A 143,694-nucleotide genomic window follows, 5' to 3' on the forward strand; every position below is an offset into this window, starting at 1 on the left:
TCACAAGTTCCCTCCCCAGGACGAGTAAGGGAGCTGCTGTTGCCTGATTCTATTCCTTTGAAAAGGTTTAGAGAGTTTGACAAACATTCAGATAATTACGTGTTCTGAGATTACCTTCCTTTGGAAAATAGAGGGATCCTTTCTGCGGGGAAGATATTGTTCCTGGTGATGAGTGGAAGTAAAGAAGTCTTACAAATGAGCTAAACATTTTTGTAGCTTATAAAATACAAAATTACAAAACAGAATAGAGTCACGGATGTAGAAAGCAGACTTATGGTTTCTAAGGGGGAAGGTGGGGAGGAATAAATTGGGAGATTGGGGTGAACATTTACACACTATTACATATGAAATAGATAACTTATAAGGACCTACTGGGGCTTCCCTGGTAGCTCAGGTAGTTAAGAATCTTCCTGCAATGCAGGAGACCAAGGTTCAATCTCTGGGTTGGGAAGATGCCTGGGAGAAGGGAACGACTACCCACTCCAGTATTCTTGCCTGGGAAATCCCATGGGCAGAGGAGCCTGGCAGGCCATAGTCCATGGGGTCACAGAGAGTCGAATATGACCTAATGACTAAACCTCCACCAAGGACCTACTGTATAGCACAGGGAAATCTACTCAATCCTCTGTAATCACCTATATGGGATAAGAATCCAAAAAAGAGTGGATATATGTAAATATATGGCTGATTCACCTTGCTGTACACCTGAAACTAATACAACATTTTAAATTGACTATACTTCAGTAGAAATTAATAAAAAATATTGCTTTTGTTTAGTTACTCAGTCGTGTCTGACTCTTTTGTGACCTCATCGATTGTAGCCCACCAGGATCCTCTGTCCATGGCAAGAATACTGGAGTGGGCTGCCATATTCTTCTTCAGGGGATCTTTCCAGCCCAGGGATTGAATCCACATCTCCTGTACTGGCAGGCAGATTCTTTAACACTGAGCCACCGGGGAAGCCCAATTAAAAAATGAAACTGGAGCCTATTATACAGAGTGAAGTAAGCCAGAAAGAAAAACACCAAAACAGTATACTAATGCATATATATGGAATTTAGAAAGATGGTAATAATAACCCTGTGTACAAGACAGCAAAAGAGACACTGATGTATAGAACAGTCTTATGGACTCTGTGGGAGAGGGAGAGGGTGGGAAGATTTGGGAGAATGGCATTGAAACATGTATAATATCATGTATGAAATGAGTCGCCAGTCCAGGTTCGATGCACGATACTGGATGCTTGGGGCTGGTGCACTGGGATGACCCAGAGGGATGGTATGGGGAGGGAGGAGAGAGGAGGGTTCAGTATGGGGAACACATGTATACCTGTGGCGGATTCATTTCGATATTTGGCAAAACTAATACAATATTGTAAAGTTTAAAAATAAAATAAAATTAAAAAAAAAATACTCCCTTTACAACTACTTTTTTGGGGTCCAGAATCCTTTTCAGAATCACATGTTATTTTAGTTTTATGATCATAACGATATTGAGGAAAAATATCTTCACTTTCTTTCAGTTCAGTTCAGTCGCTCAGTCGTGTCCGACTCTTTGCGACCCCATGAATCGCAGCACGCCAGGCCTCCCTGTCCATCACCAACTCCCGGAGTTCACTCAGACTCACGTTCATCGAGTTAGTGATGCCATCCAGCAATCTCATCCTCTGTCATCCCCTTCTCCTTCTGTCCCCAATCCCTCCCAGCATCAGAGTCTTTGCCAATGAGTCAACTCTTCTCATGAGGTGGCCAAAGTACTGGAGGTTCAGCTTTAGCATCATTCCTTCCAAAGAAATCCCAGGACTGATCTCCTTCAGTATGGACTGGTTGGATCTCCTTGCAGTCCAAGGGACTCTCAAGAGTCTTCTCCAACACCACAGTTCAAAAGCATTAATTCTTCAGTAAAGGAAAATGCAAAACTAGAGTCAATGGCATAAATATTGCTTTATTTAAAGACTTGGAATCCACAAATTCTTTCTATAGATCAGCAAAAATCTAAACCAATCAGCCTGGGCAAACCTCCAGTGACTGACATTGGGGAGCAGGGGTATAAGGCCCAATTTCAGGTGTGTCTACGGTTCATGCCATCCTGACCCTGGCCTGGCCTGGGTCTGGGAGGTAGTGCCTAGTTCTCTGCCCTTTAACCTGGTTTGAGACTCTGCTCTTGTGTTAAAAGGCAGATTTCTGACCCCATTCTTCCATCATGAGGTTGATTACAAAATTCTCCCTAGCCATGAAGGAATGAAAGCTCCCCAGCTAAGTTTAAGCCACAAGTCACTGGGTTTCAAAGGGATCAGCCATCTTCCCATAAAGTGAAAGTGAAAAAGTCACTCAGTCGTGTCTGATTCTTTGCGACCCCATCAACTATATCGTCCATGGAATTCTCCAGGCCAGACTATTGGAGTTGGTAGCATATCCCTTCTCCAGCAGATATTCCCGACCCAGGAATTGAACCGGGGTCTCCTTCATTGCAGGTGGACTCTACTAACTGAGCCATCAGGGAAGCCCATAAATGAGTAATAATTCTCTGTCCAGAGTGATGTTGGTCACCCCAATCTCAAAGTCCTGTCCCTCTGTGGGGTAGCGTTATCACCGAGGTCCTGAGTGGTTTAAGGGACAAGAGAGGCAACAGTGAGATGGTTCTTGGCCACACTCTTCCAGCCCTAAGCCAGGGCAGGATCGAGACCGGAGTCTCTGAGCACCCCCAGGCTGGACCTTCTGCATTCCAGCCTCCAGCAGGAGAAACTGTAAAGTACCACCTGCAAAATTAAGATGTGTTTTTAGCCTGTCTTTTATCTTAAAACAACAACAACAACAACAACCAAACCTTTGTAATGTTTATTAAATGTTTTACCCAAGAGCAAAATGTCCAGGATGCTTCATGGGTGAACAGAGGATACTTACAAGGTAACTAAATCTGGCCCAAGTCACACACTGGATTTCTCCAGGTGGGGTTTTGAGGTGGTCTCACCTTCCTACATGTGCTTTGATAGTGGTAGCAAAAAAAAAAGTCCCATGACACCTGTGCCCCTTTGCAGGTGAGGAAGCAGGGGCTCACAGCATGTAGGAAGTTCGTCCACGGTGACCCAGTTAGCGCAGGGCAGAGCCAGGCTGTTTCAGAGGCTAACATTTTCAGAGGTCACCAGTACCTCAGAGGTCATCACCTGCAGGATCATCAGGTTTGAGGCCACCAGTTCAGAGGTCACCATCCCAGAGGTGGCCAGGATACGGCCTGGTACCAGAGGTTGTGGGGATGCTGCATGAGCCAGAAGCCAGTCATCTGGCAGGTGCGCTTGGGCACGGCCTCTGCACCTGGCCGGCCGAGCCTCAGCCCCGATCTGCCAGGCGTGTCCTGCTGTGCTCCCTGTGATGATTAATAGCCAAGAGATCCCCAAACGTCACTCCCGTGCATCTGCTCTTCTGCCCAAAGCGCCTAGTTCCCTGTTGAGGCAGGATGGGGGTGGAATCAGACGGTCTGAGTCTGAATCCTTGTTTTCTGTCTGGAAAGGAGCACCCGAGCACGTTTCCTGTCCACTCCCTCAGCTGTTTTAAGGAATCCACGCACACGAAAGCGACAACCCTGTGGCCTGCATCTTAACAGCATAATCAGATACACAGAAGGAACCTGGCCAGGCTTTTGCAATTGCTGTCTATACACCTTCTGAGGGATTAGGGCTTTTGAGAACCAGCACTTTTTTTTTCCCAAATTTTTAAAAAATTTATTTTTAACTGGGAGACAATTGCTTTACAATATTGTGTTGGCTTTTGCCATACAACAACATGAACCAGCTATAAGTATACATATATCCTTTCCCCGGAAGCCAGCTTTTTTATCCTAAGCATTTTATTATGAAAATGTTTACACGTACAGAAAGGTTGGCACAAATTTGACAGTGAGTACTCTAGATTCTACAATTAACACTTGCTACACTCACCTTCTCACATCTTTAGTATCTATTTCCCTCCATCCTTCAGGCTGTCTTGTTTTTGATACAAAGTGACTTGCAGATGTGAAAGCGCTGTACCCTGAATACTTCACTGTGGATAACATTAGAGTCCAACATTTGTTTACAGCTTTTCATTTTTTAAAAGTAAAATTTAGATACATTGATATGCACAAATGTTACATGTACAGTCACTGAATCTTGATGAATTGTCAACATTAGCAGCTCCCGAGGATGTCTCTGGCCTCTGAATGTCCTTACGTGATCCAAGTTCACATTGTTGTTCTGCTGCTGTGCTCTCTTCCCAAAGCTCCCTCCCACTCACTGGACAAACCCACTTTCCCCTTTAGGGACTTTCCTGTGAATCAGTGTCTAAGACTGTTGCCCCGGGCAAGGGCTCAGCCTGTCCCAGCACCATGGGGCCAGCCTGCAATCCTCCAGCTCTTAGGACCATACATGGTTTTGCAGTCTTCTTGAATACTCGCAGCTTCGGGGAGCTTATTACCACCCTTGAAAGCCATCTACCCTGATCTAAATGTGAGAAGGATAATTCCATGGACAGATGAGCCTGCTGGGCTATAGTCCATGGGGTTGCAAAGAGTTGGACACAACTGATCGACTAACACTTTCACTTTGGGTCTTCCTAGGTGGCACTGTCGGCGAAGAGCCCGCCTGCCAATGCAGTATACATGAGAAACGTGGGTTCAATCCCTGGGTTGGGAAGATCCCCTAAAAGGAGGGCATGGCAACCCACTCCAGTATTCTTGCCTGGGAAATCCCATGGACAGAGAAGCCTGGAGGGCTACAGTCCATGGGGTTGCAGAGAGTTGGACAAGACTGAAGCAATTTAGCACACCCACAAGCATGAGAAACCTCTTCCTGAGCTAAGCCGAAACCCACCTGGGGATAACCTCCAGCCATCATTTCTTGTCTTACTTTTTGGCTTTCTACCAAATAAATATGTGCTGCTTATCCATGACAGACGTCCAAACATTTGACATCGGCCACTAGGCCTGCTTTTGATCTTTTCTGAGAGAGCATTTGCATACGCGGGCACCATATCTGTTCTGCCCGCTCCTGACCCCCTTCTAGCAAGCCCAGATTCCATCAATCTTTTCTCTTCTGGCATAGATGTCAATTAACTAGTAGTTGGCCCTGTGCTTCCAGGAAAATCTGGATTCCAGCTGGTGTTGGCAGAGACAGGTACAGACCAGGCCTGGGTGTCCAGAGTGAAGTGGGGTCAGTGTGGCAAGCTGCAGAAGGTGGGCCCAGCCTGGCCATGCCCTTGCCCCACACCATGTGACTGGAGTGGAATGAGTTGCGGGGGCTGGTGTTGTGAGCCTGGGCCAGCAGGAAGGTGCTGAGACTCGGGAATGGGGGGAAGACCCCCAAGAAAGGGTAGATTGAGACTTAGAACCTGCCTCCCAGCCCTGCCTTGGGCATTGTGGAGCCAACCTGGCACAGATGAATGACTTGGAACTCAGCTGGGTAGACATCTCCGTACTTGGGACCTTCTGTGCAGGGAACACAGGGCACAGGGCCAAGGGGCTGACCCCACAGGGAAGGGGCCTCTCCTGGTGTCCCCCCACCCTTTGCCTCTGGGGTGTTGGGTCCCTGGGTGGTAGGTGAGTCTCATTCTCCCCACAGAGATGAGGCCCGAAGGCAAAGTCACAGGTGTCTCTGCTGGAACTCCAAGCATATGATGACAAGTCCAAGGCCAGGGCTGGACTCACTAGCCCAGGGCAGTGGGGGTGGCACCACGGGGAACAGAGTGACCATGCAGGAAGGTGGCCCTGACCCCCAGGGAACAGCCATCTTTCTGGGAGCTTTTCCCTCCTCCCTGCCTCCTTCTCTCCCATCCAGTCTTCCTTCTTTCCTTCCATTCTTCTAAGAAAATATCTCCAGGAGAATAAATTGGATGATCACAAGGCCTTTTTATTTCTATTTTATAAAAATTGAGAAAGTTCAGTTCAGTTTAGTCACTCAGTCATGTCCGACTCTTTGCGACCCCATGAATCGCAGCACGCCAGGCCTCCCTGTCCATCGCCAACTCCCGGAGTTCACTCAGACTCACGTCCATCGAGTCAGTGATGCCATCCAGCCATCTCATCCTCTGTCGTCCCCTTCTCCTCCTGCTCCCAATCCCTCCTAGCATCAGAGTCTTTGCCAATGAGTCAACTCTTCTCATGAGGTGGCCAAAGTACTGGAGTTTCAGCTTTAGCATCATTCCTTCCAAAGAAATCCCAGGGCTGATCTCCTTCAGAATGGACTGGTTGGATCTCCTTGCAGTCCAAGGGACTCTCAAGAGTCTTCTCCAACACCACAGTTCAAAAGCATCAATTCTTCGGCGCTCAGCCTTCTTCACAGTCCAACTCAGAAAAGGAGAATTCAAAATTATTGTACATCCCTGGGTTTCAGCTCTGCAGGGCCCAAGGCAAGGTGTGGTTGAATCCCTTGGTTGACAGGTGGCCATGTCTCCGGTTTAAGCCCCTTTGGCCATGCAAGGCCAGACCTAGCCCAGTTGGTCCTGCCTCCCAACCCCCCATCCCCCAACACCGCTCCCGGGTCATGCTCTCTTTTTTGGGAGCTTAGTGAACTACAACGTTCTTCCCTTGGCTCATTGGCTGGGGGAGAGGAGATTCCTCAGCCTGGAAGCAGAGTCCGAGCTCAGTTTCAGAATTCCTCGCTCTATCCTCTGCTCCCACCACTGCCTGCTCAACAGTTTCCTCATCTAATTTTCTCAAAATAGTTTGGGAAATCCTGAGGGCAAACCACTTAAAAACTTTGCACTAGTTCTGTGTCCAGAGGCCTTAGTTACTGTGTGCAAACATATCTCAGCAGGAGAGCCATCCCCTTCCTGTGGTTTGCCTCTGAGCAAGCATTTACACACGCTTCTACCTTAAGACATCTGTGGATACGGGGCACAGACTCAGGGGTGGGACCCGCCTGAGACCTGTGGGTTGCCTAATCCCTTTCCATTGTAATAGTGTCCTGGGGCTGTTGCAACAAATTACCACAATGTCTGTGGCTTAAAACAACAGAAATTTATCGTCAGAATTGTGGAGGCTGTCCACAGGGCCGTGCTCCCTCAGCCGGCTCCTGGGATGAACTGCTGCCTCTTCCGACTCTTGCAGTTTCCCTGTCCGTGGTGTCTGTCCTTCTGTCCTGGGCCTGGAGATGGATCACTCCAGTCTCTGCTACTCTGGATGTCCTCTTAGAAGGACAGGCTCATTCCATTCAGGGCCCACCCAGATCCAGGGTGATCTCACTCTCTGTCTTTACCTTAATTACATCTGCAAAGGCCCTACTTCTAAGAGTCACATTCTGAGGTTCTGAGTGGACACCATTTTTTGGGCGGTGAGAAGGGCTGGATAGCATCACCGACTCAATGGACATGAATCTGAGCAAACCCTGTGAGACTGTAAAGGACAGAGGAGCCCGGCGTGCTGCAGTCCTAGGGTCACAGTCGACACACTTACTGACTGAACGACAACAATGGACACTGTTCAGCCCACTGCATTTAACACGCTTGTCATCTTTTCCTTCTCAGATGCCCTTTCTTCCTTCTTCTAATCAAAATTCTTTTTATTTTTTGAATTTAATTTTTTTGGAGTATGGCTGCTTTACGATGTTGTGTTAGTTTCTGTATAGCAAAGTGAATCAGCCGCATATACACACATATCCCCTCTTTTTTTGGATTTCCTTCCTGCTTGGGTCACCACAGGGCACAGAATAGGGTCAGGTGCCCTTTCTTTTTCCTTCCAGCGCTGCTGAGATCTGTAAGACGGTTGCCCCCAAACAGTGCATGTATCATTTCTCCCGAACTCTTCAGCAAATTCCCTGGGTGTTGTGCTGGAAATGCTGCGTGCCCGGTTTCCTTCTGGGATGGAAAACTGTTCTCCACGGCCCCGCCAGTCAGTGAGACATTCCAGTCCAGTCTTTCCATTTGGGCTTTCTCATCTGTCTGTCTTTTATTTACACAAGCCCCAAACCACCGAACGCTGCGTGGTAAACACTCATTCATTTACTCTGCAAATGCTGGGCTTGGAGTCCCAGGCCCTCCCTCTCCTGGGGAAGCCTAGGCAAAGCACTGGGATGCCAGGGGACTTTCTTCACATACTTTGAGGTTTTCTGAAAGGGTATGTTTTTCCTAACATCACTTCCAATGTATTTCTTAACCAAAAAAACAAAAAAACCTCCTAAGCTTTGGAAAATGGAAAAGGGTTTACTCATCTCATCTGGAAGGAAGCTCACAGTTTTAAGAACCCATTACCAAACCTTCAGGTGATTGTGATGGCCTGGCTGTCCAGCAGCCCAGAAAGCATTGTTCAGCAGAGATTTCTGTGTTATACTGGGCATCTCTTCCAGGTTCAAATACTGGCCAAGATTTTCCAGAGGGTCTTCCTTGTCCTATTGTGTGATACTCTTCTTGAGTCTTTTCTTGGTTAATGATTTGTAATGCAGTCCTGTTTAGAGGTACCTGGAGTATCACCCTGCTTATTTAACTTCTATGCAGAGAACATCTTGCAAAATGCCAGGGTGGATGAATCCCAAGCTGAGATCAAGATTGCTGGGAGAAATAGCAACAATCTCAGATGTGCATATGGTACCACTCTGGTGGTAGAAAGCAAAGAGGAACTAAAGAGCCTCTTGATGAGAATGAAAGAAGAGAGTGAAAAAGCTGGCTTGAAATTCAACATTCAAAAAACTAAGATTGTGGCATCTAGTCCCATCACTTCATGGCAAATAGAAGAGGGAAAAAGTGGAAGCAATGACAGATTTTGTTTTCTTGGGCTCCAAAATCGCTACAGATTGTGATTACAACCATGAAATTAAAAGATGCTTGCTCCTTGGAAGAAAAGCTATGACAAATCTAGATAGCATATTAAAAAGCAGAGACATTACTTTGCCAACATTGGTCCATAAAGTCAAAGCTATGGTTTTTCCAGTAGTCATGTATGGATGTGGGAGTTGGACCATAAAGAAGGTTGAGAATCAAAGAATTGACGCCTTGGAATTGTGGTACTGGAGAAGACTCCTGAGAGTCCCTTGGACTGCAAAGAGATCAAACCAGTCAACCCTAAAGGAAATCAACCCTGAATGTTCATTGCAGGGACTGATGCTGAAGCTAAAGCTCCAATAGTTTGGCCACCTGGTGCAAAGAGCCTACTCATTGGAAAAGACCCTGATGCTGGGAAAAGCTGAAGGCAAAAGCAGAAGGGGGCGATAGAGGATGAGTTAGTTAGATAGCATCACTGACTCAATGGACATGAGTTTGAGCAAACTCCGAGAGATAGTGGAGGACCAAGAAGCCTCACATGCTACTGTCCATAGGGGTCACAAGGAGTTGGACACAAGTTAGTGACTGCATATTAAATTTCAATTAATATAAAATTTAGATGTATTTCCAAGACCACATGCACTATTGGGCATCAGTTTCTCTCCTGGGAATATCTTCATCTCACTCTTGGATACCTTCTTCAGGAAGTAGATGAAGAAACCTGCCAAAAATTACATTTCCCCATTTTCAGTCTCTAAGGGGAAAAGGAGGCCCAACCGGTCTAATCACAAGAAGTAAGCATTTTCCTGAAGGTCTGAACACCAGCATGGTCTTGGTTACTTGGGGATGCAAGTCTGTGGTTCTGTTAGGGTATGTTTACCCCAAAACAAGGTGCCCTCAGGGCAGAGGGTGGGGAAGCCAGCCATGGGGACCTCTCTTCCATGTGCTTGTCTTGGTGATCCTCTAATGTGTGTGTGGGCCAACCCAAAGCCATTCATGTAATAAGCACTTATTGAGCACCTCCTGTATGCCAGGCACTGGGCTAGGTACCAGGAGGAGGTGGTCTTAGCCATTCCTCCTGTTGGGTAGCCAATCATCCATCAGGGGAAGACACATTTATTGCCATGGCTACAGGGGGCCAAGGGGTCAAAAACATCAGAAGAAAAAGAGATGGGAGAGGGCAAGGACAGGAGGTCGAAAGGAGGAATTAGTATTTGAGCAGGTGCTGATCAGACCCATATTTGTTTCCTTGTTGGGCCAACCCTGATCTGATGGGCCTGGGGTCCTTCCTGAGCATCAGCCCCTTAGGCTGAGCTCTAACTGTGATGCCTGACCTTGGCCTCTGATCCCAGGCTGACTTGGACCTTGGACCATTTCCTCCTGCTCAGCTTTGCCTCTGTCTGTGCCCTGGTCCTCTGGTCTGTTCAGGGGCCCTCCTGGTCTTGAGATGACCCTGAGCACTGTCCTTCTGGGATCAGGAGTTTCTGGCCCATGACCAGCTCTGCCACCCCAGTGGATCTCCCTGAAGCTGGCTGGCTCACTCCTGCCCTGGTTCACTGTTTGTGGTACCTATGTACCCGTGATCCACGCTGTGGATCGGCCCACAACTGACATGGCCCTGGCTGAGTGCCTCTCAACCCCACCCCACGAGTGAGAGCAGCTCCCCCAGCACCACCAGCTTCCATGGGGTCCCTTGCTGCCTGAGTATCTGTCCCTGACCACCAGTGGCAAGAAGTCTACGTGTCCAGTGGGACCCACACATGGACATGACATTGCACAGCCTTTTCCTGCACAAGGTCATCTCATGGTCACTCTTGTTTTCTGTCTTCATGAGGGGGAAGCCGGGATGCCAGCCTTCATGAAGCAATGGTCACATGCAAGGGTCTCCAGCTCATCAGACCACCCGTGAGGAGGTGCATTGTCCCTGTCTGCAGACAAGGCTGTGCCCAGGTGCCTTCCAAGGCTTCTCAGAAAGCCATGAGGACCGGGCGATGGAGCCGGATCCTTGAGGCCAAAGGCCCAGGGCAGGCTCCTCATCCTCTTCTGCCCAGTGGCCAGTGGGCTCCTCTTGCTCTGTATCCTGCTTCCTGGAGCTGAACTCCTATTCACCCCCAGCTGAAGTCACCCTCTTGGGAAGTGAGCCTTGCCCTGCACTGTAATCTCAGACGTGGAGTCTGGAGGCATGGAGGTGGGGCTCCTGGATGTGACCTGGTGGGGTGGATGGCGTGGGGTGGGGGAGCCCCAGTGGCCTCGGCAGGTTCAATAGCATCAGCTTTTCCTTGTCACAGTGCTCTGGACACTGCATTCCAGGGCTTAACAGCCCTCATTATCTGACCCACATACCTCCTGCTGAAACTAACCTCGACCTCCTGTGACTCGGCCCTGAGTGACCTGGAGGCCGTGTCACGCATCTTGTGGAGGCCGGCACCTTGCTCCCGGGTGGAGGTGACCCAGCAATGCGTTCCCTGGCTCTCTGCCTCGGTGCCCACTTCAAGAGAGGCTCGGCTCTCAGATGCCATGTTGTTCTCAGCTGTTGCTGGAAGGATGCCATTTTGTGAGGGCTGGGGCAGTGTCTGGCCTCTCTGAGCCTCGGGGCCCTCCCCTTCATCAGTTCCTTGGAGGAGCTGAGCTCCTGGCCCAAGGCCTTTGCAGCCAGTGCCTCCCCCTCCAGGTGCAGCTTTCACCCCAGGGCAGAAATAGTTGTGAAATGTTCACTTCAGTTTTAGTCTTCTCCAGCTTCTTGGAGAGTCTTCTCTGCACTTCTTGGCGCAGCATTAAAGAACCCACCTGCCAATGCAGGAGACATGAGATGTGGGTTTGATCCCTGGGTTGGGAAGATCCCTTGGAGAGGGAAACGGCAACCCACTCCAGTGTTCTTGCCTGCAGAATCCCATGGACAGAGGAGCCTGGTGGGCTATAGTCCATGGGGTTGCAAAGAGTCAGACATGACTTGGGGACTAAGCAACAACAACAAAGTCCACTCTAATAGATTTCTAGGCCCACCCTAACAAGCACCACAAACTGGGGGTCTTAAAACTATAGAAACATGTTCTTTCATAGCCTAGAACCGGAAGTCCAAACTTGAGGTGTTGGCAGGGCTGTGCCCCCTTGGTGGTGGCAGGCAGTCCCCAGCTCCGTTTGACTGGCAGCTGAACTCACCTCTGGGTCTGTCATCTTCCAGCTTCTGTAAGTCTGTATCTAAACTTCCCTCTTGGGAGGAAAACAAGCTCATTGGATTTAGGGTCCACCCTAAGCCAAGACAACCTCACTGTAACTAAATTACAACTGCAGAGACGTTATTTCCCATGTACTGGGGGTATGGTTTGAATATATTTTTTGGGAAGGGCGACATGATTTAACCCATAGCAGCCCAGACTGTTGAGTCCCCAGGTGGCCCCAGAATGCATTCAGCGATGTCTATGGGATGAATAGACAGACAGATAAGGAGCTGACTGCAAACGTGTTGTGGATGAAAAGGTTGGACATCTCAGAGGAGTCTGATGCGTGCTAGTGAGCTCTCCGTAGTCTTCTTTCTTACACCTTCGATTCTTTCTGACTTGAATCCTGTGTGTCAAGGTTTCCCTTCTCCCTCCTCCTTTCTCACTTCCTGTTTCCTGCCCCTCCTCTGAGCTGTTTCAGAATGAAGCCGTCAGAGCTGGATGCGCCCACGGAGGAGGAACAGAGAAGGCACTTTCTCCTGGGCTCTGGCCCACATCCATCGGTCCCCAGAAGCTTCTCCTGTCACCTTGGAAACGAGAGCACGCTAGGCTGTGATGTGGACCCCCTTCCCCCCTTGGAGGCCGGGCAGCACCTCTGTGCCCTCCTGTTTCCGCTTGTCTGCCGGCAAAATCCCACCCAGGGTGCCTCAAGAGCCCAGCTTGGGCTGTGATCTTGGGAACTTGCTCTGCCACCAGGAGGCATGGGCCTTATCTCTGACCCAATCTCAGAAAACCAGGAAGATCCACAGTGCTGAGTGGTCACTATCATTAACGCTGCTGCTGGCACTTAGTCAGTGGGGGCCACAGACTGTGTGACTCCAACAATACACATTAACTTTCTCACAGTTCCGGAGGCTGGATGTCCACCATCAAGGTCCAGCAGGGTAGGTGGACCTTGCTGGCGAGGACTCTTCTTAGCTTGCAGACAGGTGCCTTCTCACTGTGTCCTCACCTGGCTGAGATAGAAAGAGAGAGAGAGAGGGTTCTGGAGTTTCCTCTGATAAGGGCACGAATCCTATCAGATCAGCCCCCACTCTTTTGACCTCATTTGTGGAAGAAAAGCTACGACAAACCTCAGTTCAGTTCAGTCTAGTTCAGTCGCTCAGTCATGTCCGACTCTTTGAGAGTGCATGAACTGCAGCACGCCAGGCCTCCCTGTCCATCACCAACTCCCAGAGCCCACCCAAACCCATGTCCATTGCGTTGGCGATGCCATCCAACCATGTCATCCTCTGTCAGCCTCTTGTCCTCCTTCCCTCAATCTTTCCCAGCATCAGGGTATTTTCCAATGAGTCAGCTCTTCGCATCAGGTGGCCAAAGTGTTGGAGTTTCAAGCTTCAGCATCAGTCCTTCCAATGAACACCCAGGACTGATCTCCTTTAGGATGGACTGGTTGGATTTCCTTGCAGTCCAAGGGACTCTCAAGAGTCTTCTCCAACACCATAGTTCAAAAGCATCAATTCTTCAGTGCTCAGCTTTCTTTATAGTCCAACACTCACATCCATACATGACTACTGGAAAAACCATAGCCTTGACTAGATGGACCTTTGTTGGCAAAGTAATGTCACTGCTTTTTAATATGATGTCTGCTGCTGCTGCTGCTAAGTCTTGGTCATAACTTTCCTTCCAAGGAGTAAGCATATTTTTATTTCATGGCTGCAGTCACAATCCTAAGTGATTTTGGAGCCCCCCCCCCAAATAAAGTCTGTCACTGTTTCTCCATCTATTTGCCATGAAGTGATGGGACCGGATGCCATGATCTTCATTTTCTGAATGTTGAGCTTTAAGCCAACTTTTTCACTCTCCTCTTTCACTTGCATCAAGAGGCTCTTTAGTTCTTCTTCACTTTCTGCCATAAGGGTCGTGTCATCTGCATATCTGAGGTTACTGATATTTTTCCCAGCAATCTTGGTTCCAGCTTGTGCTTTATCCAGCCTAGCATTTCTCATGATGTACTCTGCATATAAATTAAATAAGCAGGGTGACAATATACAGCCTTGACATACTCCTTTTCCTATTTGGAACCAGTCTGTTGTTCCATGTTCAGTTCTGACTGTTGCTTCCTGACCTGCATACAGATTTCTTAAGAGGCAGGTCAGGTGGCCTGGTATTCCCGTCTCTTTCAGAATTTTCCATGGTTAATTGTGATCCACACAGTTGGAGGCTTTGGCATAGTCAATAAAGCAGAAATAGATGTTTTTCTGGAACTCTCTTGCTTTTTTGATGATCCAGCAGCTGCTGGCAATTTGATCTCTGGTTCCTCTGCCTTTTCTAAAACCAGCTTGAATATCTGGAAGTTCATGGTTTACTTATTGTTGAAGCCTGGCTTGGAGAATTTTGAGCAGTACTTTACTAGCGTGTGAGATGAGTGCAATTGTGCAGTAGTTTGAGCATTCTTTGGCATCGCCTTTCTTAGTGGTTGGAATTAAAATTGATGTTTTCCAGTCCTGTGGCCACTGCTGACTTTTCACAGCATATTAAAAAGCAGAGACATCACTTTGCTGACGAAGGTCATTATAGTCAAAGCTATGGACCATACAGTTAGAGTAATGTACAGATGTGAGTGTTGGACCATAAAGAAGGCTGAGTGCTAAGGAATTGGTGCTTTTGAACTGCAATCCTGGAGAAGACTCTTGAGAGTCCCTTGGACTGCAAAGAGATCAAACCAGTCAATCCTAAAGGAAATCAACCTTGAATGTTCACTGGAAGGACTGATGCTGAAGTTGAAGCTCCAATACCTTGGCCACCTGATGGGAAGAGCTGACTCATTGGAAAAGACCCTGATGCTAGGAAAGATTGAAGGCAGGAGGAGAAGGGGACGACAGAGGATGAGATGGTTGGATGGCATCACGGACTCAATGGACATGAGTTTGAGTAGCTTTTGGGAGATAGTGAAGGACAGGGAAGCCTGGCGTGCTGCAGTTCATGGGGTTGCAAAGAATTGGGCATGACTTAGTGACTGAACAACAACAAACCTTAATTAATCCCTTACTCCAAATATAGCCACAATGGGATGAAAGATTATATCAATGAATTTTGAGGAGACAAACATTCAGTCCACAATGTACTTGCCAATTCTTTCAACACAAATCTATTTTCTTGTGAAGCACACAAGGACTGCTGCCAGGTACTACTGGTTGAAGCCATGACGGGCACAGAGACAGAGCTGGGGTCTGGATTGGGGCCCTGGGCGCCCAGTGCTGGGTGCTGGGTGTTCTGGCACCACCCCTGGCTCTACTAAGGCCCCAGTGTTGACCCCCAGGACTATGCAGAGGGATAAAGCCTCAGGACAAAACAGCACTCACTGTAAACTGCCTACTGTGGGCAGTATGAGAAACAGTGTGAGAGAATCTCTAAGTGAGACTGAGTGGAGGTTTGCAGAGAAGCCAGGCAGGGCCAGCGCCAAGCGTGAGCAGCTGAGGGTGGGCCACTGGTGAGTCGCCTCTGCAGGGGAATCACCCAGACGTGGCTGAGACAACACAGCCAAACCCCAATCACACCTCCCTCCACCAGTGGATGGAAAAGGTGCTTTCCTAGTGGGATGAAGGTGTTATAGACCCATTCAATGAAAAGGAGAGACCTTCCTGGGCATGGCTGGCAATGCAGGGCCGTGGGCTGGGCGGTGAATGGGAAATGCCCAGGGCGATGACTTCTCAGTCATCTCTGGAGACACCTCCTGAAGGCCTTCTCCCAGCTCTGCAGGCTGCAGAAAGCCCCCACACCTGGAAGCCATGGAACCCGGCCGCGTTATTTTAGGTTGATGCCTACGCTTCCTGAAAGGATGAATATACAAGTCACCTCCAGACCCCACGATCTTCAAATGTTTCTCACTGTTCACCACAAATAAACTCTGCTGGAAGTGGGGCTGACTTGTGGAGTGAAGAGGGGAGGTGGGCAGAGGGCGGGGGTGATGGGAAGAGCACCACCACCACTCGGGGGCCCGGCGAAAGATGGCTGAGACCACCTCTGGCCAGTGCAGTGCATGAGTGTCCTGGGGTGACTGTAGAGCAGCCTGCCAGGCAGGGCCCCTGAAACAACAGAACCTCAGTCTCTGACAATCCTGGAGGCCGGAAGTCTGAAACCAAGGTGTCAGCAGTGTGGTTCCTTCTCAAAGCTCCTTCCTCACTTCTTCCAGTTTCTGGTGTCCCTCAGCTGCGGATGCATCACTCCTGTCTCTGTCTTGGTTACATATGTAAGACTCTATTTTCAGATAAAGGCACGTCCACAGAGACCAGGAGTTAGGACCTGGAGATATCTTTTGGGAGGGCCGCTCTTCAGCGGGGACATGGGGACAACTTGTCCAAGGGCATCTCATTTCTGTCTGTTCGTTGGCAAACTGCCCTGGGTCTGGATTGGACAAGGGGTTGTCCACCTTGCTGTCTCCCTGAAACCACCCTCCTAGATATGCCTTAAAGAAAGAGAATCCTTAATCAATGAGGTCCCACTGCACAGCACAGGGAACTCTGCTCAGTGTTATGTGGGAGCCAGGATGCAGGGAGTTTGGGGGAGAATGGACACATGTATACATATGGCTGAGTCCCTTCGCTGTTCACAACATCGTTAACTGGCTACACTCCAGTATGAAATAAAATGTTTAAAAAAAGGGAAAGAAGTAACTGCTCCTCCCCGAGAGGGTCTAAGCCATTTCCTGGGCTGGGGATGGGGAGAGGGAACTGGTGTTTCTTAACAAGATTCCCAGTAGTTGACAAACTCGTCCTGGTTTTCATGGGACTTTCCTGGGGTTTGTAGTGAAAGTCCCACATCCTGAGAAATGCCCCAGCCTTGGCAAACCAGGAAGGTTTGTCACCCCATCCTTAGGGCAGGCAGGAGTGCAAACCTCCAGCTGGACACCCTGGGGTGGGCCCTCTGGCCGGGAGGAAGGGCAGTGAGGCAGCCACCAGGAGTGCCACCCCACCTACCGCTGGCTTGCCCCTCCCTCTGCCCCAGAGCAGGTGGTGTAGCCTCCAGGCACCACAGGTAGAGCCGGATGTCCGTCCAGAGGCGGCGCAGCTGGAGCAGAGCTTGCCTTGGGCATGGGCCCTGTTCCCAGGCCACCCTTCTCCTGCTCCTCACTTCCTGTATCTGGGCCCCTTCTGTGCGTCTGTCTGTGTGTGTGTGTCTCTGTGTGTGTCTGTGTGTGTCTCTGTGTCTGTGTGTGTGTGTCTCTCTCTGTGTGTGCCTGTATGTCTGTGTGTGTGTGTCTCTGTTTGTCTGTGTGTGTGACTGTGTGTTTGTGTGTCTGTGTGTGTGTCTCTGTGTGTCTCTGAGTGTGTGTCTCTCTGTGTGTGCCTGTATGTTCGTGTGTGTGTCTGTGTGTCTCTCTGTGTGTCTGTATGTGTTTGTGGAGGAGGAGAGATGAGTGTGTGGGGAGGGACCATAAGAGCAACCACACTAAAAATGAGGATGCTCTGAGAACCCTCCAGAAGAGATGTCAGCCATGATGGGGCAGGCTGATGTGGTTTTGCTATCTGGCTGCAGGGAGGACCAGAACCCCCGTGAGTGATGGCTCCAGAGTGGAGGTCAACTTTGATGCCTGTCGAGAGGAAATTTCCAGCAGAACCACTCCCCATGGGAGGGGCTGTGTCCTCAGGGATTTAGAAGGGTTGGTGGGTGTGCTCAAGCTTCTGTGTGCTCCTGCGGGACTTCAGCCCCTCGGGCCCCTGTACAGCCTGAGAAGTTTGGGGTGAAGTTGGGGGCTCCTGCACTTCCAACAAGCCCATCCGCATGATTCTGATGTGGAGGTCCTCACTGTGCCCCGGAAAACATGGCTCTAAGTGACCGGGGTGGCAGAGAGTGGCCTGGAGTGGGTCAGGTGCCGAGCCAGGATCCTAGAAGGTCTTTGAAATCTGATGTTTTCCCATCTTGATGAAGCTCCTCTTCAGCTCTCCGTCCATCAGGGCTAGTGTCCAGTGGACTTTGTCCATTCAGGACTTTGCCCATCATGGCCGAGTGTCCAGTGGACTTTGCCCATTCAGGACTTTGCCCATCATGGCTAGTGTCCCTGGAAATGACCCTTTAGAGATGGGGGCACCTCCCCATCTCCAGCACCAACCTCACCAATGGACAACAAGCCGAGCTGTTTCCAGACCCCACCCTGTCCCCAGGTCCCACGTGCAGCTCCCACCCTTGGTCCCCACCTCTGCCACCCACACCTCCTCTGTGCATCCTGCCCCTAACCTGGGTCAGATAGAGCAGGAGGGCACCTGGTACCTCATGGCCCCACCTGCCCGCCCTTCCTGGTGGACAGTGGCCACTTGGGCTGTGTATGGAGCAGGATTCTAGGAAGGAGGCTGTGAGTAAAGCCCCCCGTGCTCTCCCCACCCCAGATGACATCTGGAGCCTGTGATGGCCCTGCACACACACGCACACATGATGCCACATCCCAGGTTGACACTGGGCACGCATGCATTCTGGAGTGCAGGGTAACGGCAGGTTTGATTCTGTAGTGGAGTCAGCAGAACCTCGCTCTTAGGACCACAGGACTCAGAACCGGAGATGAGAAAGGCCCTCTGGAGGTCACCCAACTCAACCCCTCCTCCTCCAGAAGGCTCAGCCCAGGCTCTGTCACCGATGGCAGCGGGCACCTCTCCGTCCTTGAAGATGTGTGTTCCAGGGTCGGGGAACTCACCCTCATCCTGCATGTTTGTATGTGTGTGAGAGAGTGCAAGGGTGTGTGTCTGCACATACGGGCACACATATGAGCTTGTGAGTGTGCAAGCATACCTGTGCAGTGTGCCTGCAAGCACTGTGAGATAGCACGCATACACATGTGTGTGCCAGCATGCATGTGTGCTCACAGACACACACACATGTGGGTGTGAATGTGGACATGTGTGGGTAAGCCTGCATGTGTGACAGTGAGTGTGTGTGAGTGTGTCATAGGTGACAGTGAACGTGCCTACATGGGTGGATACCTGTGGTGTGAGTGTGAATGAGCGTGTGTGCAGGTCCTTGGATCCAGCCTGCACCCTGCGGGCTTCCCCCAGTCCTCTAGTTCTTGGACACGGCATCGGCAGGATGCTGGATTTGTACACCAGGAGGGGCACCTGGGGGCCCTTTGCTGGTTAAATTGGTGGACAGATGCACCCAGATGTGACGTCCTGGAGGGCCATCCCTTGCACTGCTGGTTACAGGGCATGGTTCTTTCTCCTCAACGTGTTTACAGGGGAAAGTCAAATGTGGGAAATCCCTGTGGCATCAGGCAGAAAAGCACACAGGAGGGAAACACCATGCTGTGGATGAACCAGAAACACACAGCCTGCACGCTTACCCTGCCTGTGCCCGGAGGATGCGAATGCAGGGTGAGAGCGGACAGAGCTAGACCAGGCTGCCGAGACCGAGGGATTTTTTAATCCCATGGTTTTGATATGAAGAGAAAGCATACTGTGACAATATTTCATGGACAACTTCTGGTTAGCAGGAAGTGCTCAGCAGACAAAATGTCTTGATTTTGCTCCCCTCTCTTGAGTCTGAAGCTGGGTTCTCTCCTGGTTGAACTATGTCCAGACAGGGGTGGAGCGTGAAGAACGTGGGCTTCAGAACTGAATCCCCCTTGCCGAGGGCCTTTTGGACCCTCAGCCTCTTTATCTGTACAAGGAAGATAAGGGACCTACTTCATAGGGTGGTTCTGAAGATGAGAAAAAGTGGTGCCCGAGGCCAATTTCCAGTTTCAAAATACAAGATTATCCTTGATTCCACCTCATCTTTTAGGGAAGTGCTCATATCTTACAGCATCAAACGTTCTGAGGGGTGATGGAATACTGGAATACAGATTCAACTCATATTTTAAATGTTCATATTTAGCTTTATTATAATACTTTTCCTACTGGTGGCTCAGCTGGTCAAGAATCTGCATGCAACTCTGAAGATCCAGGTTCAATCCCTGGGTCAGGAAGATCCCCTGGAGAAGGGAATGGCAACCCACTCCAGTATTCTTGCCTGGAGAATTCCACGGAGAGAGGACCCTGGCAGTCCATGGGGTTGCAAAGAGTCGGGCATGACTGAGTGACTAACACACATACACAGATTTATTCTGTCAGTGCTAATTGAACTTTATTCTCTTGAATGTTCTATTACAACTTTAGCATGCATCCTTTTATTGACACTTTTTAAATTTTTTATTTTATTTTTTAATTTTATTTATTTTTTTGAATTTTATTTTATTATTTAACTTTACAATATTGTATTGGTTTTGCCATATATCAACATGAATCCGCCACAGGTATACACGTGTTCCCCATCCTGATCCCCCCTCCCTCCTCCCTCCCCATACCATCCCTCTGAGTCGTCCCAGTGCACCAGCCTCAAGCATCCAGTATCGTGCATTGAACCTGGACTGGCGACTCGTTTCATATATGATATTATACATGTTTCAATGCCATTCTCCCAAATCATCCCACCCTCTCCCTCTCCCACAGAGTCCAAAAGACTGTTCTATACATCAGTGACTCTTTTGCTGTCTCGTATACAGAGTTATTGTTACGATCATTCTAAATTCCATATATATGCGTTAGTATACTGTATTGGTGTTTTTCTTTCTGGCTTACTTCACTCTGTATATTGACACGTTTTTTTAAACCTCTGTTAGAGCAGCAGGATTTGTGAGTCAGTCCTGGAGTACTGTTTTTCTATAAAGGGTACTGGCTCCCAGGAGACTCGCTCTGAGCCCCTTAACTGCATGATTATTTCCAGTTTTTTTCTCTCGTCCTGGTATCTGTGATCTAGTCATTAACCATGCAAACGAGCAGTTAATCATCTCAGGGGTTAATCTCTGGAGAATTAAAGATGTAGTCATGTTCTTTGGGAATTAGGCCAGAAGGGCCCTCCTGGCACAACTGTTTTGTATGCTGAGCACGAGGGAATTATACATCTGAATCAAGGAGCCGAGCTGGATCTTTATTATCCTATTTGAAAGTTTTCTCAGTAGAACCAATGAGATCTTTGTATAACGTTCACAATTGTGCCTAGTTTAATATTAAAAATTGTACCACGCAATGAAAGATGACCCAATAGAGGAATAAGAAGATGGCATTGGCTGGGAAGTATTCGATATGAAACTTACAAATTCAGTTCACACCTGATGGCTACTGAAATAAAACATAAATCAGCTATCATTCTGTCATCGTTTGTTGCTCAGTCTCTCAGTCGTGTCTGACTCTTTGCAACCCCACGAACGGAAGCACACCAGACTTCTCTGTCCTTCACTATCTCCCAGAGTTTGCTCAAACTAATGTCCATTAAGTCGATGATGCCATTCAGCCATCTCATTCTCTGTTGCCCCCTTTTCCTCCTGCCCTCATTCTTTCCCAGCACCAGGGTATTTTCCAGTGAGTTGTCTCTTTGCATTGGGTGGCCAAAGTATTGGAGCTTCAGGTTCAGCATCAGTCCTTCCAATGAATATTCGGCATTGATTTCTTTTAGGATTGACTAGTTTGATCTCCTTACAGTCCAAGAGACTCTCAAGAGTATTCTCCAGCACCACAGTTTGAAAGCATCAGTTCATCCTTACCATGTTTTATTTCTCCGGCCCTTCTTGGGCCGGGGCCACTTTTATAGAATCATGGAATTGTTATTTTTTTTTCGGAGACAGAACTGTTTGAGGTTCTGCTTTGATGTCACAAGATGAGAAGCTGTTTCCACGCTGCTAAGTGTCCTCCCGGGGTGCATGTCTGGGCGATGTTACATTCACACGCTCTGTACTAACTTACTAACCCCCTACCTCCCTGAGGCTCACTTCCACACCCTGCGGCTTTAAATTCTGGCAAGTGATGAACAGCTCTGAGAATGCAGCTTCATGGCCCTCAGACCCAGCTTCAGGCAGGAATCACTGGGTCACAGGGGTAGGTTTATGGCTTTTGATCTATTTGTCCAATTGTGCGAAGGATGCTCTCTGAATCTGATGTACCACTTTGATTTGCTGCTGTTTTCTTCTGCCAGTTCGCTACGATAAGGTAAGAGAATACTTTGGACTTGATGGAGGGAGTCAGATTCGGGTCTGAAATGTGTTTTCTGCGTAACAACGAGATGGGACCCTGTGATGTCGTCTGGCAGGTGGGTACTTACCTTTCCTGAGAGATGCCATCTGCCTGGATGGAGAATGGGCCATGACACAAAGGTGCCCCGGGGGACACGGCCACAGTGGTGGCTGGTGTTTACGAGCAGGCATAAGGGACTGCTCCCGGCAGGCACACGGTCTGAAGCCTCTGCCGCAGCCAGTGGCGCAGGGGAGAGACGGGCCTTCTCTCCGGGTCCAGGCAGCCCAGGCCCCTTCGTGCTGCCACTCAGGAGAGACCCAGAGTCACCACCACTGCCCAGCCATGCTCAGGACCCTTGGGATGGCCCTGCTGGCCCTGCTCATCGTTGTGAACCCAAGCCAGGCCAGCGGCTTCACAGGTGAGGGGTCTGGGCTCCATGTGGGTGATGCTGGAGGGGCAAGAGCTCCCAGGAGAGGGTCTCCTGAGGACAACAACCCTGCCAAGAGTGGGGCAGGCAAAGCTGCACCTGCTGGGAGAGTCAGGGACTGCTCCTTTTTGGGAAAACTTTCTGTAACCACAAAAAAGGTGATGGGAATGCTTCAGAATCAGCTAGGGGTGAGTGGGGTTCAAGGGCAGGTTCTGAGTCATTGGGTCTGGGGTGGGACCCAGAACTCTGCATTTCTGCCAGTGGTACAGATGCTATAGGCCTGCTGAGAGTAGCACATGCCTGGAGATGGAGAATCGAAGTCTCTGGAACCTTGGCCCATTAGTCTTCAATTTACAGATAAGGGGAGGGAGACCCAGAGTGGCCAGGGACTCACACAGGGTCACACAGCTGGCCAAAGGCAAGATTTCTACCAGGACGACCCTGCCCTTGATCCTGACTCTGACCTCCTTTCCCCCACCAGGGAGGGGGGTTCAGGATGTGGGTCTTCCCGCTCACCTGCGGCTCTGCCAAGCCCATTTCCTCGACATTAAACGAGGGTGCTTGTGGCTCAGGGGGATGAGAAGGGTCGGGAACACTTCCAGGGCCTTTGAGAGACACGTGTCAGCTGCCAAACACTGGGATTCACAAGCCCCAGATTTCAGAGTGCTGAGATTACAAAGCGTTTAAGTCGTTTTCTCCTACACATCTATCTTATTCTGTTGGGGATTCAAACAGAGCCCTTCTGGGTTCCTGCTCTCAGTTTCAAACTGGTTTAAAATTTCTTCACAAATAGGCAGAATTTTGTTATTTCTCTTTTATGAACTGTGATTTTGTAAGGAAACTTGGTATTTCCTCCGGAATGAGTAATGTGCACATCATTCAGGTCAGTGGCAGGACAATGGGAATGTCGGGAAGCCAGATGAGATCTCACGGGGCGTTTTGTGCACGTGAGGGCTTGGGCGGTGGCAGCTCAATGGTCCATCAGGGCTGCAGGTCTGTCTGCTCCCAGGTTCCACAATACTGAGGCGACGGTCATTATGTCATTTAATCCTTCTACAATCCCAGGCACAGCTATGATTTTACAAAAGGCAAGACCAGGGCACCGAGAGGACATGAAATGAGGTCAGAGCCACATGGCTGGTATTTGTGGAGCTGGTATGAGTGCTGGCCTCAGCACCTACCAGAGCACTTAGATTTTCTCCTGCTGGGATTAGAACCCGGGAACCCCACCTTCTGTGCTGCGGAAAGGATTTGTTGAACAGCAGAATATGCCCAGTGGTTTCTGTGGTGGGCTCTGGCAAGAAGCCAGGCCTGGGAGGACTTGGTGGCTTCCAGCACAATGTAAAAGACGAAGGAGAGGCAAGTGGAGTTTGGAAGATTTGTGTGTGTGTGTGTGTGTGTGTGTGTGTGTGTGTGCCTGTGTCTCTGCTTGTATGTGTGTCTGCTGTGTGTGTTTGTATCTATGTCTGTGTGCATGTGCGTGTGTCTCTCTGTGTGTGCGTGTGTCTCTCTGTGTGTGCGTGTATCTGTGTGTGCGTGTGTCTGTGTATGCACACGTGTCTGTGTGTGTGGTGTGTCTGTGTCTCTGTGTGTTGTGTCTCTGTGTGTCTGAGTGTCTCTATGTGTTGTGTGTGTGTGTCTGTGTTTATATCTGTGTCTGTGTGTTTGTGTGCATGTGTGTGTGTGTTTGTGTGTGTGTGTGTGTGTGTGTGTGTGCACATGCCTGTGTGCAGGAGGGCTCTGCTGAGGATCAGCTGGGACCTTGTCATGATCAGGCCCAGAGGCTTTCTGGAGGCAGAGGAGTAATCTTCATCAGTGGTTGCATCTTGCCTTCAGTTCAGATGAAAAACAAGGTCTAGGTGGGCCTCACCAACTTCTCCACGCAGGAAGCTTTGTCCTGTTCACCCTATTGCTCCACGGTGACCCTGCTCACTGCACATCTTCTCCAGCCCCCGTCCCAGTCACCTCTAAGCTCTGACCTCAGAAGCCGCCTGCTCCTGCCTCACCCCACCCAGCCAGGGGCCTCCTGGTCCCTCCCAAGGCTTCCTGGGACCTGCTCTTTGGTGGGTGCAGGTTGTGTCCACTCCCAGAGGCCTGGCCATCCCTAGGGAGGCCACCATGTGGCTTGGGAGTAGACTCGCTCTGGGGTGGTGGGATTCAGCACCCGACTCTGTCTGGAGGAAGACTGCAGGCTCTCCCGCCAGCCTGAGCATGAGGGCTGGCTTGGCCTCAATCCTTCTGGGGGTCACCAACCCCCAAGCCTTGCTTTCTGCATGCTTGTGGGCACCCATGGGCTTCCCAGGTGGCACTAGTGGTAATGAGCCTTCCTGCCAATGCAGGAGATGTAAGACATGTGGGCTCAATCCCTGGATCAGGAAGATCCTCTGGAGGAAGGCATAGCAACCCATTCCAGTATTCTTGCCTGGAGAATCCCATGGACAGAGGAGCTGGCGGGCTACAGTCCATGGGGTTGCAAAGAGTTGAACATGACTGAAGCAACTTAGCACGTGTGCACTGGAGCACGTGGAGGACAAAGGTGGGAGTCACCAGGGGTGTTGTCTTGGTGTGGGGATGAAGGTGATTTCTGATGTCCCCTCTGAGCTCTGCCCCAGAAATCCAGCTTCTCCCTGAAGGTTTACTCTGTAACATAGAGCCCCTATCCAGTGGATGTACAGTCTCATAGAGCTTAGAGCTCTATATGAGGTTGAATATATGAAGACCTAAGATATATTCAAGTCATTCATTCATCCTTCACTGACAGCCCATGAATGCAGCGAGTCCCACACTAGCCTCAAATGTGGAGGGCACCCCATGGTCCCCATGTCAGCCCTGGGGTCTGCTTTGGCAAAGCACCACAGACTGGGGGACTTGGTGGTGGTGGTTTGGTCGCTGAGCTGTGTCTGGCTTTTTGTGACCCCAAGGGCTGCAGCCCGCCAAGCTCTTCCGTCCATGTGATTCTCCAGGCAAGAATACTGGAATGGGTTGCCATTTCCTTCTCCAGGGAATCTTCCTGACCCAGGGGTTGAACCCGGGTCTCCTGCATTGCAGGCGGATTCTTTACCACTGAGCCACCAGGGATTCATGGGGGACTTAACAGTTGAGATTTATTTCCTCTCAGTCTGGAGGCCAGAAGTTCAAGATCAAGGTGTGGGCACGGTGGATTCCTCCTGAGTCTGGGAGGGAGGGTCTGTCCCAGACACCACATCTCCCCAGCTTCCAGGGGCTTGGGTCTATTTGTGATTTGAGTGACCTTGGCCTGTAGGAGCATCACCCTGACCTCAGCTTCATCTCCCATCTTATCTCCCTGGGTGCATTCCTGTCTCTGTGTCCGTTTCCCCTTTGATAAGGACGCTGGTCATGTTGCATTAGAGGCCACTCTGCTCCAGTATAAACTCATCTCAACCAGTTATGTCTGCAGAAACCCTACTTCCAAGTAAGGTCACATTCTGAGGTCCTGGGCCTTAGAACTTCAATGTGTGAATTTGGGGTGGGACACACTTCAGCCTGGAGGCAAAGAGCTGACTCGTTGGAAAAGACCCTGATGCTGGGAAAGATTGAGGGCAGGAGAAGGGGACGACAAAGGACAAGATGGTTAGGTAGCGTCACTGAATCAACGGACACGAATCTGAGCAAACTCTGGGAGATAGTGAAGGGCAGGGAAGTCCGTGCTGCAGTCCATGGGGTCGCAAAGAGTTGGATATGACTAAGCGACAGAACAACAGCCACCACCCTTCAGCCCATAATAATAGTCCCTGCTCCATGAGGCAGTAGAGGCTCCCTGGGCAGATAGAACACCCCAGGACCCCAAGCGAGCTGGTCCATGACATTGAGACACAGGGCTGGTGACAGCAGGTGCCACAGGGTCTTGAGAACCAAGTAGTGATGCTGACGAAGGCCATGGGCATCTGTGCCCAGGAGCCAAGCTCCAGGTGAAAGACATTCAGGGCCGGATAAGGCAACCTGGGTGTTTCAGTGCAGGTACTGTGCCCTCATCTCCTGCTGACGATAGCAACAATCAGACTGTACTTTACCATCTATGCACGTCTCACATGGGCTTGACATGTGTGTCTATCTTCCATCTCATTCCAAAACGGGTGTCACTGCCAGTGTGCCCAGCACATGTTGGGCTGGCGTATTCATTGAGGGAACTTCTGTGTATTCACGTTGCGCGTGACAGCCCTTACTGTGGAGATGAGAGGTGTGCACAGTCTCTCTGTCCTGGAGAGTCTGAGGACCCACAGCAGAGCCCAGGACGTGAGCCCCAGATGCTTGGTTCCTCCGTATCCCTCCCTTCAATGTAGAGCACCGCTGGGAGGAGGAGCAGGCTGGGAGGTGTCTCCTGTCTTGCAGAGGAGGCTTGCTCAGCACAGGTGTCATGCTTTATCCCTTGAGTCTCCATGCCTGCATTGCTTTCTCAGATACAGGCCAGTGGGCAGATCCTCTGGGGTCTGCCCTGTGCAGGGGTTTTGTTTCACCTGCTCTTGCAGAAGCGGGGGACTTGCAGAGGACCCCGCAGATTGTTTGATCCTAACATTTTCTTCTCTTGTTTCTCCATCTTCCTCCCTCCCTCATAGAAAAAGGCCTCTCTCTGCTGGGCTTCCGGCTGTGCAACTACAGCGTGACCCAGAGCGTGCAGAGCATGAAGGCTGTGCAGATGTCCCGCCTAACCCGCGTTCCCTGCGGGGGCTGGATCCCCTTATGGCGCTGCCCGAAGACCGTCTACCAGACCGGGTACCTGGTGGTGGAAGTTCCGGAGCCCAGGAATGTGACCGACTGCTGCGAGGGCTACGAGCAGCTGGGCCTCTACTGTGTCCTGCGTGAGTCCTGTCCAGTCTTGGGATAGCCACTGTTCACACCCTTAGCCCTGAACTGACTAGATCCTTCTGGAATGCTGCTTCTCAGCCTCCCATGTGCAGCTGGGTCATTCAGAGGGCTGGCCCAAGCGCAGGGCACTGGCCTCAGCCCAGGGTTTCACATCCAGGCGTGGAGTACGCGTTCTCATAGGTGCTGATGCTGCTGGCATGAGGCCCCACTTTGAGAACCTGTTGTGGGTGTTGGCTCTCAGACATGGCTGCACATTAAAGTCTCCAGAGCTTTAAAAATGCTGATGGCTGGGTCTCTTCTCAGAGACTGTGATGGATTCTGTCTGGGGCAGAGCTTGGGTACTGAGATCTTTTTTTTTAAGGCCCCTCCAGCAATTCTTGGGCTTCCCCGGTGGCACTAATGGTAAACAACCCACCTGCCAATGCAGGAGACATAATAGACCAGAGTTTAATCCCTGGGTTGGGAAGATCCCCTGGAGAAGGAAACGGCAACCCACTCCAGTATTCTTGCCTGGAGAATCCCGAGGACAGAGGAGCCTGGTAGGCTACAGTCGGTGGGGTCACAAAGAGTCAGACGTGACTTAGCGCTTAACAGGCACTAATGTGCAGCAGGAATTCTAACCGGCGGCTAAGTTTGAGAACCAGCATTTGTATCTCCTCTATGTTGGCAACCAGGTTTTTCATTCTAAAGACTGTGAAATCCTTATCTGAACTCCAATCTGCAAGAGATGGAAAGGGGCCCCCAGGGGCCCCTAACTGTCCAGAGGCCTCCAGGCCCTCTAATCCTTTCTGTGTGATTTAAAGATGCTTGGGGTGGTGATCTGCACTGGTGTGGCTGATCCGGGCTATGTCTGAGATTGAGGGGACCAGGCTGTGTGGGAGTTTGGGGCTCAGCCTCCTGGCCCAAAGGGAACTTCCCAGAAGACTTCTTCCAGGGCGAGGGTGCAGGTGGGTGCATGTGTGAATGTGGGGGAGGTGTGACCGTTACTTTGAGTCAGCTCCAGAGCTAAGATGGGTTTCTGAACAGTCAGGAGGTTGCCCTGTCCCCACACCCATGATGGAGGGGAAGCGAGATGGGTGGGGCTCTGTGGGTGGCCATGGGGCACCCTGAGACGTGAGGGCCACCACCTCCAAAAGCAGAAAGTGCCAGCTTGGGATGGTGCAGGGAGGGTCCCACATGCGCCATCGCTAGGGCCGGAGGCCAGGACAGGCAGCAGGCTAGATGTGGACCCCGCACCCCCAACCCCAGGGGCTATAAGATGTAGAGTCGGGAATCAGCCAGACCCTGCAGATGGTTGCGTGGGTGGAACACAGAGTCCTTCTGAGCTTGCCCTCTCTCAGGCCCCCAAAGCCTGCAGAGGTCAGGAGAGCTGACATCTCTCTGCTCAGAGGCCAGACTCAGAGATGACAGGACAGCTCAGAGTGAGCAGGTCCAAGAAGCGTACCTCTCCCTGGAATTTTGAAATGACACCACAGCCACCACCAGTAAAGCTAGGAAGGGGCAGGGGGCGTCAGGTCTGGAGCTGCGCAGCTGCTGTGCATTCATGCTGGTTCCCTAAAGGGAAATTTGTGGGCGTTGTGTGTGGAGGGGCTGTCCCTTGGTTCTGGGTCCGAGGAGTCTCTTCCTGTGCTGACTGTGGGCCCCTCTCCACTCTCCCTGTCTCTAAGGGCCACATGTACAAAGCGTCGTGCCCCTGACCTGGGAGCACCCTATTCCTGAGGGGGGTGTGCCATGTTGGGGAGGCCTTGGATGGGGCTCATGGCAATTGGCTTGGAGCATCAGATTCTGGTTGATGGAGGGGCCATCCTGCCCCCGCTCACCTTCACTACACTTCCCACCTGCTGGCTGTCATGGGGCTGGTGAGGTCACAAGTCCAGAAGGCCAGAGGCATCCTTGGCTCCACCCAGGCCCAGCGGTCACCTTTCTCTGCACTCTGCTGCCCCGCAGCACTGACAAGCAAATTCTCCCGGATAGAAGGCAGGGAGGGACCTGCCGCACATGTTTCTTCCCAGCAGAACAGCCTCTTGGGGACTCAGCCCCACTTGTAAAGTGTTAGCACCTTTAAATAGAAACTCACCAGGCAGGAGAGGCCCAGAACATTCTAACTAGAGTCCTGTAGGCAGATCTGCTCTGGGAACTGCAGATCGTGGGGTGACTGATGTTTGAGGGTGGGGACCGGGTGGAGGCGCTGGGAATGAAGGAAGGAGCACTCACCCAGAAGGCTCCCCAAGCCCCACAAAGGGGGCTGAGATGGAGTGGGGGGTCCACAATCCTCCTGGACCTTAGAAGGGTCACTCCAGAAGCAGCATGGAGAGGAGCCAGTCAGGAGCCCTGAAGGATGGAGAAGAGAGAGGAAAAGGGGGTTTGATTGAGGGCATCCTATAATGTTCAGTGGAGACTCCTCCTCACTACTGAACAGGAGCCGATGGGGACACAGCCCGGGGAAGGCAAGTCCCTTGACCAAAATGGGGCAGACTTGGGCCCGAGTCTCCCTGACCCCTGTCGGGTTCAGTGTGTGGTGATGGGCCCAGAGCCCACTGGGAAAGTCCTGGTTTGGTGTCTGGACCCTGCTGGGCACTGCGGCTGCTGAGGAGACTGGTGTGTGAACACAGAGCTGGGGTGGGGACCTGCAGAGCTCATTCGCTATGGCTTGTGAGGTCCCCAGTGAGCATTTGATTCCCCCCACCTCCAAGCTCAGGGGCACCATGTGGGCAGCTGGAAAGTACCCGGTCGGAAGAGTTTACACCACGGGTACCGGCAGCTCAATTCTCTCCACGCCTGCCTGGCTTCTCTGATCAAAGCCTGAATGTTGGTTCTGTGATGCCTCCTGACAGCCTGGCTCTTTGGAACTGGAAGTGAGAAGTCTCTGAAAGTGATGTACTGAGACCTGTGCTGGGGCTGACTGGCAGGGAACCAGGCAGAGGCCAGACCCTGAACGTGTTGGCCACAGGAGGAGCCAGGGTGTTTGGGAAAGGAGGAGGGCAGAACGCAGCTCACCTGCGTGTGGGGCTTCTCACGTCTCGGCAACCTAAGCTCAGGGGTCTCATCTCAGCAGCACCAAAACCTCAGCCTTGCTCTCTTCTTTCTCCTCCCACTCAACAGCCAAGGACCTAAAAAAGGGAAAAGCATTATGAGAGCACGTGGTATGGTTTTCAGTCTAGATGACCTTTTCAAATTTTTTAAGTCCCACATTTTGAAAGCAATGATAAGCCATACGTGGTTTTATTTAAATGTCTCCTTAAAACACAAAAAGGAATACACAAGCCATGGAGAAAATTTGGAAACAAAGAAGAGAGAGAGAAAAAAAAAGGGAAATTGCCCATAATCAACCCCCTCCTTGCCCCACAAGAATAACTACGGTTAACATTTTCTTCTAGTTTCCTTCAGGGCAGACGTTTTACAAAAGCAGGGTCACCCTGTTGAAGATATTTTGTAGCACACTTTTACCCCTTGGCAATTTATCTGGAACATCTTCTGTGTCAATGGATCGCATTCTCCAGCATGATTTAATGCCCACAAGGCATTACCTCATAGGGATGGATCAGCATTCAGCAATCTCCTACGGCTTAACATCTCGTAGTTTCCAATTTTTTTTCCGTTATAAATAATGCTGCAATGAGTAATGTATGGTGCAAACACGGCTGCACACAAGTTAGAATATTGACCCAGGATAGATTCCTCAGAGGAAGACTGAGCATCACAGTGGACGCTCTATACCTGCTGTTCCTGCATGGCTGGTCTCCTTCACACAACACGCCTAGGACCCCGCTGGACTGAGAGCCTACCCCAAACGTCCCATCTCCTGGGCTGATGGCTAGGGTCCCTTTGAGGAAAGAGGATTCTGAGGAGGCTTATAATCTGATTATCCCAGAGTGGATCAGATTCCCCAGCCCTGGAGAGTCCTCAGGGCTGTGGCTCAGAAAGCTCTGCCTTATCTCATTGAATGGTGCCTAACGTGGGATGGCCAGGCGCTGGGCAGTCCGGAGGCGTTGCTTGTGTCGAGTTAGGGAAGGAGAAGCAGATTTTTAACTTTCTACCAAGTTGGAACTGTTGACTGTTCTCTTGGGCTCTCTGTAGGCTGGCCAGCCCTGAGGGACAGAGAGAGATTACCAGCAGCCTTCAAATAAGACAAACTGTAACTCGAAAGCAGTTCTGATGTGAGCAGGCAAGCATTTTGGGAAGTCAATTTTTCTCCATGTCCTGTATTTTCCTTTCATTTAGATAAACCTCTTGTTGTTCAGTCGCTCAGTCATGTCCAGCTCTTTGTGACCCCATGGACTGCAGCACACCAGGCCTCCCTGTCCATCACCAACTCCTGGAGCTTGCTCAAACTCATGTCCATTGAGTTGACGATGCCATCCAACCATCTCATCCTCTGTCGTCCCCTTCTCCTCCTGCCCTTAATCTTTCCCAGCATCAGGGTCTTTTCCAATGAGTCAGCTCTTTGCATTTAGGTGGCCAAAGTATTGGAGTTTCAGCTTTAGCATCAGACCTTCCAATGAATATTCAGGGTTGATTTCCTTTAGGATTGACTGGTTTGATCACCTTGCTGTCCAAGGGACTGTCAAGAGTCTTCTTCAGCACCACAGTTCAAAAGCTTCAATTCTTTGGTGCTCATTCTTCTTGGTTTAGGATAGTTTTAGATTTCCAGACAAAGATTTGTAAAGACAGTAAAGAAAGTCCCCTGCCTCCTCTCCCAGAGTCCCTAATGTTAGCTCTGACATTTCCAGGGTGCATGTACCAGCAAGTACCAACCCTGCTGCCTTACTGTTAGCTCTACTCCATGCTTCATTTGGATTTCTGTTCCCTCCGTAACATCACTTTTCTGTCCCAGGAGACCAGGTTATTAATACATTTAGATTCATGTATCAAATATCTTCAGTGCTGAGGTGGTTGGTTTTTATGATGGATGAGAAAGCACAGAGCTCCGGATCCCTGGTTGGTGGCCCTCCAGGGATTCCCGCATTTCCATCCCAGCCCCGCCTCTCGGGCTGCCCTGCATGTCTGTTCTTCACACCCCCAAAACCTTCCCTGTGTGGCCGCTTCTCCAGGACTTCAGACATCGGACTAGCCACCAAGACAACTAGGAAGTGAGGAAGGAGCCAAGGGCAGCGTGGAGAGGAGAACACTCCTGAGAGTGACCGCCAAGCCCGGACTCGGCTTCCACAAGGAGAGAGCTGACGGGGACCCTCTCTGCATGTTTCAGCAGCTAAATCTTCTTCTCCTTGGCTGATGCAGCTGCCCTGGTGATGTGTTCCCAGCAGGAGGGGCCACTCCCCTTTTTTTCTGTCTGTGGAGCATCCTGCAGAGAGCCCAGGGGACCCCAGAGGACCACTGTCAGTACTCAGCACTTCCCTTCCACCGGGCAAGCCCACAGGTCCCCCCAGGGGCGGGTCCTCCCCAGCTCTGTAGGTGTCCTTCCAGAACGTGGTTGTCACGCCTCCTCTGACTTTCCAGGGGTTTGAGGGGCCTGGAGCTGTGCTTCTGAATGTCATGTGGGACACAGAGACTTACGTGGATCTGGGCGGGAGCCGGATGGGTTTGAGTGACATTCATGCTGGCATGGAGCACTTATCCCAGGGTGGGCAGCCAGACCTCATGCAGGCCCTTTCTCAGATGCTGGCACTGGGGTCTCACCTTCCTTGTACTTTTCTCCCTGCTGCTCTTAGCCCCCTGGAGCTCAGGGCTGTGAAGCCTTTGGTGTCCTGTGCTGCCCTCGGCTCCATCTACTGCTGGGCTTGCACAGACCCACAGATTCTCCCATGGGTCAGTCCTGCTGCCCCCAATGCCTGGATCCTGAGTGTCCCGTAGCATTGGCTCATACCTGGCCACCTGCCTCCAGCCAGCTTCCCCCAGGTTTCCGCTCTATCCATCCTCTGTGCTTTTCTATCCCTGAATATGGGCACCCGGGCTCCTGGCTAGATCCCCTAGGAGCCTGCAGATTCTTAGATAGTTCCTACATTTCTTAGATCTCTAAAAGCTCTTTTTCTTTAAAAGCCCACTCATGATTCCCCCAGACCCCTGGCTAAGGGTCAGGGCACCGGTTCCCCCGAGTCTCACATGGTGGTTCCAATCACATCTGGCCGCACACCCCCCCCCCCCCATTGTTTTCACTTCCTGTGGGCTCTTGCCTGCACATCTGCATCGTCTACCTGGAGCTGTATCACTCCAGGCAGAGCACGTTGTGAGTGGTGGCCCTGGAGATGTGCAGCCCACAGCCATGCTGCCTAATCTTGGTTGACCTCCCGGGAATTGACCAGAGGAGGGGACAGCCCAGGCTGCCCACATTTCCATGTGTAGGTCCCGAAGGTGTGTCAAGCTTCCCATCTGCACAGCCAAACCCTGGCTGTGCCTGAGCCCATTCATCCTGCAGCTTCTCCCAGGAATGGGGCCAAGTGGTTGACCAGGCTTGAAGCCTCTTGAAGCTTCTTCTTTCACATCCTGTCCTGTCTGTCAGTACGTCCTGTGGACAGTTGCAGCTGTATATTCCCAGGATCGGAGGCTTCCCACTGCCTCCACCCGTCACCCTGGTCCAGCCTGCACCATCTCTCACCTGGAGCATCACAATGGGCTCTCAGACAGGCCCCTGCCTCCCTGGCAGCCGGGACACAGCTCAGACGAGCAAGTCAGACTGCTCTCGTGGAGGTCAGCAAAGCAGGTTAGGGGAGGGAAGGAGCGGAGGATGTGGATGACTTCATGGCGTTGGCAGAGGGGTGGAAAGGTGGTTTGTCAAACTGCAGGTACTGGGGGCTCTACATATGGTGTGCGGCAGCTCCAGTCCCCGAGAACCACCTGAGGGTCCTGGAAGATGGGGACACAGAATAACGTGAGATGGGGTCAGAATAACGTGAGAATCTGGGCAGGGCAGCCACGGCGTCCCCTTCATCGCAGGACTGCCCTGACCCTCCAGGCCCCCCGTGACAACACCAGAGGGTTTTCCATGACCCAGCCCCCCTGCTTACCCACTATGCCATCACCAGGCCCACTCCTCATTCTTGCCTTTACCCCTCACCCTGCACACTGCTGCCCCCTGCCCAGGCATAAAGGCTGCTGGTTTGCAGGCTCCCCCACCTCCCTGGCCCTCCACACGCTTGTCTCCAGTGCGGTCTTCTTGCCCACCTGCTCCCGGGCCCTGCCTTCCTCCCTGCAGTGTTCATCTGCTCGAACTCCCATAGTTCTGTTTGTACACTGGCCCCCATCCACTAGGCTCTAAGTGTCCTGAAGGCAGAGACTTTGCCTCTGGGCTTCTGCTGGGTCCTGGGCACCTTGTGCTGGGCCTGGCACATAGTAAGTGCTCAGTAAATACTGGATGAATGAGTGAGCTGTTAAGCTGCAAAGCAGCAAGGGGGCCTCTCAGGGGGTGGTGGGGGCCCCCTCTATACAGACTCCTAAGGCCAAGAGAGAGGACACCCAGGCCCCCAGCCAAAGTTGCCCTCCTCCCAGAAAAGTCAGTCAGGCTGCATTAGAGTCAGAGCAAACAGTTTTAATGGCTGCTCTGCAGGGCATGGCGAGGCCCTTGAGCGGGTTGCTCTGTGAGCCTCGGAGCCGCAGATGGATCCCTCTGCCCAGAGGCATCCGGATGCAGCACCACATGGCCCACTGGGATTCTAGAGCCAACACCACTCATCACTCATTACCTCATCACCTGTCCCCCCAGCCCTGAACCGGTCTCAGGAGTTTGCATCCAGACCTGGGAGCTGCCCGGTGGTGGGGCTGGAAACATCCGCCTTGCCGTGCACCCTGGACGCTGAATGTCCTGGTCTTCAGAAGTGCTGCCCCTCATCAGGGGGCCACCGCTGCTCAGCCCCTGCAGCCCCAGGTAGGACAGGGGCCTGATCTGGGAGGAGGGGGGAGTGGGTTTCCGGAAGCAGCTGCTTGGATTTTACGGGGAGCCTACAGCCTGTGTCTGGCCTGCTTCACTCATCAATATCTGGCCACTGACCTCTGGGGGGAACTGTGCTCACAGATGCCCCAAGTGGGGAAGACGTTCCCGGAAGAGCAGGTGCCTCAGTTTCCCCACATTGCCAGGGGAAGCCCTTGGGGCCCCGGTGAGTTTGCTGGGAGCTGAGCTATGTCAGAGCTGGGCGGTGTCGGGCTGTCAGCTGCTGCAGCCCGTGGGGACCCCCCTGTCTGGCAGGTCCATGGCCTGTTTCTCAGTGCAGGTCCCTAGGAGAAGGCGTTCGTCAAGGTTCAGAGATAGGGAAACACACATTTGTGTACGTTTTATACAGGCTTCCCAAGCGGCACTAGGAGGTAAAGACTCTGCCAGCCAATGCAGGAGCCACAGGAGACTCGGGTTCAATCCCTGGTGTGGGATGATCCACTGGAGAAGGAAATGGGAACCCACTCTAGTATTCTTGTTTGGGAAATCCCATGAACAGAGGAGCCTGGTGGGCTACGGTCCATGGAAACAATCGGAATAACTGAGCACGCATGCATCATATTATATATGGTGCAATATATATTGTAATTCATTATTTATTGATATGTTACATATAGTATATATAATTTACTGTATTATATTACAGGACTTCCCTGGTAGATCAGCTGGTAAAAAAAAATCTGGCTGCAATGCAAGAGACCCCAGTTCGATTCCTGGGTTAGGAAGATCCTTTGGAGAAGGAATAGGCTACCCATTCCAGTATTCTTGGGCTTCCCTGGTGGCCCAGCTGGTAAAAAATCTGCCTGCAATGCGGGAGACCTGGGTTCAGTCCGTGGGTTGGGAAGATCCCCTGGAGATGGGAACGGCTACCCACACCATCATTCTGACCTGGAGAATTCCATGGACTGTATAGTCCATGGGGTATTATATTACATATATATATACTATAAATAATATATACTGTATTTTCTAGTATCAAACTGAAGTTAAAGTGTTAGTATATCAGTTGTGTCTGACTCTTTGTGATCCCATGGACTGTCATCTGCTGGGCTCCCTTGTCAATGGGATTGTCCAGGCAAGAATACGGGAGGGATTGCCATTACCTGCTCTAGAGGATCTTCCTGACACAGGATTGAACTCGGGGCTCCTGCATTGCAGGCAGATACTTTACCGCCTGAGCTACCAGGGAAGCCCATCTAGTATACATTGTATGTAATAATATATTATATAGTATACGTAGGATTATCTGTAATATGAGAGGACCGGGGATGGGAGGTGGGGGAGTGTGCCACACCGCCCCAGTGACCTCTGGCGGCCCCACCCTGTCCGGGGCCTGTGGCTCACCCACGTTCCCTCGCGCAGCTGCAGACAGCAAGCGGGAGGGTTGCTGGTACAACGTCACAGTTGTGGTGAAGATGGACTTCAAGGAGCTCCAGCAGGTGGACCCGCGGCTTCTGGATCACATGAGGCTTTTGCACTCCATGGTAGGTCGGGGGGAGGAAGGGGCTCCATGAGTGACCCCAAGTGACTGCCTCTGAACCAAACGTGAGATCTTCCTTAAAAATGTCTTGAAAGAGGTATGATTTTCATGCAACCAAATGCACTCTTACAAGCGTGCAGTTTGGCATGTTTTGAGGTACCTAGTATACAAGCCCTGCACCCTCATGGCGTGGAGCAGGGAACCCCTCCTCTCTCCAGGGTCTGTTGCTTAAACACAAGGGTGTCAGGTGCAGCCTTCCCAGGCCCTGGAGCTGTGCCCCCGAGTACCTCCCTTAGGGATCCCAAGTTCTGGCTCCTGATTGAGGGAGTATCTCAGAAGTTTGCAAGGTGCTGGATGAGGCCTCTAGGTAGGGCTCCACCCCCTCAGCACCATTCACGATTGGGGCTGGACAGGTCTTTGCTGTGGGGCTGCCTGTCCCATAGGATTTTGCAGCAGGCCTGGCTCTAAGCACAAAATGTGCCCAGCTGTGACAACCAAAACTGTCTCCAGGCGTAGCCACAGGTCCCCTGAGGGGTGACACTGGCCCCCTGGGGAGCCCCAGCCTAGACATAGCTCAAACTTTCTGGCGCCTCAGCAACGCCTCCAACCAGCAGGATATCTTCACCTGCTGGGTGTCCCCCATATCCCCCACCCAGGTCTTAGGAACCCAGCTGGCAGGGGCAGGCACTGCTCGTCACCCACTGTGAGGTGCCTGCCCTAGATGGTGGTCTGACCTCAGGCGAATGACCCACACAATCCCCCACATGTTCCGAAAGGCCCTGCACCTGGTGAGATGCTTGGCCATTGCCTCTTGAAATGCTTGATGATTCCTGAACAAGGGGCTACACGTTTTCCTTGTGCACTGGGCTTCACAAAGTGTGGCTGGTCCCGCCTGACCATCAGGCCCCACAGATGTGTCTCATGTGCCATGACATCAGACCCAGAGTTGGCTGGGATGAGCCTAGTTTAACAGAGGGCACACTCCCTCCCCTTGCTCTGGGCTGTGCAGTAACTGGTTTGAGAGGTATTCTCAGTCATCACCTTGACCCAGAAGTGTCCTTAACTGCCCCCACTGGAAGAGATTTCTGTCCCTCCTTAGCTTGTTGCAGAGTTTGGGATGCACAGTAGGCCAGTAAGAACATGGCCAGTCTGCAGCCAGATTGCCTGGACTCAAATCCCAGCACTGTCACTCATTAGCTGTGTGACCTTGGGCAAGTTACTTAACCTCTCTGTGCCTTAGATTCTATTAAACAGAAATAATCATAATCCTACCTGAGACAGTGGCTGTGAGGTTGAGACAATCCATGTAAAGAGCTTAAGATGATGCTGATCTGGGTAGGTTCTGAGCTGCTGTGGTTGCTGGGTTTTGTATGTTACTGTCTCCTGTCGCCCTTTATCTCTTTGTGCATGTAGGCTTTTTCCCTCCCTGCTGGAGAAGCCTGTCCACACGGGCTCCTGACTGTAGTAAATGTTAGGCACTCTGACTAAGGGGTTTGCAAGAGGCCAATGTTGGCTTTCTGCTCTGCCGACCCTCGTGAAGGGTTTCAAGCCTGCTGAGGAGGGTACAGGCTTTGGTGCCCCCACCCAAACACCTTCTGGTTCCCTGGGGAGATTCAGGAGCTTTTTGGCAAAGCCTGCTTCAGGGTTCTCCTGGTGGTCATGCTGCTTTGCCTGGCTTCCCAGGCAAATAATACCTTGAGATGTCAAGATCCTAGACTGGAGCAAAAGGAAGTCAAGTGGAATAAGAAAAGGGATCATTAAACTTCAGAACGTATCAGATGTGACTTGACACCTAATTCCAGACCTGATTCTCTGCTGTCAGCTGCAAGGGGTGGAGGGGGGGGGTCCCGCACTGACCCGTGTCTCTTTTCGGGGCTGCCGTGGCAGAGCACACAGGCAGGGGTACGTGTCAGACCTCTCCTTGGCTTCTCCCTGTGTCTTCACACCATTCCCTTCTGCCAGTGTCTGTCTGTGTCCAAATTCCTTGGTGGAAGGACACTAGTCACACTGGAGCAAGGCCCACCCTAATGAGCTCATCCTAATAATTACATCTGCAGAGCCTTGTCTCCAAATAAGGTCACATTCTGAGGTGCTAGGACTCCAATGTGGGGATTGTTTTTTGGTAGGGGGGGACACGATTCAGCCCCTAAGTATTTATAATCCGGTTTGCAGGACTTTTATTGGAATGAAGGCAGAAGTAAAAATATTGTAGAGATTTCTCTTTTTTGCACAGGTGAATGATGCGAGAGTGCGTGTACCGTGTGTGTGTATAGCTTATAACATCTCTGGACCTCCGACCTCTCCCAGTCTACCTGATGGGGTGCCCTTCTACCGCGTGATGCTCTGACCCTGGTTCCACAGGTCACCAGTGCTCTGCAGCCACTGGACACCACTGTCCACCACCTGCACTCGGCCGGGGGGGACACCTCGACCACAGTGTCCTGGCTGCTGCTGGGCCTGCCAAGGCCGATGCCCGTGGCCCGTGTCTCTGCAGTGCTGGACGGCATGGTGAAGCGCATCTATGAAGTGATCGATGTCCAAGTGCAAGGTGGGGCTCCCCTCGGTGGTCCCCTTGGGTCAGGGGCCGCAGGACTGCTGGGAGAATCATCCAGTTAGGGGGGTAGAGTGGACTCATCTCTGGCTCACTCCAGCTCGAAGTTTAAACTCTAGATGCCGAAGCCAAGACTTGAGAACTGATTCTGTACCAGCACCGCCTTCCTCTCCCCTCACCCTCCCTTGTCCACCTCTCATGACGGGTTTCTCCTTCCATCCAGGTGGGACTGGAGGCTGAGTCCCAGAATACCCCAAAAGTAACCCGTGTCCTCTGTTCTTAGGGTCCCAAATTGCCCTCTAGTCTCTTTCCCACCCTTGCCAAGGACATCCTTGTATCTAGAAGCCTCTTTTTTAAGATTTCTTTTGGCCATGCCGCATGGCATGTGGGATCTTAGTTCCCTCACCAGGAATTGAACCTGAGTCCCCTGTATTGGAAAGCAGATTCTTAACCACTGGACCATCAGGCAAGTCCCCAAAGAGTCTTGAACCAGAATTTACACAGAGCTGAATTTGGTGAAGCACACCAATGTGTTTCTGGAAGAAATTACCTGGTATTTGCGTGTGTGTGTTTGTCTATGTCAGGGGTCAGCAAACTTTCTGAAAAAGGTCAGATAGTAAATTTTTGGGGGGCTGTGGGCCTCATGGGCTGTTTCAGCTGCTTAGCTTTGCCACGTGGCATGAAAGTAGCTGTGGCCAGTTCATAAGCAGATGGGTGGACTTCAGCAGAAGGTTCTTTTGAGCTACAGGAGGCAGCTGAAGACTTCTGTGCCCCTGGGAGGGTGGCTGCTCTTGTGAGACAGCTCATGCCAGGACACTGAAGGCCACACACCAAGATGCCAGAGTCCACAGCCTGGGGAAAGCTCTTTTGCTGCTGCTGTTGTTGTTTAGTCACCAAATCGTGTCTGACTCTTTGAGGGCCCGTGGACTATAGCCCACCAGACTCCTCTGTCCATGGGATTTCCCAGGCAAGAATCCTGGACTGGCTTGCCATTTCCTTCTCCAGGGGGGGTCTTTCCGACCCAGGGATGGAACCCACATCTCCTGCACTGGCAGGCGAATTCTTTACCACTGAGCCACCTGGGGAGCCTGGGGAAAGCTCTAATGATGGCATTTAATTATCTTCAAATTCCACAAATGTTCTTGAAAACCAGACTGAGCAGTGCCCATAAGCCAAGCACTAGTCCTGTCTGTTCTAACAGGTTTCCACTGGGGGGACCCTGAGAACTCCCCTGTAGGTGAGCAAGGAGGGATTGTGTCTTGATCACTTGCATCTCATGGGGGAGGGCATTGGAGAGCATCCATTATGGGTGCAGCTTGAATTGGGTGGTTTGGGAGAAGAAGGGGTGAGGATGTGGGGCTTGTTCTAGCTTGGATGCTGTCCCAAAGCAGAGGCAATTCTGTGATTGGGATCTCAACAAACCTTACCCACAGGAAGGGGCAGCCAGCATGAAGATGTGCTAGGGTTGGTAAAGAATGAATAGCCCATCACTGTGGCCAAGAGAGGGGGTTGGTAGTTAGTGGGTGATGCTGGTCTTTTTCCGTATGGCTTAGATAAATGGTCTTACCTTCTGTCACTCTGTCCTGGTCACAGAGAAGCCTGGTTGCCTGTTCTGAGCTGTGCTCCCACCGGATAGGGGAGGACCAGGCCCCTTCTGCATGGCAGGGGCTGCTCCGCCCTCTTTCCCCATCCACACACTGCTGTCCACAGGGCTGATGCTTGGGGAGGAAGCCCGGATCCCATGAAATCAGACTCAACACAGCCCCAGAGTGATTTGCTCAGGCCACAACCATGCACTGAGCTGCGGGCTGGCTGCTCCGGTGGAGGAGGCTGTGGCCAATGAGGCCTCTGGGGCAAGGCATCAAGAGGGCCCCCAAGACCGCAGCCTCACCCACTTCCTCAGCTCGTGTGACACACATCTCGAGGTTGACGGGGATGGCTCCGATGAGCGTCCTTACTTGTTCTCCTTCTCCGCAGATGTGAATGAATGCTCCTATGGTGAACTCAATACCTGCTCAGGGAGGGAACTGTGTCTGAACGTGGAGGGCTCACACCAGTGTGTGGGTTACCTGAAGTCCCCCGGCTCATCTCCCCCGGGGCTGGACGGCACGTGTGCAGGTGAGCAACTGGGCTTTCCGGGTGGGGAAGAAGGGCCTTAAGGAATCTTCCAGGCTGGATGGTCCTCTGACAGCAAGACCCTCTCTTCTGCAAAGAGGGAAAGACTGGCTTATAGAAGAGAAAGCTCACTTAGTTCTTTTGAGAGTTCTCGACCTCATAGCTGGATATTCGTTTCTTTTTAATTGTAGTGGTTTTCCATGTTGTGTTAGTTTCAGGTGTATAGCAAAGTGATTCAGTTATACGTGTGTGTGTGTGTATTTATATGATTTTTCAGATTTTTTGCCTTATAGGTATTACAAAATATTGAGTAGAGTTTCCTGTGAAAGAGTGGGATATTCTTATTCTCTTTGAGTTAACAAATGTTTGTTTATGTGCCATTCACCATGCTGCTGCTAAGTTGCTTCAGTCGTGTCTGACTTTGTGTGACCCCATAGATGGCAGCCCACCAGGCTCCACCATCTCCTGGGATTCTCCAGGCAAGAACACTGGAGTGGGTTGCCATTTCCTTCTCCAGTGCGTGAAAGTGAAAAGTGAAAGTGAAGTCGCTCAGTCATGTCCGACTCTTAGCGACCCCATGGACTAAAGCCCACCAGGCTCCTCCGTCCATGGGATTTTCCAGGCAAGAGTACTGGAATGGGGTGCCATTGCCTTCTCCGATTCACCATGCTAGGTGTTGGTAAACATTTATGAATATGGTGTGACAGATATATGAACAGGTCATAATCTTTGCTCTCGGGGAACTCAGTAGAGAACATGCCAGATACTCTCCAGGCTGGTATGTAAACAGAATGCCTGTACAATTTATTGTTTAAACTGGGACTCTTTAAGAGTGAAGGCGGCATGATTACTACTTACACTGGGTCCCCAGGAGTAACCTGGACTGTCCATGGGTTGGTGTGGTCAACTCCACACCAGTTTAAACTGGTTAAAAGCAGTTGAAAGCAACCAACTGGACGGCAAATGAAAGTGCCGAGTGCTGGTGGACACACCTGGAAGGAAGTCCTACTCTGTGCGGGTCTGGTCATGGGGTCATCTGCGGGAGCCAGGTATGAACAAGCTGTTGGTGTATGTGACTGGCTCCTGTAAGAAATCACTGCATTTCGCAAAGAGCTGAGTCTAGGTGGTGAAAGGCAGCAAGGAAAGACGGATTCAAGGAACATTTTAGAGACTGAAGCTTTGGGACTCACTGATTAATGAAATGCAGAAGAGGAAGAGAGGAGCAAGGCAGCGTGTTCGGGTGTAACCATGAATAGACGGTGAATGAACTAGGAAGACTAGGGTTATTATAATCATGTTGACAATAACAGTTTAGACTGAGATGAAGATGAAAGCGGGTGGAGATGCGAGGTGCTGACTGTGCTGGATCATTGGGGCTGGAGCTCAGAGCAGGGCCTGGGATGCAGTAAACCTGGGTCATCCATGTGCAAGTGGCATTTGAACTCTGGGCTGGTTGCGAGAAGGGAAGGAGCCCTGTATTTAAACATCTTCCCAGGTGGCTCAGTGGTAAAGAACCTGCCTGCTAATACAGGAGACATAGGTTTGATCCCAGGGTCGGGAAGATCCCCTGGAGGAGGAAATGGCAACCGACTCCAGTATTCTTGCCCAGAGAATCCCAGGGGCAGAGGAGCCTGGCGGGCTACAGTCCACGGGGTCTCAAAGAGTCAGATGCGACTGAGCGACTAAACAATACCAAGAGGAGGGGCTTGCAGAAGTGAAGTGAGGTGGAAAGAAAAGCAGGAAAGGTGATACCCAGAAGTCAAGAATCAGTGATGCTTTACAGACATTTACCAAGAAGGGGCTCAGAGACATCAAGCAGAATTTGGAGAAAATATGGGCTTCCAGTTCAGTTCAGTCACTCAGTCGTGTCCCACTCTTTGTGCTTCCAGGAGGGTCTTATTTAAAGATGGTGATGCCAAATCATATTTGTGAGCAGTGGAAGAGACACACTGATTCTCACAGCTTCAAATGGTGGGTTGGAGATGAACAGGTAGAGGGTTCAGCTGGCACCGACAGGGTGCCGAGGGTCAGGGGCACATCCATTCACTTACCGGATACATTTTAAAGAGCACCTATTGTATGCCAGTCACTAACTGCTCTAGCTGGGGTTTTCTTCAGAGTCCGAGATTCCCTTGCTCCCTTGGAACTCATATTTCAGTGGGGAAGATGAAAAAGATGTGGACAAATATGATACAAGTTATGGTGCAACAGTTCTGCTGCGGAGGAAAATGATTTAGGAAAGAGGTGGGGCAGGTGCGCTGTCTCAGGTGGAGTGGCTGGGGCTGCCCCTGGGGTGGGGTGAGCTTTGTGGGTGTGAGGGGGTCATGAGACCGACAAGGGGCAAGAAGGAGGTGGTGGGCTGAGCCATGAACCCCAAATGACCTCTCCCTAGCCCAGGACCTGTGAGTGGGACATCTCATACCACGAGGAGGGGGGGCGCTCTGCAGGTGGGATTAGGCTGAGAACCTTGACACGGAGGTGACCTGGATAATCTGGGTGGGTCCAATGTCATCACAGACTCCTCAGGACAGAGAGGCTGAGGGTCAGAGCAGGAGAGAGCAGACATGATGAGGGAGGCAGAGAGGGGAGAGAAGCCACCTCGCTGGCCTTGGAGGTGGGACGGGACCACCAGCCTCAGTGTGTGTGCCCCTCCATGGACTAGAGCAGAAAGAGATGGTTCTCCCTGGAGCCTCCGGAAGGATTGCAGCTACACCTTGATGTTAGACTTCCGGCCTCAGGCTGTGAGAGCACATTCCTCTTGTCTTTAGCCTCTAAAGTGAAAGTTCTTTACAGCATGGACTTTACCAGACGCATCCACAACCGGGCATCGTTTCCACTTTGGTCCACCCCTTCACTCTTTCTGGGGCCATTTCTCCGTTCTTCCCCAGTGACATATTGGACACCTACCAGTCTGGGGGCTCATCTTCTGATGTCATACCTTTTTGCCTCTACGTACTGTTTATGGGGTTCTCAAGGCAAGAATGCTGGAGTGGTTTGCCATTCCCTTCTCCACGTTTTGTCAAACTCTCCACTATGACCCGTCCGTCTTGGGTGGCCCTACATGGCTTGGCTCATAGTTTCATTGAGCTACACAAGGCTGTGATCCATGTGGTCATTTTGGTTAAGTTTTCTGGATTGTTGCTTTGATTCTGGAGACTGTGGGATTGTCATTCTTGTTTTTTTCTATCTGCCCTCTGATGGATGAGGATAAGAGGCTTGTGCAAGCTTCCTAATGGGAGAGACTGGCTATGGGGGAAAACTGGGTCCTGCTCTGGCGGGCAAAGCCATTCTCAGTAAATCTTTAATTTTCTGCTAATGGGTGGAGCTGTGCTCCCTCCCTGTTAGTTGTTTGGTTGCCCTGAGGCAAGTCAGTCCTGGGGTCTACGAACTCTATGGTAGGGCTAATGGTGACCTCCACGAGGGCTTATGCAGGCACACGTCTCCCAGGGCCGCTGCTGCCAGTGCCCTGTCAGCAGGTCGCTGCTGACTCACGCACGCGCAGGAGACCCTCAAAGAGTCAGACAAACCTCCGCGACTGAACAACAACAAAGCGAAAGAGTTAGTCGCTCAGTCCTGTCTGACTCTATGACCCCGTGGATTGTAGCCCGCCAGGCTCCTCCGTCCATGGGATTCTCCAGGCGAGAATACTGGAGCGGGTTGCCATTTCCTTCTCCGGGGGATCTTCCCAACCCAGGGATCAAACCTGGGTCTCCTGCATTGCAGGCAGATTCTTTACTGTCTGAGTCACCAGGGAAACCCAAAGTGTGTGGTAATTCTTCCCAGCAGCCACGGGAAACTAATGCCAGGAATTAGGGCCCAGCAGCATGGAATTCAAGGACCAGGAAGCCGGTGGGGGTGGAGCCAGGCAGGAGGGTCGGGGACAGGAGGCAGAACCAGGCAGGCCCACATGGTGTAGGCATGGCAAGACCACGGGGAATTGTAACATTTTACTCTAGAAAATTGTAGACAAGTGTTGGAAGGAAAGTTACGACCAACCTAGATAGCATATTGAAAAGCAGAGACATTACTTTGCCAATAAAGGTCCGTCTAGTCAAGGCCATGGTTTTTCCAGTGGTCATGTATGGATGTGAGAGTTGGACTGTGAAGAAGGCTGAGTGCCGAAGAATTGATGCTTTTGAACTGTGGTGTTGGAGAAGACTCTTGAGAGTCCCTTGGACTGCAAGGAGATCCAACCAGTCCATTCTGAAGGAGATCAGCCCTGGGATTTCTTTGGAAGGAATGATGCTAAAGCTGAAACTCCAGTACTTTGGCCACCTCACGTGAAGAGTTGACTCATTAGAAAAGATCCTGATGCTGGGAGAGATTGGGGGCAGGAGGAGAAGGGGACGACAGAGGATGAGATGGCTGGATGGCATCACTGACTCGATGGACGTGAGTCTGAGTGAACTCCGGGGAGTTGGTGATGGACAGGGAGGCCTGGTGTGCTGCGATTCATGGGGTCGCGAAGAGTCGGACACGACTGAGCGACTGAACTGAACTGATACTCACAGAGAAAAGAGTACAACAGATATCCCCTCGTCCATCCACCCCCTTCTCCCCCATCCCCATTATGCCGAAGTCTCCTTCCTCAAACCACTTCGTCTGTTACTACATCAGAATGAATTCCTAGGAGAGAAGAATGAGATTTTTAAAACATTTAAAAAACCAAAGCAGTAATTCCTTAATATCATTGAACAGTGTGTTGAAATTTCTAGTGGTCTCACCTAGTGGTCTCATTTTCATAATTTTTCAATTTGAGTTACAATTTAAATCAGATCTACCCATTAGTAGGCTTCAAGTTTGATCCCTGATAGAGAAGATTCTCCTAGAGGAGGAAATGGCAACCAACTCCTGTATTCTTGCCTGAAAAATCCCACAACAGAGGAGCCTGGCGGGCTAGAGTCCATCCCCACAAAACAGTTTGATGCGACTGAGCACACAAGCATGCATGCTCACCCGTTAGTAATGGTATCTCTTACGCCATTTTTTAGGCTAGAAGTTTCCCCCTCCATCTGTTTCCTTGTAGTCACTGGAGGATCCTATTCCCTTAGCCCAGCAGAGTTTCCCGCCGACTGGGGTCTGCCAGTTTGCATCCCTGGGGCTCCCCATCACCATGACCCCTTGCTGGAATTTCTGTAAACTGCAGCTGGCTCTTGGAGAAGGAAATGGCAACCCACTCCAGTGCTTGCCTGGAGAATCCCAGGGACAGGGGAGCCTGGTGGGCTGCCGTCTCTGGGGTCACACAGAGTCGGACACGACTGAAGTGACTTAGCAGCAGCAGCAGCTGGCTCTGGGGCAGGCCTTTCTGGTGGTGCCCAGGCCTGCTCTGTATCAGGTGAAGTTAATGAGTGCTTACAAGTGCGTTGAACATATAGGGTGGCAGAGTAAACCGGCTCTACCGAGACACAACTGTGAAAACCTTACAACCCTGACCGGGTGACACAGCTGTCCCTTCCCACCTGTTGCATTCAGAATGGGCTGCACTCAGCAGCTTTGTGTGCCCTGCCCCCTCACTTCGAAGCCCTCACCAACAGCTCTGGTGGTTTAAGGACACCCCCAGCTCCCTCATTCTTCAGGGGAGGGGGTACGTATGCTGCACCCTGTTCCGGACTTCCCTGAAGGGTCCCGCTCTGCTCGCTGCCTGAATGACATACACTTCACTGCCGCCTTCCTTCCTCCTGGGACATTATTCCCAAATGTCCCAAACAAACCGCAGGCTGTGGAATCCCTGTCTCCAGGCCAGCTCCCCAGAGAACTCACACTAATTAGTAATCCAAACACATCTTCACTCATTTATCAAACCTCGACGCCTGGCTGTGGGGGAGAGGAGTGCAGGCGACACTGAGATGGGCCACATGGCCCTGCGACCTGAGACCTCCCGGGATGTGTGTGCGCACCAAAGTCACAACCAAAGGAAATGTGACGTTTTAGACAGACGTCAGTGAAGATAAAGATTTTTTTTTCTCATCTGAATTTTGGACCTGAGTGCTACTGAACCAAACTTGGGTCCGTTTGCTCCTGTGTAACAAAGCCAGTCTACTGATGCCAGTCGTGGTGAAGGTCATGAGCCTGCTGGGCAGGGGACTGTGAAGGCTGAATCCCATCGGTCATCACAGTCATGCAGTGGCCTTGTGGATAAGCCCCAGTTACCAAGGATGGTGGAGCAGAGTGTGAAGGAGGCTGGGCCTGAGGGATCAGGGACGTTCGCTTAGGGCAGACCACCTAAGCCACCTTCAGCCTGACCCCTGGACCTGCCCCTACCCTCACCCCATGTGAAGAACCCGCTCACCCCACACCTTAGGAGTCAGCAAGGGAAACTGTTACTTGTTCTTGCCCCCCCCCCCCCCCCGCCACTGCAGCAGGGGCCCCTGTAGAGCCTCGCCTGAATTTCTACTATTAAAGAGGCCAAGAACCCTGGTCAGTAGCAGGGGGACAGAAGAGGACGCTGTGGGGGAGGTCTTTGATGGCTTTAGTATCTTCTCTCAAGCAGTTCAGTAGAAATGTGGGTACACCTGATTCAATCTAGCCTCCAAAACTTCCTCTTATCATTCTGGGATCTGATCTACTACTTTAACAACATGCTAACAGCAGTGGAAGCATAAGTCACCCCTAGTCTTAGCACCCCAGCAAATTATTTTTATTTTCCCCTGTTTCCTTCCAGTTTTTTTTTTTTTTTTTTTTTACCTTATTTAAATCCTGCTACGTATGCAATTTTATATTCTGGCTTCTTTACTTCCCATTATGTCGTGTAAAGATTTCTAAGAAGCAACCTGGTCTTTGTGATTACGATTTTCGATGGTTGAGTAACAGTGGTATGCTACAGCAGAGATATAATTCACTTAGCTGTTTCCCTCGGGGGCAGCTTTTAGCTCACCTCCAACATTCTGCTCTGAAGACTAGAACGTTCTTGCTAACATTATGAAGTGGTTCTGGAAAATATTGTTACAATTGAGTTTGAATTAATAATTTAATCCACATGCTCCTTTCCTTTTGAAGGGAGGGGTTGGCTATTCCTAAAGTCTCTGGGTTTTTTAAAACTTTTTATTTTATATTGGAGTATCTGGTGGCTCAGACTGTAAAGAATCTGTCTGCAATGCAGGAGACCTGGGTTTAATCCCTGGGTCAGGAAGATCCCTTGGAGAAGGGAATGGCTGCTCACTCCAGTACTTTTGCCTAAAGAATTCCATGGACAGAGGAACCCGACAGGCTACAGTCCATGGGATCACAAAGAGTTGGATACCACTGAGCAACTTTCATACTCATAGCTGATTAACAATGTTGCGATAGTGGACAGAGAAGGGACTCAGCCATACATATACATGTATCCATTTTTCCCCAAAGTTCCCTCCCATCCAGGCTGCCACATAGCATTGAGCAGGGTTCCATGTCCTATACAGTAGGTCCTTGTTGGTTATTCATTTTAAACAAAGCAGTATACTCGTGACCATCCCAAACTCCCTAACTTCCTTACCCCACCGTCTTACCCACCTGACAACTCTAAGTCTTTCTCTAAGTCTGTGAGTCTGTTTCTGTTTTGTTAAGTTCAGTTTAGTTCGGTCGCTCAGTCGTGTCTGACTCTTTGTGACCCCGTGAACCGCAGCACGCCAGGCCTCCCTGTCCATCACCAGCTCTCAGAATTTACCCAAACTCATGTCCTTTGAATCGGTGATGCCATCCAACCATCTCATCCTCTGTCATCCCCTTCTTCTGCCTTCAATCTTTCCCAGCATCAGGGTCTTTTCCAGTGAATCAGTTTTTCGCATCAGGTGGCCAAAGTATTGGGGTTTCAGCTTCAGCATCAGTCCTTCCAATGAACACCCAGTACTGATTTCCTTTAGGATGGACTGGTTGGATCTCCTTGCAGTCCAAGGGACTCTCAAGAGTCTTCTCCAGTACCATAGTTCAAAACCATCAGTTCTTTGGTGCTCAGCTTTCTTTATAGTCCAACTCTCACATCCATACATGACTACTGGAAAAACCATAACCTTGACTAGACGGACCTTTGTTGGCAAAGTAATGTCTCTGCTTTTTAATATGCTGTCTAGGTTGCTCGTAACTTTCCTTCCAAGGAGTAAGCGTCTTCTAATTTCATGGCTGCAGTCACCATCTGTTTTGTAAATAAGTTCATTGGTATTTCTTTTTAGATTCTCCATATAAGGGATGTCACACAACATTTCTTTCTCTGACTTCATTCAGTATGACAGTCTCTAGGTCCATCCATGTTTCTGTAAACAACATTATTTCATTTCTTAATGATGGGGTAATATTCTGTTGTGTGTGTGTGTGTGTATACAGACCACATCGTCTTTTTCTCTTTTAAAAAACACCTGCCGGCCCCACTTCTGCAACAAAACACTCCTCTCTTGTGCCCTGGGTCTTTGTCTGATTAGAACCTTGTGCCTCTTCTGTGCACAAATGCCCCCACAGAGCTTTTCACAGAACCCCTACAGACTATCCCAGATCACCTGGACCGACCCCCGATGAGCATGAGTGCTCAGTCGCTTCAGTTGTGTCTGGCTCTTTCCGGCCCTATAGACTGTAGTCCACCAGGCTGCTCTGTCCATGGGATCCTCCAGGCAAGAATACTGAAGTGGATGTCATGCTCTCCTCCAGAGGATCTTTCCAATCAGGGGCTGTATCTGAGTCTCTTATGTCTCCTGCATTGGCAGTAGATTCTTTAAATCCTAAAGGAAATCAACCCTGAGTATTTATGGGAAAGACTGAAGCTGAAGCTCCAACATTTTGGCCACCTGATGTGGAGAGGTGACTGATGGGAAAAGACCCTGATGCTGGGAAAGATTGAAGGCAAAAGGAGAGGGGGTGACAGAGGATGAGATGGGTGGATGGCATCACCGACTCAATGGATGTGATTTTGAGCAGTGTGGAAGATGGTGAAGGACAGGCAAGCCTGGTGTGCTGTGACCATGGGGTCACAAAGAGTCAGAATCAGACACGGCTGAGCGACTGAACAACAACAAGTACCACCTGGGAAGACCAGTGAACATAGAAGGTCGGAATAGTCACCGGCTCAGGCATCTGCAAAAACATCAGGCTCCACTTACAGAGAGGGATACTGCCAAACTGCCATGCTGCTGCGTTGTAAGTTTCCCTCAAGATAAAGGGCCACCTGACAGCTGAACACAAACAGAGAAACACAACACCCCAGATTCACTTCCAACAGGGCAGGAAAGACATGGCTGGTGTCTCCAGATCAGAAATTTAGAGTGAATTCCAATTGTATATGGCTAAGGGAAACAGCACATGTTTTAAATTTAGAAGCTCATATAATAAATGAGCTATCTGCTGGAACGAGTTAGAGGTACAAATCCATGGAAAATACAGCACAAATCTCAGATGCTTTTCTTGTGAAATTAGTCACCCAATTAATGACACACGGGGCAGCTGGATTCTTGCACAAAACAAAAACTATAAGAGATATCGTCCAGTTTGCACTTAATGTTCCAGGAACGTGTTCTGCGTTTAGGATGGATGGAACTGGATTCAAGGGTCATCCTAACTCCCTGCAACATGGTCCCTTCCCAGCTGGGGCCTGATGATGGTGTGCATCTTGGTGAATAACTGTGCTGGGTCTGCTGCTTGAGGAAGGCAGGCTGCCAAAGACAGCCACTCAAGTTCACAAGCCTGATCTGCAATCAGGTTTCTGACAATTGAAGGCTCAACACCTTGGCTGTATCCTGTGTTTCTACCTTTACAAGGTTCAGGTGTCCAACTGAGAGGTCCAGGGGTTAGAGAGGAGTGGAGCCTGACACGGGAGATATGGGAAAGGCCATGGCACGGGCATCAACCTTCCGGCCCCACCAGACATGGGTCAGGGCTGCCTGGAAAAAACAAGGGCCGAGACCCATGGACAGAGAGAATCTAACGTGTTTCACTGAGATCAACGTCGACTCCTGAATTCAGGTTCACAGCTGTAGCCTGGGGAGGGCCACAGGGCAGGGGTACCCTGGGATCACTCAGTCGAGAATCGACTCATTTATTTTCTGGGACCACATTTTAAGAGGAGGGAGCATTGCCAAGCCGGGGGCAGCGAGAGAAAATGTCCTGGCCAATGAACTGAAATCCAAGTCAGAGGGAAGGTGGCAGGGTCAGAAACAAAGGATTATTTCCAGCTTACAGTATCTGTCTGTCCTACAGGAGAGGGAGGGAGTAGCCTTAGCGTGTCAGAAGTTGGCTGGGTTTGCAGCAACATGGAGAACTTTCCAACCAGCTGTGCTGTCTCGCCAACTGCTGCCTTGAGAACTACTTAGCCTGGGGAGGTGGATTCATTTTCTGGGGCTGCTATCATGAAGCGCCACAAACCTAGGGGTTTAAAGCAACAGAGATTTGCAGAAACCTGTCATCCTTATCCCTGGGTCCAGGTTGAGGTGTTGGCAGGGCGGGCCCACTTCGGAGGCTCTAGGGAGACCGCTGCTTTGTACCTCCCTCTTTCTGGGGGAGCACAAAGTTCTTGGCTGTGGCCACATCACTCCCACCTTCAAGGCCGACACAGCATCTTCAACTCTTCTGCTCCTTCTTCACGTAGTCTCCTCCTCTGTGTGAGTGCGTCCACTCTCCCATCTTGTGATTGCACTGAGGGCCCACCTGGATAATCCAGGACCGTCTCTTCTCAAGACCCTTAATTTCATCACCCCTGAAAAGACTCTTTTTCCAAATAAGGTCATATTTGCAGGTTCTAGGGATCAGGAGCTGCTGTCTTTGGAGGTCAGTCTGTTCCTGGTGATGAAATCATTTAGGAGTACAGCACAGGGCAGTGGGGAGCTTTGCCATCAATTATTAGACAGCTTTGCCACTTACTTTCTCCTTGACATTTCTAGACCTCAGTTTTGTCCTCTGTAAAATGGGATCATAGTAGTACCTGGTACTGCTGGAAAGGCTGTGTGGTATGACATGTCCTGTGCAACAGCATTCAGCCAATGGCATCTCTAAGTGTGTTACCGATAGCGTGGCCAGCAGTGTGATGGAGCCATGGGAGGGGGTTTTCCCATATCCCTCTGCTGATACGATGCCAACCACACTGGCTTGCACATCCCATGCATGTGTGTGGTATTGCTGTGGACATTAACCCATCTTTGTTTCCGTCACTGCCTGGGGGCACAGTAGCTACTCAATAAACATCAAACCGTATGAAATTGCCACTGTAGTTGGTCAAACACAGTTGAATCTGGACAATGGCCAATGTCTCCATTGGAGAAAGCTACTCCTCACCATTTGGGAGATGGTGAGGGACAGAGTTCTTGCCTGGAGAATCCCAGGGATGGGGGAGCCTCGTGGGCTGCCGTCTATGGGATCGCACAGAGCTGGACACGACTGAAGCAACTTAGCAGCAGCCACAGCAGAGGGACAGAGAGGCCTGGCATGCTGCAGTCCATGGGGTCGCAGAGTCGGACGTGCCTGGGCAACTGAGCAACAACAACACAAATGAGGTAGGATCGTCTGCAGGGGGGATTTATGTCTGTGGATGAGAGGGCCATGTACCCACAGCATCTTCACTGTGGGGACCACGGATAGACAGTAGCTTCTGAGGGTTAGTCATTGAAATGGCTGTTGATGGCTCCTTAGCCCAACGACCCAGGGACCCACTTGTATCTTAATTTAAACAGTGAAGTTGGGAATTTCTCTGGTGGTCCAGTGGTTAAGACTTTGCACTTTCTGCAGGGGACATGAATTCAATCCCTGGGTCAATCCCTAAGACCCCACATGCTACACAGCAAGGCTAGAAAAAAAAAAATTCTTAAAAAAAACCACCATTGAATGTGTCTCCAGCCAACCTGATACTCTTAGCCCCTGGGAGTTCTCTCCAAGAACTAGGGGACACTTTCTATTTTAATTTCCCTTAGCCCTGGAGACACTCTCTGTAGCATGTGCTTGTAAAGGGCCACACACAAGCCCTTAACATGGATTTGTTTGCAGTTCCATGTCCAGTGATGCCTGAATGGCAGCCAGGAAGTGGGGTCGGAGCCCTGATGAGAGCTGGCTGCTGCCGCCCAGGCCTCATGTCTCATTCTCAGCCCCGCTGTCCTGTGGGATTGAAATGTATTTGGTGTTGTGTGGTTTGACTGCGTGAATCAGATCATGCAGTGCTTTTAGCAGCTTTTTAGGAAAGTTGTAGCTTTTCCTTACTTTTTCAGTGAGACACGTTCCCGGGGACAGACCTAAAAGCCCTGTGGTTGTTAGACCTGCAGCAGGTAACCGTCCTGATTCAGGGTTCCAGTGGGTGGGGATGTGGGAATGAGACCTGTGGTCTCAGGGTCTGAGCTGTTGGCCAGTCTTCAGCTGAAACAAAAGATGGTGTTGTAAGGAATGAAAACTGTTTGTTTGACAAAGGCACAGAAAAACACCGGATGATTCAGTGAAAGGACTGACGTGTAGAGGCTCCATCCTCCTGCAAGGAGAGGTCTCAGGAAGCTGCGGGAATTTAGATGGAGGGAAACTGGGCTCACATGTCTCTCCAGCATCCACTGGTTTATACCCTCTGCTTTGAGGAGACTTGCAAGGGCTTCTGGTGGGGAAGCACAGGCACTGGGCACTACCATTTCTAAAGGGCAGCTCAGGGAGGGCAGGCAGGGCCGGGTTGCAGGGCAAGGGAGGGACTCTGATCCAATCCTGAGCCTCTTGGCTGCTGCTGCTGCTAAGTCACCTCAGTTGTGTCCGACTCTGTGCGACCCCATAGACGGCAGCCCACCAGGCTCCCCTGTCCCTGGGATTCTGCGGGCAAGAACACTGGAGTGGGTTGCCACTTCCTTCTCCAATGCATGAAAGCAAAAAGTGAAAGTGCCTCTTGGCAGCCAGGGCAAAAAGGGAGATGGTTGACTTGTACCAGTGACAATTTTTACACCTTTGTCTGAAAAGACATTTTTTCATAATATTTGAAAACATATATCCTATGAATCCTTATAAGTAGGGCTTTGGAAACAACGCATATTTTAATTCTTTATTCTCTAGTATGGTTTTACAAAAGATTAAAAAAATTGCCTTCTTGCTTGTTTCTTATTGAACTCGAATTCTGCTGTAAAAGTGATGGTACCTAGACTTTCGGCCACCTTACTTTTTGTATAATTCATGTTGCCCAGTTGCTTGCTGCAAAGCCAGAATTTTTCTCCCACAAGAGGGATTTAACTCCATATGAGCATTAAAATATATTTTGGTTGTTATATTCAAGTGTGCTCTTTAAAACATGAATTTCGATTTGAAAACACAGAGCACCTCAGCCTGACTCTGGTCTTGCTTCCCTACCGGGCCATTGTTTTGGGGATGAATTAGCCAAGCAGAAGTCCAAAGGAAAGTGATGAAGTGTTCGTGAATCAGAAGAGCGGGCCCTTTGATTTTGTGTTGAGATAAACGTAGCACAGAAAGCTCACACCATGTGTTTATCTGCTCAGGCTGCCATGACACGCATCACAAACTGGGAGCTTAAACAGCAGACAGGCTTTTCTGATGGCTCAGTGATAAAGAATCCGCATGACAAGGCAGGAGACACAGGAGACTTGGGTTCAATCTCTGTCTTGTGAAGATCTCCTGGAGGAGGGCATGGCAACCCACTCCAGTATTCTTGCCTGGAGAATCCCATGGACAGAGGAGCCATGGTTACAATCCATGGGATCACAAAGAGTCAGACACGACTGAATGGCTAAAGAACCACAATGAACAGCAGACATTTACTTTTCTCTCTTTAGAGGCTGCAAGTCCAAGATCAGGGCGTGGGCAGGCTGGTGCCTTCTGAGGCCTCTTGGCATGTAGATAGCTGTCTTCTCCCTGTGTCCTCACAGGGCCATCTCTCTGCATGTTTGTGTCCTGATTGCCTTCTCCTGTAAGGACACCAGTCACACTGGGTTAGGATCTAGCCTAATGACCTCACTTTAACTTAATAACTTCTTAAAGACTCTGCCTTCAAATACAGCCACATTTTGAGGCATTGGGAGTTAGGACCCCAGCTAATATTAGGGGAATATTAGGGGAACACAATTCTGTCCATCACACAACATAATGTGTTTTGACCGCAGCTACAAAAACAGCTTGGTTATTTCCATGGCTTGGTTATTGTGCATAATAATGCAACGAACATGGGGGTGCAGGTGTCTCTTTGAGCTAGTGATTTTGTTTCCTTTAGATCAATACCCAGGAATGGAATTACTGAAGCGTATGGTAGCTCTATTTTTCTTTTCTTGAGGATACTCCATTCTGTTTTCCATAGTGGCTGCACCAGTTTATATTCCCATGAGCAGTTCATGGGGTTCTCATTTTTCTTTTTTTTTTTCACATTTTAAAATCACTTTATTGAGGTGCGATTGGCATATAAAAAATTGTATTATTTAACGCACATGACTTGATGAGTTTGAAGGTAAGTATACACTCTTGAAACCATCAGAGGTTTCCCATTTTTCCATATCCTCACTAATATTTATTATCTCTTACCCTTTTAATAATAGCCATTCTAACACTTATGAATTGCTACCTCAGGATGGTTTTCATTTCCTGATGATTAGTGACGTTGAGCATATTTTCTTGGACCTGTTGACCATCTGTATGTCTTCTTTGGAAAAATGTCTATTCAGATCTTCCGTCCTTTTACAAAGTGGAGTATTATTTTTTCTTGCTATTGAGTTGCATGATTTCATATATATTTTGGATATTAGCCCCTCATCAGATGAATAATTTACAGATACTTTCTCCCAGCCTGTAGGTTACCTTTTCATTTCGTGGCTGGTTTCCTTTGCCGGGGAGTAGCTTCTCAGTTTGATGTTGGTTCACTTGTTGACTTTTGCTTCTTTTGCTTCCCTCTGATGTTTTCTGCATCTTTCTTGTTCTACCCTTTTGTAGATTACCCTCCCATCAGAGACCTCATGATCCTCAATGTCACCAGCAGCAGCTTTCAAGTGTCCTGGAGCTTAAACTCCACCCAGAACCACACTTTCTGGGTGCAGGTTTACCAGGGTGAAGAGTTGTTCAGGAGTGCCAGCACCCCTGGGATGAGTCTGGAGGTGGCCGGGCTGGAGGCTGGAGTGAGGTATGGGGTGAAGACCAGCTACCAGGCATGCAGGGCCAACATCACTGCCATGGTCACTGCCAGGACCGGTAAGGCCACATCCAAAATCCTTATCACCTGTGAGTTTCTCAGTCTAGTCCAGCTCTGTTGGCCCTAGTGATTCAAATCATTGTGCTTCCTGTGAGCAGAGCAGGGGTGGTCACTGGCCTGACCCCACCCCTCCTGGGAGGGGGACAGTGGACGCGCTCCGTGTCCTGGAGCAGTGCCACGGCACTCCTTGTCCGGACAGACTCCCTCGCTCCCCAGCACCTCATCCTGACTGGGGGCTCTCCTGACACTGGGGGTGATGAGGGCTCTATGGAGACCTCATCTTTCTGGGGTTTGAGGGATGCATGAAGTGGTCAGATAGAGTGAGGCCCCAAGTGAACTAGAGCTGAAGAGACTTTTCCTCCCACATAAACACAACATATTCATGAATTGGGGATTCCAGTATCCATGTGACTCTGATTGGTGGCTGACACTGGCCACCTCCCCTCTGCCTGGTCTCAGTGGTGCTGGGTTCTAGAGACTTCTGTTGGGTTTGGCCCCCGGGGTGGGGGAGTTCCCTCCTAGGCTGGCCCCTGGCAACAGGACAAGGAAGTGTGCGTGGGGACAGTGGGCTCTGAGACATTCTGGGGACCAGAGAAGCGGGGAGCCCCAGCCTAGGGGTTCTGAGCAGGCAAAGGGCAGAAATCCCTGCATGAAAGACCCTATGAGGAAAGAGTGGGGAGGAGGGATATATTAGGAGTTTGGGCTGGACATGGACACACTACTATATTTAAAATGAATAACCAGTAAGGACCTTCTGCAGAGCATAGGGAACTCTGCTCAATATTATGTAACAACCTAAATGCTACAAGAATTTGAGAAAGAATAGATACATGCATATGCATAATTGAACCACTTTGCTCTATACCTGAAACTAACATAACATTATTAATCAACTTTACTACAATATAAAACATTTTTTAAAAAAGGAAAAAAGAAAAAGACCCTATGGGGGTCAGTTTCATGCACAGGGATAATACCCATGACTGAAATAAGTGAGGTATGAAAGGAGCAGTCCTACACCCTTTATGAACCAATTCAGGGCTGTCCCATGCAAAATCGTCAAAGCACACAGCACAGGTCCCTACCCAGAGGGCCCCTAGAGCCCTAGCCATGCAAAAAATGTAAGCCCTTGACTTTGCTACAAGCCTCCAATTTCCAAACTGGTGCCGTCTCCTCTTCTTGTTTTATTTTCAAATTGTTCCATGAAGAAAATGGGGGACTACTCTCTTCCCTTTGAGGAGACAGGGATGGGCGGGGCTCATCCCTGTGGGTCATCCTGGGGATGGCCCAGCCCTTCTGAGTCCCTGCTGGCTTCTGTCTTCCGCCCTCTGCCCTCTACCTCCCCCCAGCTTGCCTCAGACATGACCATTAATGGAGCCAACATCCCAGCACAGATTCATCTCTGCTAGGACCTGTAGTAAGAATATGTAGCTCCCCCCACTGACTCTGTGCCCCCTACCCTCCCTTCCAACGCAGGACAGATAATTTGGAAGATTCCAGAAGACTCCTGATTACCAGCTTATTCATTCCCCAGCTGATTCTCTTTCCTTCTGTATATTGCAAAAACACCTTCTATTTGCAGAGCGCCCCCCCCCTTTTTTTTTTTTAAAGAAACTTGATTGGCTTTAGAGAGCTTAGCTAATTAATTTGACAGTGGTACAAGCCTGCTATGTTGGAGGCAGTGGAGATTATTGTAGCAATGGAGACCCAGGGCCTCATGGTGAATCCCGGTTCCCCAAGCACCGGTGGATACCGACCACTCGGGAGGCTCTGTGATGTGGGCAGGGCTGGGGCTTGGGAATCCTGGGCCTCAAGGTTCACTCGTTTCTCTTGCTGAGGTGGGAGACGGTTCAGAGGAGCCCTGGTCTAGAAATGGGCACTATTCAACCTGGGGACATTTCTGGGACTGTGTATGTGCAGCGGTGATAAATTCTGCCCTTGCTGGCTAGTGGAGACAGCCAGGGTGGGAAAGAAGTGTGAGTGGCCTGTAGGTCATTAGAGCTGCTGCAGCATCTGCTGTGGGTGTGGGCTTCATTTTTGATAATGAAAGAGACGTATGTAAGCTCCCACATCCCACCTTGAGGCTTCCAGCTTCCCTTAAGTCCACAGGAAAGGATGCTTTCCTTGTAGGGTGACCAACCCTACCATTTTGCCCTGGAGTGGGCCCTGGAGAGGTGGGAATTTTATTTTTGGAAAGCCAGAAACTCCTGGGCAAGTCAGGATGAATTGGTCACCTGAGAGGGTGGGACATGCACTTGTGATCCAGGCCAAGGAAAGCAGCGGCCACAGCTTGTGAGGGATTGCTGGAGGTAGGGGTCTTCATAGGCTATGTGGCTGGTTGACCCGTTCCCGTTGCTATGAACTATGTGACATTTATACCTCGTTCCCCTGCGCTGGCTCTAAAGGTGTGTGTTTGCGTCTGAGTTTCCATCATGCCAGTGTAGACGTATCATATTCCTTGTGTTGGTTTCTTCTAATGTGGCCACCAACCTGAGACTCATGCCTCAATCTGTTTTCTAAAGCCTCCCCCTCCAAAGAGTAAGGGAAATTGGAAAATGTTAACAGAAAAGCTCATGGACTTCAGCTAACTCACATTATCGTCTATCTCAGATGCCCGAGTGTTTGAGGTCATGGTCAGGATTCTAAACCGCAGTGTGACGGAGGAGCTGCTGGACCGTGGGAGCCCCGAGTTCCAGGACTTCTCCCAGCAACTGATGCATGAGGTAAAGCCTGGGAGAGGGGCTTCCGAGGGTCTGAGCCAGGAACCCAACTGGTGACCAGTGTGGGTGTGGGACAAGTGCCTGTCAACAGGGCTGGGGAGGGGGCAGTCTCAAATCCCATGGTTTTACTCAAAATGCCCCCTTTATGGGTAACTTACCTAGATTTGGGGCCAAAGCATCTTGGATTCAAATGAACTGGACGACTTGATGGCTTAGCTGGGTTTTCTGTTGAACCTTCCATCTCGGGGAGTCTGGGGCTGCTACTGTCCTGCTTTGGGGCAGCTTCACTGAAGAAGTATTTACCAGTGATCACAGCATCCGTCCCTCCCTGGGGTTGAGGGGAGTCACCAGCACAAGGCTTGGGAGAACAGGGCCAGTAGCAACTACCATCTAGCCTCATAAGCTGAGTAGGAGAAAAAAAACAAAATGCTGAACTGTCAGAAACTATGAAAGGTCTAGGATTTCGCCCTGCCTGCAAGCTGGTAAGTTAGACTATTGGATGGATGCTGGCAGAGGATGCGAGATGCCTGGATCAGAGATAAGGACTTCATTGCTCACAGCAGAGCAGGCAGCATGAGCTTCAGATGGGTGCCAGGTCCCCTGCTGGCCCCCAAGTCCCTAGTGGGTGACACAGAGGGAACCTGGTTCCCTCTGCATGTGGTTGACGCACATGTAGGACCTCTGCATCACTGCTGACGATCCCCATGCAAACCAGCCTAAACCTTGCAGAAAGAGACTTTATCTTTTTTTTTTTTTTTAATATTTGTTGCTATTGCTCAGTTGCTGAGTCGTGTCCAGCTCTTTGCGACCCCATAAACTGCAGCACGCCAAGCTTCCCTGTCTTTCACCATCTCCCACAGTTTGCTCAAATTCATGTCTGTTGAGTCAATGATGCCATCCAATCGTCTCATCCTCTGTCACTCCCTTCTCATCCTGCCCTCAATCTTTCCCATCATCAGGGTCTTTTCCAAAGAATAGGCTTGCTGCATTAGGTGGCCAAAGTATTGGAGCTTCAGCTTCAGAATCAGTCCTTCCAATGAATATATTTGCTTTTATTTTTTATTTTTATGTCTACTTTGCTGTGACATGTGGCTTGTAGTTCCCTGATCAGGGATCGCACACAGGCCCCCTACATTGGGCGCCTGGAGTCTTAGCCACTGGACCACCAGGGAACTCCCAAGAGACGTTATCTTTGCAACATCAGACAGTGAATAGATCTGCCCTTGCTCTGGATCGGGCCATCCTCTCTCTCTCCCAAGGCGTTCATCACACACGTGTCTTGGAAAGATATTCTGGAGCAAAAAAGGAGTTCTGCATGTTCCACTTGCAGAATGTATGGAAATGGGACACCCTGAAGGAGGGTTGCCTCTCTACGCTCACCTGCGGGGGCGGGGGTCAGTTTTTGACCTTTCTTGGAGAAGTCTTCCTACTTTTTAGCAGTGATTGGCCTGTGGGTGCAGGAGTGGTGGGGAGAAGTTGGGGTCTCCTTGCTCTGGCACAGGCTGCCCTGAGCACCTGTTTGTACCTGTGTTTCCTGGGGATACAGCCCAGGGAGGGGGGCAGAGCCAAACAGCCATGAGATTGCCCCTCTTGGTCATTCCACCAGCCCACCAGTCAACCCAACTCTCTGTCTCTCACACACATGTTAACTTTCACACCGGTTTCCAGGGCACAGGGAGTGGGCCGTGCATCTAGGGCTGCAGGACGGGGAGTTGACTGTCGTGGTCTTGGCGTCCTCAGAAGGATTGATGAGGCCTGGCCCACTCTCCCAGGGCTCCAGTCATCCGGGGGGTGACACTGTTGCCCCAGGAGGTGGGTGAGTGGGCACCTCCTCTTGGTCATGAAGGGGACCCGTGGATTCTGTGCACCATCCATGTGCCACTCCGGGGGCCCCAATGAGTGGTGAAGACCTTGATGGAAAAGTCCGCTCCATCTGAGCATCTGTCGCCTCTCCCGGGCCAGGTCGCTGCCTCCTTGCCGCCGGCTGTTTCCGACCTGTACCGAAGAGGGAAGCTGAGGATGCAGGTCGTGTCTCTCCAGACCGGAAGCGTGGTGGTGAGGCTCAGGCTGACCATATGGGACCCTGAGTTCCCAGTGGGTGTGTCCACGCTGGCCCCCCTGCTCCCGGCTCTGTGGGCGAGCACCGTGTTCCAGGTTGACCAGCAGGGGACACACGTGCAAGGTGGGTCCCCCTTCCTGCACCCTGGGCATGCCACCCCCATGCCCTTGAGTCTAGGCTGCATCAGTTCTGGTCAACATTCACTTTATTCCAAAAGGTAGATGGTGGTGGTGGTAAATCACTTCAGTCGTGTCTGACTCTTTGGGACCCTATGGGCAATAGCTCACCAGGCTCTTCTGTCCACGGGATTCTCCAGACGAGAATACTGGAGTAGGTTACCATGCCCTTCTCCAGGGGATCTTCCCCACCTAGGGACAGAACCTGGGTCTCTTGTGTCTCCTGCAGTGGCAGGCGGGTTTTTAATCACTAGCGCCACCTGGGAAGCCCAAAAGGTAGATAAAGTAAATGAAATGTGAGTCCTTATTCTGTGCTCCTCCTTGGGAACTGGGGCCTGGGGCCAGCCCCCCCAAACCATGGAGCCCACGTGCATCCCACACCTCCTGATTCTGACAGGAGGAGTGACCTGTGGGGCCTGAAGACACTTAGTCCCTTGGATGGAGCCTCTCATTTGCAGTGGGCCCGGAACCCAGGGCAGAACCAGGCTGGAGGAATCACAAGAGGCACAAGAGCGGGAGCTTCCTGGGTCTGCATGGGGGCCCAGTGCCAGCTGGCTGCTGTGCGACTCGCCAGCGTGGGGGTCTATGTCATTAACCTGAACACCTGTAATTTGACTTGGTGATGCAGGAAGTCACAGATCAGGGTAGAGGGGGAGATGGAGAAACAGAGAGAGTGGGGGGAGGGTGGGGGCAGGGGCTGTGAGAGATTGGGGAGCAGGGGGTTCAGAGTCAGGGATAAGACAGAGACAGACGCACTGAGAGACAGACAGAGAGATACAGGGGATCCAGAGTAGACTGGGTGGGGAGAGACAGGGACTTGGAGAGACAGATACAGAGGTGACAGAGACAGGGAGCCTTAATGTCAGGAAGGTTTTGCTGTTCACTTGGGGATGCAGTTCCCTTGCGTGGTGAGGGCACCACAGTCTCTACATCAAAGAGCCTGTGTGGGGCTCAGTCTGGGCATGGCTGGCCACCCCCCACAGTGGAGCGGGGCCCTGAGTGGGCGCTGCTAGCTCCTGTGAGCTCAGTCCCTTCCGGCTTGCTGTCTCAACCTTCCCCAACCCACGAAGGCAGGGAAAGTGCTGCTGGGGTGTCACACCTAGGGCACACTGCCTGCTTAGCCTGCCGTCTCCTTGTCACTCACCCCCACGGGAATGGACATGGTGGCAGCCCTCTCTAACATGATGAGCTCTGCCTGTCTGGGCTCAGAGGCCAAGTGCCGGGCAAACGCCAGGCAGCCTGTGGGTAGATCCCCCAGGGCCCACTTGAGGCAGATCTGAACCGTCTTTGGAAGATCCAGTCCTCCTCGAGGTGCCTCCCAGCCACATCTCCCAGCATCAAGGCTTAGGTTACTCCATATCCTTGTCAAGTGAGGCTGTGGGTTGAGTGGTGATCCTGCAAGATAAGAGAACACAGAACTTCAGATGTGACTGTATTTGGAAGAAGGGTTTTTGCAAATGACCAGGTCCCAGCAGCATGGCCGTCATGTTGTCATGACTTCTTGTCTTCCCTGAGGTCCATTCCCCGCCAAGACACTGAGTGGCCACGTGCCTGGTCTTCCTCTGGGGTGGTGTACATGTGCGGGGAGGCCCAGTGTTGAGCAGCACCCTGGTTCTCGGATCCTGTCCATGCTGCTCAGCGAGGGAGGCTGGCTGTGGTGGAATCCCAGCTCTGATGCTGGCTTGCCGTGGGCCACTGTACGAGGGGCTTTGCCTCCTGGGCCTCAGTGTACTCATCTGGGAGATGGGAAGGGGAGGACACATCCCACCTCGTGGATAAATGAGGGAGTGCTGAGGGGGATGGGGGGGCAGTTAGCAGGTGCCCGGCGCACATCTGACAGCACCGCCCAACACGTCGGGGTAATGCTGCTCTAGGACTTACTTCCGTACTTTGGAAGAGTTCTCGGGCCTGGACAGTCCCCCACTGGACCTCCCCCATCCTCCTTCCCCTTGTTCCCCTTGTCTCTCCAGCCTTCGCCCCCCACCCCTTCCTAAAACTGTGCTCAGAAAGGGCTGTGCTGCTCACCTGCTCCAAGTGCCGACGACCCTCTGGGCCTCCACGTGTGTCCACGTGGCCTGTATGCCGTGTGCAGACCTTGGCCCAACAAGGCCCTGACGGTGGCATCGTTCAGTGTGAGGGATCCCCTGGGTCCAGCAGTACCCGGGCAGCAACGCCTCCTCCTGTGACCTCAGGACAGGCCCAGCCACGCTCCCCAAAACTTCCCATCGGCCATGGGCCCCTGACGGCCTCGCAGATGCAGGGGCCCTTCCGGTGGCCTCTGTGGGCAGTGGGAGAAGGCGTGGGCAGGGGAGCCTGGCCCCGGGACTGTCACCACTCCCTGGCCTGCTGATGGGGCTCTTTCACCACCATCAGTGCTGCTGCCTTTGGTGCCAGCTGCCGTTAGAACCCAGATCTCTGTGCCCACCTGCCTCCTTGAGTGAGACTCTGGCACCGGCCCCCAGGAAGGGCTGAGGGCTCTGGCCAGGCAGGCTTCACCCCCAAAGGCCACCTGGGCCTCCAAGACAGCTTGGAGCCTCCCGAGGAGCCTGCCTTTACAGGGATGGAGTGGCTGGTCCTTGGGCCTCCCTGCCTCATTCCTGAGGGTTACTTGTATGGGGAGTTGCAACTCTCCCATGGCCTCCCCCTCCTCTGGTCAGGGGGCCACACCCTCATCCCAGCTTCCTGCCTGTAGGAGCAGAGTGCAGGCCCCATAGGGGATCCTGTCTGCATCCTTGTCTGGTGGTCTGGGAGGCATGAAGGCTGCGCGGCAGCTCCCACGGCTCACAGGCCTGAAGCCAAGACCTGCATGGCCCCAGGCTTTGGTACAAGACCAGAGTTGTTTCGGCTTGCTCCTGAGCCCTGTGCTGGCTGAGTGAGCAGGGAATCACCTCCCCTAGATAACCTCCAAAGCTCTGCAGATTGAACTCAGGTCTCAGCGGGGCCTCCACTCTCCTCGTGGTCGTCTGCCCCGGCTGGCCTGGCTCCAGCCCTGGCCTTAACCATCAGCACCTTTGAGCCACTGCAGGCTGGAGGTTGGGCAGCACTCCAGGGGATCTGGGCCAGCGGGGAGCCCAGGGTCAGGGTGTAACTGTTGCATCAGCTGATGAGCCTGCTGGTCTTCTGTGAAGATCACATGAAGCAAAACTGAAAACCACAAAACAGGCCTCTGAGCACCCGGCTGCAGAGCTTTCTCTGCACAAAACTGAACCTTTTCTGCCTTATCTTCACTCAAAGCCCAGCCAAGTCCAGGCTCCTCGGGCACCCTGAGCCTGGCCGGGGAACCTGCCCTGGAGCTCTTGGGAAACCTGTGCAGAGGGCTGGTGACCACCCCTCATGGGGACTGTCAGCCACCTCAAGGTACCCAGCTTCCCCTGATGGCAGAGGGTGACTCTGCTCAGAGCCACCTGTTCTTCTTGGAGTGGGAGTGGGACAGGCAGTGACCCACAAAGCCAGACCTGAAGGATGGTTTGCCAGGGCTGGGGGAAGACTGTTCCCTCACCTGGCTCCTCCCAGGAGATATAGCTTGAGTATTTTATTTTTGTTTACTTTTAGATTGGAGTGTAGTTGATTTACAATGTTGTGTGAGTTTTAGGTGTACAGCAAAGTGAATTAGTTTTACATATACATTTGTTGTTCTTCAGCAGCTAAGTCATGTCCAACTTTTGCAACCGCTCTTGGCCAGGCTTCCCTATCTTTACTGTCTCCCAGAGTTTGCTCAAACCCATGTCCATTGAGTTGGTGATGCCATCCAACCATCTCATCCTCTGTCATCCTCTTCTCCTCCTGCCCTCAATCTTTCCCAGCATCAGGGTCTTTTCTAATTTATCAGCTCTTCGCATCAGGTGACCAAAGTATTAGAGCTTCAGCTTCAGCATCAGTCCTTCTAATGAGATTCAGAGTCCTTTAGGACTGACTGGTTTGATCTTACTGTTCAAGGGACTCTCAAGAGTCTTCTCCAGCACTATAGTTCAGAAGGATCAAGTCTTCATGGCTCAGCCTTCTTTATGGTCCAACTATTATCTCCGTACCTGAGTATTGGAAAAACTGCTGGAAATACATATACATAGATTACACAGAGTTCTCTGTGCAATGCAGTAGGTCCTTATTAGTTATCTATTTTATTACACAGTAGGGTGTGTACTGTGCATGTTAATCCCAGCCTATACCTTCCCCCTTTCCCCTTGTAACCATAAGGTGGTTTTCTACATCTGCGACTCTCTCTCTGTTTTGTAAATAAGTGCATTTGTACCCTTTTTTTCCAGATTTCCCATATAAGTGATATATGTTTGTCTTTCTTCCTTAAGATTTTATTCTGCTTACTCTCCTGTAGCACCTTATTGATCAGTCATGCGCCAACATGTCCAAAGCTATGGGAATCTTTTCTCCAGCAGGGCTGCACGTGGGGCTAGGGGTAACCAGGGGGCCCAGAAGAGGGGAGGGGAGGGGGCGGCGGGAGAAGGAGGAGGGGGGATTCTCCTAATGAGTTTTCCCTAAAGCTGGCCCTGGCTGAGAAAGGACAGGAGGATTTGGGGGGATTTACAGGGCTGGGGGCAGTGGGTATTTACAGGGCACACTTAACAGCCTACTTTGCCCAGATCAGAAGGTTCAGGGCTTCTGGTGGCTCGAGGCCTCTGAGTCTCTCTTGGTCATTTCCCAGACCCGGAGAGGAGGTGTGCAAGGGCCGTCCTGGGTCTCAGAAGGTTCATGTTGTAGAGACTGGACACCACCTGGCTCAGTTATTTTCCTGTTTCTTTCTTGAGACACTAAATATTAAGGGATGCTGGCACATCAGAGAGAAGAGACAGCCCCTTGGGAGCAAAGAATACACAAGACGAGACTATATTCACACCTGTGGGCACCGGTGGCGGTGGTTTGGTGGTTTAGTCGCCAAATCCTGTCTGACTCTTGTGACCCCATGGACTGTAGCCCGCCAGGTTCCTCTGTCCATGGGATGTTCCAGGCAAGAATACTGAAGTGGATTGCCCTTTCCTTCTCCAGGGGATCTTCCCAACTCAGGAAACGAACCCGGGTCTCCTGCATTGCAGGCAGATTCTTTACCGACTGAGCTATGAGGGAAGCCTGTGGGTGTTAGTACCCTGAAAGGAACCGACGTCGGCTAGTTTCTGCCTCCAGATCAGACAGCGATGGAGGCAGGCAGACACTCTGTTCAGGTGGTCCTTGGTTCAGATGGAAGCTTCTGGGAGGGCTCTGTGCAGGGCCCTCCACCCCCACACCAGGTGCTGGATGCCAGGGCCTCACTGATGCCCTGCCCCAGCCCTCTGTGCGTTTGCTGAAAAGACGGTCACGGAGAGCTCGATGCCACGACCACCCTGTTCTCTGAGCAGCCTCTGCGGTGTTCTCACCGTGTGGCCGTGTTCACTCACGTCCTCGCTCCCTCCCGCCTGCAGACTGGGACGAGTGTGCAGACAGCCTGGAGCACGACTGCTCACCGGCAGCCCAGTGCATCAACCTCGAGGGCTCCTACACCTGCCGGTGCTGGACAGCCAGGGACGCCAACCCCTCCAGACCCGGCCGGGTCTGCCACGGTGCGCTCCTTCCCCACCCCCAGCTCTGGGCGGAGCCCCCTCCCCAAGGGCCTGGGCTGGAGCAGGGCCGAGCTCCATCCAGCAGGGTGGGAACAGTGCCTGGGGCCCACCATACCGTTCGGGACCTATGAGCATGGCCTAATCCCTTTTAAAACCAAAAGAAAAAATTAATATAGTAATAGTAACTGTCAATTATGAACCTAGTCTTTATACCAAAGCAGTTTTCAGAAAATTTATTTTTGGCTGTGCTGGGTCTCTGCTGCCATGTACACTAATTGCCGTGCACAAGCTTCTCATTGCGGTGGCTTCTCTTGTTTCCGAGCACGGACCCTAGGGCACTCAGGCCTCAGTAGTTGCAGCCCTGTGGCTCTAGAGCACCGGCTCAGTAGTTTTGCTGCACGGGCACAGTTGCTCTGTGGCATGTGGGAACTTCCCGGATCGGGGATCGAACTTGTATCTCCTGCTTTGGCAGGCAGATTCTTTTCCACTGAGCCACCAGGGAAGTCCCTGTACCAATACAGTTTTAAAGTATGACTTTAAATTATTGTTTTGAATGAAAAGGCCTGAGAAAGTCCTGATGAAACCCCTGGAGGGAGCAGGTGGCCCCTTCCTGGGTGGCCCAGATCCTGAGAGGGATAGGAGCCCAGATAAGCATGGAGAAGGCCTCGAGGTGAGGCCTTTGAGCCCCATTCTAGGCACATCTCGGCTCCAAGATTCTGGAGATAGGATGCGGTTCTAATCAGCTGGTTGGGGATACCTGGAGGGCTGAGCCAAGGAGTAGGAGGAAGTCATGTACAGATTCGCAGTGCTGTGATTGACTAGCAATGTCTGCTTTGGGGGCAGGTGGGCAGTGGAGATGCTCAGCCACCTGTCTGCTCTGCCATCCCTGCTAAAGCCTTCTGGCTGGAAGCAGCAGCAGAGAATTTTCCCTAGGGAGCAAGCCTCTAGTCCTTACCTACTGTGTATACTGTCCTGCTTCTTGAGAACCACACAGTCACTCCCCTCCCATCCTCTTTCTTACACGTGTAATGCCCAGCAGGCTGGTAAGAGTGACCAGCACCAACCCCCACACTGGGCACACATTTGGGGGAAACTGTCCTAGTCTCTTAAGGGCCAGATGCACCCATCTGAGGCCTGCAGGAACCAAGCCCTGCATTTATGTTCTGGTTCTGCAGCCACTGGGTGGACCCCCTACTGACGGTAGGGGCATCCTCACTGGTCAAATGAAGAAGCCTCCTGGCCTTTAAAGAGAGTTCTTGGGAAACCAAATACATGGGTCCTGTTGAATACTCTGAATCACCCACTGGGACAGCCTGTGTCCCCCTTGAATTCCCCTGGTGGGTGGCTGTGCTTGGTCGGGGTAGACCAGACACCCCATCTGAGCCTGGCTGTGTTTTGGCAGGTGACATGGAGAGTCTCACGGATGTGCCGTCTCCAATGTCAGAGGTCACAGCCTCAGTTTCCAACACAGAAACAACATCCTTCAGTCTGGAGACCCCTGCCTTGTCCCCCGGCCCTGAACACCTATGGAGGACCCCTGCAGCAGGCCAGGCCTGGACCTTAGGGCTCCCACCCAGGAGAGGAGTCAGCGGCTTGGGCAGCCACAGTGGTAACAGCACCGGGCATGACATGGAGAAGGCCAGCGTGGCCCCAGGCCTGGGGACTGGCCAGTGGACGGCCAGCAGGATGGCCTTCTCCCCCAGGGATCCTGGGCCAACCCACAGCTCCTCTCTTGGGGCCACCGACAGCCTGCCAGACACCCCTGGACAGTCACCCCCTAACTCTACTGTGGAGCTGCCGTTCTGGCCCACTCCTGCCCTGGATCCCATGGGCCACATCGAGTGGCACTCCAGCCTCCCCCTGAGGGACACACCCCCAGCACCTCTGGATCCCACGTGGGCACACAACTTGGACCCTGGGCCCTTTAGCTCCCCAGACCAGCCCTTGGCCCCCACGCCTGCATCTCTGAGGACCCCAGCCTGCGGTGAGTGGCAAGGAGAGTGTGTCCACGGGCTGTGTGGAGCCACGTGGTGTGTGAGCTCCCATAAGCAAAGGCTCACACAGTCCAGGGCCATCAGCAGCACTGGGCGGGCCCTCATTGTATGCTGTGTAGACCCACTGCAGCACACCCAGTCCCCGAGAGGCCAGCTCCCAGTCTAGTTAGGGTGAGAACTTGGTGTCCCCTCTTTCTCTCCAGCCCTGAGCTCCCCCTTCCTGCTTCCCCTTTGGCCAACAGCAGGAGCAGGAAATCGAGCAGGTGTCACATTAAGGGCCCTGAGCACGGGGGCGCTTCCCCCCAGTAGTGTTGGGCCCCAACTGTTCTGCACCTCTCCAACAGTGCTGCACCCTTCACCCAGGTACAGACCCCAGCAGGGCTGCACCCTCAAGCCCACTGCAGCCCCCAGCAGTTCTGTATTCCTCCCGCCACCCGCAGCCACACTGCCCCCAGCCGCTCCACATCACCCATTACCTGCAGAGGTTTGGCCATTGTCAATAGTCCAGGGTGATACCCCAGGAGCCAGGTGGCCACTCTGAGAAGGAAACAGCCTGGCAATGCAGCTCCCATGGAAGGCGATAGCCCTGGCACCCTTGTGTGAGTTCCCCAAGCCAGTCTGACCCGGGATTGCATCCACATGGAACCCACTGTCAACTGTGGCTCCACTGATGCGTGTCCTCTGCTGCACAAGGCTGGATTCCAGACTAAACTCTTAAGCCTGCGTAAACAGCCCCAAGTCACCTGCAGGAATGGTCTGTGATCAGCAATGGCCACCTGGCTAATTCCTTGGGAAGTGTGCCTGGGGGCTGAGGAGGGGGACCCCTGGAGGAGCCACCCAGAACCTCCTCAAGAAAACTTTGTTTCTGGAGGTCCTGGGACCTCAGGGTGGACACAGAGTCAACCTGAGGGCAGGGAAGCCATGCCCAGGAGCCCAGGGCTCAGGGGGCAATCGAGGGACCCTGCACCCAAGCGTGTAGCTGGTGGCAAGTGGACTTGACATCCCCTGAGGATGCTCGTGTCCCCACATGGTGGGGTGAAAGTTTATCCTTCCTCTTACTGGGAACCTTGGATTGATTTTAATCAGGGGCATTTATATTCCATTTCTCAGCTCCCATCCCCATCGGAAGGGTCACTGTCTCCAATGTGACCAGCACGGGCTTTCATGTGGCCTGGGTGGCGGATCCCACCCTGCGCCCCACTTTCCAGCTCAGCCTGGTTTCTGCTCGGAGCCCCACCGTGCACCTGCAGACACATAAAGCAAGCCTGATGGTGTCAGGCCTGGAGCCCGGCGTCCTGTACCTGGTGGAGATCGTGGCCAGAGCATGTGGGCAAGAAAGTGCCAAAGCCCAGCTGAAAGTGAGGACAGGTAACAGGCTCTAGAAACAATGTCACCATGAGTTCTTAAAGGGAGGAGAAAAAGTAGGAAAGAGCTTTTCAATGAGTGAAGGTTTAAAACAGCTGCATTTATGTGTGGATGCTGGCTTTCTGTTCTTCTCAGTGTAGGAACACCTGGCTTGCTTCTTCCTCAGCTGGGGTTCAAAGGCCATATGGGAGGGGGCTTATTTCAGGGACAAATGAATGAATGAGTGAAGTCGCTCAGTCGTGTCTGACTCTTTGCAACCCCATGGACTCCTCTGTCCATAGAATTTTCCTGGCAAGGATACTGGAGTGGGTTGCCATTTCCTTCTCCAGGGGATCTTCCTGATCCAGGAATCAAACCGAGGTTTCATGCACTGCAGGCAGACTCTTTACCATCTGAGCCACCAAGGAAGCCCCATTTCAGGGACAGTTGGTGGGCAAAGAGGCTGCTTTGCACAGTGTCCAGACTCTGCAGAGGCTGCAGACCCTTGATCACCTGTGTCCTCATGGCTACACGGCAGGGAAATGGTCACAATGCTGTGCCGTGTGCTCAGTTGTGTCCGACCTTTGCAACTCTGTGGACTGTAGCCCACCAGGCTTGTCTGTCTATGGGATTTTCCAGGCGAGAACACTGGAGTGGGTAGTCATGCCCTTCTCCAGGGGATCTTCCTGACCTAGGGTCTCTTTCATTTCCTGCATCAGTAGACAGTACCATTAGAGCTACTGAGGCACTTGTGCAGTGCTGGTCTATGCAATTTCTCTGACCTCTCTCACTCCTAGTGGACATGGTCTTCAAGAAAGATGATGATGGATAGATCTGTGAGTGAGCCCCACCCTGAGCCTAGGGCTGCAGAGTAAGAGAGAGGGGAGTAGAATTAAGCAAGTCAAATGTATTAATAAACTCTGATAAGGTGGACCTGATTTTTTTTTTTTTGCGTTGAGGGGCTGGGTTTCCTTTGTGGTGCTTGTGTTCTATACAAGCTTGTGAGAGCTTGTGGCTCGTGAGGGTGTCTCAAGTTGCAGAGTGTGGGCTCAGTAGGTATAGTGCACAGGTTAGTTGCCCCAAGGCATGTGAGATCTTAGTTCCCCGACCAGGGATCAAACCTGAGTCCCCTGTGTTAGAAGGAGGATTCTTAACCACTAACACAAACCTGTGTTATTTCCCTGTGTAAGAAGGCAGATTCTTAACCACTGGACCACCAGGGCAGTCCCAAGGTGAAGGTGATTCTTGTCGATAGGTATATATTCAGGTAATATTTCTCTTTTCTCCTTATTAGCATTTGTCATCCACATATTTTCTTGAATATCTAACTTGCCTGAGCAGCCAAGGGCAGGCCTGGTGTTGCAGATTAGTTATCAAATCTTGGGCATCCATCCAAGAATTGGTAACAGTCATCTCCAAGGTGGGGTGTGCACCCCTCGGGTGATACCTAAGATGTCCCATTAGGGTGTAGTCAGAAATGTCTAGAACTTTTGTTTATATGCTTTAACTTCACTGTGGACTGGGATTTAGAAAGGAGACGGTGGGTGAGGGTGCTAAGTGCAAGTTCATGGTGAGCTGAAGGAGGGGAGGTCACTGCTGGCTGGATGAGTCCAAGTTGCAAGGGCTGATCTGGTTCTGTGGCTCCAGAAAGGTCTCTGTCTGTTTCCAGGCTTCGTCCCGCTGTCCTCTGGACCTGAGGGGCCGTGTCTATACACACCGGGTGCTGTTCCTTCTTTACAGAGTGCAAACCAGCCTCCCTTTGACGTTCTTCCTGACTGATGTGAAAATACTACTATTAAGACAGAGATGATAACCTGTTACTTGACACTTACCATGGCAAACATGTTTATTCTCCATCCTGCAGCGGCTCAGAAGCTCAGTGGGAAAGTCAGAATAGTGAACGTCAGGTATTTAGAATCCTTCAGCAACACCAGCAGCGAGCAGTCCCAGGCCTTCCTAGAGCTCTTCTTGAGGACGGTAAGTTGGTGGAATCGGTCCTTATTTTCTCCTGGGATGTGAAGGAGGGAGGTGGTAGCATCCTGAACAGCTAATGGGGGTTCAGACTTGACTGAGGAAGGCCACGGATTCCTCATTTCTGGAGGAAGCTGGGGCATCCAGCTCTGCTGAGGGGCCTGTGTGTTCTGATCTGTCATTAAATAGACACACCAGCAGGCGAGGGACACACCTTTTCCTCTGCTTCTGGTTGTTTTCTTTTTCCTTCTCTTTGTTGCAGTGCACTCTGTAACCCCTTTGGCATTTTTTTGGCATCCCAAAGAATGTACATTGTTACAATTTATTTATAGTAGCAATATGTTATTTTTGATGATGGTTAGGTTACCTTTTGATGAATAGAGAATGCACTAGTTGAGATCTTGTTTGCATAGAGCAAGAGTCCCCAGCCTCCAGGATCGAATGCCTGGAGAGCTGAGATGGAGCTGGCGTAATAACAATAGAGATAGAGGGCACAATAAATGTGCTTGAATCATCCCATACCATCTCCCCTGGGTCTGTGGAACATTTATCTCCCACAAAACCAGTCCCTGGTGCCAAAAAGGTTGGGGACCGCTGGCATAGAGGACATCTGAGATATTTTAGCATTTCCTTACTCTGGCAGTTTAAGATGCGGACCTGAGAGAGCTTGGCAGCGCCACCTATTGGTGGAGTCGTAACAGGACGAAGCCTCAGCAATGCTGGAGGCTGCGATGTCTGGTGCTGCTTTTCAAGCCCATCAGCCGTTACTGATAAAATAGGCACACTGCCTCCAGGAACCGTCCCATTGGTGATGTTTGGGGTCTGGAATCCTGCTTTATTTATCCTGAGGTCCCCAGCTCCTGGCCCAGTGTGTGGATAGATTCCAGAGCTGTTGATGGTCTGACTCACGTGTGTATCACCAGCCTCCTTGGGTTAAACGATAGTTGCACATCACAAGTTGGATCATATCGCAGGCTGAGTGCCAAAGAATTGATTCATTCAAATTGTGGTGCTGGAGAAGACTCCTGAGAGTCCCTTGGACTGCAAGATCAAACCAGTCAATCTTAAAGGATATCAACCCTGAATATTCATTGGAGGACTGATGCTGAAGTTGAAGCTCCACTACTTTAGCCACCTGATGCAAACAGTCAACTCATTGGAAAAGATCCTGATGCTGGAAAAGACTGAAGGCGAAAGGAGAAGAGGACGGCAGAGGATGTTGAGATAGCATCACTGACTCGACAGACATGAATTTGAACAAACTCCAGGAGATAGTGAAGGACGGGGGAGCCTGGTGTGCTCTAGTCCATGGGGTTGCAAAGAGTCAGAGACAACTTAGTGACTGAAAACAGACTGTAGCCTGGCCACCAGGCTCCTCTGCCCATGGGATTCTCCAGGCAAGCATACTGGCGTGGGTTGGCATGCCCTCCTGCAGGGGGTCTTGTTGAACCAGCAATTGAGCCTGTGTCTCCTGCATTGGCAGGCGGATTCTTTACCACTGAGCCACCTGGGAGGCCCCTAACAACAACACGTATCACATTAAGCAACAATCACTGAGATCATATCTCACAGCTCTAGTGGCCTCACGAGACAGCTTCATTACCACTCAGTTCAGTTCAGTTCAGTCGCTCAGTCGTGTCCGACTCTTTGCGACCCCATGAATCTCAGCACGCCAGGCCTCCCTGTCCATCACCAACTCCCAGAGTTCACTCAGACTCACGTCCATCGAGTCAGTGATGCCATCCAGCCATCTCATCCTCTGTCCGTCCCCTTCTCCTCCTGCCCCCAATCCTTCCCAGCATCAGAGTCTTTTCCACTCAAGTTCCCTGATTAACCTTTCTTTTTAAAAACATTTCATATTTTTGCCTATTTGAGGGGACAGTTTGCTATCTGGAATTTCTGCATAGCAAATAATTGTGCAACTTAATACCTACATAGGACATTAAGACACATTTTGGGATGTTGTGGGATAATGTGTTGCTTTTTTCTTTGTCACTTCCTAGCAAGGGGCTTGGAGCTTTGCTTTGAGTCTGGCTTGTAATGCAGACAAGAGTGACTTTAACCCAAGGCTCTGACAGAGCCATCTCTGGAAATCCCAGAGAGAAAGAAAGAGAGACAGAGACAGAGAAGACCAGCTCTTCCAACGACAATGGTGGCAGCCACGTGACTGCAGGCGGCTTTGGGGTCTCCAGAGCGTCCACAGTCTCTCGTGGGTGATATGCTCACATTGGCTGTCCCAAGGCTGGGGATCCACAAGCCTGTGCCTGAACCTCATGCAGTTTAGATGCAGATGAGTTATTCTTATGAGGGCAAACCATGGAGGTGGGCTTTTCCATGGCAGATTTGCGCTATATGGACCACTCAAAGCTCATCATATGATGGGGGTAGTTTTCTAGGCATTTAGGCCATGATAGGTTAGAATGGAATAATATGATTATTATTACATACAGGATTCTGTCCAAACTGATAGAATAATAAGCAAGGCTTATAAGGGCAGGACTCTTGAGAGTCACTTAGACAGCAAGGAGAACCAACTAGTCAATCCTATAGGAAATCAGTCCTGAATCTTCATTGGAAGGACTGATGATGAAGCTCTAATACTTTGGTCACCTGATGCTAAGAGCTGACTCACTGGAAAAGAACCTGATGCTGGGAAAGATTGAAAACAGAAGGAGAAGGGGACGACAGAGGATAAGATGGTTGGGTGGCATCACTGATTCAATGGACAGGACTTTGAGCAGGCTCGGGGAGATAGTGAAGGACAGGGAAGCCTGGTGTGCTGCAGTCCATGAGGTCGTGAACAGTCAGACACGACTGAGCAACTGAACAGCAACAACAGCTAGGATGCTCAAGGGAAGCGGTCTTCGGGAAGGCAAGCGGCGAGAAAGAAAGGCAAATGTCCTGCAGCATGAGAATCACAAGGACTGTTCTGGAACAAACCAAGTTGGGGAGGTGGGGTCGCTCCCTTTGACCACTCGTTCAGCCATCCCCCACCCCCACAGCTCTGAGCCAAGAGTGATCAGCAGATCCTAACTGCCCTCGTGAGCCCCCTACCAGGTTATGAGCCCCATAGGGTAGGGCTTTGGCACTCAGCCCCTGACCGGCTGGTCGGTGGGGAGGACAGGACTCATTGTCTCAGACTCCACTGGTATTTGTGCTGGGCCTGGGGACTTGGCAGACAGGGATCAGGCCAGAGCTGACCCGTGGCTTTGACACCTTTCCCAAGGCCAGCCCTGCTGCTGGCCACAGTCCCCAGAGGAACCACTTTAGAATGAGGACCCTGTCTCCTCTCTCAGTGGGCAGCTCTTCTCACCAGCCCTGTTTCTCTGAAGGTGCGGAATTCCTTGCCAGCCTTCATGCTTCAGCACCTGGACACAGGTGGGGTGCGCATAGAAGTGACCCGCATCTCCAACGGCAGCGTCGTGGTAGAGTTCACCTTGCTGGTTATCACAGACATGGATGTCTGGGAAGTGTCTGCTGCATTCCTGGCTGCCTTTCGGAACACCTCTCTGCTGGAGGTGGTCAGAGATGACACCTTCATAGGGGGTAGGTGGAGGCCAGGCCCCCATGGAGACTCACTCCCCAAAGGAGGCAGTGAAATCCCCCCACTGGCTTCGTTTCTGAAAGATGTGCCTCCTCGTAAGGGCCTCCCAGCGTGGGATGAAAATGGAAACCTATAGGACCCTTGTCTCTCTTATTGCTACTATGGTTTTTTTGAAAAGGTGTAAGGGTTGAAAACATCTTCTGATGAACCTGCCAGGATGCCCAGGGACACTGTCTCCCTTCTGCGTCCTGCTCCTTCCTCCTCTGCTGCTCTTCAATAGGATGGGCAGAGGGCAGACAGGCCCCTCTCTGCAGCCAGACTTCCTCCCCAGCACAGTTGCCAAGGAGATCTTAGGAAGAATAATTGAAAAGAAAAGCAGGGAGTAGAAGCCATTCAGAGTCTCTTCTCATATTGTATTGGTCAGCCCAAGCTGTCGTTAAAAAAAAAAACAAAACAAAAACCACGGATGGAGTGACTTTGTTTACAGACATTTATTGTCTCACAATTCTAGACACTGGGTGCCAGCTGATTTTGGTGAGGGCCCTCTCCTGATGTGTAGGGGCCACCCTGCAGCTGTGTCCTTGAGTGGCCTTTCCTCTCTGTGTGCAGACAGAGGGCTCTGGTGTCTCTTATATAAGGCCATCAGTCCTGATCAGATCAGCACCCCTCTCTTACGATCTCAGCTAACCTTAATTATCTTCTGAAGGGCCCATCTCGAATTACAGTCCTACTGGGTGTCAAGGCTTCAACATACAGATTTTGAGGGCACACAGTTCCGTCCTTAGCACGCACCAGGCCCAAGAATACACGATAAAAGGCTTAGAGTTATATGTATGGGTAAAATAAAAAACAATATAGATGAATATTTTTCTGAATTTTGGAATGAGAAGGGTTAAGCCTACAGAGAAAAAGACTGGAATAGCTACCTCTATAAAAAATTCAAGCTCTCATTCAAACAAAATAGTCACCATTGTAAAGCAAGCAACAGACCAAAAAATAGTTTCAACAATCTGGTGAAGAATTATATCCCAAATATAGAGTGATCACTTGCATTGGTAATAAAATACTAAGAAAGCAATAGACACAGGTACAAAAGACCCAAATAGACGGTATGTGAAAGATGAAACACAAAGATGGAAGGCTTTGCCAAGCCCTTTTAGTTTTTATCCATTTTCTTTAGTAAAGCTGCATTATTGCTAATAAGATGAGTAACTGAGTGTAGAGATGAGAGCAGGTGGGTGGCGGGGTCCCTCTGCCTGAGACCAGGGTCGGGGTGGGGTCCTCCTTGTCTCCCGGTCTCCAGGGAGCTGAGGGGATGTTGCTGTGCCCCTCCCCCACCCCAGCATCCCCGGGTCCAGGAATCCTTCTTCCAGAACAATCTTAGCAGACTTTCTGTCACCTGCTCCCACCCCATCCCCTGTAGAAATTCAAGGTGCTACCCTGCTCTTGAGCCCTCCAGAACTGGCCATCTTTGCTGTCACTTGATATTTTAACTTTACTCCCCAAGATGCACCTCCCCCATCAAGCTGCACCTCCCCCATCAAGCTGCTGTGAACCACGGCACGGCCGCAATGCTCAGGTCCCCATGAGGGTTTCTCGTCTTGCTTTCTGAATGCTGCAGATTATGATGAGTGTGCAAGCCAGGAGGATGACTGTGCCCCGGGCTCTGCCTGCCGCAACACACTGGGCTCCTTCACCTGCAGCTGCGAGGGAGGCGCCCCTGACCTCCTGGTGGAATTTTCTGGAAGACCCTGCGAAGGTAATATTATCAGGATCCTTTGTCTGGAATACCATCAGATAGTCTGTTCTTTTAAGGACACTCATCCCCAAAGTGCGTCTTTTCTAAATGAGGTCAACATATTTTTAAGTCCTGGGCAAGTTTCTGGAGTTTATGTGTGCATGTGTAGATACCTATGTGTGTACTTGTGCATATGTGTTCATGTGTGTGCATGTGTGTGCATGTGTATATATTCTGGTACCTCCCCATCCTTCCACACACCGCCAGCCTTCTGGAGGTACCTCATCTCCTAAGTGCTTCTGATGTCCGTGATGAGAAAACACACACAAGCACTCAGGTGTGTCCTCTCAGATGCTAAAAGATGATCTTTCAAAACCCAAGTCTGTGTGACAAACGACATATGGAAATCTTTCTACTCAGCCGCACTGTCCATGCAGCACTTCTTCCACTAAATGGGACCTTGTGGATTCACTGTTTACCCTGAGATGACCCCTGCCCTCTAGGGATCTGTGGTCAATTGGAGGAGACAGACGTTTATAGGAGTGAACACGATGCCTCAGGGGATGCAAGATGTGGGCTACTTGAGGTAGAAGCAGGAGGTCCAGAGGACACTAAGTTGCTTCAGTCCTATGGGTGATGGTCAGGGTGTGGTCAGGAAAGAGGTGTCTTAGCGCCAGTCCTAAAGGATGGCTCATTCGTCATCTGGCAGAGGGGCTGCTGCGGGATGGGGTGTGGTGGTGGGTGCAGCAGTGAGAACAGAGCTGTTGAGGGTGGGCAGGGTCCAGGCACACAACCTGGGCTGGCTGCAGCTAGCGCCTGCAGGAGGTGTGCGGGAGAGCCGGAGCAGGCTACTCAGCGAGGCCAGATGAAGCCAGCTGAGAAGGCTGTGAGCACTGGGAACAGGGATTTGGGCTGCCACCTGGGGCCGGGCAGCTGGTGAGCACCTCGAGATGGGATGGCAGGGGTCAGGGGGGCAGGTGGTGGAGCTGGGCTGTAGCAGAGGCCCCGGGAGGGCCAAGCGTGTCCTGGGTCTGCCCTCAGAGGATGGGGGATGGTCTTACAGAGCCTCGTGCTCTCCCAGAGGTTGAAAGTGAGCATGCTTTAGGGAAGCGGGAAGCTGGGCAGGAGTGAGGAATCTGAGGATCCAGAGAAAACTTCATTAACCCATTTTACTTACTTATTTACTTTATTCTTGGCTGCACTGGGCCTTTGGTGCTGCGTGTGGGTTTCCATAGTTACAGCAAGCAGGGGCAACTCTCTAGTTGAGGTACAAGGTCTTAGTTGCTCTGTGCCATGTGGGATCTTCCCTGGACCAGGGATCAAACCCGTGTCCCCTGCATTGGCAGACAGATTCTTAACCACTGGACCACCATAGAAGTCTTTCATAACCCATTTTACAGAGAAGACTCAGGGGCCCCCAGGTGTGATGGCTGGTCCCAAGTCCATGGACTCATCACATGCCCAATGTCAGCCTGGGGGGACAGAGGGCCCCACAGTTCCCTGGCCATGGTGGCAAAAGTAAGCCAGGGCATGCCCAGCTGCTTGGGCTGGCAGGAACATACAACACACATGTGTGTGCAGCTGTGCTGGCATATGTAAACTCATCATGCGTGGCTTCAGGCTGCGAGTGCTTCCCATCTGCTGTCTACCTTCTGCACACACCCTGCCACCCTGTGCCACCCTGCTGGCCAGGCTCACGTAGTGGGCCCTAAACACAAACCCACTCTATGCTTCTGTCTCCTGTCTTGCAGGTGACTCTCCTGGCAACACAACTCAGGCCCCTGGCCTAGAACAGCCCCCGACCCCAACGGGAGCTGGAGCTGCCTCTGGGCAAGATACCCGCCCTGCCGCCCAGGGCCTCTCCCCACGGCTAAACCTGACTGGGGCGGTCAGGGTGCTCTGCGAGATAGAGAAGGTGGCTATTGTCATCCAGAGGCACTTCCTGCAGCAGAAGGGCATCCCTGAGTCCTCGCTGTATCTGGGGCAGCCGTCTTGCAACATCAGCGACCGAAACAGCACACACGTGACCCTGGCAGCCGCGTGGAGCGAGTGCGGGACCACCCTGCAGAGCGTGAGGCTGGGGAGAAGGCTCCGGGCATCTGATCTCTGGGTGGGAAGGGTCAGCATCTGGCCTGGGGGACTGGGAAGACACTGCACTCCGGGGTCTCTGACTCTGAGTGCAGAACTGAGCCGGGGTTAGAACAGGGTGGAGTTCTCATGGGGGAACAGGTGCAAAGTCAGCATTTATAAAATCCTCCCAGTGATTTGGATGCACAGGCCAGAAGGAGAGGTAGTGAAGGAGAAGAAGGGGCAGGAAAGCCGGGAGCCTGCGTGTACATGTATGTTTACACGTGCATGTGTATGAGGAGGTGTCTGTGTGCACGTGTGTTTGTGTATGAGAATGTGTCCGTGTGCATATGTGTCAGCGGTTGTGTATGAAGTGGCAGGAAAGCTGGGAGCCTGTGTGTGCATGTGTGTTTGTGTATGACAATGTGTCAGTGTTCATGTGTGTTGAGGGGGATGTTTGTAAAGAATGTATGAATAATTGTGTGTGTGTGTGTGTGTACATTGGTGGGGGTTACCTGGATGGAGGGCCAACCAAAATTTTATTTGAGGGTCTTTCCTCTGCGGTGCAATGTGGGGAGTGGGCTTGTCCTGGCCAGAAGGCATTCACATCTCACGTGCAGAGAGGGGCTCTTGGCCTCCTCCCGCCACCGACTGCTGGGGTAACTCTGAGCCAGGCTCCCGGGCCCCACTCCACATCTCTGGTTTGCAGCATCCCCATAGGGCGGGCTGACGGCTCCAGGTCCTGAGTCTCTGAAGGCTGTCTCTAGTCCACGGTTACACCCCTGTTTCCCCCCATCTCCCCTCCCCCTCCTCCCCACATTTGGCCCCTGAGCACGAGGGCTCTGCTTTAAGGGCCACACCAGGCAGTGGCAACACATTCTGTGGGTTCAGCCAGCGCCAGGACTCGGGGAGAAGAAGCAGCCCCAAGCAGGTTGTCCTTGGAGAAACGTTTGGTCCAGGCATGGAGTGGGGGCCATCACCCAGTAAAGCCAGGTGGGGCCAGGCCAGCACTCAGCCCAGCACCCGGCTCGTGCCCTGGGGTGGGGAGAGGCCTCTGCAGGGAGCCTGTGAAAGGAGGCTGAAATGGTCCCAAGGGACATCTGGAAGGGACCATGCCTGTGGCCGGGGACAAGTGGTGGTGGCCGATGAGGGAGGCCAGGAGTTTACATGATAGAGGGTATCTAAGTGGCTCTGGCCAGTGGGACAGGCTGGGCTCTGGGTGGGAGGGCCGCACCAAGGGGAAGGGTTCCCTTTTGGAGGTAGGCTAGGGAGGGTCTCCCAGGGGGTAGGCCATGGCCCTGGGGGAGGATAGTCCTTATCAGGGAAACTGCTGGGTTAACTGCACTGCTGGGTGGGGAGGGCCCTGAGGGTCTTTGGCTTCATTTCCTAGAACAGGGGTGGGGAGGGTACTGGGACCTGCTGGCTGGGTATTTAGCTCCCTCATCAGCGCCAGGCTGGGTATTATTAGAAAGAAAGAAAGTGAAGTTGTTCAGTCATGTCCAACTCTTTGTGATCCCATGGACTGTAGCCCACCAGTCTCCTCTGTCCATGTAATTTTCCAGGCAAGAGTACTGGAGTGCATTGCCATTTCCTTCTCCAGGGGATCTTTCTGACCCAGGGATCAAACCCAGGTCTCCTGCATTGCAGGCAGACGCTTTACCCTCTGAGCTACCAGGGAAGCCCCTGGGTATTATTATCCATGTTTAATCAATAGGACCTGGAAGCTCACCAAGGTCTAAGGGGTAGGTCAATGTCAAGGTTGCCTGGCCTCCGAGAACCCTGTAGCCTCTGTGACTCTGCTGCTCCAAGGGTCTCAGTGGCACAGGGTGGGACCCTCAGAGGCTCTGGCTGGAGCCCTGGGTGAGCTCCCTTGTGGGGCGGGGGAGCCTGGGCACAGGCTGGCCTGAGCTTGCTGATGACCCCAAGTCTAGGGCACAGGGAGGTGACATCTCAGGCTGAAAGGGTCAGAATCAGTGTTGTGCTAAGCAGGAGGCCCGGACATGACCCAGGGCCTGAGTAGGATGGGCTGGGGGAGGGCAGGTTGGAGACGTGGTGCAAACACAGCTCAGAGTGCCAGCCCACCTCAATGCCAGATCCTGGGCCAAGGGCAGGCCAGGCAGCTGGAGGTCAGTGGGGACCTGTGGGCCTGGCTGCCCCTTGGGGGGGTCCTCAGACCCACAGACAGGGCCCTTGGGTTAAAGGACCAGTTAGGATGCTTCTGGTGAGCACAGCCTTCCTCAGCCCTGCTCCGACCCTCTAACCAGTACAACCGGAAACAACCAGGGTTATGGTTCTCTTTCTTAAAGATCCCTAAGACTCTCAAATGCAGGTGGGTGCACAGAGAGGGGAGGCGAAGCTGCTGCCGTGGTTCTTGGGGCCACTTTGGTGCGGGGCTTGTAGAACCAGGGAAAGATACGAGCAATAAGACACTCCTGCCTGTGGTGCTCAGGCGGGAGGAGCCCTGGGCTGCCCCGTGGGGGAGTCGTCGCCGTCCACAGGACTGGAGGGCAGACAGGGGCCCAGAGACAAGGAGAAGGCTGTAGATGTCAGCTGTCCTGCTTGCTTGTCTTTCTGAGCTGGACAAACACCTGGTTGAGCAATTAAATTCAGTAAGACTCGGAGCCCATTCAGAGCAAAAGGAAATTCATGTCTCATGAGTCATATCCAAGCCCTGGAAGCCACAGGAACTCTTATGTGTTTTGAAATTTGTCAAAAACTAAGATTCTCCCGAAGGCTTCCTTATACAAATACAACAGAGTATATGCTGTTAGTGGGTTCTGCCTCCTTTTATTTTTGGTTAAATTTTATTGACTTCCCAGTTTTTAATAAAAGTGAAATTCAGGGTCTCACTTCTGAGTTTATTCACTCTATACAGATGATTTAGATCTGGCTAGGAAGAGATAGGGCTTCCCTGGTGTCTCAGTGGTAAAGAAGCCGCTTGCCAATGCAGGAGACGAAACACATGGATTTGATCCCTGGGTCGGGAAGATCCTCTGGAGGAGGAAATGGCAACCCATTCCAGTGTTCTTGTCTGGAAAATCCCCTGGACAGAGGAGACTGGCAGGCTACAATCCATGGCGTCTCAAAGAGTCGGACATGACTAAGTGACCGAGCAGAGCACAGCACAGCACTGGAAGAGATAGAAATGAGCCCATGCCCCAAAGATTTCCTGGAGTATAGAATCATCTTCATAATTTGTGTAATATTCGTACGATGATGGAAGGAGACTGCCCAGGTTTTCTGAGGCAGTTTTCAAAGTGAGTCAAGGCACATGACGTCCACTGCTGTGAGGGCACGTATTCTAGATTCGTTGTCTTTAATAAAGCCCATCCAAGATGTGACTTCATGGCTTTGTAAAACCAAATGTGCTCAATGAGATTCTGTTAATGAACTGAAAAAAACACGGAACTTATAAACATCATGCAGATCATTCAAAAACGTGGAAAGATGAACATGCTTCATAGATCAGTTGTGTCTGACTCTTTGTGACCCAATGGGCTGTAGCCCACCAGTCTCCTCTGTCCATGGAACTGGCCAGGCTAGAATACTGGAGTGGGTTGCCATTTCCTTTTCCAGGGGATCTTCCTGACCCAGGGATTGAACCCACACCTCCTGTGTCTCCTGCATTGGCAGGAGGATTCTTTACCACAGCTCCACTTGGGAAGCCTGGAGATATGAACACAAGCACTTTATTTTAAAAAGCAATCATAGGAGATAGGTGTAAATTCAAAGATGTTTAAATGTTTTCATTTTGAATCGTTCACTTAAGAACCCATGTGACTTTCTTCCTAGATGCTAATGCATCTGGAGTCTCTACCAAGGAAAATGAACTCTAAAAATTATGATGACTTTCACTCTAATTTCAGTGTTTGTATAATAACCTAGAGAGACCAATACTATCCAAGAGCTAAAGATGCTTTAAAAAATGTTTTCTTCCAATTTTATTGAGAGATAACGGACATACAGCACTGTAGACGTTTAAGGTATATACATACCAAAATGATTAGGGACTACCCTGGTGGCTTAGAAGGTAAGGAATCCACCTGCAACACGGGAGACCCAGGTTTAATCCCTGGGTCAGGAAGATCCCCCGGAGGAGGAAATGGCAACCCACTCCAGTATTATTGCCTGGGAAATCCCATGGACAGAGGATGGGCTACAGTCCATGGGGTCTCAAAGAGTCAGATAGGACTGAGCACACACACACACACACACACACACACACACACACACAGGCCTACATTCATCATGAAATACGTATCACAATAAGTGTAGTGAACATCCATCATCTCATATAGATACAAAACTTAAAAAATAGAAAAAGTTATTTTTCCTTGGGATAAGAGCTCTGAGGATTTACTCTCTAACAACTTCCATGTATAAAGTGAAGCAGGGCTAATTATATGTATTATGTTGTGATACCTATGAGGTATGATACATCTTACCTCTCTAGTACTTATTCATCTTATAACTGCAAGTGTGTGCCTTTCGATCACCCTCATCCAATTCCCCTGCTCTCACTCCTGCCTCTGGTAACCACACATCTAATCTCTTTTTCTATGTTTGTTTCTTTTTGAAGTATAATTGATCTATAACACTGTTAGTATCTGTTGCAACATAGTAATTCAATATTTCTATGCATTTCAAAATGACCACCATGTAAGTCTAGTTCTGCTATGTCACCATACAAAGATATTAACTAGCTATTGACTGTATTCCCCACACTGTACATTTCATACCATGGACCATTCATTTTGTAGCTGGAAGTTTGAATCTCTTACTCTCCTTCACCTATTTCTCCTCCCTTCCTCCTGGCAACCACTCTTTGTTCTCTGTATCTATAACTATTTCTATTTTGTTATGTTTGTTCATTTGTTTTGTATTTTAGATTCCACACACAAGGGATAACATATAGTATTTGCCTTTTTCTGACTTATTTCCTTTAGCATGACACCCTCTAGGTCCATCCATGTTGTTGCAAATGGCGAAATTCCATTCTGTTTTTATGGCTCAGTAGTATTCCATTATGTATATTGTTGTTCAGTTGTCCTGTCATGACTGACTCTCTGCTATCCCTGTCCCTCTGCCTCCCTGTCCCTCACCATCTCCCAGAGTTTGCCCAAGTTCATGTCCATTGCCTCAGTGATGCCATCCAGCCATCTCATCCTCTGATGCCCTCTTCTCCTCTTGCCCTCAATCTTTCCCAGCATCAGGGACTTTTCTAACTAGTTGGCTGTTTGAATCAGGTGATCAAAATACTGGAGCTTCAGCTTCAGCATCAGTCTTTCTAATGAGTATGCAGGATTGATTTCCTTTAAGGTTGACTGGTTGAATCTCCTTGCTGTCCAAGGGACTCATAGGAGTATTTTCCAGCCCCACAGTTTGAAGGCATCAATTTATTGGCACTCTGCCTTCTTTACAGTCTAGCTCTCACAACTGTACGTGACCACTGGGGAGACCATAGCCTTGACCACATGGACCTTTGTCGGCAGAGTACTGTCTCTGCTTTTCAACACACTGTCTAGGCTTGTCATAGCTTTCCTGCTAGGAAGCAATCATCTGATTTCATGGCTGCAGTCACCATGTGCAGTCATTTTAGAGCCCAAGAAGAGGAAATCTGTCACTGCTTCCACCTTTTCCACTTCTATTTGCCATGAAGTGATGGGCTGGATACCATGATCTTAGTTTTTTTAATATTTAGTTTTAGGCCAGCTTTTTCACTCTCCTCCTTCACCTTCATCAAGAGGTTCTTTAGTTCCTCTTTGCTTTCTGCCATTTAAGTGGTATCATCTGCATATCTGATGTTGTTGATGTTTCTCCCGTCTATCTTGATTCCAGCTTGTAACTCGTCCAGCCCAGCATTTCTCATGATGTGCTCAGCATATAGATTAAATAAACAGGGTGACAACAGACAGCCCTGTGGTACTCCTTTCTCAATCCTGAACCAGTCAGTTGTTCCATACAGGGCTCTAACTGTTGTTTTTTGACCCATATACAGGTTTCTTAGGAGACAGCTAAGATGGTATGGTATATCCATCTCTTCAAGAGCTTCCCACAGTTTGTTATGATCCACAAAGTCAAAGGCTTTAGTGTAGTTGATGAAACAGAGGTAGATGTTTTTCTGGGATTCCCTTGCTTTCTCTATGATCCAGCGAAAGTTGGCTATTCAATCTCTTGCTCCTCTGCCTTTTAAAAAACTCATTTTGTACATCTTAAAGTACTTCCCTGGTAGCTCAGATGGTAAAGTGTCTGCCTACAATGCAGGAGACTTGGGTTTGATCCCTGAGTTGGGAAGATCCCCTGGAGAAGGAAATGGCAACCCACTTCAGTATTCTTGCCTGGAGAATTCCATGGACCGAGGAGCCTGGTAGGCTACAGTCCATGGGTTTGCAAAGAGTCGGACACGACTGAGCGACTTCACTCACTCACTCAAAGTACTTGATTCACATAATGCTAAAGACTAGCATGCAAGTTCTTAGGCATGACCTTACTAGCATGGGAGATGAATGCAATTGTCTAATGCTCAGCGCATTCTTTAGTACTACCCTTCTTGGGAATTGGGATGAGGACTGACATTGTCCAGTCCTCTGGCCACTACTGGGTCTTCCAGATTTGTTGACATATTGAGTGTAACATTTTGATAGCATCATCTTTTAGGGTTATTCAGATCCTGTGTCCATTTTTAAATTGGGTTTGTTTTTTTTGATGTTGAGTTGTATGAGTTCTTTGTATGTCTTAGATATTAACCCTATCAGATATGTGGTGGGTTAGTTGCTAAGTTGTGTCTGATTCTTGCAATCCCATGGACTGCAGGCCACCAGATTCCTCTGTCCATGGGATTTTCCAGGCAAGAATACTGGAATGGGTTGCCATTTCCTTCTCCAGGGGATCTTCCTGACCCAGGAATTGAACCTGAGTCTCCTGCATTGCGGGTGGATTCTTTGCCAACTGAGCCACCATATATCATTTGCAAATATCTTCTCCCATTCAGTAGGTTGCCTTGTTATGTTGATAATGTCATTCATTATGTAAGTTTTTAGTTTATGTAGTCCCATTTGTTTACTGTTGCTTTTGTTTCCATTTCCTGAGAAAACATATCAAAAAATACTAATAAGACTGATTTCACAGAGCATACTGCCTATGTTTTCTTCCACAAGTTTTATGGTTTCAGGTTTAACATTTAAGTCTGTATACATTTTGAACTTATTATTATTATTATTATTATTTTTGCATGGTGTGAGAGTAAACCAGTTTGATTCTTTGGCATGTCTAGTTTTCCCAAAACCATTTTTTTGAAAAGTTGACTTATCCTCATTGTATATTCTCATAGATTAATTTCCCAAGTAAGTGTGGGTCAACTCCTGGGCTCTCCACTCTGTTCCGTAGATCTGTGTCGGTTTAGGTGCCACTACCATGCTGTTTTAATTACTGTAGCTTTGTAGTATAGTCTAAAGTCAGGAAGTATGATACTTCCAGTTTTGTTCTTCTCTCTAAAGATTGTTTTGGTTGCTTGGGGTCTTTATGTTTCCATACAAATTTTAGAATTTTTTGTTCTAGTTCTGTGAAAAAGGCCCTTGGTTATTTGGATAAGGATTGCCTTGAATCTGTAGATTGCCCTGGTAGAATGGTCATTTTAACAATATTAATTCTTCTGATCCATGCACACAGTATATCTGTCCATCTGTTTGTGTTGGCTCCAGTTGCTTTTATCAGTGTCTTCCAGTTTTCTGAGTACAAGTATTTTACCTCCCTATTTAAATTTATTCCTAGGTTTTTACTTTTATTTTCTGATGTAATTGTAAATGAGATTGTTTTCTCTTTCTGGTAGCTTATTAGTTTGATAGCTCCTGTTAGTGTACAGAAATGCAGCAGATTTCTATATATTAATTATGTTTCTGCAACTTTACTGATTTCATTGATGAGGTTTTTTTTTTTTTTTGGTGATGTCTTTAGGATTTTGGGGCTTCCCTGATAGCTCAGTTGGTAAAGAATCCGCCTGCAATGCAGGCAACCCTGGTTCAATTCCTGGGTTGGGAAGATCTCCAGGAGAAGTGCTATTCTACCCACTCCAGTATTCTTGAACTTCCTTTGTGGCTCAGCTGGTAAAGAATCTGCCCACAATGTGGGAGACCTGGGTTTGATCCCTGCATTGGGAAGATCCCCTGGAGAAGGGAAAGGCTACCCACTCCAGTATTCTGGCCTGGATAATTCCATGAACCACATAGTCCATGGGGTCACAAAGAGTCAGGCATGAGTGACTTTCACTTTAGGATTTTCTATGTATAGCATCATGTCATCTGCAAAGAGTGACAGTTTTACTTCTTTCTTTCTAATTTGGATTCCTTCTATTTCTTCCTTGTCTAATTGCTGTGACTAGGACTTCAATACTATGTTGAATAAAAGTGGTGACAGTGAGCATTCTTGTTTTGCTCCTGATCTTAGAGGAAATGCTTTCAGCTTTGAGTGTGATGTTAAAGAGCTGAAGATTCTTTGATGTAACCAACTTTACCAGTTAGTCTGGTCTGTTTAATATGCACACAAGTAAAACATACTCATTCTATAATTTATTATAAAACAGCAAATAAGGAGTAGATGCAGTAGCTGTAGAAGGAAAGATAATTCAAAATGTCCTTCTGTTCAGGAACTTTCTGATCATCAGAGAGCAGACAATTCCCTTCCTACTCCTCTAAGCTTTGTCCTGCAGATGAAGTTTTGTTTTCAGACCGACTCAAGTCAAGGCTTAATTGTCCATTGGGTTTCTTGTCAGTTAGAGGCACAGGTCACATTAGTATTAGTAATCTCAGAATCTCTATTTTCAGCAAATGCTCTACGGGCAACCTTATCAGGATTAGGCCATTTGTCATATGGCTCATACTCTGCTTTGCTCTATCGTCCTTCAGGCAGTCCAATAACATTTACTTTACTTGGCTGTGTATTTCCACCAACTCTAATTCCAATTTCTTCATTGGCATAATTTTCAGCCATGCCTCTTGTTTCCTCTTCACACAAAATTTCTCTTGTCTAGTTCTAAACTGTTAAGGTTGGTGACTTTAACAGAAGCAGAACAAGGCCCACTGCTGGCCATGGTGCACAGTAAGCGTTACAACCACAGGTCACCCAGGCTGTTCTCGGTTGGTCCTGGGCTCTGACCTTCTAGTGATACTTGTGAAGGTGTCAATAAGGGGTATTGATCTTGGGGAGGCCACTACCATGACCGTCAACCTCCAAGCCACTGGCAAGTAAAGCAACTCAACAGATAATTACAACTTCAGGCATTTTGTCAAACAAAAGACTTTGGAATTGCACAGGAATTCTTATCTCCTCCAACAGTGCTCTCCACTGAATCAAATGATGAAACTGCCCATCTCAGGGTTTTCATCTCTGCTTTTGACTCTGGAAAAATTTCAGAACTCTCTTTGATATTGGCAAGCCCATCTCCTTGTACTGGTTGGTACACAACTGTCTGAAAATCTCTTTTTTTTTTCTGCTAAACATTCACATTCTGAGCAGCCAGTCCTTTATACCAGCTGACCTTGGGGTCATTTCTCTAGCATGAAACCGATTTGCTCTGCACTTCTGTTTATGGGCTTAACCTCGTTAATACTAACAGGCATCATAATGTTCCCTGGGGACTCGTGTCCTCAGGCGTGAACTGCATTATCACCTCACATCCCCCAGTCCTCTTCCAGATCACATTCATTTTCTTTAGGTTGCCCTCTGGATCTTTGGTTCTGTGTTATTCTCTGCAAAATTACAATGCAGTTTTCTGAGTCACGGACTTTAACCGATTTATTTTAACTCAATTTCTTCGGTGAGGGCTCTGTACTCTCATTTTCAGAAATGTCCTTGAGGATTATTTGGGCAGCAGCCTGATCTGTTGTTTGGGGTATCTGATCTTGTTTCTCTCTGGCTCTCTCTTAATGCAGAAAAGGAGCACAGGAAATAGGCTAAATCAGGTGTCCCAGTGTTAAGTTCTCTTTTGCAATTTATACTGGGGGAAAAGTTGTCAGCGTTTTCACACTTGGAGGGGATAAACTTTAAACAGCCCCTGCACCCAGAGCCGTGATCGGCAGCCATGTTGGTGGCTGACTGGGGCCCGGGAGCTCACTCACTTCCCGTTTGTTCTCAGAACATGACCACTACGGTGGTGAGGACCATGCTGAGGAACGACGTGTCCCCAGAGGGCATCATCCACCACATGAAGATTGAGAGCCCCATCCTCTGCGCCTTCCAGAATGACCTCCTGACCTCATCCGGCTACACGCCCGAGTGGGGGTGAGCGCAGAGGTCTCTCCCCTACTCAAAGGGGCTCATACTCCTCCCAGCACCTTCACCTGGGGGTTTCTTTAGGGCATCAGTCACTTGAAGACCCTTCTGAGAGACTGAATGTACACACGGATACTGGCCAGGACTTAACTAACTGCCAGTTTCCCTAGATTTGTCCCCTTTTCCAGTTTGAACCAACCAGAGATAGTCAGGTCTGCTCCCCCAGCCCGCCACATAGGATGCCATTGGGCACACCTGAGCTCCCCTTTCCCCTGTGAAACTCACCCCTCCTCTGCCTGCCTTCAGGTCTCCACCAAGCTCTAGTGACCGGGGCTGGCCCCAGCTCTAGCCAGCTTAGGGGAAAAAATAGCCTTCCTCTGCTTGTTCTCACTGGATGGTTTTTTATTTCCACCCTTCTTTGGAGTTGCATTTTGGGGAGAAATGGGAACAAGTGAGTCAAAGAAGCAGCCCCTGCAAACACTCTGTCTTGCAGGGTTTACACTATCATCGAGGACCTCCACGGCGCTGGAAGTTTCATCACTGAAATGCAGTTATTTATTGGAGACTCTCCGATTCCTCAGAATTACAGTGTGTCTGCCAGCGATGATGTAAAGATCGAAGTAGGGCTCTATAAGCAGAAAAGCAACCTGAAGGTGGTCCTGACCGAGTGCTGGGCCACGCCGTCCAGCGACGCCAGGGACCCGGTCATGTTTGGTTTTATTAACAACAGGTGAGGGCTCGGGGGCCACTGGGCACCTGCCCCCTGCTGTGCAGTCTGATTTTGCTGTTGTTGCTCAGCCATGTCTGACTCTCTGCAACCCCATGAACTGCAGCACACCAGGCTCCTCTGTCCTTCACTGTCTTCCGGAATTTGCTCAAACTCATGTCTATTGAGTCAGTGATGCCATCCAACCATCTCATCCTCTGTCATCCCCTTCTCTTCCTGCCCTCAATCTTCCCTAGCATCAAAGTCTTTTCCAGTGAGTCCACTCTTCACATCAGGTGGCCAAAGTATTGCAACTTCAGCTTTAGCATCAGTCCTTCCAATGAATATTCAGGGTTGATTTCCTTTAGGGTTGACTGGTTTGATCTCCTTGCAGTCAAAAGGACTCCCAAGAGAATTCCCAGATACACGTGGATGCAGACCTGGGTTCAGGCAGTGCCCTCAGGATACCTTCCTGTTGGGAAGTGGAGACCTAGCCATCCTTGCCTACTTGGAGACTTGTGGGCACGCTCCAGCTGCACTCAGGTGCAATGTAAGGAAACTCATCTGGCAACAAGGGCGGGAGGGCCAGCTTAGAACTAATGAGTCACCTTCTCTCTTCCCAGCTGCCCCATCCCCAATACCCACACGAACGTGATCGAGAACGGCAATTCCAACAAGGCCCGGTTTAAGCTGAAAATCTTTTCCTTCATCAACAACTCCATAGTCTATTTGCACTGCAAACTCCGCATCTGCATGGAATCCCCCGGAGCCACATGCAAAATAGTAGGTGTAACGCTATTCTAAACCTCTGGACTCACGCTCTATGCTATGAGGAGGGAGGCTCCACGATCAGAAGCCCGGGGTTTGGGCAGCTCTGGGACCCGACTTCATGGAGGAGGTTCTGGGCCCCACAGAATTGGCTTTTAAAAGGCGTGCAATGAGGTCTTGGTGGTGGACAGCCTTGGGTGGAAGACCGATGTCGCTGGGTGGTTCACTGGAGCCCTTCCTGGGGCCATACCCTTCCACTGGCTGTCACATCAGACCTTCCTTCTCATAGTGCTGTAGTGCCTCTCTTCAATTTTTACACCTAAATACGTGATCAAACACGTATTTAGGTGTAAAAATGTTTTAATTTGGAATTCTTTTTAGCAAGTTGACGGAACGCTACTGAATCCTAGCCATTACGCTGTTTAATCTTTTTTATTCTTTCCCGTTCAGCATTTATGCTGGGATTATGAATGACTTTACATTCTCATTTCCTCAGACCTTTGAAACTGAGATGTGCTTTGCGTTCCTGGGTTGCAGAATTATTCTTTGTCTACAGACAAGTAGGTGCAGTGACTGTCACGTGTCGCCTGTGGCGGACGGAGGATGGCGTGGAGGGCTTTGCTGGTCTTTGGGCCAGCCACTGCCTGTTTCTCTTTCCTTTGGGGGACACGCTTGTTCCTGTGCTCCTCACTGAAGTTGGGTGGTTTTCCAGGGTGATCAGCGGCAGGGCATTGTCTGAATGCACAGGAGAAGAAGCCCAGCGACTCTTGGTTTTGTTGTTACTTTTTCTCAAACAGAAGATCTTCTGGAACAACAAGAGGAAGGGAGCACAGACTCCCAGTGCTTGCCTGTGGAGGGACCCTGACCTGCATCGGCCCCTTAGAAACACTAAGGGTGTTTTATTATTTATTTATTTGGCTGTGCTGGGTCTTAGTTGTGGCACACGGGATCTTTAGCTGTGGCATGTGAACTCTTAGTTGGGGCATGTGGGATCTAGTTTCCTGACCAGGGATCAAACCTGGGCACCTGCACTGGGAGCATGGAATGGTCTTAGTCACTGGACCACCAGGGAGGTTCCAGCACTAAGGATGTTAATGGCCATGACAGCCTCGGTAAGGAGCTGCCAGTTCTCAAATTCTCTCTAATAGGGGCTGCACATACTTCTTTCCAACTTCCTTTGGGATAGGTGTTGTATTGTCTTCCCAGGGCTGCTGTAACAAAGTGTGTGCGTGCATACGTGCGTGCGAAGTTGCTTCAGTTGTGTCCAACTCTTTGTGACTCTATGGACTCTAGCCTGCTAGGCTCCTCTGTCCATGGGATTTCCCAGGCAAGAATATTGGAGTGGGTTGCCATACCCTCCTCCAGGGGATCCTCCCAATCCAGGGATCCAATCCCCATCTTTTGCATCTGTTGCATTGGCAGGAGGGTTCTTTACCATTAACACCACCTGGGAAGCCCTGCTGTAACAAAGTACCATAGGCTTAAATAGCAGAAATCTCTTCTCACACAGCTCTGGAAGCTGGAAGTCCAAGATGGAGGTGTCGGCTAGGTTATTCCTCCTGAGGCTGTGGGGAGAATCTGTTGAGGTCTGGCTCTCTGCCTGGTCGGTGCCACCTTCTCCCTATGTCTTCACACATCTTCCCTCTGTGCATGCCTGTGTCTGTGTGCAAATGCCCCTGTTTCCAAGGACACAATCACACTGGGTTAGGGTCCACCCTAACGGCCTCCTCTTACCTGGATCCTCTGCAAAGACTTTGTTTCCACCTAGCGTCACATCCACAGGTACTGGGGTTAGGACTGTAACATCTTTGGGGGCGGGGCACAGTGCACTCCGTCACAGGTATATAGCAAGTAGATTCTATGTCACTGAAACTTTTTGTAAGGCAAAGGCATTAAAAGGAGCAAGTGTCTGCAGCAGGCTGTGAAGAACACAAAGGTGACTCTGAGATGAGGCCAGAGCTAGTAACTGGAGACAGCTCAGGAGGCTACATCTTGCTTCCTCAGACCCGCTTGCTGCCTAGTCCTCCCCTCATCTAGCTGGGCATCCAGCCTGGTACAGTCCTTTGGTCCAGGTGATCTGGGCTCCCCAACATCCTTCCCCACTGATTGAACACATCCATTGTGACTTGATGTTTCTAGCAGGAAAGAGCGTGTGCAAATCAGTGTACCATCCCTGAGAGTGGGTACCTTTCTTATAACCATTGTTCAACTAATGTGAACACTTTTTTCCTATGAAAACAACAGAACTGTGATGACTTTCGGTCACTGAGAAGCAGCGAGCCATCCGTGATGCACCAGATGTCCTGGGGACCCCTGATTCGGTCTGAAGGTGAGCAGGTGACTCGGGTTAGACAACTAAACCTGGGCATTGATTCAGAAACTTCTAGCTGTCCCCAAATATCTGTTCTTCCCTCCTTCAACGATAATAGCACCCTCAGTTTTTAGGGGACAGGTGGCTGCCAGGAAAAACTATAGTTCCCAGCCAACCTCGCAGCAAGAGTGGCTGCATGAGTGAACTCTGGTTAATAAGTTGCAAAGTGAAGTGAAGTGAAGTGAAGTGAAGTCACTCAGTCGTGTCCGACTCTTTGCGATCCCATGGACTGTAGCCTACCAGGCTCCTCTGTCCATGGAATTCTCCAGGCAAGAATACTGGAGTGGGTTACCATTTTCTTCTCCAGGGGATCTTCCCGACCCAGGGATTGAACCCAGGTCTCCTGCATTGCAGGCAGATGCTTTACCATCTGAGCTACCAGGGAAGCCCCAATAAGATGCAAACGGGAGTGTCAAATGCCCTCCTTATAAACACATGGCATGCACCCAGCTGCCTGACACGCAGGGGAGGTGGCTGCAGCCAGCTACCACCTGGGGCCATGAGGACCATCCAGACAGGAGCTGGAAGGAACTGGTGCCCCAGGACACCCTGGAGCAAAGCTGCGGGGCCAGGCTTGAGCTCTGACCTCCCATTTTTATGCCAGAAAGAAAGAAACTGCCATTTTCTTTGTACTGCTATTTTGGGGTTTTCTCTTTCTTGCAGCTAAACCTAATCCTAGTTGATTTTCCCTTTTTATTCTGTTTCTTCCTAATCTGGACGGCCTTCTTTGTCTCTCTATTTTCTTGTTCAAGAATCTCTGGGTTCTGGAGGCAGGGTGTAAACCAAGACAGGAGTCCTGACCAGAGCTTAGGAAGGAAGGCTTTCAGCCAATGATATTCAGCTGCTGGTTCTCATCCAGAACATTTCAGAAATTTAAAAGATCACAGGTTCCCAGCCAGGCCCAGGCCTGTCCACTCAGGGTCTCCCAAGCAGGACTCCAGGCCCTGGCGTTTGCACTGGTCCTTGGGCGATCACTGGCCCGGGTCCTGTGACAGTGCTTTTCCTGCCCTCTTCATTGTCTTAAATTGCCAAGAGCTGGTTGATCTGGGGCTCTAATATGAAAGAGAACATATATGTGAATTACATTCACTAAGAACCATAAACTGAGTGGTTAAAATAACAGAAAATACTCTTGAAATCTGGAGACACATATCCAAGATCACATAATGGGTGGGGCTGGCTCCTTCCAAAGTCTCCAAGGGCCTCCGTTCCAGGCCTGGCTCCCAGCCTCTGCCGGTCCTACTGGGTGACCTGGCTGTGGCCGCCTCCCTCCAGCCTCTGCCTCTGTCATCTCGTGGCTTCTCCTGAGCACCTCTGTCTTCTTATGGGGACACTGGTCATTGAATTAGGGGCCTCTCCCACTTCAGTATAACTTCTTAACTAATGACATCCGCAAGGACCATATTTTCGAATAAGGTCGCATTCTGAGGCACTGGAGGTTCAGACCCAACACATAATTTTTGGAGGATTGTGCTTCAACATATAACACTGTTTGCTGGCCTTTTAAAGGAAGAATCCACCCAGGCAATCCCTGAATCTGTGCTGCCAACAGATCATCTATCAGCATCATACTTTTTTGCACTTAATTTTTGGAAATCATCCATGGCCATTTACTTTTGCAGAGAACATAATTTCTCAGACACTACAGTTTTGTGTGTGTGTGTGTGTGTGTGTAAGAAGTTGAGAAAGTTTGAGGTTAATGTCCTATAGGCTTCTGAAATGAACCAGTGGGAAGGGTCTGGAGCAATTGTGGAGGAGGCTCAGAAGTGAGAAGCCTGGGGGTCCCCGGATGGTGGCTGAGCTCAGCCTCTGGAAGGCCTGGGTTCTAGGTTCCCAGCTCCTGGGTCTTTACACACCTCCATCACTGCCCCTCACTGAGATGTGTCCCCGTCACAGGGGCAGTGACAGTCTTTGCAGAAGGAGTGGTCATGTACGTCACACCATGATGTCACCACCGCCCCGTGCGTGGGTGCTCATGCTTCTGGGGGAGGACCCATGTCTTTTAAATGTCTCATCCATCAGGGCTGACACGTGGATGTTATGTTTAAGGAGACATTCCCACTGATGGTGCAGGTCACGTTGCAACACAGGCTTGCTCTCTATTTGTAAGCATCTCTCCTGAAACAGTAACCATTCCTGGACCCTGATAACCAGTGGATAGTACTGGCCTGTGGACTCCATTCAGAGCAGCTCTGAGTCAGTAGCTGGTTAAGACCACTTGACTGTAGGGAACAGAAACCCAGCTGGAGAGGCAGCAACCAAACAGGTTCCCTTGTCTCTGGAGCTGGCAGTCTGGGGCTGTGGCTAGACTCCATGGGGCCAACCATGTGGGGCCTCTTCTGCTTTCTGCTGCAGCATCCTCAAGGGAGACAGTCCCCCCTTTATGGTCACAAGCTGGCCCCTGACATGAGATACAGAAGGAGGGTGGAATCTCCATGGTACCATCCACTGGAGGCTGGATTTAAGGGCCAGCTATAAATGAGTTGTTAGGAAGCTGGTGACCCAGAGTCTTGGGGCCTCAGGTTCCTTAGAAGGTTGCAGGTGCTCCAGCAATCATTCCCAGTATCCTCATCCCAGTGTGGCCCTCCCTTTGGAGGACGGGGTTGCCTGGTTTCCAGCTGACCCATCATACAGGCTCTCTGAAGGGAGCCTCTTCTAAGCCATCATTGACCACTTTGTTGCGCATGCCTGAGCTGTGACTGGGGGGCCCAGAGCAGCAGGCACTTCAGGCCATAACCCCAGAAATGGAAAACGGGGTCTCAAGTGTCCCTTGTTGCCCAGGAAGGCTTTCATACCCAGACCTTTCTGATAAGCTCCTGTGGTAAGATTGACATAAAATTTACCTAATATAAAGTTAACTTTTAAAATAAACTATTGGGTACAATTTAGCACACTCACAGTGTGGTACGACCATTACCTTTCTCTAGTTCCAAAACATATTCATCCCCCAAAGCAGTTCCAAGCCCACAGAGAGTGAACCCCAGCCCCACCCCCACCGCTGAAACCATGAGGTCGGTTCTCTGACTCCAGTTTCCCTAAAAACAGGATCACATGACTACTTGTGGTCCTCGGCAATCATGCCTGTCACTCAGCGCAGTGGATGTTTTCAAGGCTCATCTGTGTCCCACATAACGTGTGGCAGAACCTCCTCCCTTTTATGGCTGAATGCCATTCCTCTGGGTGATGGATCACGTTTGTTTGTTCATTCAGCCTTTGATGGATTCGGGTCTGTTTCCCCTTTCTGCTGCTGTGAACCTGCATATATGAGTATTTATTTGCATCCCTGTTTTCAGCAGTTTTGGGTCCAGACTCCCGTGTGCTTTCTTGCCCCCGAGTCTGGGAAAGGCTGGCTCCCGGTGCTTTGTTGCATGTGGGTACCGGCAACAAGTCCACTGAGCTCTCTGCCCCCACCCGCACTGCCTGTGGCTACCACGTGGCCTCCTCTTCTTGGCCAGTGACTATCCAGAGGATGAGCAGGAGGAGCTGTCCCCTCTGCTGTGCTCTCCTGGGCTTGAGGCACCTGCTCTGGCACCTCTGGGAGCCCGTGGGTTCACTGGCACACTGAGCAGCTGCCACGGGAGAGCCTGCTCCATCATGGGCTCCAACCTGAATCCTCCATCTAGGGGCGATGCTGGGGCTCAGCCGGGACCCGGCCCCGCTGCTGTGGGTGGACCTCCCACCCGCACCGTCTCACCCCTGTAGGTGTTACCCAGTCCAAGCTCGCTCCGTTTGCTGCATGATAGGCCAATACATCTGAGAGACAAAGGGTTAAGATAAGCGACTTTATTCAGGCAGCCCACTGACCAAGAAGATGGTAGGCTTGTGCCTCAAAATAACCATCTTGTCAGAGGGGTCTGGGTGCCAGGTTCCTTTACAGAGTCAGAGAGAAAGAAGCAAAGAGGAACTAAAGTCAAAAGGCAGAACAGAGAGGGAGGGGCAGTGGGGAAGTAAAGCGAAAGGGTCTGCAGTCTTGCAGAACATCTCCACGGGAGTGGCCAGCCTTTGGAAGGGGTGTGCTAATCACTTCTATTCACAGGTGGGTCAGTTCAGTTGCTCAGTCGTGCCCTACTCTTTGTTACCCCATGGACTGCAGCATGCCAGGCTTCCCTGTCCATTACCAACTCCTGGAGCTTGCTCAAACTCATGTCCATAGAGTCAGTGATGCATTCCAACCATCTCATCCTCTGTCATCCCCTTCTCCATCTGCCTTCAATCTTTCCCAGCATCAGGGTCTTTTCCAATGGGTCAGTTCTTCAGATCAGGTGGCTAAAGCATTGGAGCTTCAGTTTCAACATCAGTCCTTCCAATGAATATTCGGGTTGATTTCCTTTAGGATTGACTGGTTTGATCTCCTTGCAGTCCAAGGGATTCTCAAGAGTCTTCTCCAACACCACAGTTCAAAAGCATCAATTCTTCAGCACTCAGGTTTCTTTATAGTCCAACTCTCACATCCATACATGACTACCAGAAAAACCATAGCCTTGACTAGACAGACCTTTGTGGGCAAAGCAACGCCTCTGCTTTCTAATATGCTGTCTAGGTTTGTCATAGGTTTTCTTCCAAGAAGCAAGTGTCTTTTAATTGCATGGCTGCAGTCACCAACTCCTGTGACTTTGGAGCCCCCCCCAGAAATAAAGTCTCTCACTGTTTCCATTGATTCCCCATCTATTTGCTATGACGTGATGGGACCAGATGCCATGATCTTCATTTTCTGAATGTTGAGTTTTAAGCCAGCTTTTTCACTCCCCTCTTTCACTTTTATCAAGAGGCTCTTTGTTCTTCTTCACTTTCTGCCATAAGGGGGGTGTCATCTGCATATCTGAGGTTATTGATATTTCTCCTGGCAACTTTGACTCCATCTTGTGCTTCATCCAGCCTGGCATTTCACATGATGTACTCTGCATGTGGGTAGGGTCCGATTATCTGTAACCTGAGCAAAGGCACTCTCAGACATGCAGAGGGACAGAGTCCTCTGAGGCTGACCATTGTGTATGATTGCAATAATAGTCAAAAGCAATGAAAAGCAAGTTAAAGAAACAGTTCCAACATGGAGTCAGAACTGGCTTCTTCTGTGCAACACAGGGTCACCTCTGGCGGCAGGGCCGGGCCTGGGAGCCAGCTACCTGGTCCTCATCGTGGGGACTGCCTGCGCCTTGGTGGCCGGGGCCATTGCCCTCCTTGTCCGGCACTACCAGAGAATGACTGGACAATACGACCTCAAAGCCCGGACCAACAACTTCAGCTACCAGGCGTTCCACGAGTAAGGAGCCTGGCTGCCCCACAGGTAGGTGCCAAGCGAGACCCTCTGACGTGCGAGTCCTGCCTTCACCACTGATGGTGACCACACAGCGTATCCGGGGGTTTTGGCTACGGGTAGATTTGTGGGTGTTGCTGTCTCATGCCTGCAACACTGTGTGATTTTTAATAAGAAATATATATTTGGTCTTTATCCACTGTTCCCGGTACACGTGTGTGTGCTCAGTCGCTGTCATGTCTGACTCTTTTGTGACCCCATGGACTGTAGCCCCCCAGGCTCCTCTGTCCATGGGATTCTCCAGGCAAGAATACTTGAGTGGGTTGCCATGCCCTCCCCCAGGGGATCTTCCTGACCCAGGGATCAAACCCACATCTCTTATGTCTTCTGCGTTGGCAAGCAGGTTCTTTACCACTAGTGCCACCTGGGAAGCCCAACTTCAGCTCAACTTTCCTCTAACATTAAAGACAACAGCTGCCTTGGCCAGGTACCTTCTCGTCTGATTTGGGACCCTCAAGGCGTGGTCATGAAGACCCTTACATTTACTGACCCTGCTCTATACTGTCCTCGTTGGGGGGACTGTCACGTGGACACGCTCTGCAGTGGCTAGCCCACGTCCCCTTCTTCCATCCCCACATTTAGCCTGTCATTCTCTCGAGATAACAGACCTTCAGCACAATTCAGTTTTACAGTGTGGTAGACCTGGGATTCATTCTTTAAATGAAGACAGTGGGCTCAGAGAGCTCAATCACCCAGGTCGGTCACACAGCAGAGCCTGGGATACTTCTCCATGAGGTAGCGTCTCTTTCTGATTGACTTCGTTGTGAACAGAGAAATTATCCCCTGCTCCAGGATCTGGTCCTGGAGACACTGGGAACGTGATGTCCTCATCTGATCTCACCTGGTCTCAGCCCCCACCAACCTGAGAGCCCTTGTGACTCCAGGCCCTGGAGCCCTAACATCCCCATGGGAAGGACTGGGCCCGGGCCCATCACCACCCCACATAGAATCACAAGGAAATTTCAGTTTCTTACTTCAGATATAAAATAAGAATGACAACAAGGAGGCCAATACTTGTCCTGGGGAATTTCCAAAGAAATCTGGTGAGTTGACCAGGGAGGCTGGCCCCTCCTCAAAATTAAAACATGGAGGGAAAATTGGCCCCTGGTCTTTTCTTAAGCTCCTGGGACTTCTGTCTTCCAAAGTATATAAGGAAGAAACCTATGACTAGTTCTCAAGTTCTTGCAAAAATCTGCTCTTTGGAAAACATCAAACAAACATCCCCGAGGTTGACACTTGGCACAGCCCCACGGGGCGATGAGCCCTGTGTCCGGGTGGGTGGTCCACAAATAGTGCAAAGGCACAGAGTCCCTAGGGTGTGGCCGTCTGGCTCAAGTGTGTGCACCGTCACAGCTGCTTGCTTACCAGAGGGCGTGGCCTCAGCGGAGCCCAGGTTCCCATACCTCCTGGAGTCTCCGCCCTTTTATTGGGCCCAGCCTGGCCCCATTCAGCAAGCACAGATGTCGTGTCCTCAGGACTGGCAGTAACTCTCTACTCCTCACCCTCCCCGGGTTTCCAGCATAAACCTTGCCTTTCCTGGCACAGACTGACTCAGATGATCTTCCCTACACAGGTAGCTGTGATCAAGTTCCAGTCATCACTCAAGCCTTGATGGGAGCCTGTTTTGTCCACATCCAGGCTTCGATGAGCCCCAGAGATGGAGAACACACAGACTATGCCTACCCCCAGGAGGCCCGTCCTCCATGTGGGTCCCAGACAAGCAGCAGCAGCAGGAGGGCGAGAGGAGCTGGTGGAGAAGCATGCAGGAGCCTGGACGCCGGGAGCCCCAGACACAGGGATTTTCAAACCAAGCTCCAATACAGCTCTGCCATCACCCAATCACCACCACCACCCAGAGCTCCCAGCCCTGTTACCACCGCAAGTGGTCCAAGCCCCTGTGTTGGCTTTGCTCACTATCGACATCTATCACCTACCACCCACCCACCCATCCTTGTGCCCCTCTGTTAAATACACAAGATTTCACTTTCTCAAAGATATTTGACATCACACTTGAAATCCTATTTTTAAAAATAGGTCAGTCATAAAAAAATACTGCTAATGTGATTTTTAGTAGACACGTATACCCTTTGACTTTAGTCCTGCATTATTACCAAGATATTGTTTCTATGTACACAGCAGTGACTCAAAAAACACTCTATTAATATGAAAATATTTATAGCAAGTAGGAAAATATTTTATATATATATATATATGTCCCTATTTTATATTTTTCCAAGCATTTTCACAGCTACTAAAATAAATAAGTTACCTGGGGGTGAGGCACTATTTACCCATTGCATAATGGGTAACCATAAAATGAATGGGTGAGTTATTTACATAAGTTTACAAAATGAGCTCATGAGGAAATAGGTCTAGAAACTACGTTTTAGTTTAGAGTTTTCTTCATTGCACCATGCTAAGAGATAATGCTTCTTACTTTACTTGAAGTACATGGAATTGTATTTGATACCTAACACCTAAGAGTATAGTGTTTTTCCTTGATGAACTTAGAGTTAGAACATGGTCTTAGTTTTTAATTCATAGATTTAATTTTATTGAATGTTTTTAATTCATAGGATTAATTTTATTGAGTGTAATTAACACGGGACATTAGGGAAATGTATTTTGATTTATTGAAAATCCCAGAGTCACGATAGAATTACAATATGCAGTACCACGGATAACGATTCTGAGCGATTGGAATAAATTGCTACGGCACTGAAAGAGGCCCGTGCTGACGGCTCTGTCTGGTTCCATCCACCTCACAAGCTCACTCAGCATCTGCACGTGCTGTGTTTCAAGGACACCAGGAGCCCGTCTTGGCTCTTCCTGAGCTGTGTCCACTTGTTCTGACATCAGCTCAGGACTTCTCACTGACCTTTCTTGAGGAAGAGACAGTCAGCGCTCAGGCTTGAGACCTGTGACTGCGTGGCTGTTTGGATCTTAGTAAAGTGGTGGATGTGGACTTTAGAACCCCATCTTTAAAACTTCACCCACAGGGTTCATGTGATCTCAGTCACCACTGTGTCCAGTCACTAGTGTTTTCTGTAATAATGAAACTTTGGTCATCCCCTCTTTTTCCTTCCACTGCCATAGTCCCCTCTTTGACAAGTATTTCCTGAGCGTATACTATGCACCAGGGCTTGAGCTCAGAGCAGGAGATCATGAGAGGCAGCTTGGTTCTGCCCTCAAGGGGCATATGGTCTTGTGGGGGAGAGACACTCAAATCAACTGATGATGGGGGTCATGACAAGTACTGAGAGGGGAAAGAACGTGTGTGTCGTGAGGTGCCCCTGACCTGGTCCACCCATCCACTCACCCACCCGTCCACCGTTCTCCTCTCTGCCCATCCACCCAACCACTCTTCATCCATCCCTCACCCCCTCCCTCCAACCTTCCTTCCTCCCATTCATCCATCCATCCAACCAGCAAAGATTGCTGAGTTCCCGTTCTTATGCTGACATTGTGTGCGTGCACGCTAAGTCGCTTTAGTCGTGTCTGACTCTGCGACCCCATGGACAGTAACCCGCCAAACTCCTCCATCCGTGGTATTCTCCAGCAAGAATACTGGAGTGGGTTGCCATGCCCTCCTCCAGGGGACCTTCCTGACCCAGATATCGAAACTGTGTCTCTTATGCCTCCTACGTTTACCACTAGCGCTACTGGGAAGCCGTATACTGACATTCGGAAGACAGAGTGAAGTAGAGTCCATGTCCCCAGAAACTCAACATCCAGCTAAAGAAAAGCCCCTATGAATCTTATGTGCAGTAAAGTCAGGGAAGCCAAGGAGAGAGGGAGGGAGCCAGAATTATGCATGTGTGTGCCCGTGTGCTCACATTACTCTCCAAGAGAGTCTTGGGTGCTGCTGGGTAAAGTTAGGCTCAGGCTGTATGTTGCTTGTCATTTAATCCCTCTGATCGAAGACTCTGCTGGCATGGCTCAGGAAGTGAATTCAAAGCATTGTGAAACAGAAGGAGGAAGGGCAGGATCCAGGGTGGCCCTGGACGTCTGTAGAGATTGTTCACTGCTTTTCAATGCAGAGGTCACCCCCAGAGTTGTGCAAGGCACACTCTGTGAGGCCAGACTTGGGAACCTCGGAGACCCTCCAGAAGACCCCTCCCGGGACAGAGTGGGCTGTCCTGCCTATCCAGGGTGGGGATTGCATGAGTGTGGTGCACACACCTGTGAAAGTGAAAGTTGCTCAGTTGTGTCCAACTCTTTCGACCCCATAGGCTATACAGTCCATGCAATTCTCCAGGCCAGAATACTGGAGTGGGTAGCCTTTCCCTTCTCCAGGGGATCTTCCCAACCCAGGGATCGAACCCAGGTCTCCTGCATTGCAGGCAGATTCTTTACCAGCTGAGCCACAAGAGAAGCCTGTGCACACACCTTGTAGATATTAATTATACACCTTCTCACTTTAAAATGGAGAAAGTAGGGGAAATGGAGTCTTTATGCAACTTTCCCAAACAGCTAGTAAGTGGAGACACTGGAACTGAAACCAGGCCTGCCTGCTTGTCAAGTCCTGTGATCCTCTCTGCTAGGGGGCGTCTGATGAAAACCAGGGATCTGATGGAGGCGGAGACTCACCGCATCCGCCTGGTACCCTCCGGCCCAAGCTGCGCCACCCCTAAACCACCACGAGATGGCGGCGCAGACCAGGGAGGGAGACCCGTTTTTCCTGCAGCCACCACTGCCCTGCTTCTCTGGTTTGAACGCTTTCGCCCTGTTGTGAGCTTCTCGGCTGCGAAGGAAGGAAATCTGAAATCATTCCACAGAGCTTCGGGGTCTCAGGGGCACGTGTCTGCTGGGGTGGGACTCAGACAACCGCGCTGATGGTGAGGAAAAAATTAATCAATAGTCAATCTAAGAATGAAATGAAAATTTTTATTCTAGCCAACCTGAGGATTATCACCAGGAGATGTCTTGCAGTAGCTCCCGGGAATGTTCCAAAGAGGTAGGGGGAGGGGGGTAGGTAGTATACGTGTGGTTTGGGGGAGGGGGGTGCAGTCAAGCATACACCTTAGTGGAAGGCTGCTGCTGTCACGGGGAACAGCATCTCGGTTAACGGGTTGGGTGCTTTCCTGAGAATGGAAAGATGCAAGAATCCAGGATCATACAAAATTTCTCCTGAAAATCTCTATCTGAGGGCCGGTCTTCCCCAAGCACAGAGGGCCTCATCCTGATCTTCACCTTGTCGGTCAGCGACGGCATAGCTTGCTGACTTGATTCTCGTGGAACTGGAGGGAGGGCAACGTTCCTATTTTACAGTCCCTTCCCCTTTGATCTTAATTTCAACCAACGTTTGCAGGCATTTCATGACCAGTTTGTTCCAAGGCCCTGAGAGTGCTCTTTCCTGGGTCAGGTGCAGACTTGACAGGCTGCTCCATGCACTTGTTCTTGGACAAGGCCCTGATGACAGGGGCCCAAAGCTTCTGGCCCGCCTGTCCTACTGGTCTGTTCTAGCCCAGGAAATGGGTCCCTCCTGTTGCTTCTTTCTGCAACTAATTACATGATTACAATAATTTTTCTTATGGGACTACATATTTGGTCAATCATTTCAGGTCACCTAGTTGCTACTGGGACTTCCCTGATGGCTCAGTGGTAAAGAATCCACGTGCAATGCAAGAGATGCAGCAGATGTGGGTTCCATCCCTGGGCTGGGAAGATCCCCTGGAGGAGGAGATGGCAACCCACTCCAGTATTCTTGCCTGGGAAATCCCATGGACAGAGGAGCCTGTGGGCTACAGTCCATGAGGTTGTGAATAATTGGACATGACTGAGCACATACACTCACAAAGTAAGTATTGCAGCTAAGAACTTCAGTGAAATGCAGCCCAGTACTCAGCAGGTCATCTGAGCAGTCTGTTCCAATGGCTACCTTTAAGGGAAATGATATATTGGCATTTTACATCAAGTTCACTGAAGACGTCTGCATGTACATGGTGAGTGGAGGGTCATTGTGACCCCTTACAGGACTGAGAAAGGGAAGCTGTCTTCTAAGGAGTTATGGGTTTGGTGTCAGGAGAAGAAAAATTGATGTTTAGGGTTGAGCAGGAATTTCTGCTCTGGGGAGGTCTGGTTAAAACACAATGTACACTGGAGGAAGGGGAGGGGGAAGAAAGCGGGCCCAACAGCAGAGAAAAAGGCTTATATTCAGTTCCCTTGTTTTACCTTAAGATGTGAGTTTTTACTTCATCCCTGGTCTTTCAGGGTGGGCAGACCCAGTGCCTTCATAGCAGGGGACTTAGAGGCGCCGGCCTGGGCGGCTGTGGGGCTGGCTCTGCGTGGGCTCTGCGTGGACTCTTCCTTCCTGCCTGGACTTCCCAAGGGAGGGGCGCCTTCCTTCTCACCCCTCTTTGTTTCTGGGAGGAAAAGGGCAGCCAGGGCAGGAAACGGTGTCTCTGTGCGGTAAAACCCAGGGTAAACTTCCCTGGACCAGCACTGGGGTGTCGGGGCCACAGTGGGACTGCCGGCAGCAGGAGTTCCAGGTGGCATGGGGAGACGAGTCCTAGAACCAGGCAGGCGTGGGCTAAGCTTCACCAGCCTCATGTGGGCGCAGGCCCCTGGGGCACATCTTGAATACTCTGTGCGGTTGTCCTGAGTCTTGGACACGTCTCTTTCCAGGGACACAGAATGAGGTCAAGGTGGCAACATGGCCAGGCCTGGGATGGAGACGCAGTCCACCACCCGCTCAAGCAGCTGAGGGGTCCCGTCTGTGTCCAGGGTCCCCGGTAGCCCGGTCACCACGGAGAGCCCTGGTGGATGAGGAGAGCAGCTCAGGGAGGGAATGGCTGTGGAGCCCGGGCTGAACATGAAAGGGGCACCTCAGTGCTCGCATCGTCCAGGAGGTTGCATCATGGTGGAGCCCGGCGAGGCCTCCGGCTCCCGCTGTGGCCCTGTGCTCCGGAGACACTTCCACCCCTGGACCAGGCTTCGCGCTCCCTCGGAGAGGGGGCGGGCTGGCCCAGCCTCAGGAGCGCGTGGGCCTTCCTGGGAGCTGGTCGACTTCTGTCCCGAGGACTGGCCTCTCTCAGGTTTAGCTCCCCCTTTTGCCGAGATGGAACAGCCATCGTTTGCTGCTGTCCCCACCCCAGTAGCCCACACGGCACTCCAATCTAGTTTCTAACCTCAGCTGCCCTCTCCAGAGGCCTGGTCCCCATGACAGAGGTCCGGCTCACCAGACGTTCCGTCTCTTTCCCAGCAAACCTCCTGTAACTCTTGAGTTTCACCAGGTCTGGCCACGTGCTGCCTTAAGGGTGAACAGACCGTACCCCGCATGCCCCAGTAGCCCCTGGACACCTCGGTCATGGACAGAAGTGCTACCACTAAGCTGATCCTGGAGCTCTGCCTGGAGCAGCAGATGGGGACTCCACGTGGGCAGCCCAGTGTCCGGGTGACCTGCTTTTAAGGTCAGCGAAGATCTGTCACCTGCTTCCCACCCCATGCCCAGAAGGGGGCAGGTGCTGGGTGGGCAACTGCCCCCATGCCTGCTGGGTTGCCTCCACAGGGCCCCTCCCTTACCTGCGGGCCTGCAGCCAGGCCCACCCCTGTGGGTGGGGAGGGATGGGACGCAGCACAGGATCCAGGTTGCTGCCCTGGCTTGTTCATCACCCCGGGGCTTCCAGCCTCCAGTCCTCGGACCGTCTGGTGCCACTCCTGCCAGGTGCTGACCAAGGTCTGGGGCTCTGATGCCCCAGGAGGCTGCTAGGTGCAGAAAACACCTTCATGGGGACTGAAAATTTAAAATGTCATTTATGAGGTTGATTTTTAAAAGACAATTCATTTTCCTTAATTAAATTCAACTTGTGAATCTTTTAAATTTATTTTGCATGCATCTGGGGACTTCTACCAATCACTTTGAAGGGGACCTTGGAGTTTGGTGAAAAGTGATAGAAACTGTCATGACCAATCCTGTTAATTAAATTGGGCATTTAAAACTGTATTTACAAGTTTTATTTCTTTGATTTTCCTTCTAAGGAGCTTCAACTGTATGACCCATGTGCTTTAAAAATCTCCAGTGAGGCTGCTGAGAACAGACCAAGCCTAGAAGCTTGGTCTCAGGGTCTGAGGCACATATGGATTCTCTTTACATATCTAATCCATTTCTCTCATGCCTTTCAACTTGAATGTACAAGCCTACAAGGAGCAGGGCATTTTAAACTAGAATCAGCTATTCTATTCATTGTTGTTCAGATGCTCAGTTGTGACCGACTCTGCAAGCCCATGGACTGCAGCACACCAGGCTTCCCTATCCTTCATCATCTCTGGGAGTTTGCTCAAACTCATGTCCATTGAGTTGGTGATGCCATCCAACCATCTCATCCTCTGTCATCCCCATTACTTGCCCTCAATCTTTCCCAGCATCAAGTTTTTTCCTAATTAGCTGGCTCTTCACATCAGGTGGCCAGAGTATTGAAGCTTCAGCATCAGTCCTTCCAATGAATGTTCAGGGTTGATTTCCTTTAGGATTGACTGGTTGGATCTCCTTGCAGTCCAAGGGACTCTCAAGAGTCTTCTCCAACACCACAGTCCAAAAGCATCAATTCTTTGATGCTCAGCCTTTCTTATGGTCCAACTCTCCATACATGACTACTGGAAAAACCATAGCTTTGACTCTACAGATCTTTGTTGGCAAAATGATCTCTCTGCTTTTTAATACACTGTCTAGGTTTGTCATAGCTTTTCTTTCAAGGAGCAAGCGTCTTTTAATTTCATGGCTGCAGTCACTGTCCGTAGTGATTTTGGAGCCCAAGGAAATAAAGTCTCTCACTGTTTCCATTTCTTCCCCACCTATTTGCCATGAAGTGATGGGACTGGATGCCATGATCTTAGTTTTTTGAACATTGACCTTTAAGCCAGTTTTTAGCTGTTCTATGGGATAAACTAGAAAAAAAATCTATGCTGTGGGAGCCTCTAATATGCCTCATTCTCTTAAATACTGCAGATTTTAAAGCAAATACACAGACTCTTCCTGAACGTAACAGGAAAGAATTAACACAATGGGTTTGATTTATTTTATCATCTGCCTGTTGTTCTAAACATCCCTAGAGTTAAAAGAGGCTTCTCCACTTCAGAAACGATCTCACCACTCTAAGCAAGTTATCCTGTCACAGTGGGAGAGGGTTGGGTCTGGACTTGAGACCAGGGACTGTGACATTCCAGATGTTTCTATCAGGCCACTGATGAGACCTCTGCTGAAAGTCGTCACCCTGAAGCCTACTGAAGTGTCTCCCAGGTGTCTGTCTCCCAGGCTAAGCCCATGGGTTCCCCCAGATCATTTCCCATCCGCCCCTCTGACTAGTCTTCAGTCATCTCCCAGTGGTTCCATCAGTGACCAGATTCAACTCTCTGTGGCTGAGTAACCTGGCAGGGAGGTGACCGCTGCCAGGACTGCTGATCAGAGTTCAGGGCTGGACTCTGCCTCTGACTTGAGCATGGGCACTCTTTCCAGGGCTCACACTGACAGAACCTCAGGTTTCACATAGATCTTACGGTTTCATCCACACTTTGAGGCAGGAACCCAGCTCTACATTCTTCAGGTGGGGAAACTGAGCCCAGAGGGAGGAAGGAACTTGCCTGAGGCCCAGGGTGGTGGCGGGGCCAGGCTTTCGAGTGGCCGACCACCATGCATGGCTTCAGTGTAGGAGCCCCAGCTTGGGAGCAAGACCCCGGTTGTAATCAGGATGGGCACCGCGCTGTTCTGACTGTCTTAGAACCCGTGAAGAGAGGCCCAGTGCCTTCTCCCGGGCTTCATGCTGCAGACGAGGGCTGGGCCGCGTCAGCTGGATCTCAAGTCTTAGAAGCACCGAAGGAGGTGATGTCATTTTCCTCCCTTTCATAACTGCCCACCCTTCCTCCTGTCATGAGAATGTGAGAAGGCCCCATAAAGGGCAGGAATCATCTTGATCTTGTTTTGATGGAGGCTCCAGTCAGGGATGGGCTTTCCTGGTAGCTCAGCTGGTAAAGAATCCACCTGCAATGCAGGAGACCCCAGTTTGATTCCTGGGTTGGGAAGATCTCCTGGAGAAAGGATAGGCTACCCACTCTAGTATTCTTGGACTTCCCTGGTGGCTCAGTCTACAGTAAAGAAATCTGTCTGCAATGCAGGAGACCTGGGTTCGATCCCTGGGTTGGGAAGATTCCCTGGAGGAGGGCATGGAAACCAGCTCCAGTATTCTTGCCTGGACAATCCCATGGACAGAGGAGCCTGGCAGTTTACAGCCCATAGGGTCGCAAAGAGTTGGACACAACTGAGTGACTAAGCACAGCACAACCAGTCAGAGACATTGTTGTGGAGAAGGGTGTGCGGGGTTTCCCAAGACCACCTTTCGGTTTGATGACCCTCTAGAAAGACTCAGGCACAGACGTTACAGTTTATCACCCCATGGACTGCAGCTGGCCTGGCTCCTGTCTTGTGGATGATGCTAAGCTCTGACAATGGCATGTGATGACCCATGGGGGTCACTGCCAACCAGGGCAGCTCACAGGCCTCTGTGTCCAGAGCTTTACTGGTTAGTTGTGTAGGCATGAAGCACCGACACTGGTGTTGTGAACTACTCAGACCCCAGCCCCTTCCCCCGCCAGACCAGACTGAGGTGCTCAGCCCACAGCTCCTTCATCACTCACAGCATTAGCAGGAATACCAAGCAGGGCCCGGGTCCCTGGGTGCACACACAGCCTCATCAGGTGGACATTCCTCAGTTTAGTTCAATTCCGTCGCTCAGTCAAGTCCAACTCTTTGCAGCCCCATGGACTGCAGCATGCCCGGCTTCCCTGTCCAACACCAACTCCCTGAGCTTGCTCAAACTCATGTCCATCGAGTTGATGATGCCATCCAACCATCTCATCCTCTGTCATCCCCTTCTCCTTCTGCCTTCAGACTTTCCCATCATCAGGGTCTTTTCCAAGGAGTCAGTTCACATCAGGTGGCCGAAGTATTGGAGCTTCAGCGTCAGCATCGGTCCCTTCCAATGAATATTCAGGGTTGATTTCCTTTAGGATTGACTGGTTGGATCTCCTTGCAGTCCAAGGGACTCTCAAGAGTCTTCTCCAACACCACAGTTCAAAAGCATCAATTCTTTGGCACTCGGCTTTCTTTGTGGTCCAACTCTCAAATCCATACTTAACTTCTGGGAAAACCATAGCTTTGACTGTGGACATTCCTAGGACCCAGCTGGAACTGAAAAGTGCGCAGTTCAACACCCTAGCCCCACTGAGCCTCTCCTGCACAGGGGCGGGTGGGGGTGGTGCAAAAGGGGCCGGGCATCTGAAGTCATCGAGGGCCCCTCTGAGAGCCGAATCTGGCTAAAGAGATGCTCAGGCTGCCAGGAGACTGGGCCTTCTCTGCCCCAGCTCTGATTTCCTTACAGAGCAGAGAAGTCACCCCATGACCCAGGCAGAGCTGGGCTAAGGGGGTGGGGGCGGCCTCAGCTCAAAGCCCCAGACCTGGCCATGTATAACAGCCAGCACTGGGGGGATGGGGTGATAAGAGTACGCAGGGGAAGACATTCCCTCCATCATTTTGGGCAGCACTGGATTTTACACATCTCTCCAAGTGTTTATAAATATGTTTTAGAATGTTGCTGAATTTACCATCATCTCAGTGAAATAAACATGCTGGTAATCATGGGGACTTGGGTGTTTCAGTCCAGGGCAGAAACCACAGCAGGCGGACTCAAGGTTTAATGGTTATCCTGGGGTTTGATTCCAGGTGGAATCAATCAGATTGAAGATCTTCACAGTGTTTTTCATCCTCCTGCAGTGTCTGTCCAGTTTCACAACCTTTGAAGCCCCAGGCCGGTCCCCCGAGGCCACAGGCAGGAGTTCCCCAGGCACAAGTTCTGTCCACCTGGGGCGAGTCCCGCGCACGGCACAGCCAGGCTTCCTTCCCGGTGGCCCACTGCTGTTGGTTCTTTTTCACAAAGTTGTTGCCAGGAAGCCCAAGTATTGCAAAGTTGACCAGCTAACTCCAGCCTTCTCTCTGTGGATTTTGTGATTAAAGAAAAAAGAGAGAGAGAATGAAAAACAACAATAAAACCCCAAGGGACTAAGACAGAGAGAAAAAAAATATATAATTAGCACGCAGAATTTTCAGTGGAAAATTACCCCCAAATCATCAACAACTTCCCCACAAATTATGGAGCCTTTTATCTGGTACAAGTTACAACTAGCTCATCACATCCACGCCAGGTAAGGTGAGAGGAGAGCCCTGCAGGGTGACTCTGAGTTTGGGCACCACGTCTATGCTAAGGTGTGATGTGGAGGTCTCTCCACCCTGTAACAGGAGACGGAGGCACCATGGGGCAGAGAAGGCAGGGGACGGGGAACATGACAGAGGGCCAGCAGGGAGCACACCCCCCAGGAAGCAAGGACTGTGATACTGGGAGGAGAGAGGGGCCTGGGCACGGTCAGCATCTGGTCTGAGTGTTCAGGTCTGGGCATGCGTGCATTCTTGGCATGAGCTAAGCTGGGGTTGGCAGCCTTAGAAGAAATGTTTTGTGAAAACGATCTCAGACTATTTGGAAAATGCAGACAGGACCCCACATCTCCTTCCTGTGGCCTTGCCCTCCCCTTCCAGTGCAGTCCAGAAAGTTCTATGACCTCAAATGTGCTGTGGCCACAGTGGCTAAGCTGAGGGAGGGCCAGCCTGCCGGGTGCTCGCCATCAGTGACCCTTGGTGGCCCTTGGGGCCAGTGGGGCACTGGCAGCCCCTCCCACTGTGAAGCCCCCGTACAGGCACCAGGGGGAGTGTGAACTTGAACCAGAGCGCATGGCAGGAAGCCTGGCTGTGCTGGAGGTGGGCCAGCAGGCACGTGGCAGGAAGCTTTTCCTGAGAGTGGGTCTGGGGGGGTGTGGCACTCTGGTGGCACCTGTGCAGGGCTCCTTGGGGAAGAGTCCAGCAGCACAGGGAGACCCGGAGCAGGGTGGGAGGAGGGGGCTGGGAGGACAGGCAGAAGGGGAGCCTGGCGTCCCGCAGCTCATCCCCAGCTCCCCACTTTACTCTCAGTGTGCCCTGCTGCAGCAGCTCAATTCTGTGGATTTTTCTAGGCTCTGAAGCCTGTATTTTTTAAAATTGAAGTATAGTTGATTTACAGTGTTGTGCCAATCTCTGCTGCATAGCAAAGTGACTCAGTTTTACATATAGACATTCTTTTTTAAATATTCTCTTCCATTATGGTTTATCCCGGGAAATTGGATATAGTTCCTTTTGCGTTACAGGCTTCCCAACTGACACAGCGGTAAAGAACTCCCTGCCAGTGCAAGAGACGTAGCTTTGATCCCTGGGTCGGGAAGATCCCCTGGAGGAGGAAATGGCAACCCGTTCCAGTATTCTTGCCTGGGAAATCCCAGGGACAGAGGAGCCTGGTGGGCTGCAGTCCATGTGGGGTGGCCAAGAGTCAGACACGACTGAGCACTCATTCCATGTGCATTTCAGAAGGACCTTGCTGCTCATCCATCACATATGGAATAGTTTGCACCTCCCAGCCTCAAACTCTCAGTCTGTCCCTTCCTGTCCGCGTCCCCCTTGGCCTGTATCTTTGAATCCAGAGGAACTCTGACTCGGCCAGGACTAGACGGTCTGCTGTGGCAGGTGGGAGGAATGTTGGAAACAGGAGACGGTTGTCTTGGTTTCCGGTCTTTATCCCTCATTCTCTCAGCAGGTGCTTCTGTGATAGTGTGGTCTGCCAGTCCACGTCCTAGCCTCTGCCAGCGCTTATACCTGCTCTGCCTCCAACACCTGCTCTCAGGTGAGACCACACACAGGACTGGAGTTGGGCACCTCCATGTGAGCCCCGGGCACCTGAGATGTGGGTGCTGGAGGCTGAGGGGAGGGGCTGACACTCCCCCACCCCACCCCCCCACCCGTCCAGCTGTGGCAGAGAAAAGGGGTATTTTCTGCTTTGTTGATCCGTTTGAAGGACGTGTTGCCCAGAGATGGCTTTTGCCCAAGACATTAAAGGACAAAGGCAGGCAAACACATCAGTGGCCTCGCTGGCCAGGGGCCACGCTGCGGTCAGGATTGGGGAGCTACTGCAGCCACAGCTGTGGGGAACAATGCCAGCTGGAGGTCTGGCTTCCATCTGCGGCTGACTCTGGACCCAACCTCCCAGAAAAACTGGCTTCATAAGGACTGGCCCCTTCCCGCCTCCAGTTTCTGCAGCTGCGAAGATAATCGTGGCCCACGCGTGGGCACTCGGAGCTTCACCAGGCACTAAAACCTCTGCACTTGTGATCTTCTTTAACCCTCATAACAACCCACCAAGGTCAAGGCCTCTTCCGGGTCCTCTTTCAGGAGCTAAGTCCCGCCCAAGGCCCCAGTGGGTCAGCAGAGACCCCCAGCTGCTCCCCCGCTGGGCTGCTCACAGGAGTCAGAGAACAGGAGCTAGAAATATGGAAGGTGGTATGCTCCTCTCCTGTGGTTGAAACACACCAGCACAAAGTTGGTGGTTTAAAACTACACAAATCGATCATCGTACATGTCAGGGGTTAAACCTCTTGACGTGAGTCTCACTGGGCTCAAATCAGGGTGTAGGCAGGCTGGCCCCTCCTGGACACTCCGGGGAAGATTCATCTTTGCAACTCAAGGGGTGCCTCAGTTCTTGGCTTGTGGCCCTTCCTCCATCTGCAAGGGCAGGACGGCAGGTCATGGCCTCCTCATGTCTCATCGCTCTGAGCCTCTCTGCCACCTCCCTCTGCCAGGTTTGCGGATCTGGTTGATTATTCTGGGCCCACCCTGATAATCCAGAATAAGCTCCCTATTTTAAGGCCAGCTGATTACCAACTTCAATTCCATCTGCTCCCCTTAATCCTTCATGCGTGTAAAATAATACATTCGTGAATTCCAGGATGGGGACCTGGAGAGGCATGGCGGGATCTGTGTCTCCACAGCTACCTTCCCCTCTGTCTCTTGGACTGGCCGCCCCTCCAAGGTCCAGTCTCTACCTGCAGATTAGCTTTTGAGAGCTGAGTGTTATGAAACAGTTGTTATTAAAAGTGGATATAAATGTGCAATGAAATATATTAAAAAACAGAGTTAACAAATGCTCAAAACTCACCACTTCCTTAAGTCAGACAGAGGATAAACATCGTATGACATCCCCTATATGTGGACTCTAGAAAGAAAAGATACAAATGAACAGAAAGAAACCCACAGACTTAGAGAATGAATTTATGGCTGTCTGGGGTGGGGGTGGGGGGCAGGGAAGGGATAGTTAGGGAATTTGGGATGGACGTGTGCACACTGCTATATTTAAAATGGATAACCAACAAGGACCTACTGTATAGCACAGGGAACTCTGCTCAATGAATTGGGGCAGCCTGGATGGGAGGGAGTTTGGGAGAGAGTGGGTACATGTGTTTGTGTGGCTGAGTCCCTTTGCTGTCCACCTGAAACTATCACAGCGTTGGTAATTGGCTATACCCCAACATAAAATAAAAAGTTTAAAGGAAAAAGACTCATCACTTCCTAATCCTCTTACTGCAGGTTACTATCACCTCTGCCTTTCTGGTTATTTGCCTCTATTGCATCTGAGGGGCAGAAGTCCTAGCTAATGCCCGTTCCCCGCAGCCCCCTCCCTGCACAAGTCTTTTGACTCTGTCTTCAGTGACATCATGGCAGCAGCTTGAAATTGGCCACGGGGGGAGCGTTTACATCCCAGAATTCAGCAGAGGCTACAGATCAGGGCTTGCTATATTTTGGGTTGATGGTTTAGTCCTTAGAAAGTGGCGGAGAAAAGATTAGTAATGCAGATTGACCTAAAGGTGTATCGTGTTTGTAACTATTACATTGTGAAGAGCATAGAAAATTGTCCCATCAGAGCTGAACTGCAACTCCAGATTGGCTACAGATGCAAGAGTTTGGCAAGAAATGAGGACTCCCCTGGTGGTCCACTGGTTAGGACACCATGCCTCCAATTCAGGGGGCAGGGATTTGATCCCTGATCGGGAAAGTTCTAAATGCCCTGTGGTCAGAATAAAGTTATCAGGAAAAAAAAAAAAAGGCAAAAATCAACCAAAGCATTCTGAGTGAATCATGGCCACAGGGACTTCATAACAAAAAGTACTTTCTCCTTTGTTATCCTGTGTAAACGGCATACTATACTTTCTTAATCTCAGGAAAATGGAGACTAAACTGACATCTGTATGCTTGCCCATGCTTCTCTTTGCAGACAGCTGGTTATTAATCACTTACCAGCACATCCCCACCTACTCCTCCCCCCTGCAGACTCTCCTGCCAGTCCCGCTGCTTCGTGCCTTTGTCCTCTGAACCTCTTACATTTTCCAGAATCCTCCCTGCTGTACACACGCTGTTTGCACAGTGTGGCATGACCCCTTCCCACTCTGTCTGTCCCGTTGTCCAGCTAGCCCTGCAGGTACCACGCCGGAGTCACCTTCCTGGGAGCCTTCCTGGCCCTGGGTGGGGTGGAGTGCCCGTCCTGGGTGCTCACTGCCCCCCACCCCTGGCCTCTCCCATCTCAGCTCACAGTGCCCCCCACCCCCTACCCCTGACTCGGAACCCAGCCATTTCTCTCTCTCTCTGCCACTGGCCCTGGCTGTGCAGAGCCCAAAACCACCCCAACATAGCAGGTGCTCGACAAATATCCCTGGAAGGAGCTGGGACTGTTTTCAATGGGTAAGGCCTTCGAGTCTTTCCCAGGATCCCGGAGGAAGCCCTGCTATTGACAGTGTGGAGGGAGCCAGTTCCTAGCTTATAAGGCTTTCCAGGGCATGTCAAGGGGGTGAGAGAACGGCCCCCTACCCCATCTCCTTGAGTCTGGAGGGAGCCCCTCCCCTTCTGCCTCCACATCTAACATCCCCAACAAAGGGCTTCTGGATGCAAACCCACAGGGGTTGGGGATCTAGGGATCCGTTGGGGGTCTAGACCAGATTAGTGGCCTCCTGGGGGATCCTGGGAGCTGAGATCCTGGGTCAGGTATGGTCAGAGGATCAGCAGGAGCAAAAGTGAGGTGGTTAATGAGGAGACAGCTCCCAGAGCCCCTGGTGAGACAGGAGGCAGGAAGACTGTCTGGGTGGGTGGCCCTCCGCACTGCCCCACCTCCCCACTTGCCCAGCCCCACCAGGCACATGGTGGAGGCGCTGATGAAGGCTGCGGGCCTCACCTGCCTCACGTGTTTGTGTAGTTACTGGTGGGCAGGGTGATGGGTGGAGGTGGAGGAGAGACCACATGGAATCCCAGGAGAGGTGCCGAGTCAGGCGGGGTGCCTTGGCTGTGCTGGGGCCTTCTTTATGTGCAGGTCCATGTGGACGACTCTCAGGACCACTCATTTTGCAGATGGAATGCTGAATGTTTGTCCCTGATGAATGTCAGCACCACGATGGCCTCCCAGACACAGGCTGGGACAAAATACTACAGAATGCTCTCTGACCATGATAGTCAAACACGGGATGCCATTTGCAAGCTCCTGGCCTGGCTTGAACTGTGAGCCTGCAACATCCTCTGTGCTCGTCACTAACTGGGGGGCTCTTCTACTGTCCCCACCTGATCCCCAGGGGGACACACCCACCTGGGAATGCGGGGTGGGAGGGCAGGACCCCTGGGTCCCTGAGGCCCCTCCCAGCTGTGGGCCTTCATGCTGTCTGTCTGTCCTGTCAGGACACAGCTGTGAAATGCCAGCGGGCATCGAGGCAGGTGGTGAGTTAGGGAACCAATGAAGAGCAGGACATGTGGCCTCTTTCTGGACTTGGGAAGTGGTGGGAAAGCAGTGTTCCTCCAGGAAGGCCTGCTGACTTGGGGTATATAGGAAGGAGAGATGGGAGACATACAGACAGGGAGATGGCAGAAGGACAGGCCTCCAGGGGGATGGCTCCAGCGCTGTTGGCTGCAGGATTCCCTGAGATGCCCTCATACGTCTCAGGGTATGGCCGAGTGCCTGTGGCCACAAGAGATACGGATACATTCTCTTACGGTGCGAAGAAGCTAAACTCAGGATGATAAGCAGTGGCAAGAAGGATGTTCCGAGCAGCTCTGACTGGGAACAGTGCCAGGTTTGACCATGACTGCAAACATAGTTAGAATCACTTCCAATCAGAGATGTGATGGGCTTGAGGTAGCAGCAGCTCACAGGCAAAGGTTAACTGACTTGTTTGCTTATTCAGCAGGTTACGTACACACACACACACACACATACACACACAGAGGTGCACACTTGTGGCCACCCCCAGTGGCCAGGACACATCAGTTTACCTGCTACCCTGCTCCCAAGGCTGCTTCTATTTGCATAAACACTACCAAACATAGCCCTTTGAATTTTCAAAATACTTGTGGTCCTAATCTCCTCACGCCAAGGTCTCAGGAGGAAGTTTCTATTATTCTCATTTGATTTTCAGATGAAAAAATAAAGACTCAGGAGACCCCTGTGAGAATGGGACAGGGTAGGAAGAAGAGATGTGGGGAGGGGCAGGGTGGGCACAGAGAAGAGGGGGAGGAAGGGATGGGAGGGGGAAAGGAAGGGGGGCAAAAGGGGAGGGGTAGCGAGGAGGGGGAGCTGCCTGCAGGTGGCACCCTGCAAGTGGCCTTGAGCTGAGGTGGGTGGGTTCAGGAGGCTGGGTTAGATGGAGGGGCTGATGGGGGGGTCCGTCCTCAAACCTGCTTTGGTTCTGAGAAGCTGAGCATGTGGGGCTGAGTGAGTGAGGAACTGCCTAGCAGTTCACACTACGAGGAGTCTGTGTGTGGGTGTCCTGTCTTCTTATTATATAAACAGGAAGCATACCCTACACAGATACAATAGAAGAAGGGTCACACACACCTTGGGTCATTAAATACAAGTGGAATCAGTTCAGTTCAGTTGTTCAATCGTGTCCTACTCTCTGCGACCCCATGGATTGCAGCACGTCAGGCCTCCCTGTTCATCACCACTCCTGGAGTTTACTCAAACTCATGTCCATTGAGTCGGTAATGCCATCCAGCCATCTCATCTTCTGTCGTCCCTTCTCCTCCTGCCCCCAATCCCTCCCAGCATCAGGGTCTTTTCCAATGAGTCAGTTCTTCACATCAGGGGGTCAAAGTATTGGAGTTTCACCTTCAACATCAGTCCTTCCAATGTACACCCAGGACTGATCTCCTTTAGGATGGACTGGTTGGATCTCTTTGCAGTCCAAAGGACTCTCAAGAGTCTTCGCCAACACCACAGTTCAAAAGCATCAATTCTTTGGTGCTCAGCTTTCTTTATAGTCCAACTCTCACATCCATACATGACTACTGGAAAAACCATAGCCTTGACTAGACAGACCTTTGTTGGCAAAGTAATGTCTGCTTTTTAATATGCTATCTAGGCTAGTCATAACTTTCCTTCCAAGGAGTAAGCGTCTTTTAATTTCATGGCTACAACCACCATCTGCAGTGATTTTGGAGCCCCCCAAAATAAAGTCTGCCACTATTTCCACTGTCTCCCCATCTATTTCCCATGAAATGATGGGACCAGATGCCATGATCTTAGTTTTATGAATGTTGAGCTTTAAGCCAACTTTTTCACTCTCCCATTTCATTTTCATCAAGAGGCTCTTTAGTTCTTCTTCACTTTCTGCCATAAGGGTAGTGTCATCTGCATATCTGAAGTTATTGATATTTCTCCTGGCAATCTTGATTCCAGCTTGTGCTTCCTCCAGCCCAGCATTTCTCATGATGTACTCTGCATATAAATTAGATAAGCAGGGTGACAATATACAGCCTTGATGTACTCCTTTTCCTATTTGGAACCGTGGTTCCATGTCCAGTTCTAACTGTTGCTTCCTGACCTGCATACAGATTTCTCAAGAGGCAGGTCAGGTGGTCTGGTATTCCCATCTCTTTCAGAATTTTCCACAGTTTATTGTGATTCACACAGTCAAAGGCTTTGGCATAGTCAATAAAGCAGAAATAGATGTTTTTCTGGAACTCTCTTGCTTTTTCGATGATCCAGCAGATGTTGGCAATTTGATCTCTGGTTCCTCTGCCTTTTCTAAAACCAGCTTGAACATCTGGGAGTTCACGGTTCTCACATTGTTGAAGCCTGGCTTGGAGAATATTGAGCATTACTTTACTAGAGTGCGTGATGAGTACAATTGTGCGGTAGTCTGAGCATTCTTTGGCATTGCTTTTCTTAGGGATTGGAATGAAAACGGACCTTTTCCAGTGCTGTGGCCACTGCTGAGTTTTGCAAATTTGCTGGCATAGTGAGTGCAGCACTTTCACAGCATCATCTTTCAGGATTTGAAATAGCTCAACTGGAATTCCATCACCTCCACTAGCTTTGTTCATAGTGATGCTTCCTAAGGCCCACTTGACTTCACATTCCAGGATGTCTGGCTCTAGGTGAGTGATCACACCATCATGATTATCTGGGTCATGAAGATCCCTTTTGTACAGTTCTTCTGTGTATTCTTGCCATCTCTTCTTAATATCTTCTGCTTCTGTTAGGTCCATACCATTTCTGTCCTTTATTGAGCCCATCTTTGCATGAAATGTTCCTTTGGTATCTCTAATTTTCTTGAAGAGATCTCTAGTCTTTTCCATTCTATTGTTTTCCTCTATTTCTTTGTACTGATCACTGAGGAAGGCTTTCTTTTCTCTCCTTGCTATTCTTTGGAACTCTGAATTCAAATGGATATATCTTTCCTTTTCTCCTTTGCTTTTTGCTTCTCTTCTTTTCACAGCTATTTGTAAGGCCTCCTCAGACAGCCATTTTGCTTTTTTGCATTTCTTTTCCATGGGGATGGTCTTGATCCCTGTCTCCTGTACAATGTCACAAACCTCCGTCCATAGTTCATCAGGCACTCTATCAGATCTAGTCCTCTAAATCTATTTCTTACTTCCACTTTATAATCTCATAAGGGATTTGATTTAGGTCATACCTGAATGATCTAGTGGTTTTCCCTACTTTCTTCAATTTCAGTCTAAATTTGGCAATAAAGAGTTCATGATATGAGCCACAGTCAGCTCCTGGTCTTGTTTTTGCTGACTATGTAGAGCTTCTCCATCTTTGGCTGCAAAGAATATAATCAATCTGATTTTGGTGTTGACCATCTGGTGATGTCCATGTGTAGAGTCTTCTCTTGTGTTGTTGGAAGAGGGTGTCTGCTATGACCAGTGCATTCTCTTGGCAAAACTCTATTAGTCTTTGCCCTGCCTCATTCTGTACTCCAAGGCCAAATTTGCCTGTTACTCCAGGTGTTTCTTGACTTCCTACTTTTGCATTCCAATCCCCTATAACAAAAAGGACATCTTTTTTGGGTGTTAGTTCTAAAAGGTCTTGTAGGTCTTCTAGAAGTGGAATAAGCTCAACAATTAAAAACCCAATTCTGTGCCTTATCCAGGGGGCACTTCTAACCCAGAAGATAGGTGTGAAGACAGGTAGGTTATGTCAGGCCAGGCTGGGTTTAAGTAGAAAAGCATTGAGCAAGACCAAGAAGGGCTCTTTTGATGAATCAAGAATGCAATTCACAGCCAAATTGTTCACAAACAAGCCCCAGGCATGAACACACAGGACAGGTTTCAACATGTACAGAGTTAGAATTACAGGAGATATAGTGACATACGCATAGGATCAATGTGCTAATAGCCGACTTAAGAAAATACATGCTGTGGTTGATTTTTTACCCTTTTTTGGTATTTTGCCCAATATTTTACTATGAAAAAGTTCCAAACACACAGAAAAATTGAAAGAATTATACATTGAACACTCATATATCCATCCCTTAGATCGGGGTCAGCCACCTGTGGTCTGTGGGCCCAACCTCACCACTGCCTGTTTTTGTAGGACCTGTGAGCTAAGAACACCTGTCTTTATGTTCCTTTTTTAAAAATTAATTTATCTATTTTAATTGGAGGATAATTGCTTTACAATTTTTTTTGTTGCTGTCTTTATATTCTTAAATGGTAAGGCAATCAAAAGAAGAAAAATATCTTGTGACACACGAAAATCACATGAAATTGAAATTTCAGCATCCCTAAGTAAAGCTGTATGGAAACACAAGCTCAGGCATTTACATATAGTCTATGGTGGATCTCTTGCACCAATGAATGAGCTGAATGGATGGATCAGATAGTATTTAAAATCTAAAGCATTTACTATTTGATCCTTTACAGAAAAAGTTTATCCACCCCTGCCGTATATTCTAAAGTTAATATTTTCCTATAATGGCTTTATCACACATCTGTCTATCCCTCCATCCATTAATCCAGACTGTTTTGGAATCACCTTAAAATTTTAGATAGCAATATATTTCACTGTTTAAATGATTCAGTATGCATATCATTAATTAGAGTTCATTACAGTAAGTCCCGGAGTTCACTGAGACTCAAGTCCATTGAGTCAGTGATGCCATCCAGCCATCTCATTCTCTGTCATCCCCTTCTCCTCCTGCCCCCAATCCCTCCCAGCATCAGAGTCTTTTCCAATGAGTCAACTCTTTGCATGAGGTGGCCAAAGTACTGGAGTTTCAGCTTTAGCATCATTTCTTCCAAAGAAATCCCAGGGTGGATCTCCTTCAGAATGGACTGGTTGGATCTCCTTGCAGTCCAAGGGACTCTCAAGAGTCTTCTCCAACACCACAGTTCAAAAGCATCAATTCTTCGGCGCTCAGCCTTCTTCACAGTCCAACTCTCACATCCATACATGACCACAGGAAAAACCATAGCTTTGACTAGACGGACCTTTGTTGGCAAAGTAATGTCTCTGCTTTTGAATATGCTATCTAGGTTGGTCATAACTTTCCTTCCAAGGAGTAAGCGTCTTTTAATTTCATGGCTGCAGTCACCATCTGTAGTGATTTTGGAGCCCGGGAGTTGGTGATGGACAGGGAGGCCTGGCGTGGGGTCCTTCATGGGGTCAAAAAGAGTCGGACATGACTGAGGGACTGATCTGATCTGATCTGATCTGACAGTAAGTCCCCAACATATGAACAAGTTCCGGTCTGAGAGCATCTTCATAAGTCCAATTTGTAAGTCCAACAACGTTAGCCTAGCTACCCAACTAACACAGCAACAAGATAGAACTGTGCCTGTGCTAAGTCGCTTCAGTTATGTCTGACTCTTTGCGATCAGGCTCTTCTGTCCATGGGATTTTTTCTACTGGCCAAACTCTTGGCCTTCTCTGCCCACCAAAGCTGAATACAAAAACAAAACAAAAAAACATACAGAGACAGAGTTTGGAGGAAATAAAAAGGTGGCTTTGATAGCCAACAGAGATTGAAACACAGTAGGCTCATGCTTCAAGAACTGTGCCCCCATTCCATGAGGAGTCTAGGGCTGTATATAAGGCAAGGACTTGCAGCCAGGGGTCAGTGATGAAAAACAAAGATGGTAGGAACTTGATTTCTTCCTCTTGCATTGCTTCAAAGACAGTCATAAACTGGCATCAGTAACCCAGAGACTGAGTCTGACAGTTTGGTCGCTCTGCAGCCTTCTTTCCTTCTTTCTAATACGTAACTACAAGGGGAAGGGTGTTGTAAGGATAAACACCAGATAGGGAATGTATTTAGCTTAGAATCAAAGGAAAAAAATGTGAAGTGTAGCTCCTGCAGAGTTGGGGGCAGAAAAACAAACTTAGTTACAGACATGCAGAGTTAAGAGCAGTTAAAGTAAAAAAAAAAATAAAATAAAATAGGAATGTTCAGGCCCGCTCATTGTTCTATTTATCTTCTTTGTTCTCAGGAAAGGAACAGAGAAAAACTCATTCCTATTTTTTCCTTTCCATGGTAACATTCTCCAGGCAATAATACTGGAGTGGGTTGCCATGCCCTCCTCCAGGGGAACTTCCCAACTTAGAGATCAAACCCATGTCTCTTATGTCTCCTGCATTGGCAGGTGGTTCTTTACCACCAGTGCCACCTGGGAAGCACTACAGTACTGTACCATAGTAGATTTATAATACTTTTCACACAGATAATTATAAAAAACACACAAAAAATAAAGAAAACAGTTTTAACCTCTGAGTATAGTGCATTAGGTCCATCTAGTCAAAACTATGGTTTTCCCAGTGGTCATGTATGGTTTTGAGAGTTGGACTATAAAGAAAGCTGAGCACTGAAGAATTGATGCTTTTGAACTGTGGTGTTGGAGAAGACTCTTGAGAGTCCCTTGGACTGCAAGGAGATCCAACCAGTCAATCCTAAAGGAAATCAGTCCTGGATATTCATTGGAAGGACTGATGCTGAAGTTGAAGCTCCAATCCTTTAGCCACCTGATGCAAAGAACTGACTCATTGGAAAAGACACTGAAGAAGATTGAAGGCAGGTGGAAAAGGGGATGACAGAGGATGAGATGGTTGGGTGGCATCACCGACCTGATGGACATGAGTTTGAGCAAGCTCTGGGAGATGGTGAAGTACAGGGAAGCCTGGTGTGCTGCAGTTCATGAGGTCGCAAAGAGTTGAACATGACTGAGTGACTGAACTGAACTGATAGCACCTTGAAAAGTACAGTAGTCCAGTACAACAGCTGACATACAGGGGCTGGTACTGAGTGAACAGACAAGCAGAGTTACTGACTAGAGGAGGGAGAGGAGATTGGAGATGGTAGAACTGAAGGATCATTGGAGATAGGAGATGAAGGGCAAGCTACAATATCACTCATGACAGACTTTGATGGGAAAGCACGTTCACATCTTTGAAAGTTTTTAAAGATAGGTTCATGGGTATGGGACTTACTGTATTAGTTTATGGGGTTTTTTTTTGTTTTTTTTTTATAAAATTTCTAAGCAGCAAAATATATCAAATTTAAGCCTAACCCAAACTTCTATCAAAATAGACAAAATTCCAGACCCGTGGTTGCCAAAGGAGAAAGTGGTGAGGAAGGGATAGACTGGGAGTTTGGGATTAGCAGATGTAGACTATTTAGAATGGCTCAACAACAAGGTCCTAGTGTAGAGCACAGGGAACTATATTCAATATCCTGTGATAAACCATATGGAAAAGAATATGTGAAATGTACATATATTTATATATAACTGAATCACTTTGCTATACAGTAGAAATTAATACAACATTGTAAATTAACTATATTTTAATAAAATACAACTTTTAAAAATCCTTACATCTAAAAAAAAAATTAACATTCCCTCAAGGTCTTTCCCAGGCTTCTCCCAACACTAAGGCAACCCAGTTCTGATCCTTTCCACTCTAGTTAGTGCCGGAGTCCAGCTCCAGCAGCCAGAGAATCAGCCTGAAGGGATGAGTGGTGTCGGTGAAGAATGGTGTAGCTTCTGACACAAGGTACGGGACTACATGTTTATTTCAAGCATCAGGTCTTCTTTTATACTTTGACAAAAGCATTAGGTCAGCACTTTTACATTTTTAGCTTATGGCAACCCACGCCAGTGTTCTTGCCTGGAGAATCCCAGGGACGGGGGAGCCTGGTGGGCTGCTGTCTATGAGGTTGCACAGAGTTGGACACGACTGAAGTGACTTAGCAGCAGCAGCATCCAAATTTATTGTCTCCTTGTTGCCCTTCAAACAGAGTTTTTGCTTTAGTGATTCTCTCAGAATCTTGTTTACTTATGATTACATTGTAACATGCTTATGTCTGGGCTGCATACCACATTTTTCAGTTTATTTTTTATCTTTTTAAATCCTGTTTGCCCCTAGTATCTTAAGCTCACTATCTCCTAAAAAGGCTTTTAGCTATTTTTAATTATTTCTAAACCCTAAGCTCTTTGGAGAAGGAAATGGCACCCCACTCCAGTGTTCTTGCCTGGAGAATCCCAGGGATGGGGGAGCCTCATGGGCTGCCATCTATGGGGTCACACACAGTTGGACATAACTGAAGTGACTTAGCAGCAGCAAACCCTAAGCTCAGCAAACTTCCTTTGCCATAAACATTCCCCTCACAAATAGGTCTCAGGTAACAATCTTTCCCATGGCCTCAAGCTGCGGCCTATGTGCTCATCCTGGAACATTCTTTGTAAAAATCCTTGAACAAATGTCAGTGGTTACTTTATAGTTATTTTCTGGGCACAACTGCAGAAGGATTTGTGCTTTCTCATGTTTCTCTCAAGAACAATAAGCACCTTAACATTCTTTCCAGCCAACTCAACCGAAGAAAGGAAAGAACAAGTCAGAATTACAAAACTTAACTCCTTCATCCCAGGACCGTGCCTGCGGGATGAGGAGAGGGGGTTGGGGCCGTGCCTCCATTTTGTCAGTAATGCCTAACGCGGCTCCCGACATCTCCCCTTTTCTTATTTTTCAGAGCATAAGTATGAAACTCAGTAGATAAAGCAGAAAAACTTTGGTTGAGTATTTTGAAAAGTCATGGGGCTATTACACAAATCAGAACCAACAGGCATAAGCACATGGCTGCATTAATCATTATTGTAAAAAAGAATTCATGGGAAAGATATCCCTCCAGATTTTTAAAAAGGGAATTAGAAAGCCATTGAGAGGAAAAGTCAGACTCCACCTGCTTCATATTTTGAATATCCTGATGTAACTTAGAAATATCAATACTAAAATCTGAATGATTCCAAACACCTAAAATATGATTTTTAATGTGATTCCAAGAATGTACGGAACCATTCACTTGTAGAGGGGTAATGCACATCCATTTAAATTCAGCATGGCACTTTAAAGACAACTTAATTTTTTAATTTGTGATTTTTTGTCTTATAAGCAGGACTGCTTCTTCTAAAGCATTGACCTTATATTCTATTTTCCTATTTATAATTTCCTGTGTAGTAAAAGCTATGGAGACATTTTTGGACAGTTGATAGACAAATGAGGCAGTATGCACTCCTTTTGACAGGGCAACAGCAGAAACCATAAGTGAAGCAATTATGGCAATCAAGGCAGTTATTCCCGCAATCAAGGCAGTTATTCCCACAATCAGAGCTGCAATGAATCTCTTAGGTCGAGAAAATAAGCCATTAAGTTTATACAAAACTTTCAATGCATAATTATCAAACCATTGCCCCTCTAATTTTACAGGAACCATCAAATATGGTGGTTGTTTTACAATCATCACAGCCTTATAATTACTATAATCATTCTCATCAACACAATTTGATATAAAACAATTTACACATTCAACATTATAAACAGTTTTTCTTTCAAAAACTCTCAACTTATTCTGATTTTTGGCCAACAAAAAGGCATAGGAAGAATGTACGCAGGCCTGTACAATATATCTTTGTTCATTTAAAGGTCTACGTAAAATTACCAGTGTCATAGCAGCCAGTGCTCTCCATAATTCAGGTTGTACGGGACCTGTTCCATCGAAACTCACTGAAGGAGGAACCCATCTATTAACATGTCACCTAGTAATTGTTAAAGGATAAGGGGTGAATTTTCCACAGTTTATTGTGATCCACGCAGTCAAAGGCTTTGGCATAGTCAATAAAGCAGAAATAGATGTTTTTCTGGAACTCTCTTGCTTTTTCCATGATCCAATGGATGTTGGCAATTTGATCTCTAGTTCCTCTGCCTTTTATAAAACCAACTTGAACATCTGGAAGTTCACGGTTCATGTATTGCTGAAGCCTGGCTTGGAGAATTTTGAGCATTACTTTACTAGCATGTGAGATGAGTACAATTGTGCGGTAGTTTGAGCATTCTTTGGCATTGCCTTTCTTTGGGATTGGAATGAAAACTGACTTTTCCAGTGCTGTGGCCACTGCTGAGTTTTCCAAATCTGCTGGCATATTGAGTGCACCCCTTTCACAGCATCGTCTTTCAGGATTTGAAATAGCTCAACTGGAATTCCATCACCTCCACTAGCTTTGTTTGTAGTGATGCTTTCTAAGGCCCACTTGACTTCACATTCCAGGATGTCTGGCTCTAGGTGAGTGATCACACCATCATTATTATCTTGGTTGTGAAGATCTTTTTTGTACAGTTCTTCTGTGTATTCTTGCCACCTCTTCTTAATATCTTCTGCTTCTGTTAGGTCCATACCATTTCTGTCCTTTATTGAGCCCATCTTTGCATGAAATGCTCCCTTGGTATCTCTAATTTTCTTGAAGAGATCTCTAGTCTTTCCCATTCTATTGGGACCACCTGACCTGCCTCTTGAGAAATTTGTATGCAGGTCAGGAAGCAACAGTTAGAACTGGACATGGAACAACAGACTGGTTCCAAATAGGAAAAGGAGTTCGTCAAGGCTGTATATTGTCACCCTGCTTATTTAACTTATATGCAGAGTACATCATGAGAAATGCTGGGCTAGAAGAAGCATAAGCTGGAATCAAGATTGCCGGGAGAAATATCAATAACCTCAGATATGCAGATGACACCACCTTATGGCAGAAAGTGAAGAGGAACTAAAAAGCCTCTTGATGAAAGTGAAAGTGCAGAGTGAAAAAATTGGCTTAAAGCTCAACATTCAGAAAACAAAGATCATGGCATCTGGTTCCAACACTTCATGGGAAATAGATGGGGAAACAGTGGAAACAGTGTCAGACTTTATTTTGGGGGGCTCCAAAAGCACTGCAGATGGTGACCGCAGCCATGAAATTAAAAGACGCTTCCTCCTTGGAAGAAAAGTTATGACCAACCTAGATAGCATATTCAAAAGCAGAGACATTACTTTGCCAACAAAGGTCTATCTAGTCAAGGCTATGGTTTTTCCAGTGGTCATGTATGGATGTGAGAGTTGGACTGTGAAGAAGGCTGAGCGCCGAAGAATTGATGCTTTTGAACTGTGGTGTTGGAGAAGACTCTTGAGGGTCCCTTGGACTGCAAGGAGATCCAACCAGTCCATTCTGAAGGAGATCCACCCTGGGATTTCTTTGGAAGGAATGATGCTAAAGCTGAAACTCCAGTACTTTGGCCACCTCATGCGAAGAGTTGACTCATTGGAAAAGACTCTGATGCTGGGAGGGATTGGGGGCAGGAGGAGAAGGGGACGACAGAGGAGAGATGGCTGGATAGCATCACTGACTTGATGGACGTGAGTCTGAATAAACTCTGGGAGTTGTTGTGGACAGGGAGGCCTGGCGTGCTGTGATTCATGGGGTCGCAAAGAGTCAGACACAACTGAGCGACTGAACTGAACTGAAAGCAATTACTTTAGTTAATGTATCTGCCAAAGCATTTCTTTTATGTAAAGGACTGGGCAAGCCAGAATGGGCTCTAATATGTCCCACAAAATATTTTTTATCTCTATGTTTAATCTCCTTCTGTAAATCAAATAACGAGGAGAAGATGGTAGTCTTATTTTCCGGAATATTAGCAGTCTCAATATGAGGAAACAACCCTACAATATATCGGGATTCAGTCAAAAGATTGAAGGTACGCTAAGCTAAGTCACTTCAGTCGTGTCAGACTCTGTGTGACCCCATAGACGGTAGCCTACCAGGCTCCCCCGTCCCTGGGATTCTCCAGGCAAGAACACTGGAGTGGGTTGCCATTTCCTTCTCCAATGCATCAAAGTGAAAAGTGAAAGTGAAGTCGCTCAGTCATGTCCGACTCTTCGCGACCCCATTGACTGTAGCCTACCAGGCTCCTCTGTCCATGGGAGTTTCCAGGTAAGAGTACTGGAGTGGGGTGCCATTGCCCTCTCCGAAGATTGAAGGTATTGTCTCTCAAATGTTGAAAAGCCCAAATAACTGCTCTTAATTCAGCTTTATGGGCAGATTTCTCTTCAGTTACCTGAACATGGGATTTTCTATTAATAATTGTGACTGCTTTACCATTAGAGGAACCATCTGTGAAAACTAAAATTGCCCCTTCTAAAGGCTGAATATAAAATTTCCTCAGAAAAATCACAGAATGTGTTTTCAAAAAATGCAAAAAGGAGCTTGAGGGCAAATGAAACAAAATTTGACCCCTGAAGTCTATCAGGGCAACTTGCCAATCATCACTATTTTGTAAAAGAAATTGCAGTTGATCATTATTAAATGGAATCACTATGTTTGTTATTTCCTTTCCAAAAAGTTCCACACTTCTTTTTCTATCTTTTATAATTAATTGTGTCAGCAAGCTGGGATAAGACAAAACTATTTTGGGGGGGAGTCACTGGTAGATGGAGCCATTCCAATGGGCCTTCTTGCCACAAGCATCCTGTAGGTGTATGTTCTGTGGTGAGAATAATTAAATCCCATCTTGTGGTAATATTAATCCTAATTAACTGATCATTTAAAGCCTCATCCACTTTAACAAGAGCCGACTCTGCCTCACTAGTCAATTTTCTCTTAGAACTGGGATCAGGATCACCCTTTAAGCAATCAAACAGAGGCTTTAAATCTGTAGTAGTCAGTCTTAAATGTGGGCATATCCAATTAATATCCCCTAATAATTTTTGGAAATCATTTAAAGTTAGTAAACATCTCTCTGCAGCTGCAAAGGGGCATGACTCACAGTATGGGTATTTAACACCCTCCCTAAATAAGAAAAAGGAGGATTTACTTGTATCTTATCTGGAGCTATTTTCAAACCCCAGTTTTATAAGGCCTGAATCAATTTAGATAAGATTTGTTGTAACAAGGCTCTATCTTTATGCGTAGCCAAAATATCATCTATATAATGTATCAAATATACATCTTTATACTTTTTTCTAACATTCTGCACAGCTTGATCCACAAATTTCTGACACAAGGTGGGGCTATTTTTCATTCCCTGAGGCAAAACCGTCCAATGAAACCTTTTATAGGGCTGTGTAAAATTAGCTGAAGGGAGACTGAAAGCAAACCGCTTACAATCCTGAACAGCCAGGGGGATGGTAAAGAACCAATCCTGTAGATCTATAATTATCATATTATATTGAAAGGGCACAGCTACTGGGGAAGGGGGACCCATAATCATGACAAGCTTGTTTAAGCTCTTTTAGTAGCTTATATGGAACCGGTTCCTATTTTCCCTCTTTTCCGCGTTTCCTTTCTGTTTTGGTAAAAACTACTGGAAAGGCCATAGAGAATTCCAAGTCCCCCTGTTCCGCTTCTCTTCTAGTCTGAGTGAGGCCCCCCTGAGGGGGCTTTCTCCAAGGAGCAGGCTCCGTATATTGTGCATGCGTCTGTTTCAAGAGCTCCTTTGTTTCAGAAAACTCTTTATCTTCCTCAGCCTCAGGCTGTCTGTTTCAAGAGCTCCTTTGTTTCAGAAAACTCTTTATCTTCCTCAGCCTCAGGCAATGTTCTGGGATGCTTTGGGGGCAAAGTGGGGAACTCCTGGGCCCTGGGAGGCGAAAACGGAGGCAGCGGTGATCGCCTTAAATCAGAAAGTGATGGATAAATTTTTAAAGGTTTGCGTAGAGGAGGAGGGGCGTCACTAGGGTGCCTGGCTGCAGCGTTCTGCAAGTCCTCTCCTTCCTCAGGAGGTTGAGCACAGTCTCCCTCCTTTTTTCCATCAATGGCAGAAAACATGATCTGTGCAGAAGGCGGAGGCCCACCATCCACTGCTGCAGCCTCTCCCATAGGCTGTCTAACAGCCTCATGCCGAGGGTCCAGGACGTCCCTAATCATATTCCGCAGAGCAAAAGCATCTTCCAGAACATTTTCTGGCCCATGTAAAGTATAAAACAAATGTAACTGATTTCCAACCTTAGTCCAGGTTTCTAGATTTACGGTGCCCTCCTCAGGAAACCATGGGCATTGCTCTTGGACAAAAATTAGAAATTTAGACAGTCTTCCTTTGCTTACCTTAACGCCTCTATGGGCTAACATGTGAAGTAATATTTCAATAAACATTTGTCTATTCTTGGATGCAGAGAGACCCATTTTCCTAGAGAATATTCTTATTCCTTCTGTACCCTCCTCACCCTGCCTAAACTGCAGAGGGGTGCCGGCCACCCACAGGTACAATCCTAACCACTCTGCGTTGCAGTCACAAAGTTACTTACCCTTCAGATGTCCCTGTTTGGGTACCACTTGCCGGAGTTCAGCTCTAGCAGCCAGGGAATCAGCCTGAAGGGATGAGTGGTGTCAGTGAAGAATGATGTAGCCTCTGACTCAAGGTAGGGGACTACATGTTTATTTCAAGCTTCAGGTCTTCTTTTATACTTTGACAAAAGCATTAGGTCAGTGGTTTTACATTTTAAGCTCCCCCTCACCCAGATTTTTTGTCTCATTGTTGCCCTTCAAACAGAGTTCCTGCTTCAGCGATTCTCTCAGAATAGTGTTTACTTGTGATTACATTGTAACTCATGCTTATGTCTGGGCTGCATACCACATTCCTCAGTTTATTTCTTATCTTTCTAAATCCTGCTTGCCCCTAGTATCTTAAGCTCTGCTGCTGCTAAGTTGCTTCAGCCATATCCGACTCTGTGTGACCCCATAGACGGCAGCCCACCAGGCTCTCCGTCCCTGGGATTCTCCAAGCAAGAGCACTGGAGTGGGTTGCCATTTCCTTCTCCAATGCATGAAAGTGAAAAGTGAAAGTGAAGTCGCTCAGTCGTGTCTGACTCCTAGTGACCCCATGGACTGCGCCCTACCAGGCCCCTCCGTCCATGGGATTTTCCAGGCAAGAGTACTGGAGTGGGTTGCCATTGTCTCCTAAAAAGGCTTCTAGCTATTCTTAATTATTCCTAAGCCCTAAGCTCAGCAAACTTCCTTTGCCATAAACATTCCCCTCACAAACAGGTCTCAGATAACAATTCTTCCCATGGCCTCAAGCTGCGGCCTATGTGCTCATCCTGGAACATTCTTTGTAAAGATCCTTGAACAAATGTCAATGGTTACTTTATAGATTATTTTCTGGGCACAACTTCAGAAGGCTTTGTGCTTTTTCATGCTTCTCTCAAGAACAATAAGCACCTTAATATTCTTTCCAGCCAACTCAACCGAAGAAAGGAAAGAACAAGTCAGAATCACAAAACTTAACTCCTTCATCTCGGGACTGTGCCTGCGGGATGAGGAGAGGGGGTTGGGGCCGTGCCTCCATTTTGTCAGTAATGCCTAACGCGGCTCCCGACAAGTTAGTTTGCTGGTTCTAGATCTTCATGTAAACAGAACTGCACAGCAGGTACTTCTGTATGTAAGGGTTCTTTCCCTCTGCATGGTATTCTGAGAGCCACACTGTTGTATGTACTGGTGATGAAGACATTGTCCTGAAGAGTGTCATTCCATTGTACGAAGATACCACAGTTTGTTCTTTGATGGCTTGAGAATCCACCTGCAATGCAGGAGATGCAGGTTTGATCCCTGGGTCCATAAGATCCCCCGGAGGAGGAAATGACAACCCACTCCAGTATTCTTGCCTGAGAAATCCCATGGACAGAGGAGCCTGGTGGGCTGCCATCCACGGGGTCGCAAAGCCTCAAACACGACTGGGTGAATGAGCATGCACGCAAGTGCTCACTACCAGTCATTATTTTTTCTTAAGTTGGGTTTCTCTTAACTGGCAAACTTAGATCAATTATTTGAGGCCTTTGTTCTTTCCTTATAAAAGTCTTGAAAACTATAAATTTCCTTCTAGGAACTAATTAGGCTACCTCCTACAAATTTTGATATGCTCTGATTTCATTTTCACTCTATTTAGGATATTTCCTCTTTTTTTCTGTGAGTTTTTCTTTGGCCTGTGTGTGTGTGTGTGTGTTGTCTCCAACTCTTTTGCTACCTCATGAACTGTAGCCTGCCAGGCTTCTCGGTCCCTGGGATGCCTCAGACAAGAATATAAGAAAGTGAAAGTGAAAGTGAAAATCGATCGTGTCTGACTCTTTGTGATCCCATGAACTATACAGTCCATGGAATTCTCCAGGCCAGAATACTCGAGTGGGTAGCCGTTACCTTCTCCAGAGGATCTTCCCCATCCAGGGATTGAACCCAGGTCTCCCGCATTGCAGGTGGATTCTTTACCAGCTGAGTCACAAGGGAAGCCCAAGAATATTGGGGCGAGTTGCCATTTCCTTTTCAGGGGATCTTTCCCACCCAGGGATCAAACCCAAGTGTCCTACATCTCCTGCATTACAGGCAGATTCTTTACCACTGAGCTACCAGGGAAGCCCATGGACTGTTTAGAAGTGCATGATTAATTTCCAAATATTTAGGAGATTTCCTTTTTTTTTTTTTTTTTTTTTAAGGAGAGTTTCTACATAATTTTCTGTTATTGACTTCTAGACTAATTCTTTTACGGTAAAGGAATGGACATTACATAATGTGAATCACTATATTTGTTGTGACTCCTAGCCTGGCACATGGTCTCTCTGGGTGAATGTTCCATGTGTACTTGGAAAGACTGGATGGTGCAATTATTGGGCAGAGTGTCTGAAACCATAAATTAGGGAAGTGTGTTGATTCTGTGCTCTCGAGTAAAGGTGATATTATTGCTAATTTTCTCTGTACTTGTTCTGTCAGTTATTGAGGGAGAAACATTTAAACGTCCAACTACAATTATTAATTTGTCTGTTTCCTGTTAGATCTTGCAGTTTTCCCTTTATGTACATTTGAAGACCTGTAATGAGGTGTGTACACATTTATAACTGTTATATCTTCATGATGAACTTCTTCCATCATTTTGAAATGTACTTTTTAAAAAAATTATAGATTTTTTGGTTGCACTGGGTTTTCATTGCCGCATGGGCTTCTCATTGCCTTGACTTCTCTTGTTGCCAAGCACAGGCTCTAGGGTGCACACGGGCTTCAGTAGTTGTGGTACATGGGCTTAGCTGCTCTGTGGCCTGTGGGATCTTTCAAGACTAGGGATCAAATTCACATCCCCTGCATCGGCAGGCAGATTCTTATCTGCTGCACCACCAGGAAGTCTCTGGAATGTCCTCTTTATGCCTGGTGATGGTCCTTGTTCTGAAGGCTAGTTTGTCTGTATTCATATGGCTGCTCCAGCCAGTCTCATGCCTCTTACATGCACGGTATATCTTTTTCTATTCCTTTACCTTTACTCCATCTGTATCATTATATTTTAAATAGGCTTTTTTTTTTAATAGAAATATGAATTCAGGTTCTGTTTTTTAATCCACTGTGACAATATCTGACTTTTAATTGGAATGTTTCACTCAGTTTAGGATATGGTCCAGTTTAAATCTATCATCTTATTACTTTTTCTTTTTTTCTCTCCCTTATTTTTTCAGCTGAGCTTTGGATATTTTAAAAATTTTGGTATAATAGACATAACATTTGTTTTAAACTGAATGCTATTTAGAATTCCATTTGCTTGCCTCTACTGGCTGGAGGAGGGCCTAGAGGAGCTATCCCACATTGAAGGTCAGGATGGGCGGTGGTGAGGAGATACCCCTCGTCCAAGGTAAGGAGCAATGGCTACGCTTTGCTGGAGCAGCCATGAAGAGATACCCCATGGCCAAGGTAAGAGAAACCCAAGTAAGATGGTAGGTATTGCAAGAGGGCATCAGAGGGCAAACACACTGAAACTATACCCACAGAAAACTAGTCAAGCTAATCACACTAGGACCACAGCCTTGTCTAACTCAATGAAACTAAGCCATGCCCGTGGGGCCACCCAAGATGGGCGGGTCATAGTGGAGAGATCTGACAGAATGTGGTCCACTGGAGAAGGGAATGGCAAACCACTTCAGTATTCTTGCCTTGAGAACCCCATGAACAGTATGAAAAGACAAAATGATAGGATACTGAAAGAGAAACTCCCCAGGTCAGTAGGTGCCCAATACACTACTGGAGATCAGTGGGGAAATAACTCCAGAAAGAATGAAGGGATGGAGCCAAAGCAAAAAGAATACCCAGCTGTGGATGTGACTGGTGATAGAAGCAAGGTCCGATGCTGTAAAGAGCAATATTGCATAGGAACCTGGAATGTCAGGTCCATGAATCAAGGCAAATTGGAAGTGGTCAAACAAGAGATGGCAAGAGTGAATGTCGACATTTTAGGAATCAGCGAACTGAAATGGACTGGAATGGGTGAATTTAACTCAGATGACCATTATATCTACTACTGTGGGCAGGAATCCCTCAGAAGAAATGGAGTAGCCATCATGGTCAACAAAAGAGTCCGAAATGCAGTACTTGGATGCAATCTCAAAAACGACAGAATGATGTCTATTCGTTTCCAAGGCAAACCATTCAATATCACAGTAATCCAAGTCTATGCCCCAACCAGTAATGCTGAAGAAGCTGAAGTTGAACGGTTCTATGAAGACCTACAAGACCTTTTAGAACTAACACCCAAAAAGGATGTCCTTTTCATTGTAGGGGACTGGAATGCAAAAGTAGGAAGTCAAGAAACACCTGGAGTAACAGGCAAATTTGGCCTTGAAATACAGAATGAAGCAGGGCAAAGACTAATAGAGTTTTGCCAAGAAAATGCACTGGTCATAACAGACACCCTCTTCCAACAACACAAGAGAAGACTCTATACATGGACATCACCAGATGGTCAACACTGAAATCAGATTGATTATATTCTTTGCAGCCAAAGATGGAGAAGCTCTATACAGTCAGCAAAAACAAGACCAGGAGCTGACTGTGGCTCAGATCATGAACTCCTTATTGCCAAATTCAGACTGAAATTGAAGAAAGTAGGGAAAACCACTAGACCATTCAGGTATGACCTAAATCAAATCCCTTATGATTATACAGTGGAAGTGAGAAATAGATTTAAGGGACTAGATCTGATAGATAGAGTGCCTGATGAACGATGGAATGAGGTTCGCGACATTGTACAGGGGACAGGGATCAAGACCATCTCCATGGAAAAGAAATGCAAAAAAGCAAAATGGCTGTCTGGGGAGGCCTTACAAATAGCTGTGAAAAGAAGAGAAGCAAAAAGCAAAGGAGAAAAGGAAAGATATAAACATCTGAATGCAGAGTTCCAAAGAATAGCAAGAAGAGATAAGAAAGCCTTCCTCAGAGATCAATGCAAAGAAATAGAGGAAAACAACAGAATGGGAAAGACTAGAGATCTCTTCAAGAAAATCAGAGATACCAAAGGAACATTTCATGCAAAGATAGGCTCGATAAAAGACAGAAATGGTATGGACCTAACAGAAGCAGAAGATATTAAGAAGAGATGGCAAGAATACACAGAAGAACTGTACAAAAAAGATCTTCATGACCCAGATAATCACAATGGTGTGATCACTGACCTAGAGCCAGACATCCTGGAATGTGAAGTCAATTGGACCTTAGAAAGCATCACTACAAACAAAGCTAGTGGAGGTGATGGAATTCCAGTTGAACTATTCCAAATCCTGAAAGATGATGCTGTGAAAGTGCTGCACTCATTCAATATGCCAGCAAATTTGGAAAACTCAGCAGTGGCCACAGAACTGGAAAAGGTCCATTTTCATTCCAATCCCTAAGAAAGGCAATGCCAAAAATGCTCAAACTACCGCACAATTGCACTCATCTCACACACTAGTAAAGTCATGCTCAAAATTCTCCAAGCCAGGCTTCAGCAATATGTGAACCGTGAACTTCCTGATGTTCAAGCTGGTTTTAGAAAAGACAGAGGAACCAGAGGTCAAATTGCCAACATCTGCTGGATCATCGAAAAAGCAAGAGAATTCCAGAAAAGCATCTATTTCTGCTTTATTGACTATGCCAAAGCCTTTGACTGTGTGAATCACAATAAACTGTGGAAAATTCTGAAAGAGATGGGAATACCAGACTACCTGATCTGCCTCTTGAGAAATTTGTATACAGGTCAGGAAGCAACAGTTAGAACTGGACATGGAACAACAGACTGGTTCCAAATAGGAAAAGGAGTTCGTCAAGGCTGTATATTGTCACCCTTTTTATTTAACTTCTATGCAGAGTACATCATGAGAAACGCTGGACTGGAAGAAACATAAGCTGGAATCAAGATTGCTGGGAGAAATATCAATAACCTCAGATATGCAGATGACACCACCCTTATGGCAGAAAGTGAAGAGGAACTAAAAAGCCTCTTGATGAAAGTGAAAGTGGAGAGTGGAAAAGTTGGCTTAAAGCTCAACATTCAGAAAGCAAAGATCATAACATCTGGTCCCATCACTTCATGGGACATAGATGGGGAAACAGTGGAAACAGTGTCAGACTTTATTTTTTGGGCTCCAAAATCACTGCAGATGGTGATTGCAGCCATGAAATTAAAAGACGCTTACTCCTTGGAAGGAAGGTTATGACCAACCTAGATAGCATATTCAAAAGCAGAGACATTACTTTACCAACAAAAGTTCGTCTAGTCAAGGCTATGGTTTTTTCCTGTGGTCATGTATGGATGTGAGAGTTGGACTGTGAAGAAGGCTGAGCGCCGAAGAATTGATGCTTTTGAACTGTGGTGTTGGAGAAGACTCTTGAGAGTCCCTTGGACTGCAAGGAGATCCAACCAGTCCATTCTGAAGGAGATCCGCCCTGGGATTTCTTTGGAAGGAATGATGCTAAAGCTGAAACTCCAGTACTTTGGCCACCTCATGTGAAGAGCTGACTCATTGGAAAAGACTCTGATGCTGGGAGGGATTGGGGGGCAGGAGGAGAAGGGGACAACAGAGGATGAGATGGCTGGATGGCATCACTGACTCGATGGACATGAGTTTGAGTGAACTCCGGGAGTTGGTGATGGACAGGGAGGCCTGGTGTGCTGCGATTCATGGGGTCGCAAAGAGTCAGACACAACTGAGCGACTGAGCTGATCTGATCTGACTGGCTGGAGAGGGAAATGGCAGCCCACTCCAGTATTCTTGCCTGGAAAATCCCATGGATCACAAAGCCTAGTTGGCTACTGTCCATGGGGTCATGGGGTCGCATAGTCAGACACGACTGAGGGACTTCACTTTACTGGCTTATTAGTTGTGCTCTCATCTTTTGTTACTCTGTGGGCATGGTATTGTTACTAGTGTTATGTTCTTTTGCATCTTTAACCTTCAGATAACATTGCACCACTTCACTCAGAGTGTTCGAACCTTGCACCTGCAGTGGTGTGTCTTCCTTTCCACATCCTTTCCTTTGTAATACTGCTTTCATTTACACACGTGTTGTTGTTCAGTCAGTAGTGTCCGACTTTGACTCTATGGACTACAGCACGCCAGGCTTCCCTGTCCTTTACCATCTCCCTCAGTTTGCTTAAACTCACATCCATTGAGTCAGTGATGCCATCCAACCATCTCATCCTCGGTTGCCTCCTTCTCCTTCTGCCCTCAATTTTCCCCAGCATCAGGATCTTTTCCCAAAAAATCCATTCTTCGCATCAGGTGGCCAAAGTAGCTTCAGCTTCAGCATCAGTTCCTTCCAATGAATATTCAGGACTGATTTCCTTTAGAATTGACCGACCTGATCTCCCTGCTGTCCACGGGACTCTCAAGAGTCTTCTCCAACACCACAGTTCAAAAGCATCAATTCTTCAGTGCTCAGTTTTCTTTATGGTCCAACTCTCACATCTCTACATGACAACTGGAAAAACCATAGCTTTGACTATATGGACCTTTGTCAGCAAAGTGATGTCTCTGCTTTGTAATACACTGTCTGCACACGTATTAGGGATCCCACAATAATTGGTATCACTTTTTAAAGGTTTTTGTTTTAAATCACAATTTAAAGAAACTAAATACATTTCAAATAAAAATATTCACACAAAATGTCAAAATAATACAAATGCATGCCTTCTTCTTGCTTCCAGAAATGTACTGTTTGTGCTGTGATTGAAGCTTTTTTATGCAGTTATTATTTGTTTGTCCTTCTCTCGCCTTAGACAATAAAGTCCTTGAGAGCTGAAACAATATCTATTCATTGGGTAACCTTAGCACAGTGCCTGGAGCTCAGAGGAGCATAACAAATGTTCTACCACTCACTAATTTCCCAACTGACTTGCTGACATACAAATACTGAGCAGAGATGGAGCAGACTTTAGCAGGCAGACAGGTGTGCACACCACCTACATAACTCCTTATATGGGGAACTTCTCCCTTCTGTCTTCACTGTTGCCATCAGCCTACCATTCAAACTTTGACAGGTGGGAAGAGTAAGACATGGATTTCCAAAGTTCACTTGAAAGAGACATGACTGGAGTTTTAGGATTAACATGCACACACTACTATCTGTAAAATACATAACCAACAAGGACCTACTGTATAGCACAGGGAACTCTGCTCAGTATTCTGTAATAACTGAAATGGGAAAAGAATTTGAAAAAGAAAAGATACATGTGTATGTATAACCAAAAAAAAAAAAAATAAGGAGAAAGTCTTCCCTTTGCTTTTATTGTTCAGAAAAAATTATGAAGAATTAATATTTTTTCTACCTTAAATGTTTTGTGGAACTTGCCAGTGACCATTTGGGCCAGGTAAAAAACAAAAACCAAGGAGGCATGACCTTAAAAGGTCACAGTCAGGGCTCAGTGTGTAGAGAGTCTTTGGCTGCCTTCTGGGCCCTGCCTTCTGGTTGGATATGTCACTATGTCTGGAGGCCTCAGACGTTTGTACTGTGAACAAAGGTGACTGTGGGTGGGTCTGGGAATGGAAAGCAGGTCACTTTGGGATGTGCTCTAGCTGGCCTGGAACGTGGCCTGGTGGCCTGTGCCTGCTGCTTGAATCTTTGTGAACCCGAGTGCTTGAATCTTTGAGAACCCGAGTGCTCCCAATCTCTCTGGGGAAACTGAGGCCCAAAGTATTATCAAATGCAGAATTCTCTGCAGCTAAGCTAGAGCGAAGGCTGTTTAACAGTGCAGATGGTGTAATTGTCTGGGATGTGGAATCAGACCTGCAGCTCTTTTTGTTTATTTGTGGATGTGGACCGTTCTAAAGCCTTTATTGATTTTTTTTTTTTTTTTTTTTTTTTTTTTTTTTTTTGGCCAGGAAGCATGTAGGATCAAACCCACAGCCCCTGTATTGGAAGGTGAAGTCTTCACCGCTGGGCCACCAGGGAATCCCCTGCCTACAACTTGGAAGTTATATCCTGAGTGCTTCCTGAAGCGGCTGGGCGACTTGGCAATAGCCACCGGGAGTTCTTCTGGAAATGACAGTGTGGGGATATTTTCTCTTCTAGGTTTTGAATTTAGAACAATCAGAGCATTGTGGGTTTTAGCCTGGTTCTCAGACCTTTCTCTAATTTTCTAATTCTTAAAATGTTGGGTAGATTCTAAAAATGTTAACAATGTGCTTTACAAAGTTTCCATATAAATAAATAAAACCCTGGAATAATATTTCCCCCTTCCAGTTAGTCAGTCTTAACCCTGTATGATAGGGAAAAAAAACTTATTTCCAAGAGGGATTTAAAAAAATATCTGAATATCACAGTCAGTAAAAGCTACACTACTATTTATTTTCATTTCCAAGAGAGATCTTAAATGCAAACAGAAGTAAAATTTCTTATAAAGCTAAAGAATTCTCTTTCAAATGTGAAATTAAAATTAGGTTCAACAAGTTTCTTAAAAAAAAGAAAATCAAGCTTCCTGTCTTGTGTTTTGTTAATATTTAGCACGTAGGTATGAAGCACTCATTGATGGGTGAGAGTGGGTGAGAGAGGTGACGTCACTGTGGAACCAGGCAATCGTGTTTCAGGCCCAAAGACAGGGCCAGAGCCCCTGCCCTCTGGCTGATTAATGGCTCTCTCTGGATTGATTATATCTTCTATGCCTTGGTGGGTAAATCCCATTCATTGTATCACAACTTGGAAAGGCCTTTGAGGATAATGTACTGGGCTGGGGCTGGGAGGTGGGGTTCAAACTGCTTTTAGCCAAGGAGCCCACGGTCCAGCGATTCTGGTGGAAGAGGAATCACCCAACTGCTGAGGGGGCAGAAGACTCACACTTCTGCCTCTGCCCTCCAGCCCTGCCACCTGGCCCGAGCTGTAGGCAGTAACTGTTTGAAAAGCACTGACTTATCCAAATTCCTTCACTGGCCCAGTCCAAATTCCCTCACTGGCCCAGTCCAAATCCCCTCACTGACCTAGTCCAAATTCCCATGGGGATTTGTGGCCCAGAGAGGCTCAGTGACTTGTCCAAGGCCACATAGTCCCCTGTGGCAGAGCTGGTCTGGATGTGGGGTCTTGTGACTCCTGGGCCAGTGTTGCCTTATTCTCAGAGCTTTGTCCCTCTGTGGTGGCCAGGGGTGTGGGCAGGAAGACAGTGGGCAGTCATGGAAAATGACCAGCACCTCAGCATTTGGACAGGGGCTTGGTATTTGGACAGGGGCTTGCAGCGGTGTGACTGGCTGAGTCAGTGGTCAGGATTCCTGGTGTCCAGGGGGCATTGAAGTAGGATCCCTCTGAGCCTGGACGCTAGTCCAGGTCCTAACGTAAATGCCTGTTCTGTGTCTTTTGGGGCTCCGGACAGCAAGGAGGGCTGCTGGCTGTGGTGGGAAGGGGCATGGGGACTCCTGACCTAGAGACATCCAGGAGATCCCCTGACAGGAATCAGGGTGGGGCTTTTCCCTCAGGAAACCCCTTATATGGATCGTTAGGGAAGAGGTAGCACATCTGATCTGGAAGACCTTTCCAGATTGTCATCTGAGACCCCAAGTGATTGCATCAAAGTAGGGCAATATCTCCTTTACATTCATAATGCAGCTTACTGCCAGAGCTGGGGATTTTCTGGAACTATTTGGCCTGATTCAACTAATTCAAAAACTGCTCTGAGAAAGTGAGCCAGGTGTTGTTCTAGAAGTTCTATTAACTCTTCCAAAGGGAGAAGGCCATTTAGTAAATTACCACTCTCTAGTACTTGATGACATCCTAGAACCTGGGAAAATTGATTTTATCTCCTGACACTCTTAAGTGTGTGTGTGTGAGAGAGAGAAAGGGGACAGGGAGAGAGAGTGTGTTTGAGGAAACATGTATACTGCAAAGGTGTATTTGTGCCTCTAAAATGTAGAACATTCCTCTCTCAATGGCCTGAATTAATAGCCAGTTGTTTCTATTTGGGGCAATTATTAGCTATAATTTCCTTTAAAAGTCATTTAAAAAGCCATTATCATAAAAGGCTGATTACTCAGGACTCTCTCTGAGCTGAAACCATCTCAAACTAGCCTAAGCAGAGCAGAGGACTTGCTGGCTCCTGTAAGTGGGAAGTCCAGGCACACAGGCGCCCAGGAGGGCACCAATGATGTCATCTCTCATACTAGGCTAGGACAAAGCCCCTGGCAGAGCCCAGGCTCATCATATGGCACGTAGCAGAGGTCCAGGAGGGATTTTGATTGGCTGGGCTGAGTCACATGACTGTGCCCAAACCAATCACTGTAGTCGAGAGGGCGGGGCTCTGATTACTCAGAGCTGGACCACATGCTTGCAAGTCAGCCCTGCCTGAGCCAGTTGGAGGGACATTTTTCATTACTGGGTTGGTAAACTGAAAGAAGGCAGGACACATAAAGCCTGCCAGAGTCAGAGCCTGTTCTTCAGCTCTTATCTTGAAGTGCTAAAGTGTTAGTCACTCAGTTGTGTCCAACTCTTTGTGATCCCATGGACTGTAGGATCCTCTGTTGATGGGATTCTCCAGGCAGGAGTACTGGAGTGGGGTGCCATCCAGGGGATCTTTCCCACACGAACCTGTGTCTCCTGCACGGCAGGCAAATTCTTTACTATCTGAGCCACCCGGGAAGCCCTTAAATTATCTTAACAGGCTCACAAATAGCGCCATTCACTTTCTGGAACAAGTGTGGGTCCCAATATACATATATGTAAACATATATTGTGGTTCATACAGAAATCTTGTTGCCAATGTCTTTGTCACCCATGCTTTAATTCTTTTTTTATTTAAAATTTTTTAATTAAAAAATTTTGATGAGGTATAGTTGCTTTACACTGTTGTGTTAGTTTCTGCTGTACAGTGAAGTGAATCAGCCATATGTATACGCATATCCCCTCCTTGTTGAGCCTCCCTCCCACCCTCTTACCCCCACCATTTCACCCCTCTAGGTCATCACACAGCACTGAGGTGAGCTCCCTGTCTGTACAGCAGGTTCCCACTAGCTATCTGTTTACATAAGGCAGTGCCCACATGTCAATCCCAATCTTCCAATTCAACCGACCTCCCTCCTTGTTCCACATGTCTATTGTCTATGTCTGTGTTTATATTCCTGCTGTGCAGATAGGTTCATCAGTACCATATTTCTAGTTTCCGCATACATATATTAATATACAATATTTGTTTTTCTCTTTCTGACTTACTATGCTCTATATGACAAGCTCTAGGTCAATCCACAACAATCCTATTTAACTTTCAGTCTCGTTACCTTTATTCAGGTAGAGACACTAGTTCTGGTACCACAACCTCAATTTTGAGAATTCAGAGAGCTCTAGCAACACCTCCAAGGAGGGAGCTTTAGCTCTGGGATGTCTTTGCAACATATACTCTTCCACCTGCTGCCCTTGGCCACCTGAGTTCCTGACACACCAACCTTCAACCTGCCAGGAACACCTAAGCAACTTGGGTATTCCTGTTCTTCCTGGTATTGATGAAAATTCAATTAACTCTCAAGTTAAGAAGGAACAAAGAGAATTTTATTTGATCCACACTGAGGACTATATATATAAACGTTGAGGACTGTTCTGCCCCTTAGAAGTCAAGGCACAGTCATATACATTTTTGAGACAAAGGATCGTCTGTCAAAATGACATGCTAATATTTTACATCAAGTTCACCAAGGAAACACTCCAGGTAAACTCATACCAAGCAAGCAGCAGGTCACCATGACCCGCTGTGGAGCTGGAAAAGAGCTGTGTTCTTTCAAGAAGTTATGTTGCTAGTGTCAGAAGAAAGGAAAAAAAATAATGGATCTTTACAGTGGAGCAGCCCTTCCCTCCTTGGAGAAGGTGTGGTCGATGTGTAAGGCAGAGACACCCTGTACATTAGGGAGGGAGGGAGGGAGGAGCCCCAAACAAACACCCAGAGAGAACTGTATGTTTAATTTTCTTGTTCTGCCTTAAAGATAAATTTTATTTCATCGTGGGCAATGTTCTCAAAAACATCCACATTTTCCCCGGAGTCATCAAGCTGTTGCCTGTTCCCCTTCATCCTGGGCCCTCTGCCTGCCACAGAGACCTTGTGATCAGCACCCTTCCTCTC

At 49.3% G+C, this 143,694-nt stretch overlaps 1 protein-coding gene across 1 annotated transcript; it reads left to right on the top strand.

Moving 5' to 3' along the window:
* The first annotated feature begins 22,257 nt into the window (after positions 1-22,257).
* UMODL1 (uromodulin like 1) lies at positions 22,258-98,822 on the top strand. Its single transcript, XM_055570131.1, has 22 exons — positions 22,258-22,333; positions 26,917-27,159; positions 34,824-34,985; positions 36,411-36,532; positions 38,890-39,076; positions 41,057-41,189; positions 51,292-51,299; positions 56,033-56,287; positions 58,899-59,011; positions 60,971-61,190; positions 66,652-66,789; positions 68,192-68,773; positions 69,894-70,151; positions 71,992-72,104; positions 75,431-75,644; positions 77,264-77,401; positions 79,132-79,451; positions 89,577-89,722; positions 90,207-90,443; positions 91,043-91,202; positions 93,432-93,516; positions 98,641-98,822. Exons 1-22 carry the CDS (start codon positions 22,258-22,260, stop codon positions 98,820-98,822), a joined length of 4,092 nt encoding a protein of 1,363 aa, XP_055426106.1.
* The last annotated feature ends 44,872 nt before the right edge of the window (positions 98,823-143,694 follow it).

This window comes from Bubalus kerabau, chromosome 2, assembly GCF_029407905.1.
Source record: "Bubalus kerabau isolate K-KA32 ecotype Philippines breed swamp buffalo chromosome 2, PCC_UOA_SB_1v2, whole genome shotgun sequence".
Classification (NCBI taxonomy): Eukaryota; Metazoa; Chordata; class Mammalia; order Artiodactyla; family Bovidae; genus Bubalus; species Bubalus kerabau.

Coding starts and splice junctions, on each gene's coding strand:
- UMODL1 (XM_055570131.1), top strand. CDS start 22,258: ATGCTCAGGACCCTTGGGATGGCCCTGCTGGCCCTGCTCATCGTTGTG. Junction 27,160..34,823: donor GGGCCTCTACTGTGTCCTGC/GTGAGTCCTGTC, acceptor CTGTCCCCCCAG/CCCTGAACCGGTCTCAGGAG. Junction 77,402..79,131: donor TTCTGGAAGACCCTGCGAAG/GTAATATTATCA, acceptor CCTGTCTTGCAG/GTGACTCTCCTGGCAACACA.